General features: G+C 35.9%; 1 protein-coding gene across 1 annotated transcript; it reads right to left on the bottom strand.

Annotated features, from left to right (window-relative positions):
• Positions 1-52,752: 52,752 nt before the first annotated feature.
• Positions 52,753-137,798, bottom strand: TMPRSS11F (transmembrane serine protease 11F). Its single transcript, XM_007193588.2, is given in 11 exon segments — positions 52,753-52,911; positions 56,981-57,123; positions 58,660-58,745; positions 58,747-58,917; positions 62,655-62,854; positions 65,461-65,486; positions 67,420-67,583; positions 69,752-69,804; positions 76,512-76,630; positions 86,568-86,719; positions 137,776-137,798. Coding segments are annotated over 11 exon segments (1,296 nt in total).
• Positions 137,799-139,292: the final 1,494 nt, after the last annotated feature.

Genomic DNA, 139,292 nt, shown 5'->3' with positions numbered 1-139,292 from the left:
CTGTAGTGTAGGAATATCCAGCCTTAGAGAAGGCTTTGGCATCCAAACAAAAGAAAATTTTAAGTGACCTCACCTTTAAGGTATTCCCGCCAAAATGAAGATGAGCAGTGACAAAAGCTATCCGTTCAGCAGGTCAGTCTAGAAAACCTTTCACAAAGAATCAAAACATTTTTGAAAAGTGTCATCCTTTTAATCCCTCCCTTACTTTCGTTTAAATTCTGAGGGGCTCATTATCCAGACTGTCTCATGGGGAGGTATTGAACCAAAACTCAGAATAGAAAGAACTCTTCTTGCTCTTTTCAATGTCAACCGTTTTCTTTCAATGTTACAATTTTTACCAAGGTAGATCTTCAGGTTCTTTCACCTTAGCTCTCTGAGCATCTGTTATTTTTATTGGAGCTTTTTCAAATGCTTTATTTAATCAAAATGTTGTCACTCAATGATTCAAAAATGAGGAATAAAGTGATTTCTTTCTGGCACAGCAATGGCCGCATGATTTGAAGGGCTCATGGTCTCTGAAAGAGGTTGCCCAGCATAGTGGTTAAGAGTGTGGGTTCTGCAGCCAGCCTACCTGAGTTCTTATCCTGGCTCCCCACTGCAGGACCTTTGGCAGTCATTCAACTTATTTGTGCCTCAGCTTTCTTATCAGTAAAATGAGAGTAATAATACACACCTTGTGGGATTTATTGAAAAGATTAAATGAGTTAATATATGAAAGGGCACTTAGAACAGTAACTAAAACATGGTGAGGACTTAGGAGTTTTGCTTATTTCATTATTTTTATTATCAAAAGCAACTGAGAAAGACTAGCAAGGAGTTTGTGCATAGACGGAGTGGAGTGAGCTGGTGGAAAGTGCATGCTGGATGGTGGATGTGCTTCTCAAAAGAGGTGAGGACTTGTATCCAGGACCTCGGAATCTGAGTGGCAACACTGGACACAAAATACACAGAGATAGGGAAGCAGCTTGGGAGCCTAGCAAAGCCCTGCTTATCCCCATGAAGAGTTCCAGCAGATAAAATAATTCCAAGCTTGGGGGGAGGGAAGACAGCAGAGCCTTCAAGAGTAATCACAGGATTCAAAAGTAGACATTATGCGGTGAGCACATGGTGGAGCATCCATGGGGAAAGAATTACTGGACAAAAATAGTGGGTATGGGAAAATTTAAGGCAAAACAATATGGGTCAATCATCTAGCTGGGGTTTTAATTCATTGCCTAAGGACGACAGAATAACTCTGGAAGAAAGCTGTGGTTATGCAAATATCAGGAGGTGGTGGTGTTATTATTCATAACAAATATTTAATAATATTTCATTAAATCTGTGATGTGGATAGAAATATTCAAAGTTGTGCAAAAGATTAAATGAAGATTTGTGCTTCCTTTTATGTTTCATGTTCTGACAAGCTGTGTGTCTTGTTTCCATAACCCCATATTATGCAAATAAGAAAGACATAATGTTTCATAAATGAAAAGTTGATAGATGTCATAATTAAAATATAATTTAAATAACTGCTGTTTTAGTTCATAAGAGTTCAGAAGGAATAAACAGATTCAGAGAGTGCTACTCTTCAGAGCTCTGCTCATTAATGCAAATTTGTATGGTGAAATTCCATGAGAAGTTGTTCCTTGAAAGGAATTTTAGAATACTGAGGTAATTAAAACCTGATGAGGACCAAAAAGAATGCATATGCCATTGACCTGGGCTGTTGAAGATGATTAGCCAGAGCAGTACTTCCCACCCACTTTGGCTTCAGTTCTTTTGGGTACAGTTTCCTACTTTCTTACTCATGTTTTCAATCAAGCATCATTTATCTTTCATTATGTCTCTTCCCACTGCTACTTAACAACAAATTTTGACCTCCACAAGGACACAGGGCTTCTTTGAACACTGAAACATGCACTAAAGTATTAGCTACAAATCTTTTCTAATGAACAAGTTCTACTGTCACTGTATCTGACCATTGGGGGGTAGTTTTATTTGAAAAAATAAAATTTAAAATGCAAAAAGAAAATTAACTAAGGCTTTTCTTGAGTCAGAAAGAACTATTGAGAGAACTATTTGATACTGCTGTAGAAGTCACATGAGTGCCAAATGGGGAGGATAATGATAGGTAGGTGACTGACAGCTTCAGTGAACAATAGCTGTCAAGAGCTTTTTACATTTAATGAAAACACACTTTTGAACTTCTAGAACCTTTTGATGTCTTCCCTCTGGCCTTTCTTCCTTCCTTTTATCTCTTTCCGTTCTTTTTTCTTTAAGAGCTTTATTGAGATATAATTAACATACCATACAGTTCACTCACTTAAAGTATACAATTCAATTCTTTTCAGCATATTCACAAAGTTGTGCAACCATTGTCATAATTAATTTTCAAACATTTCATCATCCCAAACAGAAACCCCATACCCATTAATAGTCATTCTCTGTTTTCCCCTAACCCCTTAACTCTACACAACTACTAATCTACTTTCTGTCTCTGTGGATTTGTTTATTCTGACATTTCATGTAAATAGAATCATATAATATGTGGTCTTTTGTATCTGTCTTCTTTCACTTAACATAATATTTTCAAATTTCATCAGTGTGATAACATATATTACCTCCATACTGTTTTCCATAGTGGAAGGTAAGACTTCATTACTTTTTATTGCCAAATAATATTCCGTTTTATGGATATACTATAATTTATTTATGCATTCATCAGCTGATGGACATTTGGATTTTTGGATTTTTGGGTTTTTCTACTTTGGGCTATTATAAATAATGCTGCTATGAACATTAATGTTCAGTTTTGTATGGACATGTATTTTCATTTCTTTGCATATATATCAAAGAGTGGAATTTCTGGGTCATATGATAACTCTATGGTTAACATTGAGAGGAACTGCTAAAGTTTTGCATAGTATCTACATAATTTTACATTCCCATCAACCATTTAAAAAGTTATAATTTCTCTACATCTTCACTTTTTTTTTTCTTTGCCATCCCATAGTGGTTTTCATCTTCCTTTTCTTGCTCTGCCTCATTCTTATTATATCACTCTCTTTCCACCTGAGTCTCTTCATTTCTTATTCCCCTCACCCTTACTTCCCTTTAACTGTTAATCAAATTAAACAGACAAACATATGTATTAATAGGATTATTCGCAATTTTCTAAATTTTCAATTTACCCATTCTCTGAAATCACAGATCTCTCCCTCCCCTCAACCCCTTCACCTAATCAGTCTACCTCTGAGTTGTCTTTCCTATTTGTTCTCTTTCTGTTTCCTTAATACCATCCTATCTTAGGCATTCAAAGTGTCTTACCTGAACAAGCACAGTAGCCATTAATAGATCTCTTTATCTCCAGATAAATTCCCCTCAAATACATTCTACAATGTTACAGCTAGAAATATCTTCTAAATATACAGTTCTGATGTGATCCTCTTGTGCAAAAACTTGCAGATATTTATCGTTACATAGACTGACTCTTTATCTTTTTTTTGATTTTTTAAAAACATTTTATTTTTTTAACATCTTTATTGGAGTATAATTGCTTTACAATGGTGTGTTAGTTTCTGTTTATAACAAAGTGATTCAGTTATACATATACATATGTCCCCAAATCTCTTCCCTCTTGTGTCTCCCTCCCTCCCACACTCCCTATCCCACACCTCTAGGTGGTCACAAAGCACCGAGCTGATCTCCCTGTGCTATGCGGCTGCTTCCCACTAGCTATCTATTTTACGTTTGGTAGTGTATATATGTCAATGCAACTCTCTCACTTTGTCCCAGCTTACCCTTCCCCCTCCCCATATCCACAACTCCATTCTCTAGTAGGTCTGTGTCTTTACTCCCATCTTGCCCCTAGGTTCTTCATGACCATTTTTTTTCTTTCTTTCTTTTTTTTTTTGATTCCATATATATGTATTAGCATACAGTATTTGTTTTGCTCTTTCTGACTTACTTCACTCTCTATGACAGACTCTAAATCCATCCGCCTCACTACAAATAACTCAATTTCGTTTCTTTTTATGGCTGAGTAATATTCCATTGTATATATGTGCCACATCTTCTTTACCATTCATCTTTTGATGGACACTTAGGTTGCTTCCATGTCCTGGCTATTAGAAATAGTGTTGCAATGAACATTGTGGTACATGACTTTTTTTGAATTATGGTTTTCTCAGGGTATATGCCCAGTAGTGGGATTGCTGGGTCATATGCTAGTTCTATTTTTAGTTTTTTAAAGAACCTCCATACTGTTCTCCATATTGGCTGTATCAATTTACATTCCCACCAACAGTGCAAGAGTGTTCCCTTTTCTCCACACTCTCTCCAGCATTTATTGTTTCTAGATTTTTTGATGATGGCCATTCTGACCAGTGTGAGATGATATCTCATTGTAGTTTTGATTTGTATTTCTCTAATGATTAATGATGTTGAGCATTCTTTCATGTGTTTGGTGGCAATCTGTATATCTTCTTTGGAGAAATGTCTATTTAGGTCTTCTGCCTATTTTTGGATTGGGTTTTTGTTTTTTTGATATTGAGCTGCATGAGCTGCTTGTAAATTTTGGAGATTAATCCTTTGTCAGTTGCTTCATTTGCAAATATTTTCTCCCATTCTGAGGGTTGTCTTTTCATCTTGTTTATGGTTTCCTTTGCTGTACAAGAGCTTTTAAGTTTCCTTAGGTCCCAATTGTTTATTTTGTTTCTATTTCCATTTCTCTAGGAGGTGGATCAAATAGGATATTGCTGTGATTTATGTCATAGAGTGTTCTACCTATGTTTTCCTCCAAGAGTTTGATAGTGTCTGACCTTACACTTAGGTCTTTAATCCATTTTGAGTTTATTTTTGTGTATGGTGTTAGGGAGTGTTCTAATTTTACTCTTTTACAGGTAGCTGTCCAGTTTTCCCAGCACCACTTATTGAAGAGGCTGTCTTTTCTCCATTGTATATTCTTGCCTCCTTTATCAAAAATAAGGTGACCATATGTGTGTGGGTTTATCTCTGGGCTTTCTATTCTGCTTCATTTATCTATATTTCTTGTTTTGTGCCAGTACCATACTGTCTTGATTACTGTAGCTTTGTAGTATAGTCTGAAGTCCAGGAGCCTGATTCCTCCAGCTCCGTTTTTCTTTCTCAAGATTGCCTTGGCTATTCAGGATCTTTTGTGTTACCATACAAATTGTGAAGTTTTTTGTTCTTGTTCTGTGAAAATGCCAGTGGTAGTTTGATGGGGATTGCATTGAATCTGTAGATTGCTTTGTGTAGTAGAGTCATTTTCACAATGTTGATTCTTCCAATCCAAGAACATGGTATATCTCTCCATCTATTTGTGTCATCTTTAATTTCTTTCATCAGTGTCTTATAATTTTCTGCATACAGGTCTGTTGTCTCCTTAGGTAGGTGTATTCCTAGATATTTTATTCTTTTTGTTGCAATGGTAAATGGAAGTGTTTTCTTAATTTCACTTTCAGATTTTTCATCATTAGTGTATAGGAATGCCAGAGATTTCTGTGCATTAATTTTGTATCCTGCTACTTTACCAAATTCATTGATTAGCTCTAGTGGTTTCCCGGTAGCATCTTTAGGATCCTCTATGTACAGTATCATGTCATCTGCAAATAGTGACAGCTTTACTTCTTCCTTTCCGATTTGGATTCCTTTTATTTCTTTTTCTTCTCTGATTGCTGTGGCTAAAACTTCCAAAACTATGTTGAATAATAGTGGTGAGAGTGGGCAACCTTGTCTTGTTCCTGATCTTAGTGAAAATGGTTTCAGTGTTTCACCATTGAGGACGATGTTGGCTGTGGGTTTGTCATATATGGCCTTTATTTTGTTGAGGTAAGTTCCTTCTATGCCTACATTCTGGAGGGTTTTTATCATAAATGGGTGTTGCATTTTTCGAAAGCTATTTCTGCATATATTGAGATTATCATATGGTTTTTATCCTTCAGTTTGTTAATATGGTGTATCACATTGATTGATTTGTGTATAATGAAGAATCCTCGCATACCTGGGATAAACTCCACTTGATCATGGTGTATGATCCTTTTTCTGTGCTATTGGATTCTGTTTGCTTGTATTTTGTTGAGGATTTTTGCATCTATGTTCATCAGTGATATTGGCCTGTAGTTTTCTTTCTTTGTGACATCTTTGTCTGGTTTTGGTATCAGGGTGATGGTGGCCTCGTAGAATGAGTTTGGGAGTGTTCCTACCTCTGCTATATTTTGGAAGAGTTTGAGAAGGATGGGTGTTAGCTCTTCTCTAAATGTTTGATAGAATTCGTCTATGAAGTGATCTGGTCCTGGGCTTTTGTTGGAATATTTTTAATCACAGTTTCAGTTTCAGTGCTTGTGATTGTTCTGTTCATATTTTCTATTTCTTCCTGGTTCAGTCTCGGTACGTTGTGCATTTCTAAGAATTTGTCCATTTCGTCCAGTTTGTCCATTTTTTTGACATATAGTTGCTTGTAGTAATCTCTCATGATCCTCTGTATTTCTGCAGTGTCACTGTTATTTCACCTTTTCTTTTCTAACTTAATGATTTGAGTCCTCCCCTCTTTTTCTTGATGAGTCTGGCTGATGGTTTATCAATTTTGTTTATCTTCTCAAAGAACCAGCTTTTAATTTTATTGATCTTTGCTATCATTTCCTTCATTTCCTTTTCATTTATTTCTGATCTGATCTTTATGATTTCTTTCCTTCTGCTAACTTTGGGGTTTTTTTGTTCTTCTTTCTCTAATTGCTTTAGGTGTAAGATTAGGTTGTTTATTTGAGATGTTTCTTGCTTCTTAAGGTAGGATTGTATTGCTATAAACTTCCCTCTTAGAACCACTTTTGCTGCATCCCATAGGTTTTGGGTCGTCGTGTTTTCATTGTCATTGGTTTCTAGGTATTTTTAAATTTCCTCTTTGATTTCTTCAGTGATCTCTTGGTTATCAAGTAGTGTATTGTTTAGCCTCCATGTGTTTGTATTTTTTACAGATTTTTTCCTGTAATTGATATCTAATCTCATAGCATTGTGGTCGGAAAAGATACTTGATACAATTTCAATTTTCTTAAATTTACCGAGGCTTGATTTGTGACCGAAGATATGATCTATCCTGCAGAATGTTCCATGAGCACTTGAGAAGAAAGGGTATACTGTTGTTTTTGGATGGAATGTCCTATAAATATCAATTAAGTCCATCTTGTTTAATGTATCATTTAAAGCTTGTGTTTTCTTATTTATTTTCATTTTGGATCATCTCTCCATTGGTGAAAGTGGGGTGTTAAAAGTCCTCTACTATGATTGTGTTGCTGTCAATTTCCCCTTTTATGGCTGTTAGTATTTGCCTTATGTATTGAGGTGCTCCTATGTTGGGTGCATAAATATTTACAATTGTTATATCTTCTTGGATTGATCTCTTGATCATTATGTAGTGTCCTTCTTTGTCTCTTGTAATAGTCATTGTTTTAAAGTCTATTTTGTCTGATAAGAGAATTGCTACTCCAACTTTCTTTTGATTTCCATTTGAATGGAATAACTTTTTCCATCCCCTCACTTTCAGTCTGTATGTGTCCCTAGGTCTGAAGTGGGTCTCTTGTAGACAGCATATATACAGATCTTGTTTTTGTGTCCATTCAGCCAGTCTGTGTCTTTTGGTGGGAGCATTTAATCCATTTACATTTAAGGTAATTATCGATATGTATGTTCCTATTCCCATTTTCTTAATTGTTTTGGGTTTGTTATTGTAGGTCTTTTCCTTCTCTTGTGTTTCCTGCCTAGAGAAGTTCCTTTAGCATTTGTTGTAAAGCTGGTTTGGTGGTGCTGAATTCTCTTAGCTTTTGCTTCTCTGTAGAGGTTTTAATTTCCGCATCAAATCTGAATGAGATCCTTGCTGGGTAGAGTAATCTTGGTTGTAGGTTTTTCTTCTTCATCACTTTAAGTATATCCTGCCACTCCCTTCTGGCTTGCAGAGTTTCTTCTGAAAGATCAGCTGTTAACCTTATGGGGATTCCCTTGTGTGTTATTTGTTGTTTTTCCCTTGCTGCTTTTAATATTTGTTCTTTGTATTTAATTTTTGATAGTTTGATTATATGTGTCTTGGCATGTTTCTCCTTGGGTTTATCCTGTATGGGACTCTCTGTGCTTCCAGGACTTGATTAACTATTTCCTTTCCCATGTTAGGGAAGTTTTCAACTATAATCTCTTCAAATATTTTCTCAGTCCCTTTCTTTTTGTCTTCTTCTTCTGGCACCCCTATAATTCGAATGTTGGTGCATTTAATGTTGTTCCAGAGGTCTCTGAGACTGTCCTCAATTCTTTTCATTCTTTTTTCTTTATTCTGCTCTGCAGTAGTTATTTCCACTATTTTATCTTTCAGGTCATTTATCTGTTCTTCTGCTTCCGTTATTCTGCTATTGATCCCTTCTAGAGATTTTTAAATTTCATTTACTGTCTTGTTCATCACTGTTTGTTTGCTCTTTAGTTCTTCCAGGTCCTTGTTAAACATTTCTTGTATTTTCTCCATTCTATTTCCAAGATTTTGGATCATCTTTACTATCATTATTCTGAACTCTTTTTCAGGTAGACTCCCTATTTCCTCTTCATTTGTTAGGTCTGGTGGGTTTTTATGTTGCTCCTTTATCTGCTGTGTGTTTCTCTGTCTTCTCATTTTGCTTAACTTACTGTATTTGGGGTCTCCTTGTCACAGGCTGCAGGTTCGTAATTCCCATTGTTTTTGGTGTCTGTCCCTAGTGGCTAAGGTTGGTTCAGTGGGTTGTGTAGGCTTCCTGGTGGAGGGAACTAGTGCCTGAGTTCTGGTGGATGAGGCTGGATCTTGTCTTTCTGGTGGGCGGGTCCACGTCTGGTGGTGTGTTTTGGGGTGTCTGTGGCCTTATTATGATTTTAGGCAGCCTCTCTGCTAATGGATAGGGTTGTGTTCCTGTCTTGCTAGTTGTTTGGTATAGGGTGTCCATCACTATAGTTTGCTGGTCATTGAGTGGAGCTGGGTCTTGGCATTGAGATGGAGATCTCTGGGATATTTTCGCCATTTTATATTATGTGGAGCTAGGAGGTCTCTTCTGGACCAGTGTCCTGAACTTGGCTCTCCCACCTCAGAGGCACAGCCCTGACACCTGGCTGGGGCACCAAGAGGCTGTCATCCACATGGCTCAGAATAAAAGGGAGAAAAGAAAGAAAGAAGGAAAGAAAAAGATTAATTGAAATAAAGTAAAATAAAGTTATTAATATAAAAAATAATTATAAAAATAAATTTTTTAAAGTAATAAAAAAAAAGGAAGAAAGAAGAGAGCAACCATACCAAAAAACAAATTCACTGATGATAACAAGTGCTAAGAACTATACTAAAAAAAAAAAAAATGCGGACAGAACCCTAGGACAAATGGTAAAAGCAAAGCTATACAGACAAAATCACACACAGAAGCATACATGTACACACTCACAAAAAGAGAAGGAGAGAAAAAATATATATATATCTTTGCTCCCAAAGTCCACCTCCTCAATTTGGGATGATTCGTTGTCTATTCAGGTATTCCACAGATGCAGGTACATCAAGTTGATTGTGGAGATTTAATCCGCTGCTTCTGAGGCTGCTGGGAGAGATTTCCCTTTCTCTTCTTTGTTCGCACAGCTCCCGGGGTTCAGCTTTGGGTTTGGACCCGCCTCTGCATGTAGGTCGCCTGAGGGCGTCTGTTCTTCGCTCAGACAGGACAGGGTTAAAGGAGCAGCTGATTCGGGTGCTCTGGCTCACTCAGGCCGGGGGGGGTGGGAGGGGCACAGATGCAGGGCGAGCCTGTGGCATCAGAGGCCGGCGTGATGTTGCACCAGCGTGAGGCGCGCCGTGCGTTCTCCCAGGGAAGTTGTCCCTGGATCACGGGAGCCTGGCAGTGGCGGGCTGCACAGGCTGTCGGGAGGGGAGGTGTGGACAGTGACCTGTGCTCGCACACAGGCTTCTTGGCGGCAGCAGCAGCCTTAGCGTCTCATGCCTGTCTCTGGGGTCCACGCTGATAGCTGCGGCTCATGCCCGTCTCTGGAGCTCCTTTAAGCAGCGCTCTTAATCCCCTCTCCTCGTGCACCAGGAAACAAAGGGGCAAGAAGAAGTCTCTTGCCTCTTCGGCAGCTCCAAACCTTTTCCCAGACTCCCTCCCGGCTAACTGTGGTGCACTAGCCCCCTTCAGGCTGTGTTCACGCCGCCAACCCCAGTCCTCTCCCTGGGATCCGACCTCCGAAGCCCGAGCCTCAGCTCCCAGCCCCCGCCCACCCCGGCGGGTGAGCAGACAAGCCTCTCGGGCTGGTGAGTACTGCTCGGCACCGAGCCTCCGTGCGGGAATCTCTCCGCTTTGCCCTCCGCACCTCTGTGGCTGCGCTCTCCTCCGTGGCTCCGAAGCTCCCCCCTCTGCCACCCGCAGTCTCCGCCCATGAAGGGGCTTCCTAGTGTGTGGAAACCTTTCCTCCTTCACAGCTCCCTTCCCACAGTGCAGGTCCAGTCCCTGTTCTTTTGTCTCTGTTTTTTCTTTTTTCTTTTGCCCTACCCAGGTATGTGGGGAGTTTCTTGCCTTTTGGGAAGTCTGCGGTCTTCTGCCAGCATTCAGTAGGTGTTCTGTAGGAGTTGTTCCACATGTAGATGTATTTCTGATGTATTTTTGTGGAGGAAGGTGATCTCCACGTCTTACTCTTCTGCCATCTTGAAGCTCCTCCTAGACTGACTCTTTAGATTAGTGTTCATTCATTTATTCATGTATTCATTCAAGAAATATTTATAGAAATCCCATTTTGTATTAAAAACTGATTCTGTTGCTGCAAAAACTGTGGTGAACAGACATACAAGTTTCCTGTTCTCATGGGGCTCGAAGGCCAGTGGAAGGAGACTGAAAATAAACAAACCAAAGAATAAGGTTCAACTCATGAAAGTAAAACACACTGATGAATAGAGAGTGACTGGAGGCCAGGGAGAAAAGGTGCTTAATTGGGTAGGAGGGAGTCATCCCCAAAGAGATGCCATTAGAAGAACTAGGGAAAGAGCAACCTAGTGGCAACAACTTCCTAGAGCTGGAACAAGAGTGAGTTTTTTGAGTTCCTGAAAGAAATGACGATAGTGTGCTGGATCACGGTGGGTCCAGGGAAAAGTAGAGAAGGTTCAGCCAGAGAGACAAGCAAGGACCAAATCATGGGGTCCCTGAAGCCCATGGCAAGGTGTTATTAATTCTAAGGGTAATAGGAACCCACTGGACAAATTTAAATATGGGAGGGATGTTGATATAATTTACATTGTTAAAAGAAGGGTCTTTCATTTGCTGTGTCTAACTCACTTTTGGGTTCTTAATGTCTAGTACTTCACTTCACATGTGCTATTCTATTCCTTACAGCTACCCACCCCTGTTTTGCTCACAACATCCCCCCTGCCTAAAATGTCCTCTCTTCCTCTGTATTTCTAACCTCCTTTTCCCCAGTGGCTGGAATTTCCATTTCTGAAAACCTTTCAGTGTGCTGCTCTAAAGTCTTCTTTAAGGGCCAGTTCTCTTCACAGCTATCCCACCCCAGTTAGCAACTATCTTGAAGTTTCCTATACTGCTTTGTTGCTGTCTATTTTGTTGTATTGATCATGTTCTGTTTTATGTTCTGTTTGTGCCAATGATCTTGTCCTTCTCTCTACCTCAGCTGCGCACTTTCATAGTCAGGCTCTATATCTTGTCATTACCAAGAGCTTCAATTTCTCCATAATCTAAATTTTAATCATCTAACTCTTCAACTGCCATGACACATCCTTCCAGCTCACTGCCTTAATACCCTGAGTTCAGTCCCACTGGGATTTATAATCTGTGGATCCTACCATCTTTTCACTGTCTCCAATTACCCTAATGTTGGCATTGGTCTCTTACCCACCGTAAATCCTATGAACCCTCATTATACTCATTCACTGGTGTACACCCTCAGTCCTGCAGTCCTCTCTTACTTTGTCATAATCATCTAGCAAAACTCCAACCCTAGTGAAATACAACTTTCTACCTACTTTGCATTTGCACAAATGTGGCTGGGGAAAAATGCTCAACTGTGCTTATGAGTCTCATTTTAAATGCAGGACCGCTAACATCAAGTTGGCCCTCAGGGCTTCCTGGCCATATTAATTTCGTTACTCTTTCTTTCTCCTAGTATAAGGAATAAACAATTATTTCATACTTTCTGTTCTCAAATCTCCAATACCTCCTTTTCATCCTCAGCCTCAGCTGATGACCTTGTTTTCATTTCACTGAGAAAATAGAAATAATCAGAAGAGAACACCTACAAACTCCCACTAACCCATCTGCCATCCCTGTTGTGCCTTTTTTATGTCTTATTTCTGTGTCCGTGTTCTCTGCCTTTCTTGTTTTAACAATAATGCTTGACACAGTGTTTGGTGCAAGTTGGGCAATAAATTCTGGTTTTGTTGAAATGGTAATGCTGTGTTTTCTGTAGAGACTCTGAAATTTAAGTGAAGAGAGTATAGGATATGGAGTGAAAAGATTGGATTCTAGGCTTATGCTCCTACAATTTGTCAGAATCATTTTGAGAAGAGGAAATCAAGAATTAAGACAATTATCCAGATAATTAAGAGGAAAATCTCCTACTTTCTCTTAACTGCCCAGGTAGTTTTCTCAATTTCCCGTTCACCTGCATAACCTGGTTTGTATGTGATCTATCACATAATAAGAAAGTTTCCTTTAGGTGGCTGTTACCTCATGGGCAAGAAAGAAGCTGATAGTTACCTGTTTATTGGGTTTCATCTTAATGCATGCATTGTACACTATTATGGGTCAGGATCTTAAGAAGGTGTTCGAAGACAAAGTCGTGATACACTATTTTATGCATTTTTACATGATTTTCTACTTCTTCTAGCCATCCTGCTTAACTCATATAGTCTTGAACAGAAAATAAACAATATTTCTCTCACATTACTTTTTTCTTAAGAGGTTGCTTTGGTTACAGCAGCCCCACTGGCTCTCTGAAGAGAAGTGGCATGTATGGTGGAAAGAGCCTGGTTGTTTTCAGACAGAATGCTTTTGCAGTCACTAGTCATGTGACCTTACCTCATTTGTTAAAGCCTGAGTTTATTAATCTGTAAAATACAGATTATCCCTACAGAGATATTAGGAGAATTAAAAGAGATAGTAAGTGGTCACTTGGTTTAGCTGTTGTTTTCAGACATGATCAAAGAAATGGCTGTGACTGGCTGACCTTGCTGAACAAAATTAGATGGTTTGAAAAGTAGAAACACTCTGCTGTGACCAAGGCAGTCCAGTCACTGCATAGAAATTGCACACGTTTGGAGATTCCTGTCCATATGGTAACCAAGGGATCCCTGTCCAGTTCTTTTGTCCCCAGTTTCTTACTGCTCACCCTCACATTTCAGTGGAAAAATACATGCCACAGGGTGACTATATTACTTCAGTTAAATATAAATGGCATTTGTATATACCTGACGAGCTATCTTAATTGTTGGGAGTCCTTTCTGTCTGTGTTTGATAAATTTGCACAGTGTAATCAGAGCCTCATGAGGGTGGTTCTAGAGAGTCTTAGGGCCCCTGAAAAGGTAGGGAGTGGTCTTTTACTCAGGGTTGTCCCACCTTATTCCAAATAGTTTTGGGAGAGCAAAGGGTGAAGTCCAAGGGTGTAAGGGTGAAGCACAGGTCACCCCAACAATAATGATGATTATGATAATAGTTTTCATTTATATAACATTTTATAGCTTTTAAAGAGCTTTAGCATACGCTGTAACACTTGATCCACCCAACATCTATGTGGGGTTCACATGGTGAATATTATTAGGCTCATTTTAAAGTGTGGCTAAAGGGATTTGCCCAAGAACATAAAAGACTAGTCAGTTGAGCCCACAATAATAATAACAATGAAACTTAAAAATAAAATTATCTGTAGAAATTTTCCTGCCTTGTTTGTGATATATTTTATGACTGCTGAAGCATGTAAATACCTGCTATGATAAACACATAAAACGAATATTTGTTTTAAAACGAAGGGCTTGTAATTTGCATTTTTCTTGAGGATGTCAACCTGGTCAAAAGCAAAACAAAAAAGAACAAAACACCTATTACATGAACTAAGGAAGCATTCTGCATTGTTAGTCTAATAATCCCAGTCTACAATTGCCCTCTCCTATTTCCCTACTTACAAGAAATATACTTATCTCTAAGACCTCATCCAAGTGTTCTATTTGAAGTGTTGATTTTCTGTCTTGCTTGAAACTAACTATTCTTTCTTTGAGTTGCTAAAGTTCTTTCCAGATTTCAGTTGCAATCATCACAATTTTTGTCATAAGCACTAACACCTCTAAATTGATTTTCTTAAATTTTTAAATGGATCCACTTTTATCGAAAGCTTTCTCTGCATCTATTGAGATGATCATATGGTTTTTCTCCTTCAATTTGTTAATATGATGTATCACGTTGATTGACTTGCGTATATTGAAGAATCCTTGCATTCCTGGAATAAACCCCACTTGATCATGGTGTATAATCCTTTTAATGTGCTGTTGGATTCTGTTTGCTAGTATTTTGTTGAGGATTTTTGCATCTATGTTCATCAGTGATATTGGCCTGTAGTTTTCTTTCTTTGTGACATCTTTGTCTGGTTTTGGTGTCAGGGTGATGGTGGCCTCGTAGAATGAGTTGGGGAGTGTTCCTCCCTCTGCAATATTTTGGAAGAGTTTGAGAAGGATAGGTGTTAGCTCTTCTCTAAATGTTTGATAGAATTCGCCTGTGAAGCCATCTGGTCCTGGGCTTTTGTTTGTTGGAAGATTTTTAATCACAATTTCAATTTCAGTGCTTGTGATTGGTGGGTTCATATTTTCTATTTCTTCCTGGTTCAGTCTCGGCAGGTTGTGCATTTCTAAGAATCTGTCCATTTCTTCCAGGTTGTCCATTTTATTGGCATAGAGTTGCTTGTAGTAATCTCTCATGATCGTTTGTATTTCTGCAGTGTCAGTGGTTACTTCTCCTTTTTCATTTCTAATTCTATTGATCTGAGTCTTCTCCCTTTTTCTCTTGATGAGTCTGGCTAATGGTTTATCAATTTTGTTTATCTTCTCGAAGAACCAGCTTTTAGTTTCATTGATTTTTGCTATTGTTTCCTTCGCTTCTTTTTGATTTATTTCTGACCTGATCTTTATGATTTCTTTCCTTCTGCTAGCTTTGGGGTTTTTTTGCTCTTCTTTCTCTAATTGCTTTAGGTGCAAGGTTAGGTTGTTTATTCGAGATGTTTCCTGTTTCTTGAGGTAGGCTTGTATTGCTATAAACTTCTCTCTTAGCACTGCTTTTGCTGCATCCCATAGGTTTTGGGTCGTCGTGTCTCCATTGTCATTTGTTTCTAGGTATTTTTTGATTTCCCCTTTGATTTCTTCAGTGATCACTTCGTTATTAAGTAGTGTATTGTGTAGCCTCCATGTGTTTGTATTTTTTTCAGATCTTTTCCTGTAATTGATATCTAGTCTCATAGCGTTGTGGTCAGAAAAGATACTTGATACGATTTCAATTTCCTTAAATTTACCAAGGCTTGATTTGTGACCCAAGATATGATCTATCCTGGAGAATGTTCCATGAGCACTTGAGAAAAATGTGTATTCTGTTGTTTTTGGGTGGAATGTCCTATAAACATCAACTAAGTCCATCTTGTTAATGTATCATTTAAAGCTTGTGTTTCCTTATTTATTTTCATTTTGGATGATCTGTGCATTGGTGAAAGTGGGGTGTTAAAGTCCCCTACTATGATTGTGTTACTGTTGATTTCCCCTTTTATGGCTGTTAGTATTTGCCTTATGTATTGAGGTGCTCCCATGTTGGGTGCATAAATATTTACAATTGTTATACCTTCCTCTTGGATCGATCCCTTGATCATTATATAGTGTCCTTCTTTGTCTCTTGTAATAGTCTTTATTTTAAAGTCTATTTTGTCTGGTATGAGAATTGCTACTCCAGCTTTCTTTTGATTTCCATTTGCATGGAATATCTTTTTCCATCCCCTCACTTTCAGTCTGTATGTGTCTCTAGGTCTGAAGTGGGTCTCTTGTAGACAGCATATATATGGGTCTTGTTTTTGTATCCATTCAGCCAGTCTGTGTCTTTTGGTGGGAGCATTTAATCCATTTACATTTAAGGTAATTATCGATATGTATGTTCCTATTCCCATTTTCTTAATTGTTTTGGGTTTGTTATTGTAGGTCTTTTCCTTCTCTTGTGTTTCCTGCCTAGAGAAGTTCCTTTAGCATTTGTTGTAAAGCTGGTTTGGTGGTGCTGAATTCTCTTAGCTTTTGCTTCTCTGTAGAGGTTTTAATTTCCGCATCAAATCTGAATGAGATCCTTGCTGGGTAGAGTAATCTTGGTTGTAGGTTTTTCTTCTTCATCACTTTAAGTATATCCTGCCACTCCCTTCTGGCTTGCAGAGTTTCTTCTGAAAGATCAGCTGTTAACCTTATGGGGATTCCCTTGTGTGTTATTTGTTGTTTTTCCCTTGCTGCTTTTAGTATGTTTTCTTTATATTTAATTTTTGATAGTTTGATTAATATGTCTTGGCGTGTTTCTCCTTGGGTTTATCCTGTATGGGACTCTCTGTGCTTCCAGGACTTGATTAACTATTTCCTTTCCCATATTTGGGAAGTTTTCAACTATAATCTCTTCAAATATTTTCTCAGTCCCTTTCTTTTTGTCTTCTTCTGGGACCCCTATAATTCGAGTGTTGGTACGTTTAATGTTGTCCCAGAGGTCTCTGAGACTGTCCTCAATTCTTTTCATTCTTTTTTCTTTATTCTGCTCTGCAGTAGTTATTTCCACTATTTTATCTTCCAGGTCACTTATCCGTTCTTCTGACTCTGTTATTCTGCTATTGATCCCGTCTAGAGTATTTTTAATTTCATTTATTGTGTTTTTCATCATTGCTTGGTTCCTCTTTAGTTCTTCTACATCCCTGTTAAATGTTTCTTGCATTTTGTCTATTCTATTTCCAAGATTTTGGATCATCTTTACTATCATTATTCTGAATTCTTTTTCAGATAGACTGCCTATTTCCTCTTCTTTTGTTAGGTCTGGTGTGTTTTGACCCTGCTCGTTCACCTGTTGTGTGTTTTTTTGTCTTCTCATTTTGCTTATCATACTGTGTTTACGGTCTCCTTTTCACAGGCTGCAGGTTCTTAGTTCCCGTTGTTTTTGATATCTGTCCCCAGTGGCTAAGGTTGGTTCAGTGGGTTGTGTAGGCTTCCTGGTGGAAGGGACTAGTGCCTGTGTTCTGGTGGATGAGGCTGGATCTTGTCTTTCTGGTGAGCACGTCCACGTCTGGTGGTGTGTTTTGGGGTGTCTGTGGCCTTATGATTTTAGGCAGCCTCTCTGCTAATGGATGGGACTCTGTTCCTGTCTTGCTATTTGTTTGGCATAGGGTGTCCAGCACTGTAGCTTGCTGGTCATTGAGTGAAGCTGAGTCTTGATGTTGAGATGGAGATCTCTGAGAGATTTTTGCCGTTTGGTATTACGTGGAGCTGGGAGGTGTCTTGTGGACCAGTGTCCTGAAGTTGGCTCTCCCACCTCAGAGGCACAGCCCTGATGCCTGGCTGGAGCACCGAAAGCCTGTCATCCACACAGCTCAGAATTAAAGGGAGAAAAAATAGCAAGAAAGAGGATAAAATAAAATAAAATAAAGCTATTATAATAAAAAATAAGAAAAAATTATTAAGAATAAATTTATTAAGAATTTTTTTAATTTTTAAAAATAGATTTATTAATTTTTTATAATAAAAAATAAGAAAAAATTATTAAGAAAAAAAATTTTTTTAAGAAAAAAATTTAAGAAAAAACATTTTTAATTTTTTAAAATAAAAAATATGAAAAAACTTATTTAAAATTTTTTTTTAATTTTTAAAAATAGAAAGTAAGGAAACAATTATTAAGAAAACATTTATTAGAAAAAAAAATTTTTAAGGAAAAAAACAAAAAACGGATGGACCTAACCCTAGGACTAATGGTGAAAGCAAAGCTATACAGACAAAATCTCACCCAGAAGCATACACATATCCACTCACAAAAAAAGGAAAAGGGGAAAAATTAATATATCCTGCTCTGAAAGTCCACCTCCTGAATTTGGGATGATTCGTTGTCTATTCAGGTATTCCACAGATGCAGGCACATCAAGTTGTTTGTGGAGCTTTAATCCGCTGCTTCTGAGGCTGCTGGGAGAGATTTCCCTTTCTCTTCTTTGTTTGTACAGCTCCCGGGGTTCAGCTTTGGATTTGGACCCGCCTCTGCATGTAGGTCGCCTGAGGGCGTCTGTTCCCCGCCCAGACAGAACGGGGTTAAAGGAGCAGCTGACTAGGGGGCTCTGGGTCACTCAGGCCAGGGGGAGGGAGGGGTACAGATGCGGGGCGAGCCTGCGGTGGCAGAGGCTGGTGTGACGTTGCAGCAGCCTGAGGCGCGCTGTGCGTTCTCCCGGGGAAGTTGTCCCAGGATCACGGGAGCCTGGCTGTGGCGGGCTGCACTGGCTCCCGGGAGGGGAGGTGTGGAGAGTGACCTGTGCTCGCACACAGGCTTCCTGGTGGTGGCAGCAGGAGCCTTAGCGTCTCATGCCCGTCTCTGGGGTCTGCGCTGATAACCGCGGCTCGCGCCCGTATCTGGAGCTCCTTTAAGCGGCGCTCTGAATCCCCTCTCCTTGTGCGCTGCGAAACAAAAAGGCAAGAAAAAGTCTCTTGCCTCTTCGGCAGCTCCAGACTTTTTCCCGGGCTTCCTCCCGGCTAGCTGTGGTGCACTAGCCCCTTCAGGCTGTGTTCACGCCGCCAACCCCAGTCCTCTCCCTGCGATCCGACCGAAACCCGAGCCTTAGCTCCCAGCCCCCGCCCGCCCCGGCGGGTGAGCAGACAAGCCTCTCGGGCTGCTGAGTGCTGCTTGGCGCTGAGCCTCTGTGCGGGAATCTCTCCGCTTTGCCCTCCGCACCCCTGTGGCTGCGCTCTCCTCCGTGGCTCCGAAGCTTACCTCCTCTGCCACCCGCAGTCTCTGCCCGCGAAGGGGCTTCCTAGTGTGTGGAAACCTTTCCTCCTTCACAGCTCCCTCCCACTGGTGCAGGTCCCATCCCTATTCTTTTGTCTCTGTTATTTCTTTTTTCTTTTGCCCTACCCAAGTACATGGGGATTTTCTTGCCTTTTGGGAGGTCTGAGGTCTTCTGCCAGCGTTCAGTGGGTGTGCTGTAGGAGCAGTTCCACGTGTAGATGTATTTCTACTGTATCTGTGGGAAGGAAGGTGATCTCCGCGTCTTACTCTTCCGCCATCTTGCCCAGACCTGGATCCACTTTTAATATAGCCAGTCCCTAAGCAATGACATCCACCAAATACTGAGTTTGACATAGTAGCTTTATTTTTTAGGTAATGCTGCTAAAGTACATTGATTATACCTGTGCTTAACATTTATTAAGTTCTAAATAGTATCATATTTTTTACTACTTATTGTTCTCTCTCTCTTCCCCTTAACAGACACCAGGTTTCTTTTATCCTTCTACCATGTGTTCAGTTACAATTCTTGTCCTTGGCAGTAATTGAGTACCTTTTTGTGTTATTGTTGAAATGAAATAGCACTGAGCTCATCTTAGTGTTATTTAGATTCTTGGCTGGCATAAGAAATATTCTCAGTATTCACTCACTATGATCCTTATGTATGACCTGAAATTGTCTGGTTCATTTACCAAACCTCAGAACTGAGATTGCATTTTAACTCAGTAATATGTCAATACCTAGGAAATTTGGCAGTCATTTCCCCTTAGATGATTAATGATCTGGTAAAAAGAATATAGCCTGTACTGTGAATTTGTGAAACAAGATTAATTGTGGATGGATTAGGCAATAGTAATTTCAGGCTACAAACTACTCTTTTATACATCTATAAAATAAAATAATTATTGCACATTACTTATTCCCACAGGGACATTTAAGTAGTGTACTATATCAACGCTATTCACAAAAACTAAAAAATACTGTGTCCTACTTAAATACCACATGAGGAGGAAAATTCCCCTTTTAAAAACTGCCTTATTTGTTTAAATTGTCTATTTTTACTGTTTTAGGTTATTTATTGCCTTTTCTTATAAACTCCTTGGAGCTAAGAGATTAGAAAAATTAATTCCACTTGATCTTGGCTTAGTTTCACTCTTTGCCATCTTATTTATGAATGAGATCTCCACTTCCTAAAAATGACATATGGAGGCAGAAGTTACCAAGGGAAAAATTAATAATTCAACTACTTAAAAAAAAAGGGGGCGGGAAATCTAATGATAGCATCAAATCTTCTATATATCAACTTTTCATAAATAAAAATCAAATGACAAATTGGAAGTTATATATTACAAATATGAAAATGAGTAGGTTAATTATCAACATGAATAAAATTCCATTAAATATGCATTCCTTTCAATCTAGCAATTTACTTTACCATTTAAAAATGTCAGGTACTGTGTCAAATTCATCATTGTACTTTTAGCACCTGGAATATGGTAGATGCTAAAGAATATTTTTTAATTGAAATAATAGGAAAGGAGGAAGACTCAAGAGAAGAATCCTAAAGAGGGCTAATATTTAAGATATAGGCAAAGAATGAAGATTGGCAAAGAATGAAGAAGGCTGAAAACCACAGAGTAAAATACAGAAGAAATAAGGAGGAAAATATGTGTGATATGATAACAAAGGATAAAAGATATTCAAGGAGACATTGATCCACAGTGTCAAATGTGGTTGGGAAATCAAATATGATAAAAATTTATTATACCCATTGGATTAAACATAGTGAATCATGGTGATTCAGTGAATAGGAAAAGAAACAGAGCAGTGGAGTTACAAACCAAATGTCAGGGGTTTGAGGAATAATTGGAAGAAAGGAGATGAGACAATGGATCTCAACAAATTTTTTATGAGTTAGATTATAGATGGGAAGAGAGAGAAATTATCAAGGTGTATGGGGTTGATGAAAGTTTTTTTTTCTTGTGAATGGAAAAGTTTGGGTATACTTACAGTGGTATAAACTAGCCAGTAGAGACCCTGAAGTTGGGAGGAGGATTAGATAGAGAGCATATGTGAAGGATCATGAATTTTTTTTTTTTTGCTGATGGTCATTTTTTTTTTTCATTTCTACCTGATAAAACATCACTTTTATTGATCTCACTCACCCAATGCCATCACTTATCTTTTTTTTTTTAAACATCTTTATTGAAGTATAATTGCCTTACAATAATGTGTTAGCTTCTGCTTTATAACAAAGTGAATCAGTCATACATATACAATATGTTCCCATTTCTCTTCCCTCTTGCATCTCCCTCCCTCCCACCCTCCCCATCCCACCCCTCTAGGTGGTCACAAAGCACCGAGCTGATCTCCCTGTGCTATGCAGCTGTTTCCCACTAGTTATCTATTTTACATTTGGTAGTGTATATATGTCCATGACACTCTCTTACCCTGTCACATCTCACCCCACCCCCTCCCCATATCCTCAAGTCCATTCTCTAGTAGGTCTGTGTCTTTATTCCCGTCTTGCCACTAGGTTCTTCATGGCCTTTTTTTTTTTTTCCCTTAGATTCCGTATATATGTGTTAGCATACTGTATTTGTTTTTCTCTTTCTGACTTACTTCACTCTGTATGACAGATTCTAACTCCATCCACCTCATTACAAATACCTCCATTTCATTTCTTTTTATGGCTGAGTAATATTCCATTGTATATATGTGCCACATCTTCTTTATCCATTCATCTGTCGATGGACATTTAGGTTGCTTCCATGTCCTGGCTATTGTAAATAGAGCTGCAATGAACATTTTGGTACATGACTCTTTTTGACCTATGGTTTTCTCAGGGTATATGCCCAGTAGTGGGATTGCTGGGTCGTATGGTAGTTCTATTTGTAGTTTTTTAAGGAACCTCCATACTGTTCTCCATAGTGGCTGTATCAATTTACATTCCCACCAACAGTGCAAGAGTGTTCCCTTTCCTCCACACCCTCTCCAGCATTTATTGTTTCTAGATTTTTTGATGATGGCCATTCTGACCGGTGTGAGATGATATCTCATTGTAGTTTTGATTTGCATTTCTCTAATGATTAATGATGTTGAGCATTCTTTCATGTGTCTGTAGGCCATCTTTATATCTTCTTTGGAGAAATGTCTATTTAGATCTTCTGCCCATTTTTGGATTGGGTTGTTCGTTTTTTTGTTATTGAGCTGCATGAGCTGCTTCTAAATCTTGGAGATTAATCCTTTGTCAGTTGCTTCATTTGCAAATATTTTCTCCCATTCTGAGGGTTGTCTTTTGGTCTTGTTTATGGTTTCCTTTGCTGTGCAAAAGCTTTTAAGTTTCATTAGGTCCCATTTGTTTATTTGTGTTCTTATTTCCATTTCTCTGGGAGCTGGGTCACAAAGAATCTTGCTGTGATGTATGTCATAGAGTGTTCTGCCTATGTTTTCCTCTAAGAGTTTGATAGTGTCTGCCCTTACACTTAGGTCTTTAATCCATTTTGAGTTTATTTTTGAGCATGGTGTCAGGGAGTGTTCTAATTTCATACTTTTACATGTTCCTGTCCAATTTTCCCAGCACCACTTATTGAAGAGGCTGTCTTTTCTCCACTGTATATGCTTGCCTCCTTTATCGAACATAAGGTGACCATATGTGTGTGGGTTTATCTCTCGGCTTTCTATCCTGTTCCATTGATCTATATTTCTGTTTTTGTGCCAATACCAAACTGTCTTGATTACTGAAGCTTTGTAATATAGTCTGAAGTCAGGGAGCCTGTTTCCCCCAGCTCCATTTTTCGTTCTGAAGATGGCTTTGGCTATTCGGGGTCTTTTGTGTTTCCATACAAATTGTGAAATTTTTTGTTCTAGTTCTGTGAAAAATGCCAGTGGTAGTTTGATAGGGATTGCATTGAATCTGTAGATTGCTTTGGGTAGTAGAGTCATTTTCACAATGTTGATTCTTCCAATCCAGGAACATGGTATATCTGTCCATCTATTTGTATCATCTTTAATTTCTTTCATCAGTGTCTTATAATTTTCTGCATACAGGTCTTTTGTCTCCTTAGGTAGGTTTATTCCTAGATATTTTATTCTTTTTGTTGCAATGGTAAATGGGAGTGTTTTCTTAATTTCACTTTCAGATTTTTCGTCATTAGTGTATAGAAATGCAAGAGATTTCTGTGCATTAATTTTGTATCCTGCTACTTTACCAAATTCATTGATTAGCTCTAGGAGTTTTCTGGTAGCATCTTTAGGATTCTCTATGTATAGTATCATGTCATCTGCAAATAGTGAGAGCTTTACTTCTTCTTTTCCGATTTGGATTCCTTTTATTTCTTTGTCTTCTCTGATTGCTGTGGCTAACACTTCCAAAACTATGTTGAATAATAGTGGTGAGAGTGGGCAACCTTGTCTTGTTCCTGATCTTAGTGGAAATGGTTTCAGTTTTTCACCATTGAGGACAATGTTGGCTGTGGGTTTGTCATATATGGCCTTTATTATGTTGAGGAAAGTTCCCTCTATGCCTACTTTCTGCAGGGCTTTTATCATAAATGGGTGTTGAATTTTGTCGAAAGCTTTCTCTGCATCTATTGAGATGATCATATGGTTTTTCTCCTTCAATTTGTTAATATGGTGTATCACATTGATTGATTTGCATATATTGAAGAATCCTTGCATTCCTGGGATAAACCCCACTTGATCATGGTGTATGATCCTTTTAATGTGCTGTTGGATTCTGTTTCCTAGTATTTTGTTGAGGATTTTTGCATCTATGTTCATCAGTGATATTGGCCTGTAGTTTTCTTTCTTTGTGACATCTTTGTCTGGTTTTGGTATCAGGGTGATGGTGGCCTCGTAGAATGAGTTTGGGAGTGTTCCTCCCTCTGCAATATTTTGGAAGAGTTTGAGAAGGATAGGTGTTAGCTCTTCTCTAAATGTTTGATAGAATTCACCTGTGAAGCCATCTGGTCCTGGGCTTTTGTTTGTTGGAAGGTTTTTAATCACAGTTTCAATTTCAGTGCTTGTGATTGGTCTGTTCATATTTTCTATTTCTTCCTGGTTCAGTCTCGGCAGTTTGTGCATTTCTAAGAATCTGTCCATTTCTTCCAGGTTGTCCATTTTATTGGCATAGAGTTGCTTGTAGTAATCTCTCATGATCTTTTGTATTTCTGCAGTGTCAGTGGTTACTTCTCCTTTTTCATTTCTAATTCTATTGATCTGGGTCTTCTCCCTTTTTTTCTTGATGAGTCTGGCTAATGGTTTATCAATTTTGTTTATCTTCTCAAAGAACCAGCTTTTAGTTTCATTGATTTTTGCTATTGTTTCCTTCATTTCTTTTTCATTTATTTCTGACCTGATCTTTATAATTTCTTTCCTTCTGCTGGCTTTGGGGTTTTTTTGTTCTTCTTTCTCTAATTGCTTTAGGTGCAAGGTTAGGTTGTTTATTCGAGATGTTTCCTGTTTCTTGAGGTAGGCTTGTATTGCTATAAACTTCCCTCTTAGCACTGCTTTTGCTGCGTCCCATAGGTTTTGGGTCGTCGTGTCTCCGTTGTCATTTGTTTCTAGGTATTTTTTGATTTCCCCTTTGATTTCTTCAGTAATCACTTCGTTATTAAGTAATGTATTGTGTAGCCTCCATGTGTTTGTATTTTTTACAGATCTTTTCCTGTAATTGATATCTAGTCTCATAGCGTTGTGGTCGGAAAAGATACTTGATACGATTTCAATTTTCTTAAATTTACCAAGGCTTGATTTGTGACCCAAGATATGATCTATCCTGGAGAATATTCCATGAGCACTTGAGAAAAATGTGTATTCTGTTGTTTTTGGGTGGAATGTCCTATAAATATCAATTAAGTCCATATTGTTTAATGTATCATTTAAAGCTTGTGTTTCCTTATTTATTTTCATTTTGGATGATCTGTCCATTGGTGAAAGTGGGGTGTTAAAGTCCCCTACTATGATTGTGTTGCTGTCAATTTCCCCTTTTATGGCTGTTAGTATTTGCCTTATGTATTGAGGTGCTCCTATGTTGGGTGCATAAATATTTACAATTGTTATACCTTCCTCTTGGATCGATCCCTTGATCATTATATAGTGTCCTTCTTTGTCTCTTGTAATAGTCTTTATTTTAAAGTCTATTTTGTCTGATATGAGAATTGCTACTCCAGCTTTCTTTTGATTTCCATTTGCATGGAATATCTTTTTCCATCCCCTCACTTTCAATCTGTATGTGTCTCTAGGTCTGAAGTGGGTCTCTTGTAGACAGCATATATATGGGTCTTGTTTTTGTATCCATTCAGCCAGCCTGTGTCTTTTGGTGGGAGCATTTAATCCATTTACATTCAAGGTAATTATCGATATGTATGTTCCTATTCCCATTTTCTTAAATGTATTGGGTTTGTTATTGTAGGTGTTTTCCTTCTCTTGTGTTTCTTGCCTAGACAAGTTCCTTTAGCATTTGTTGTAAAGCTGGTTTGGTGGTGCTGAACTCTCTCAGCTTTTGCTTGTCTGTAAAGGTTTTAATTTCTCCATCAAATCTGAATGAGATCCTTGCTGGGTAGAGTAATCTTGGTTGTAGGTTTTTCTCCTTCATCACTTTAAGTATATCCTGCCACTCCCTTCTGGCTTGCAGAGTTTCTGCTGAGAGATCAGATGTTAACCTTATGGGGATTCCCTTGTGTGTTATTTGTTTTTTTTCCCTTGCTGCCTTTAATATGTTTTCCTTATATTTAATTTTTGACAGTTTGATTAATATGTGTCTTGGCGTGTTCCTCCTTGGGTTTATCCTGTATGGGACTCTCTGTGCTTCCAGAACTTGATTAACTATTTCCTTTCCCATATTAGGGAAGTTTTCAACTATAATCTCTTCAAAAATTTTCTCAGTCCCTTTCTTTTTCTCTTCTTCTTCTGGTACCCCTATAATTCGAATGTTGGCACGTTTAATGTTGTCCCAGAGGTCCCTGAGACTGTCCTCAGTTCTTTTCATTCTTTTTTCTTTATTCTGCTCTGTAGTAGTTATTTCCACCATTTTATCTTCCAGGTCACTTATCCTTTCTTCTGCCTCAGTTATTCTACTATTGATCCCATCTAGAGTATTTTTAATTTCATTTATTGTGTTCTTCATCATTGCTTGGTTCCTCTTTAGTTCTTCTACATCCTTGTTAAATGTTTCTTGCATTTTGTCTATTCTATTTCCAAGATTTTGGATCATCCTTACTATCATTATTCTGAATTCTTTTTCAGGTAGACTACCTATTTCCTCTTCATTTGTTAAGTCCAGTGTGTTTTGAGCCTGCTCCTTCATCTGCTGTGTGTTTTTCTGTCGTCTCATTTTGCCTATCTTACTGTGTTTGGGGTCTCCTTTTCACAGGCTGCAGGTTCGTAGTTCCCGTTGTTTTTGGTGTCTGTCCCCAGTGGCTAAGGTTGGTTCAGTGGGTTGTGTAGGCTTCCTGGTGGAGGGAACTAGTGCCTGAGTTCTGGTGGATGAGGCTAGATCTTGTCTTTCTGGTGGGCACGTCCACATATGGTGGTGTATTTTGGGGTGTCTGTGGCCTTATTATGATTTTAGGCAGCCTCTCTGCTAATGGATGGGGTTGTGTTCCTGTCTAGCTAGTTGTTTGGCATAGGGTGTCCAGCACTGTAGCTTGCTGGTCGTTGGGTGAAGCTGGGTCTTGATGTTGAGATGGAGATCTCTGGGAGATTTTTGCCGTTTGGTATTACGTGGAGCTGGGAGGTCTCTTGTGGACCAGTGTTCTGAAGTTGGCTCTCCCACCTCAGAGGCACGGCCCTGATGCCTGGCTGGAGCACCAAGAGCCTTTCGTCCACACAGCTGCACAAAGTGGGGGCTGCTGACTCATGGACTCGGAGAATCCAAGGGCTAAGTCGCCTGCCTTCAGGCACAGCTGAACCTGGGCACTCAGACTGTTTGTCCCAACTCCTTGCGGTTCCAGGCCGCCGGCTCAGGAGTCCCACTCTAACCACTCTTGCTTGCTGGGCTCAGAAGGGGCCAAGGGAAGAGCTTGTCAGGCCTCGCCTGGCCTCGGTCTCCATGCTCTCTGCTGATGGTCATTTGACTGGTGTGAGCTGAAACCTTTTTGGAGGTTGGATTTGCATGTGGCTAATAATTCCTTATACTGAGCTTTAGGCATGTCCTTTTTATTCTTTTCCTTTTTTTTTCATTTTCCTTCTTTTTTTTAATTTTTTAATCAGTCATCAATTTTATACGCATCACTTTACACATGTCAATCCCAATTGCCCAACTCAGCACACCACCATCCCCACCCGACTGCAGTTTTCCCCCCTTGGTGTCCATACGTTTGTTCTCTAAATCTGTGTCTCAAATTCTGCCTTGCAACCTGGTTCATCTGTACCATTTTTCTAGGTTCCACATACATGCGTTAATATACGATATTTGTTTTTCTCTTTCTGACTTACTTCACTCTGTATGACAGTCTCTAGATCCATCTACATCTCAACAAATGACTCAATTTCGTTCCTTTTTATGGCTGAGTAATATTCCATTGTATATATGTACCACATCTTCTTTATCCATTCGTCTGTCGATGGGCATTTAGGTTGCTTCCATGACCTGGCTATTGTAAATAGTGCTGCAATGAACATTGCGGTGCATGTGTCTTTTTGAATTATGGTTTTCTTTGGGTATATGCCCAGTAGTGGGATTGCTGGATCATAAGGTAATTCTATTTTTAGTTTTTTAAGGAACCTCCATACTGTTCTCCATAGTGGCTGTATCAATGTACATTCCCACCAATGGTGCAAGAGGGTCCCCTTTTCTCCACACCCTCTCCAGCATTTGTTGTTTGTAGATTTTCTGATGATGCCCATTCTAACTGGTGTGAGGTGATACCTCATTGTAGTTTTGATTTACATTTCTCTAATAATTAGTGATGTTGAACATCTTTTCATGTGCTTCGTGGCCGTCTGTATGTCTTCTTTGGAGAAATATCTATTTAGGTCTTCTGCCCATTTTTGGATTGGGTTGTTTGTTTCTTTAATATTGAGCTGCATGAGCTGTTTATATATTTTGGAGATTAATCCTTTGTCCGTTGATTCATTTGCAAATATTTTCTCCCATTCTGAGGGTTGTCTTCTCGTCTTGTTTATGGATTCCTTTGCTGTGCAAAAGCTTTTAAGTTTCATTAGGTCCCATTTGTTTATTTTTGTTTTTATTTCCATTACTCTAGAAGGTGGATCAGAAAAGATCTTGCTGTGATTTATGTCAAAGAGTGTTCTTCCTATGTTTTCCTCTAAGAGTTTTATAGTGTCCAGTCTTACATTTAGGTCTCTAATCCATTTTGAGTTTATTTTTGTGTATGGTGTTAGGGAGTATTCTAATTTCATTCTTTTACATGTAGCTGTCCAGTTTTCCCAGCACCACTTATTGAAGAGACTGTCTTTTCTCCATTGTATATCTTTGCCTCCTTTGTCATAGATTAGTTGACCATAGGTGCGTGGGTTTATCTCTGGGCTTTCTATCTTGTTCCATTGATCTATGTTTCTGTTTTTGTGCCAGTACCATATTGTCTTGATTACTGTAGCTTTGTAGTATAATCTGAAGTCAGGGAGTCTGATTCCTCCAGCTCCTTTTTTTTTCCCTCAAGACTGCTTTGGCTATTCGGGGTCTTTTTTGTCTCCATACAAATTTTAAGATGATTTGTTCTAGTTTTGTAAAAAATGCCATTGGTAATTTGATAGGGATTGCATTGAATGTGTAGATTGCTTTGGGTAGTATAGTCATTTTCACAACATTGATTCTTCCAATCCAAGAACATGGTATATCTCTCCTTCTGTTGGTATCATCTTTAATTTCTTTCATCAGTGTCTTATAGTTTTCTGCATACAGGTCTTTTGTCTCCATAGGTAGGTTTATTCCTAGGTATTTTATTCTTTTTGTGGCAACGGTAAATGGGAGTGTTTCCATAATTTCTCTTTCAGATTTTGCATCATTAGTGTAAAGGAATGCAAGAGATTTCTGTGCATTAATTTTGTATCCTGCAAATTTACCAAATTCTTTGATTAGCTCTAGGAGTTTTCTGGTGGCATCTTTAGGATTCTCTATGTATAGTATCATGTCATCTGCAAACAGTGACAGTTTTACTTCTTCTTTTCCAATTTGGATTCATTTTATTTCTTTTTCTTCTCTGATTGCCGTGGCTAGGACTTCCAGAACTATGTTGAAAAATAGTGGTGAGAGTGGACATCCTTGTCTCGTTCCTGATCTTAGAGGAAATGCTTTCAGTTTTTCACCGTTGAGAATGATGTTTGCTGTGGGTTTGTCATATATGGCCTTTATTATGTTGAGGTAGATTCCCTCTATGCCCACTTTCTGGAGAGTTTTTATCATAAATGGGTGTTGAATTTTGTCAAAAGCTTTTTCTGCATCTATTGAGATGATCATATGGTTTTTATTGTTCAATTTGTTAATATGGTGTATCACATTGATTGATTTGCGTTTATTGAAGAATCCTTGCATCCCTGGGATAAATCCCACTTGATCGTGGTGTATGATCCTTTTAATGTGTTGTTGGATTCTGTTTGCTAGTATTTTGTTGAGGATTTTTGCATCTATATGCATCAGTGATATTGGTCTCTAATTTTCTTTTTTTGTAGTATCTTTGTCTGGTTTTGGTATCAGGGTGATGGTGGCCTCATAGAATGAGTTTGGGAGTGTTCCTTCCTCTGCAATTTTTTGGAAGAGTTTGAGAAGGATAGGTGTTAGCTCTTCTCTAAATGTTTGATATAATTCACCGGTGAAGCCATCTGGTCCTGGACTTTTGTTTGTTGGAAGATTTTTAATCACAGTTTCAATTTCATTACTTGTGATTGCTCTGTTCATATTTTCTGTTTCTTCCTGGTTCAGTCTTGGAAGGTTATACCTTTCTAAGAATTTGTTCATTTCTTCCTGGTTGTCCATTTTATTGGCATAGAGTTGCTTGTAGTAGTCTCTTAGGATGCTTTGTATTTCTGCGGTGTCTGTTGTAACTTCTCCTTTTTCATTTCTGATTTTATTGATTTCAGTCCTCTCCCTCTTTTTCTTGATGAGTCTGGCTAATGGCTTATCAATTTTGTTTATCTTCTCGAAGAACCAGCTTTTAGTTTTATTGATCTTAGCTATTGTTTTCTTTGTTTCTATTTCATTTATTTCTGCTCTGATCTTTATGATTTCTTTCCTTCTGCTAACATTGGGTTTTGCTTGTTCTTCTTTCTCTAGTTTCTTTAGGTGTAAGGTTACATTGTTTACTTGAGATTTTTCTTGTTTCTTGAGGTAGGCTTGTATAGCTATAAACTTCCCTCTTAGAACTGCTTTTGCTGCATCCCATAGGTTTTGGGTTGTCGTGTTTTCATTGTCATTTGTCTCTAGGTATTTTTTGATTTCCTCTTTGATTTCTTCAGTGATCTCTTGGTTATTTAGTAACATTGTTTAGCCTCGATATGTTTGTGTTTTTTACATTTTTTTCCCTGTAATTCATTTCTAATCTCATAGCATTGTGGTCCGAAAAGATGCTTGATATGATTTCAAGTTTCTTAAATTTACTGAGGCTTGATTTGTGACCCAAGATGTGGTCTATCCTGGAGAATGTTCCATGCGCACTTGAGAAGAACGTGTAATCTGCTGTTTTAGGATGGAATGTCCTATAAATATCAATTAAATCTATCTGGTCTATTGTGTCATTTAAAGCTTCTGTTTCCTTATTTATTTTCATTTTGGATAATCTGTCCATTGGTGTAGGTGAGGTGTTAAAGTCCCCCACTATTATTGTGTTACTGTCAATTTCCTCTTTTATAGCTGTTATCAGTTGCCTTATGTATTGAGGTGCTCCTATGTTGGATGCATATATATTTATAATTGTTATATCTTCTTCTTGGATTTATCCCTTGATCATTATGTAGTGTCCTTCATTGTCTCCTGTAACATTTTTTGTTTTAAAGTCTATTTTATCTGATATGAGTATAGCTACTCCAGCTTTCTTTTGATTTCCATTTGCATGGAATATCTTTTTCCATCCCCTCACTTTCAGTCTGAATGTGTCCCTAGGTCTAAAGTGCGTCTCTTGTAGACAGCATATATATGGGTGTTGTTTTTGTATCCATTCAGCAAGCCTGTGTCTTTTGGTTGGAGCATTTAATCCATTCACGTTTAAGGTAATTATTGATATGTATGTTCCTATGACCATTTTCTTAATTGTTTTGGGTTTGTTTTTGTAGGTCCTTTTCTTATCTTGTGTTTCCCACTTAGAGAAGTTCCTTTAGCATTTGTTGTAGAGCTGGTTTGGTGGTGCTGAATTCTCTTAGCTTTTGTTTGTCTGTAAAGCTTTTGATTTCTCCATCAAATCTAAATGAGATCCTTGCCGGGTAGAGTAATCTTGGTTGTAGGTTCTTCCCTTTCATCACTTTAAGTATATCATGCCACTCCCTTCTGGCTTGTAGAGTTTCTGCTGAGAAATCAGCTGTTAACTTTATGGGAGTTCCCTTGTATGTTATTTGTCATTTTTCCCTTGCTACTTTTAATAATTTTTTTGTGTGTTTAATTTTTGCCACTTTTATTACTATGTGTCTCAGTGTGTTTCTCCTTGGGTTTATCCTGTATGGGACTCTGTGCGCTTCCTGGACTTGGGTGGCTATTTCCTTTCCCATGTTAGGGAAGTTTTCGACTATAATCTCTTCAAATATTTTCTCTGGTCCTTTCTCTCTCTCTTTTCCTTCTGGGACCCCTATAATGTGAATGTTTTTTCATTTAATGTTGTCCCAGAGGTCTCTTAGGCTGTCTTCATGTCTTTTCATTCTTTTTTCTTTATTCTGTTCCGCAGCAGTGAATTCCACCATTCTGTCTTCTAGGTCACTTATCCGTCCTTCTGCCTCAGTTATTCTGCTATTGATTCCTTCTAGTGTAGTTTTCATTTCAGTTATTGTATTGGTCATCTCTGTTTGTTTGTTCTTTAATTCTTCTAGGTCTTTGTTAATCATTTCTTGCATCTTCTCAATCTTTGCCTCCATTCTCATTCCGAGGTCCTGGATCATCTTCACTATCATTATTCTAAATTCTTTTTCTGGAAGGTTGCCTATCTCCACTTCATTTAGTTGTTTTTCTGGGGTTTTTTCTTGTTCCTTCATCTGGTATATAGCCCTCTGCCTTTTCATCTTGTCTGTCTTTCTGTAAATGTGGTTTTTGTTCCACAGGCTGCAGGATTGTAGTTTTTCTTGCTTCTGCTGTCTGCCCTCTGTTGGTTGAGGCTATCTAAGAGGCTCAATGGGAGGCTCTGGGTGTGGGTAGAGCTTACTGTTGCTGTGGCGGTCAGAGCTCCGTAAAACTTTAATCCACTTGACTGTTGATGGGTGGGCCTGGGTTCCCTCCCTGTTGGTTGTTTTGCCTGAGGCAACCCAACACTGGAGCCTACCTGGGCTCTTTGGTGGGGCTAATGGCAGACTCTGGGAGGGCTCACACCAAGGAGTACTTCCCAGAACCTCCGCTGCCAGTGTCCTTGTCCCCACGGTGAAACAGAGCCAGCCACCGCCTCTGCAGGAGACCCTCCAACACCAGCAGATAGGTCTGGTTCAGTCTCCCCCAGGGTCACTGCTCCTTCCCCCAGGTCCTGATGTGCACACTATTCCGTGTGCACCTTCCAAGAGTGGGGTCTCTGTTTCCCCCAGTCCTGTCAAAGTCCTGCACTCCATTCCCACTAGGCTTCAAAGTCTGATTCTCTAGGATTCCTCCTCCCGTTGCCAGACCCCCAGGTTGGGAAGCCTGACGTGGGGCTCAGAACCTTCACTCCAGTGGGTGGACTTCTGTGGTATAAGTGTTCACCAGTCTGTGAGTCACCCACCCACCAGTTATGGGATTTGATTTTACTCTGATTGCGCCCCTTCTACCATCTCACTGTAGCTTCTCCTCTATCCTTGGGCATGGGGTATCCTCCTTGGTGAAGTCCAGTGTCTTCCTGTCGATGATTGTCCAGCAGCCAGTTGTCATTCTGGTGTTCTTGCAAGAGGGAGTGAGAGCACGTTGAAGGATCATGAATTTTAAACTATTAAGTTCACACATATGAAATTGCCATTTGTGTAGGACAAAAGTGGTCATATACTGACAATTTCATACAGTTCAACCTAATGGATTGGAGAGCTTGGATAAACGGTAGTCATCCTCTTGAGAGTATGAATGGACATAGGTAGGTTTGTTAGTTTGACGTCAGGAAGTTGAAGGAATTCTCATGTAATTGATCATTGATTTGAAGTAGTAGAAACATGAGAGCACAGGTGGTGAGAACTGGAAGTTTGAGAAGTTGAAAACAAGAAATTGAAAACAGTCATAGAAAGGCGGAGTATAGAGTAAGGGGATGTAGTAGAAATAGTAGTTAGTGAGCTGGGGACTCAGATGAACTGGTACTTCATGCACATTTGTTGCATTACTCAGTGGTCTGTCTGGGCAGAGGTAAGCCATTTTTCAGATAGTTATGTTCTCTCTAGAATTTATCCAGGTATGAATGATGAAGGAAATATGGGACAAGAGAATTTAGTAGAGTTTAAGACATCATTGAAAATTTTTTTGGAATGGTGAACTTAAGGATCATGACAGAAAAAAAGATGATTGTGTGTGTATGTGTGTTTGGTGGAGGTAGCAACTGAAGGATATGAAGAATTCATTGACTGGAAAAGCCAATGAATAATAATTTTTTTAAAAAAGGATGCATTATGCACTAGAAGTAACTAAGACTGTAAGAAGGAAGGTTAAGATAGTTATCATTGTCCAAAGTTATGATTCAGAGAGAGTAATTCCAAGTCATGACAAAGTCTAGGGTATGGGCATGAGAGTAATATTTGAAGAGAAGATTATAGTGATGAGACAGTTAAGGAAACAAATGATTGCAATGTTGGAGATCAACCACACGGACACTGAAGCTACGTAGGGTAAATGTAGGACTTGGAGTAGAGAACGAGATGGGGAAACAAGTTTCAGTCTTTAATAAATGGAAGGCATGATCATAGGTCCACGAGGACAGTGATAAGGAAGGAAAGGGGTAGAGAGCAGAATTGTGCGAGCCTCAAAGGAACAAGGCAGTTTACAGGGCCGTGGAAAGTAATGATCCAAGGTGACAGTAAGGAGTGAGGAGGACAAGACAATCTTTGATAATAAACTCATACTTGAGAGGGCTATAAAAAATGCTGTGTCCATAGGAAAGAACTGTATTTGAATTTTGCAGGCGTATATTGCAATATTCAGTGAAAAAATATATTTGGGACATAGAGTAGTTTGTTAATCATGGGGTGGCACTCCAGAAATTGTGAAAGTGCAGAAGATAATTTATCCTAAGGAAATAATTTTACATGTATGCAAACATTAGCCAGAGGGATGGTCATTATTGTAGTGTTTCTTATAATATGGGTGTCAATTTTACCAAGATTAAAAACATTTTAAAACAGAAGAGATTTAAATTAAAGACAATCTATCATGATATTTTCCTGTAAAAATACTTAATAGATAAAACAGATATGTTTTTATCTTAAGTCTTATATTTAAAAATATGTATGATTTTTAAAGTTCTGGTAAAGCTTTAAGTGCATTTTAAAACTTGAAATTATGTTACTTCAGAAATATTAATTTACTCTTACTCAGTTTGGGGGCCACCTGTCGTCTCATTTTTTTTGGTATCTATTCCTAGTCCTACACTGACAATGCTGAAGTCCTAGAGCCTGAGACACTATTACAGAAGCTGAGGGAAACCTCTCATTTAAACGACAAGTTTGGTTTTCAAATTAAAATCATTAGGCCCTGATTTCTACTTTGATATGTTTTCACTTGGCAGAGTTCTTTTATGCCTATTGGAATAAAACCCAAAATTGATTTAAACAATCAATTTTAATTTATTTTAAATAACTTAAAATCCACTGACAGGTGTTACTACATGAAAAGAGACTCTAGGTGGTTGCCAGAGGTGGGGGTGGGGGATGGGTGAAGGGGGTCTAAAGCTAAAAACTTCTAGTTATAAATAAATAAGTCATGGGGATGTAATGTAGAGCATGGTGATTATAGTTAATAATACCGTATTTTATATTTGAAAATTGCTAAGAGTAAATCTGAAAAGTTTTCATCACAAGAAAAAAAATTGTAACTATGTATGATGACAGATGTTAACTAGACATTGTGGTGATCATTTCACAATATCGCATCTTACATTGTACGCCTGAAACTATAAGGTTATATGACAACTATATCTTAATTTTTTAAAAAAAGAAAACAAACTCATATTTCTGTGTGAGGTAAAGAGAAATGTAATATTATTCAGAACCTCACTGTAGGAATGCAATAATCCAAGAAATATATTTCAGAGTAGCTCATTTTTAGGAAAGAAAAAGGGACTAAATATTAGAAATATATTTACACCTATATATATCATTATATCTAAATACAGAGTGGCTTACTAGAAAAGTAGTCAAAATATTTCTGTGTACAAAGGAGTCTTTAGAAGTAGTATGAAATCCAGTTAAATGGATTTTAAGATAATAGAGAAATCCAAACAACCAGTAGCTGATGAGTTGTTAGTTGGAAATTAGCCCCAAATAAATCTGAAGAACAATTAAATGGTTCAACTAACATATTATGTGCCCGGTGCTCTACTTGGTCCTGGCATGCACAACAACAAATAAGATATATTTTCTTCACTTTAGTCATGGGTGACAAAAACTAATAAATAAATGTTTATTTGTGTAGTATTCCAAATGGAGAAAACCCTGAGACTTAACTACACTGGGGTGTGGATCATCAATGGAAAGAGTAGAGATAGCTTTTTAACAGCACCTCTTCCACTCATCCCAGCACCCTCATCCCTTACTATTCCTGTGAGCCACAAAGCCAAGGAAGCCAAAGTCAATTTGTCAAAAACCTATTGAGTAGGCATACTGATGTGTCTGAATAGGGAATGGGACCATTGGATTTTTAAAGATTTTGGACCTGGAGGGGAAAATTTTGAAAATCTTGAAAAGGAAAAGTAATAAGAATGGAGAGGTCTAAATGGTTTCTTAGTCTGTTGACCAGATGTAAGTCTTTTGCTTTTCTCAGATTTTTACTTCAGCCTATTTTTCCTGTCTCTTTTTCTTTATGTCACTTTCATTTCTCTCCTTATCTTTCCGGTAGATTTCTTTTGCCATTAACCAGCTATAACATTTAACCAGAATTGATATTTACATAAGCCTTAAAATAAACTGAATTAAAACTTTATGTTTATTTATCCCCATCCCTTCAATGCCAAAAATGGTGACTGGTACATGGTAGTTCTTGAATAAATACATGACTATTAAAGATATTGAAGTTTAAAAAATAATTGGATTAATTGAATTACCTTTATTGGTGTGGAATCACCATTTTTTTTCCTACAGGTTAGAAACACTTTGAAGTAAAAATAAAAATAATGTTAAGAGTAATCATCCTGTTTATATTACTGTCCATCTGAAAAGAAAATCCTAGTGTGTGCCAGTTCTAGAAATACAGGCAATTAAGTGTGAAAGTTGTTTTTCTTTGATTTGTTATGTTTCTTTACAACCTAAACCTTAATTTGTGGCTCTAAGGTGAACAGGGGAAAAGAGGAACATTTTGAGTGATTGTAAAGAATTTGTTGGGGGGGTTGTGGTCCAGAAATCAATGTGTTTGAGTTTTATATACAATTATTAGCAGTGAAGAAAAGAGTGCAACTCTAGTTAAAAGTCATTAGAAAAGACATTTGTAATTCCCTTATTACCTTGAGCAGTTTGTACTCATTGACATCATATTTGTTTATGAAGAATTAATGTTCCAAATGTAGAAAAAGGAAGAATAGATCACACAGAGGAATGGGGGTTAACAAGATTTAAGATTTATCTATAGACTTCCTTTCAAATGTATTAAAAAACAAAAATTTTAGAATTATTTATTTGCTTCTCACTTTTTTTTGCTTCTCACTTTTTATAGTCTTATGTACAAATTATTCTTATATTCTTTCTTTTTTCATGTTTCAACATTGTATTGGAAGTTCTTTTTTTTAATTTTATTTTATTTTTTATATGGCAGGTTCTTATTAGTTATCTATTTTATACATATTAGTGTATACATATCAATCCCAATCTCCCAATTCATCACACCACCACCAACACCCCCCAGTCTTCCCCCCTTGGTGTCAATATGTTTCTTCTCTACATCTGTGTGTCTATTTCTGCCTTGCAAACCGGTTCACCTGTACTATTTTTCTAGATTCCACATATATGCGTTAATATATGATATTTGTTTTTCTCTTTCTGACTTACTTCACTCTATATGACAGTCTCTAAATCCATCCACCTCACTACAAATAACTCAATTTCATTTCTTTTTATGGCTGAGTAATATTCCATTGTATATATGTGCCACATCTTCTTTATCCATTCATCTGTCGATGGACACTTACGTTGCTTCCATGTCCTGGCTATTGTAAATACTGCTGCAATGAACATTGTGGTACATGACTCTTTTTGAATTATGGTTTTCTCAGGATATATGTCCAGGAGTGGGATTGCTGGGTCATATGGTAGTTCTATTTTTAGTTTTTTAAGGAACCTCCATACTGTTCTCCATAGTGGCTGTATGAATTTACATTCCCACCAACAGAGCAAGAGGGTTCCCTTTTCTCCATACCCTCTCCAGCATTTATTGTTTCTAGATTTTCTGATGATGCACACTCTAACTGGTGTGAGGTGATACCTCATTGTAGTTTTGATTTGCATTTCTCTAGTAATTAGTGATGTTGAGCAGCTTGTATTGTGCCTTTTGGCCATCTGTATGTCTTCTTTGGAGAAATGTCTATTTAGCTCTTCTGCTCATTTTTTAATGGGGTTCTTTGTTTTTTTAATATTGAGCTGCATGAACTATTTATATATTTTGGAGATTAATCCTTTGTCTTTTGATTCATTTGCAAATATTTTCTCCCATTCTGAGGGTTGTCTTTTCATCTTGTTTATAGTTTCCTTTGCTGTGCAAAAGCTTTTAAGTTTCATTAGGTCCCATTTGTTTATTTTTGTTGTTATTTCCATTACTCTAGGAGGTGGTCAAAAAATATCTTGCTGTGATTTATGTCAAAGGGTGTGCCCTATGTTTTCTTCTAAGAGTTTTATAGTGTGTGCCCTTACATTTAGGTCTTTAATCCATTTTGAGTTTATTTTTGTGTATGGTGTTAGGGAGTGTTCTAATTTCATTCTTTTACATGTAGCTGTCCAATTTTCCCAGCACCACTTATTAAAGAGACTGTCTTTTCTCCATTGTATATCCTTGCCTCCTTTGTCATAGATTAGTTGACCATAGGTGCATGGTTTTATCTCTGGGCTTTCTATCCTGTTCCATTGATCTATATTTCTGGTTTTTTGCCAGTACCATATTGTCTTGATTACTGTAGCTTTGTAGTATAGTCTGAAGTCAGGGAATCTGCTTCCTCCACTCCATTATTTTCCCTAAGATTGCTTTGGCTATTCAGGGTCTTTTGTGTCTCCATACAAATTTTAAGAGTTTTTTGTTCTAGTTCTGTAAAAAATGCCATTGGTAATTTGATAGGAATTGCATTGAATCTGTAGATTGCTTTGGGTAGTAGAGTCATTTTCACAATATTGATTCTTCCAATCCAAGAATATGGAATATCTCTCCATCTGTTTGTGTCATCTCTGATTTCTTTCATCAGTGTCTTATAGTCTTCTGAGTACAGGTCTTTTACCTCCTTAGGTACGTTTATTCCTAGGTATTTTATTCTTTTTGTTGCAATGGTGAATGGGATTGTTTCCTTAATTTCTCTCTGTGATCTTTCATTGTTAGTGTGTAGGAATGCAAGATATTTCTGTGCATTAATTTTGTATCCTGCAAATTTACCAAATTCTTTGATTAGCTCTAGGAGTTTTCTGGTGGCATCTTTAGGATTATCTATGTATAGTATCATGTCATCTGCAAACAGTGACAGTTTTACTTCTTCTTTTCCAATTTGGATTCCTTTTATTTCTTTTTCTTCTCTGATTGCCATTGCTAGGACTTCCAAAACTATGTTGAATAATAGTGGTGAGAGTGGACATCCTTGTCTTGTTCCTGATCTTAGTGGAAATGGTTTCAGTTTTTCACCATTGAGAACAATGTTGGCTGTGGGTTTGTCATATATGGCCTTTATTATGTTGAGGTAGGTTCCCTCTATGCCCACTTTCTGGAGTTTTTATCATAAATGCGTGTTGAATTCTGTCACAAGATTTTTCTGCAACTAGTGAGATGATCATATGGTTTTTATTCTTCAATTTGTTAATATGGTGTATCACATTGATTGATTTGCGTATATTGAAGAATCCTTGCATTCCTGGTATAAACCCAACTTGATCATGGTGTATGATCCTTTTACTGTGCTGTTGGATTCTGTTTGCTAGTATTTTGTTGAGGATTTTTGCATCTATGTTCATCAGTGATATTGGCCTGTAGTTTTCTTTCTTTGTGACATCTTTGTCTGGTTTTGGTATCAGGGTGATGGTGGCCTTGTAGAATGAGTTTGGGAGTGTTCCTTACTCTGCAGTTTTTTGGAAGAGTTTGAGAAGGATAGGTGTTAGCTCTTCTCTAAATGTTTGATAGAATTCACCTGTGAAGCCATCTGGTCCTGGACTTTTGTCGTGTTGGAAAATTTTTAATCACAGTTTCAATTTCATTACTTGTGATTTGCCTGTTCATATTTTGTATTTCTTCCTGGTTAAGTCTTGGCAGGTTATACCTTTCTAAGAATTTGTCCATTTCTTCAAGGTTGTCCATTTTATTGGCATAAAGTTGCCTGTAGTAGTCTCTCATGATGCTTTGTATTTCTGTGGTGTCCATTGTAATTTCTCCTTTTTCATTTTGAATCTGGCGAAAGGTTTATCAATTTTGTTTATCTTCTCAAAGAACCAGCTTTTAGTTTTATTGATCTTTGCTATTGTTTTCTTTGTTTCTATTTCATTTATTTCTCCTCTGATCTTTATGATTTCTTTCCTTCTACTAACTTTGGGTTTTGTTTGTTCTTCTTTCTCTAGTTCCTTTAGGTGTAAGGTTAGATTGTTTATTTGAGATTTTTCTTGTTTCTTTCGGTAGGCTTGTATAGCTATAGACTTCCCTCTTAGAACTGCTTTTGCTGCATCCCATAGGTTTTGGATCATCGTGTTTTCATTGTCATTTGTCTCTAGGTATTTTTTGATTTCCTCTTTGATTTCTTCAGTGATTTCTTGGTTATTTAGTAATGTACTGTTTAGCCTGCGTGTGTGTGTTTTACGTTTTTTCCCTGTAACTGATTTCTAATCTCATAGCGTTGTGGTTGGAAAAGATGCTTGATATGATTTCAAGTTTCTTAAATTTACCGAGGCTTGATTTGTGACCCAAGATGTGATCTATCCTGGAGAATGTTCTGTGTGCACTTGAGAAGAAAGTGTAATCTGCTCTTTTCAGATGGAATGTCCTATAAATTTCAATGAAATCTATCTTGTCTATTGTGTCATTTAAAGCTTGTGTTTCCTTATTAATTTTCTGTCTGGATGATCTGTCCATTGGTGTAAGTGAGGTGTTAAAGTCCCTCACTATTATTGTGTTACTGTCGATTTCCTCTTTTAGAGCTGTTAGCATTTGCCTTATGTATTGAGGTGCTCCTATGTTGGGTGCATATATATTTATAATTGTTATATATTCTTCTTGGATTGATCCCTTGATCATTATATAGGTTCGTTCCTTGTCTCTTGTAACATTATTTTAAATCTATTTTATCTGATATGAGTATTGCTACTCCAGCTTTCTTTTGATTTCCCCTTGCATGGAATATCTTTTTCCATTCCCTCACTTTTAGTGTGTATGTGTCCCTAGATCTGAAGTGGGTCTCTTGTAGACAGCATATAGATGGGTCTTGTTTTTATATCCATTCAGTAAGCTTGTGTCTTTTAGTTGGAGTATTTAATCCATTCACATTTAAGGTAATTATCGATATGTATGTTCCTATTACCATTTTCTTAATTGTTTTGGGTTTGTTTTTGTAGGTCCTTTTCTTCTCTTGTGTTTCCCACTTAGAGAAGTTCCTTTAGTATTTGTTGTAGAGCTGGTTTGGTGGTGCTGAATTCTCTTAGCTATTGCTTGTCTGTAAAGCTTTTACTTTCTCCATCAAATCTGCATGTGATCCTTGCCGTGTAGAGTAATCTTGGTTGTAGGTTCTTCCCTTTCATCTCTTTAAATATACCGTGCTACTCCCTTCTGACTTGTAGATTTTCTGCTGAGAAATCAGCTGTTAACCTTATGGGAGTTCCCTTGTATGTTATTTGTCGTTTTTCCCTTGCTGCTTTTAACAGTTTTTCTTTGTCTTTAATTTTTGTCAATTTGATTACTGTGTGTCTCGGCATGTTTCTCCTTGGCTTTATCCTGCCTGGGACTCTCTGCCCTTCCTGGACTTGAGTGGCTATTTTCTTTCCCATGTTAGGGAAGTTTTCAACTATAATCTCTTCAAATATTTTCTCTGGTCCTTTCTCTCTCTCGTCTCCTTCTGGGACCCCTATAGTGTGAATGTTGGTACGTTTAATTTTGTCCCAGAGGTCTCTTAGACTGTCTTCATTTCTTTTCATTCTTTTTTCTTTATTCTGTTCTGCAGCAATGACTTCTACCATTCCGTCTTCCAGGTCACTTATCCATTCTTCTGTCTCAGTTATTCTTCTATTGATTCCTTCTAGTGTATTGTGCATTTCAGTTATTGTATTGTTCATCTCTGTTTGTTTGTTCTTTAATTCTTCTAGGTCTTTGTTAAACATTTCTTGCATCTTCTCAATCTTTGCCTCTATTGTTTTTCCGAGGTCCTGGATCATCTTCACTACAGTTATTCTGAATTCTTTTTCTGGAAACTTGCCTGTCTCCACTTCATTTAGTTGTTTTTCTGGAATTTTATCTTGTTCCTTCATCTCGTACATAGTCCTCTGCCTTTTCATTTTGTCTTTCTTTCTGTAAATGTGGTTTTCATTCCACAGGCTGCAGTGTTGTAGTTCTTCTTGCTTCTGCTGTCTGCCCTCTGGTGGATTAGGCTATCTAAGAGGTTTGTGCAAGCTTTCTGATGGGAGGGACTGGTGGTGGATAGAACTGGGTGTTGCTCTGGTGGGCAGAGCTCAGTAAAACTTTAATCCACTTGTCTGCTGTTGGGTGGGGCTGAATCCCATCCCTGTTGGTTGTTTGGCCCGAGGTGACCCAGCACTGGAGCCTACAGGCCCTTTGGTGGGGCTAATATTGGACTCCGGGACGGCTCAGGTCAAGGAGTACTTCCCAGATCTTCTGCTGCCAGTGTCCTTGTCCCCTCAGTGAGCCACAGCTGCACCCCCCCACCTCTGCAGGAGACTCTCCACCACTAGCACGTACATCTGGATGAGTCTCCTATGGGGTCACTGCTCCTTCCCCCTGGGTCCTGACGTGCACACTACTTTGTGTGTGCCCTCCAAGAGTGGAGTCTCTGTTTCCCCCAGTCCTGTCAAAGTCCTGCAATCAAATCCCGCTAGCCTTCAAAGACTGATTCTCTGGGAATTCCTTCTCCCATTCCTGCATCCCCAGGTTGGGAAGCCTGACATGGCACTCAGAACCTTCACTCCAGTGGTTGGACTTCTGTGGTATAATTGTTCTCCAGTTTTTGAGTCAGTTACCCAGCAGTTATGGGATTTGGTTTTATTGTGATTGTGCCCCTCCTACTGTCTCATTGCGGCTTCTCCTTTGTCTTTGAATGTGTGGTATCTTTTTTGGTGAGTTCCAGTGTCTTCCTGTTGATGATTGTTTAGCAGCTAGTTGTGATTCCAGTGCTCTCGCAAGAGGGAGTGAGTGCACATCCTTCTACTGTGCCATCTTGAACCAATATCTTTAATATTGTTCTTTAATTTTTTATTTTAAAAGGCAAAGAATTTCTCAAAGGACATTAAAATCTTATTATTTTTTGACATTTTGATTATATTTATGAATTTCAGTAGATGGGTTAAAATATAATACTTCTTATACAACTTATATATTTCTTCTATTTTCAGTGTATCAACTAAATGCATAATTTAGAAAGATCACACACAGCATTATATATTCTAAACTGGGATGAGGGTGAGAAAACACTTTCTTACTTGCTTCATCTTTCTATGCCTGCAAACTTACACAATTTTACCTCAAGCTCTATGTTTTTCCTCCCTTTCTCTGTAATTATGTCATTTTCACATTAAATTTTCCAATTAAAATCCAACATGTTAAACTTTTCAAATCTTAAATAAAAAATTGTTAGCATGGTTTCCTGAAATAAAGAATATTAACATTACCAAGTTAATATTTTCTCCAGTGGTAGAGAAAAAAAAAAACTCTTAAATTCACTACTCAGAATAATTTCCGGAATTGGAAACCACAAATCTGAAACAAATGTTTTAAACATGAAATAAAATTAAACTTACTGATACATCATCCACTGTTGAGAATGCACACTCTTCCACCTCTGTGCTTCTTTGTGATTTCTCATCAAATGAGTAGCATGTGGACATTCTTTCAGACTTGTAAGGTGACTAAAGAAAGAATATACTTAAGGATTTAAAATAAACCAGTTTAACAAGTTTGGATGGTAAACTTTAACCAATAGTATGGTTTGAGGTGAAGAATCACTTGATAATCTTTGTTGTAGGAAGTAAATATTTCCTGGTTCTGGCTAATTAAATGAGAAACAATATAATGTCCAAAACCTAAGCAAAACCCTTGAATACTTGGAGCAGTTTTGTGTTTGTCTTTCAAGAGATGGCACTCTTTGTTCTGAGTCAGTACGTTCTGGTCTTCAGGCCCTGCCTTTTTTCCTTTTAGAGGCAAGTGTGAAACAAGATCAGAGATTTTCATAAAAGGTTTGATAGCCCTTGACTTGCTTTTTTTAGTGCAATGGTACATGTCTGGGTCTGGCCCAGTAATTCTTTTGTATCTGCTTAAAGGGGAATCCAACTTTAAGGTGGGAAAGTGAAAATGTATTTGTGCCAACTGCCATTTTCAAGGACTTCCCCAGCTCTCCTTGTGATTTCCTTTGTAACTACAGCAGTGCCTACTTTTATTGACTTTGAGTTTTCTTTTCTGTCCATCAGATCTTCTTTTTTCCCCCACTGGGTCTTTTCCCACATGCCTAGAATATTGTTTTCCTTCTCTGTAATACAGTTCTCAATTAAAAATCCACCTCACTGTAAGATTCAAGACATTTAGTTAGAATCTTATTACACAGGGTCCCTAGACTCTGAAAGCCTATGCTCTAAGATAACTCCTTCTGGATGTTTTCCTATAATTTCCCTACTGTCCAAATAGCCCTTGACCCATGCTTTCCCTTCAAGCAGGAACCTAGTTTTAGTTTTCTTTATTTTCAAAATATTCCTCCTTTTAGACAGTGGAAGATTTGAGGCCAGAAACTGTGACATCTTTGAATGAATGAACTTATTAGCACCTCTGTAAATACTTTGATATTCAATGTTTACTGAATCTTTCTTTTAGTCAATTTGACAGTCAACATTTAAATTCATATTTCAATTCCTCTTTTGTTTTGAGAAGAAGTTTTTGGCAAAACAGGCACATAAAATTACAATGAATAAATGAACATATGGGAAAATGTTCAAATTGGCTAATAAATAAAAATTCTATACCTTTGTCAACTTTTTATTAATGTATGACAAGTTACTACAATCTTAACCACTTAAAATGACAGCTATTTATTATTTGTTTTTATTCTGTTTGTCAGAAGTCCAGGTGGGCCCAACTTTGTTCTCTGCTTAGTGTTTAAAGGCTAAAAGCAAGATGTGGGCTCAGTTGGGTTTCTATCTGGAGGCTGTGGTAAAGAATCACTTGCTAGCATATTTAGTCTGTTGGTAGAATTAAGTTCATTTCAGAAGGACTAAGGTCCCTGTTTTTTTGCTCCGTATCATCTTGGGCTTCCCTCCGTTTCTGGAGGCTAACTGAATTCCTTGGTAAATGGTCCCATCCATTTTCAAGCCAACAGCGGTGCATCTTCTCACACTTGGAATCTCTGATTTTTCTGCTACCAAGAAAAGAAAACTCTCTGCTTCTAAGGGACTCTACTTCTAAAGGATTAGACTTAAACCCACCTGGAAAAATCTCCTTTTTTATTAACTCAAAGTCAAGTGATTAGTAACCTTAATCATATCTACAAAACTCCTTTTGCCATGTAATGTAACATAAGCATGGGTATAATTTCTCATTATAATTATAGTAAGATTAGGGCAGAAGATCTTGGAGGACGATTTAAAAAAAAAGAATTCTGTCTACCACAATACTGAAAAAAAAAATGATTGTTTTCCCCCTTTTAAACTATATGTTTAATAATGTTAGATATTTAGTAAAAATTGAACATTCACATACTCTGGGGGTATAGTCAGTTGGTACAACTCTTTCAAGAATGCAAACTTATTAAAGTGATAAGGAGGGAAGAACTTTTATGTGAAGGGATTCATGTGTACATGAAACATTATAGTGTGTTTAGAGCACTAGAATACCTCTTTAAAAAATGAAAATTAAGAAGAATAGCAAAAGGAAAGAAGCCAAGATGAGAGATTAAAATGAAAAATAGGAAGGGGATAATCATGGAAGTTTTGTACATCTAGAAACTATGTTTTGTCTTTACCCTATAGGTTAAGGTCTCTTAATTTCTTTTTATGCCATGTCCATGGTCATCTTTGGCTGTCTGGTGAAGACTATGGACCCCTTCTCATAATGATGTTTTTAGATGCATAAAATAAAATACATAGAATTATACTAAAACCAATATATGGTGATGTAGTTATCAAAATAGTTTTGAAATTTTTGAATAGAAATAAATATGCTTCTCTTTTAACATTAAATAACAGGATTTAGCAATGAGTCTAATAACATAATTTCAAAGTTGCAATGAGAATAAATATATTTTGATACATATGCAACAACTATTAAATGAAATTAAAATATCTATGATTTCTCTTGGTGACAAAGTCACTGATACAACTTATGTTACTGGGTTGTTGGGGTTTTTTTTGCCTATTTTATAATGGAAAGAAATAGTAAGTTTCTGTTAAAAGTTAGTGAAGATAAAGAAGATTTTTTTCCTTTCCAAGTTGTGCTCTAGATTAAGTACATCTTCTGTAGGAGTTTTCTAGATTTAAGTACATCTTCTGTAGGAGTTGGTGAAATTAGAGGTATTTGAAACTAGAAATGCAGGGACATGGACTATAGGACTTCAAGTTTAGAGAAAGAAGATCATTTTGAGGTTCTTCCAACAGTTCAGAAGCAGATGATGGAAGTGGAAAAGAAGGTAAGATCATTTGGATTTATGAGTTCAAAGAATTGAGGCTAGGTGTGGATTATCTACTTGGATGTTGAAACTGACAACAATGAAGACAGGAGTCAGATACATAGGTCCATTCTGAGCAGGTGCCTAGTACCTCAGTTAATGTGGGGGGTGTCCAGAGCTTGGAAGTGATTAGGAGGGGCAATATGTGGTACGGTTAGAGGCATGAGCCTATATACTAAAAATAGTTTATATTTTTATACTATTGTGCAGCAGTAATTGTTGGAAGACTACACAAATATTTGGAAGCTTTTAAATGGGTGTTGGAAGAATTTTGACTTAGTATTAGAGCCAGGGAGAAAGAGCAATCACTTGAGAGGGTTACAATGAAAGGGTGTGTTAGATAGGGACATCCAGACTTGAGTAAGAGGTTGAGGGAGCGTTCTGTGAAAGGTTGAAGGTATAGGAACATTTTGATTAAAAAAAAAAAAAAAAAAAAAAACCAAGAAAGATTAAGTGGAATCAGCTGAGAAAAAGGGTAGTAGTGAGGTGTTAAACCAGTGGGAAAGACAAAGAGCAGTGTAGTGAGAGGGAGAAGAAACCACAGGCATTATGAGAAAGAAGCAAAGCAGAGGTAAGGATAGGTGATCACAGTGGTCTTCATTTGGTGCAGTGCAAGAGGATTCATGGAGTGAGGAATGGTAGGACACCATACCTTATGATTCATGACCCTGGTATAAAATTTAGTTGCTAGCAGGCTATCCTAATGTTCTGGGCAAGGTCTATGTGGTGTAACTATTTAATGTATCAACTCAAAGATAGCCATTAAAAATGATAATAATACCAAACATGTGGTCATTGGAAAATATATAGTGTCAGATGGAGAAATACATAATTTTATATATGCTATTATGTCAATTTTGTCAAATATATGTAGGTATATATACAAGAATAGGAAGGTAAAAAAAAAAACAGTTATAAGTTGATACAATTGTGTGCCCTCTCCCTCTAAAAAGTATTAGTTATAATGTTCCCACAGGGTTTTGTGTGTGTGTGTGTGTGTGGTGGGATAAGTAAATCCCATTCATTTCCTTTAATTAAAAAAAACTTTTATTCTGTAATGCAACTATTTTTTTTCCTACGAAACTTTTATAAAGTAGCTGCGGCTTAATATTTGTCTTTCCAATGGCTTTAACTTTCAGATTCTATTTATTTCTCCTCTCCACTTTTAAATTCTTCTTTTCTTCAAAGTGCCTTTCAGCCTATTCATTCAACTTCCTAATCCTCTTTCCCTAAGGATTATAACTTGTAGGACAAACACTAGAGGATTTAAAAAATTATCCCAAGAATTCAGTAATCTCCACCTAGATCTAAACAGGAAAATATGGGTTTGAGGTTCAGCAGAAAGTACTTGTTTTTAACACAGATGAAGGGTAGCTGAAACCATTAGGAAGGTAATCCTATGTATTTCTGAAATTTCTCCTCCTGAAAACATTTCTTAGGGGGGCATCTGAACATCTTTCATGGAGAGCACTGACATTTGGGAATGGAAAGAGAAGAAAGATCTAACAGGATGATCTCCTCATCTCCAAAACTAAATTTTAAATAAAAGTTGGGACATAGATTCTGACAATGGAACAAAATGTATAAAAATAGAACTTCACAGGAAACCTATGACATCTGGTTAGCATACTCACAATTACATAGCTCTGTGACTTAAGTTAAAGAATCTTTAATAATTCAGAATGTAGACTAAGATATTACTAAGCAGAGTCTTTAAAATATACTTTGTTAAATTCTGACTTTGGAATGATTTTGGTATTTTCCATTGTCAGCTATGTAATAGCTTTAACAATGTTCCCAGTTGATTTTTTCTTTTTTTAAATTTTTATTGGAGTATAGTTGATTTACAATGTTGTGTTAGTTTCAGGTGTACAGCAAAGCAAATCAGTTATACATATATATAATATATTACATATATTATATATAAATATCTCCACTCTTTTTTAGATTCTTTTCCCATATAGGTCATTACAGAGTATTGAGTAGAGTTCCCTATGCTATACAGTGATTGATTATAGAGTTCTCCAACAAGTTGTCGTAAAATATGCTGTAAATAAAATGAATTGGGACTATATTCAGTCTTAAAGCTATCAAGTGAACAACAATTAATTTGATTTGCTTGGTACTTTTCTTTTTGTGATAAATTAATATTAACCATATGAGCTATATTATATATTATTTCTCTTCAAGAAAATGCTAAATATAATTTCAACAAAACAGTGGTATTTGCAAAATACATAAAGCAATACTAATGATAATGAAAATGCTGACATTGTATAAAAACAATGACAATCTTAGTGCATGTGCAGCATCAGCTGTGCTGATACCAATTTATAATAATATACTTTGCACTTTTCAAACAGTTTGAAACATTCTCTGAATTTGGACTTTAATTTATTATTCAAGAGGAAAGCCTCAAACATCGTGAGGAGATAGATTAAGTTCCCTTTGACAGGATAAGGGCAGTTGGGAGTAAAGATGTATTTCTCTTCTTAATTGTGTGACAAGATTACATTTTTCTCATTTCTTATTAGCCATAGTTAAAACTTTCAGGCAAGAAAAATACTGAAACCTGTAAAAGAATGTTTACTGTAAGTATTTACAAGATCATCTTAATCAAAACTTTTTAGTTTGCTGCATTTTACTGTGCTTCCTGTAGTTTTGTTTATAAAACAGATGTTCTAATAAGGCATTAAAAAGAGCAAAGTTCAAAACAAACTTTTGTTGTTTCAGCAGGGTTTGAACTATTTTGCTGCTCCTCATTTTAAAATATGGTATATAATTTATACCACATCAAGTCTTTAAGTTACATCATAATTATAAAGCTTAGTGTGGAGGGTGAGAAAGGGATGGGGTAAGATATAGATTTGGAGGGTAAACTTTCCATGGAGTGTTCTGACCTGCCGATTTAATTGGCTCTGCAGCTTTGCCTATGTTAAAATCATCCTTCATTTCCTTAGGTATAGTTGGATATAGTTTTAAGTGGTATTGTTTGTCTTAACCATAAAACTGGTTTGGTTAAATGGTGTACTTTGCTAAACACCATGTGAGTTTAACTTACATTTTTTCCAAGGAGAAACATCAGTTTGGCAACAATCAGTTAATGCCAGTGACTTCTAGAGCTGCAATATCCCTGGCTAGTGAATGTGCATAACACAGAGTAGTGGAGAGAAGACTGAACTGGATGAAAGAGCTCCTGGATTCTGTTCCTCTACTGGCTATCACCTACTGTATTCTTTGGGGAAATTCTCTTGGCTTTGATTTCACATGAGTCAAAAAAGGAGGTTGATATAGACAATCTTTTAGGTCTCTCCCAGCTCTAACAGCTATAATTCTAGCATTAACTTCAATAATTTGTAACAAGTTTATTTTTCATTTCCATGATGGCACGAAGGAATGCCTTGCACACATCCCCTCTCTGTCAAATAAATATATGAACAAAGCAATAAGTTCACTGGGTGATTGCTATTAATATATTTTTGTTCTTATTGTTATTGAATCATGAAGATTTAACTGAGAAGTGGTTAAGCATTGCAAAAAATTTGGTTCAATTCTTACTCTAGTATTAAAAACTAACCCTTTCTTTCTCATGGCACCCCAAATTCTATCAAGATTCCACAGAGATTATGTGCTGTATCATTTACTGTCAACCTAATGGATTTGACCTGTCTTTTAAAACGAGTCAGACAAATTGTAGGGTTTTTTCCCTATGAAAAGATATATCATTATAGCATTCACAGAATAAGAGACAAAACCCAGGTTTTTTTTTTTTTTAACCACAATATATATGTAAAATTCACCAAGCAATACTACTGATAAATAAACATGCTAACACTAAAACAAAAAAGGCACCTTCTTTATAATCTGTACTGATATCAGTTTGCAATAATATACTTTGCATTTTTTGAGCAGGTTTTAAATATTTGACTTTTCAACTTTATTATTCAACAGGAAAGCCTCACAACAATGCCATGGGGTAAATAGCTTAATGTCCCTTATGGTAGATGGAAAACATGAGTCAAAAGTTATCGCATGATTCCCATAACACCGCTCAATAAGTCAGGATCAAACTAGAAATAGGACACATAAATCCTATTTTAAAATCTACTTTTCCATTTCGTAGATTTTCCTGTAGCCTTTTGCATTTCTCATTTGTGTTAAAATGTCACTGAGTTGAATTAAAATAATCATATAATTATTTAAATAAGTATATATAGTTTCACAGACATTTGCAAAAAGTTATCACAGTCTTCTGAAATATAAATAGAGGTACACAAAAGCATATATCCATTCTTATAGAAATTAATTAGTAGAAAATAATTTTTTTGTAGACAGATTTGTTTTCTTGTTTTTACCGAATGATGCATTAGGCTTTAACATAAAAAAAGATATATCATCAGTCAAACACATCTTGAATATGTTAAATATTCTCCAGAAAGCTTTGGCTGTTTCTCTACGTACAAAAGGAAGCATAAGAATTTAAATTTTTACTCTGTTTTTCCTATTGATATTTAATTGTTAGTAGTCATCAACTCAGAAATTTGGTGACCTTTTCTTTTTGAAAGTGTGTATAATGACCCTTTCATGTTTATTATATCTTAATATTGATATTAAATAATAACTAGGAGTTTTTTAGTTATACTTATCTTGTTTGCATATACTACATATAACACATATATATGTAAATTAAAAGTTTTAGTTATTAAAGAAACTAAGAGGCTAAATTTTTGTCCGATAAATCAGAACAACAAGTCTAGTGTTTGAGGTCTTACATTTGAGACCTGGATGTGAATACAGCTGCATCTGTAGTCACAACCCTGGTGACAGATGACCTTGTATCCTATGACTACTTGTGTATAAGAAGCCTTGGTTCAACATACATTAATGAGACATAAAAAGTGATTTTGAAAACCTAGTAATTCACCTAATTTTTTTTCCAATGTAATTTAAAGTATTCTGAAATCAAGTACATGATTTTAAAGAAGAAAGATACAGTTTTAAAAAAGTATATTGTTTTATTGAGTCCTAAACAAATGAATAATAGTTGATAGCAGCTAGTCTATATTGAGAGCCTGCTGTGTACAGACACTGTTCCAAGTAATTTATTTGTAAGCATGCATTTAATCCTCATGATGATCTGGGGTAGGTACTATTTTTATTCTCACTGCAGAAATGAAAGAACTAATGCACAGAGATGTTAAGGACACACAACTTATACGTGGCAAAGCCAATGTTCAAGCTCAGGCAGCCTGGTGCCAAAGCCTGTGCTCTCCACCCCTAGACCTGGGGCTGGTTTAAGCCCCAACGTCATTCACTCATTTGACAAATTAAGTTTATTTACCTTAAAACTCATAGAGGCATTCCTTTCCATTATAACAAACCTTTATATAATGTACAATATATGCCAGGCACTATTCTAAGTGCTTTGTACAAATCAACTCTCCTAACCTGACATTCTGGTAGGCATCTGACTTGTCAGAGGACTGAAGACTTATAAAAGCACCATATGCTAATGTAGGTATATCTAAATAAATAATTGGATGTCTCCTTCCAACAAAAATCTAGAGTGCTTGTTTTGTTATTAATCATTTGAAACTCAACTCTTCTAGCCTAGGTCCCATTGGTTCCTTTATCTTCTACCCATGGAAGAGTGTTCCCAAGAGTTGTCTTTATTCTCCTTTTTGGTCTAACTCCAAATGATGCATGGATGGCAAGATGCTGTTAAAGAATAAATCAGAAATGCTTAGTAACAATACAACATGCATCCTGAAGCTAGTGCTTGTGTGTATAACCCAATGTTAACAGCAAGTTCAGATACATTTAAACATCTTTTAAACGGCGACTCTCGTGGTTAATGATAATGATCTGTATTACTATTTATAAACCCAGGTTAGAGTTCAAATTATATTACAAACCCCACACGTCTCCATTCTAGCCATTGAATGTCCAGTCATCAGTCCTAGAATGTTGAAGCCCTGAATCCTCAGGGATGATTGCTGTTTGATATTTTGCTATATGAATCCCAAGTGCTCCAAGTACTGTATGAGGTAAGATTTTGACAGCCCTGGCAGCTCTTCATATCCTGTGGAAAGTGATGTTCCCCATCTTCACTTGGGGGAAACCATTTATAAATATTCATCTGATTAATAAGATCACAGTTTCTCTTGTGAGTGAGGAGTTGGTGCTACTTGTCATTTGCTGTGTCTTCTTCGCTTAGGGTAGAGAAATACTTCTGTCACGTGTACACAAAGTCCACCTCATGGTATTAGATTGGTCTGACTCTGAAGGACTTCTTGAAATCCAGCACAAGCACTGATTCAAACCACAAGAATATAAATAATACACAATATGCAAGAGTTTTAGCTCTGTGTGCCATGGATAAAATTCATGGTCAGTTCACACTAGATACCAGTCTTTGAGGCAATCCAACCTCGATACTGACTCACTCTTGTGTAGACCCCAGGTTTTTGGGGAAGAGCACCTGATTGTCCCCAACTTACTATACTGACAAGGTACCAGATGTCATGATTATCATAAACCAGAGGTCCACCAGAATCTCCCTAGAGAAAAAAATATATTTAAAATTGTTAACATTTAATTCAGTAGAAAGGTCACTGCAATCATCTCTCTTCCACAGGAAAAATGGAAAGTGGTACACAGAACATGCAGCAAACTGGAGATAGATTATATGATGTTTCTCTCAACTGAGTTAAAATTTTGTGCTAAACTTTAAAGTGAATTGTCTTCTAGAAAGACTAACATTCATATGGAATGGTTACATTATTTCTGGTTCAGCATCCCTAGATTTTTTTGCTAGTTTTATTAGACCCTTTAAGCATGGGGTTTAGTAAGCATTTATCTAAAATATTTAACATGAGGTTGGTATTTGTGCATAGGCGGAAATTTTCTGTGATCTGCTCTGAATGTCTTAGCTTGACTGTATTTTATGGACCTAATCTTGGTCTCCTTTTCTGTTACTCACCTAGTTCTAATTTATGTTTGCTTTCTGAATTTTATATAGACCTTCTTAAATCTCTTTTGGATCAAGGAAGATTAAGTAAATAAACAGTTGTAAGTGTAGAGGTTAAAATTGTGGTCTCAGTAGTTGAACTGCCCAAGTTTCAGGTCTAGTTCTATTAATTACTGGTTGTGTGACCTGAGGTAAGATATACAGGGTAACCTCTCTGTGCCTCTTCCACCTCCTTCATTTATTTTTTCTTTTATCAGCTATTTATTGAATTCCTATTATGTGTCCCAGGCATTCTGATGGACATTGAGGATAAAACGATGACCAAAAATGAACAGTCCCTATGCTCATAGAGCTTGACATTTAGGTTAAAAAAAAAACAATATTAAATAAGCCTACACATATGCAAAATGACAACTGTGATAAGTGCTATGGAAACATACAATAGGGGGATTCGACTAGTCAGGGAGGAAAGGGATGTTTCCCTTGATGAGATGTAATTGAGCTGGTATCTAAAGGAAGAGAAGTAAGTCATGAAAAGAAAGGTGTGGATGAAATGTGTTCTAGACAGAGGGAACAGCATGACAAATGCTCTGGGCATGAAAGAGCCTGGCATATGCAAAGGCCTGTAGAAAGGGGGACTGGAGAGAAGACAGCAAGGGGGCAAGTGGTACATAATGAGGCCATAGAGGTAAGGAGAGACTAGTCTATGTGGAGCCCTGTGGGTCTTTTACAGACGGTTTTGATTTTTATCATAAGATAAAAACAAAGGTAAACCACTGAAATTTTAAGCGTTTTAAGGAGGGGGTTGACATGATCAGATTACATCTTGTTAGTAACTGTCCTGGCATTCATTTGACTAATGCACTAAAGGAGCATAAGAATGAATATAAGGGTGCTAAACTAGATGGTTAATGTGGTTGGGGGGTGGAGGGAAGGGAAGGGGAGGAGAGAGAGATTGAGAGAAGAGAGAAAGGCAAGAGATGGTGGAGAGAGATTTAAGGAGGTAAAACCCATGGGATTAGGTAATCAATTGGATATGGGATAAAGAGAGAAATTAGAATGATTTCTAGACTCTGGCTTATTTAACATAATGAAAGGGGATGCCATTCATAGAGATACAAAACATAGGAAGAAGATCAGGTGGGGAGGGGAATAAGAACAGAATCAGGTACAATATTTGTATCTGCGATGCCTTAGAAACATCCAACTGGAGCTGCCAAGTAGGAATAGAATATATAAGTCTGGAGATCAAAAGGGAGGTTAGGACTAAAAGTATAAATTTATGAAACATCAACAAAAAGATGATAATTGAAGCTATGAAAGAGAATTAGATTCTCTGGGGAGAAAGTATAGAGTGAAAAAAGAAACTGGCATAGGATAGGTTAACATGTATTAGATGGGATTAAGAGAATGAGCCTGAAAAGGAGACAGAGAAGGAGCAGACGGATGTAGGATAAAAATCATTCCAAGCCAAGGGAAGACGATATTTCAAGAAAGAGGGAGTGGTAAGCATTTTTAAATGCTGTTAAGAGGTTAAAAAAAAAAAAGATCAAAAAACTTGTATAGCGTCATTAGTGGTTCATTGAAAACATCAGGAAGAGAGATTTTGATGAAGTAATAGGGCAGAAACCATACTGAAATGGTTTGAGGAGTTAGTGGGAGGTGAGGAAATTGAGACCATGGGTAGAGACATTTTTGCAAATATTTGGTGGTAAAGAGATAAGATGAGAAGCTAACTGGAGGCATTATGGGTCAAAAAAGAATTGGCTATTTCTTTTTTTCCCTAACTTAAGAGATCTGAATAGAGAAGGATCTAGTTACAAGAGAAATGTTGAGTCTGAAAAGAGAGAGAGAGGACATAATTGCCAGTGTAAACTTCCCTAAAGGCCAGCAAGAAGAAGAAATGGAGCAAAGGAGAAGGGACCAGCCTTAGCGAAGAGGCAGCTTCTCTGTTGTAATCTAAGCTGAAGGTGGATGACAAGGGTCCAGATGAAGGCATGTCTGTATGCTTGGTGCTGGGAACATGGGGAAACTCCCTTCTTTTGACTTACATTTTTCTTTGAAAATTGGGAAACAAAATCATCAGTTGAGAATAAACAGGCAGGAGAAACTGGAAGTTAAGGAAAGTAGAAAATGGCAGAAGAATTCAGAGAAAGGTAAATTTAGAAAAAAACAAACTAACAAAAAGAGTAAGGTTGTCAGTTTTGTTATCTGGAACCTATAGTGTAACCATGGGTTCTCTTGTATTTTTTCCAGGAGCATTTGACTTCCCAGATACAGGCAGAGAGAGAGAGAGACTAAATAATTGAGTTCTTCCAGGTTTGGGACTTTGTCAGACAGAAATACTGGGAAGAGAGAGCATCAGGTGGACTTGGGGTATTAGCAAAAGTGTTTAAAAAATGATCACAGGGACTTCCCTGGCAGTCCAGTGGTTAAGACTCCGTGCTTCCACTGCAGGGGGCAGGGGTTTGATCCCTGGTGGGGGAACTAAGATCCCACATGCTGCAAGGCGTGGCCAAAAAAAAAAAAATGATCACAGTGAAATCTAAATTGGACAAGTGGATGGTGGAAGAAAGAAAGGATTAATGGGATGTGAAATAGCAGAGAAGCTGTGCTCTACAGGTCTCTATGAAATTGAAGAAGGATGATATTCAGCCAACAAATATTTGTGCCAGGCAATGTTTTAGGTGTTGGTAATACAGCAGTAAAATAAAATAGTTGCTCTAAAATATATGTGCCTTCATGGAACTCACATTCTAGGTTAGTGAAAGAGACAGATAATAAGCCAGTTAAATAAAATATATTGTGTGCTGAATGGTGCAAGAGCTAAAGATAAAAATAAAACAGAGAAGGGACACAAAGAATATATGTGTAAGTTGTGTATGTTGGGGGGTGAGGGTTGGAAGGTTGGGGTGTAACAGAGTGTGGCCAAAGAAACAGAAGTAGTTGAAAAGCAGGCAGAAGGATTGAGGATTGTTGTTAAATAGGATGACTTGGGGATTTAGTGTTGCTGGAAATGGAATAGTTTTTGGTAACAAAGCTCAAGGTGTGACCCTAAGAATAGGTGACTGAGGAGGAGTGAAGATCACTGGAGGTTAGGAGATCTAGGAACTAAGAATCCAGCGTTTAAATGAGTTGACGTTAATATTGCAGGCCTTGGGATGGAGACGAAATCTGTTTCAGGTGTCAGTCATGAAAGAATGAAAGGGACAAAGTAGAGAGATTTGCAGGTGGGGGAATAAAAACAAGATGCATGAGAGATGATGATAGAGCTGAATAAAGTGGTCTTCAGAGGAGAGGTTTCTCTGTCTTTCGATTACAAATTCGTTTAAGAAAATAACAATAGAGCATAAGAGTTATTGTGTGAACCAGAAATTTGGAGCAATAGAGTTAAATTTCCTAATTTGTAAAATAGGGATAATTATAGTAATGCTTCAATCTCATTATATTAAATGAAATAATGTATAGAAAGTGCTTAGCATTGTTTTGGCATAGTAAACACTCAGTACAATCATTTTTGTTATCATGTTTATTTAAGCAAACTGAGTCTTTGGTAAAATTCATGTCATTTTTTTCTCCCAGGTAAAGTATATGCCCAAATTAGAACTAGTTAACAGAAACTTTCCTTTTAAAGTTTTGACCTTGACTTTGGACTTAACCTTACATGCATCTACTTTTCCATCCATGAATCCAGCACATAACATTCCTGAATTTATTAGACCATCATACACATCCTTTCTGTTACACACATCAGTGCTTATGGTTTCCACCCTGGCTTGCTGAAGTCTATTTTGTGTAGGTCCTATTACACAAACAAATGTAAAAACGAAAAACATGTTCTTTGAATAGAGCTATATCTAAGACTCAGAAGACACATAAATTGTATATTCCTAGGAGCAAAACATTAAGATTGTTTTATTATTTAATTATTGCCTAATTTTATTTCCTGTGTCATAAATGTCTACATGCAAGGAACAATACACATACATGACCCAATATTATATCATATTTGTGGCTCTTCAAGAGTTATTGGAACCCTCAAAACTACATGCAATATTGTGTGTGTATGCCCTTTTTTTTCATGAGAAGAGGGTTCATCACACTGATCTTGTCCAACTTCACATTTTTCCATGTAAGGAAATTGAGGCTCAGAGAAGTTCATTGATTTTCCAAAAGCTACTCAAGAAGAAACCAGGATACAAGCTGCACAGGTCTATTTGCCCTACTCTATGCTGTATAGCAGCGGTCCCCAACCTTTTTGGCACCAGGGACCGTTTTTGTGGAAGACAGTTTTTCCATGGACCAGTGAATGGGAGGATTGGTTCAGGCGGTAATGTGAGCGATGGGGAGCAGCAAATGGAGCTTCTCTCGCTCCCCCGCTGTTCACCTCCTGCCGTGTGGCCCGGTTCCTAACAGGCTGCAGACCGCTACCGGTCCACGGCCTGGGGGTGGGGGACCCCTGCATGTTACTTCAGGTGTTTCAAAACATGAGAAACAAAACAAATGCCCAAGATACACCAACAATATGACACCAGCAGAGAGCAAGGCCAGTGGTTAGGAGGAGAGAATACTGCACAACTGAGTCTCAAAACATTCACAAAACACTTTCATGTTTATGATCATTATATATCCTCATTAAAATTAGGAAGAATTTAAACCAAAAAAAGTATATGAAGTATATGCTAACCGGGAGTGTTTACATCTGGCAAATATACAATTTGTAATCCTTTACTCCCTTGTACTCCCATAGCATTTTGTTCCTTCTTATACTATCTAAAACAGTCTGTTCTTTTCATCATGTTATTGACCTCTCCCTTTCCTCACCACTGCTCCAATTAATTGCGAACTCCTCAAGGACAGGTATCTGATTCCTGTTACTTTTTAACCCACAGTACCTTTTTCTTCTCACAGCCATACACATTAGAAACATCCACTTTTTTTTTAAATTAATTAATTAATTAATTTTTATTTTTGACTGTGTTGGGTCTTCGTTTCTGTGTGAGGGCTTCCTCTAGTTGTGGCAAGCGGGGGCCACTCTTCATCGCGGTGCGCAGGCCTCTCACTGTCGCGGCCTCTCTTGTTGCGGAGCACAGGCTCCAGAGGCGCAGGCTCAGTAGTGTGGCTCACGGGCCCAGCCGCTCCGCGGCATGTGGGATCTTCCCAGACCAAAGCTCGAACCCGTGTCCCCTGCATTGGCAGGCAGATTCTCAACCACTGCGCCACCAGGGAAGCCCAGAAACATCCACATTTTAATGAAGAGTCTAAAGAGGTATCCCCTAGATGCCTCATTAGATCCCAGGATAAAATTGTACTAAGTAAATTATGTTGAACATCTCACCATCATCCACAATGGATCCAAACCCTGTGACGAATACACTTGTTTTAGACAGCAACTTTATGGATGAATCTGGGAGGCAAACTCTGAACTACAATTGAAAACTCAACTCGGGTAGCAAGCTGAGCCAAAGCAATGTCATTTTCATTTGTTTCTCTATGGTAATTCTCATGAAAGGTAATTTTCCTCACACTTCGTTGCACTGCGGGTGGCGTTATAGTTGTGCCAAAAGTAGCAATCCATTGACTTGGGTCTTTATGTCTGCAAAATATAAAGGGTAAGATGTGTGATGCTTAACTGTATCCTTGAAAAAAGATTGAGACCATATTCTCCCCAACTATTGGAATTATGCTCCTGAAAAATCCCTACGGTGAGAGAATTTGCAGTTGATGACCTTATGGAAAAAAGAGGTTAAAATATTGATACAAATGAGAGTATGAAATCCCTTAAAATATTTTACATACTCTAAAATTAAAGAGAGTACAGTGACTAAATGGAATTCCATGCTATGTTTGGAATAATAATAGTAATGGGTACTATACAATTAGTTTCTAATATTTTAATTCCTTGTTTATTAGAAACTCTTCAAATTTGATTTCTTCTATAATTTCAGTGAAGTATGTAGAAATTAATTTTGATTTGTTTTGGATATTATGCACCATAAGAGGTATTTTCCTTCTGTATGAGACACTCCATCCATTCTTATTTTATGACTCACCTGTCAGTTCTTGTTTACTGGGTCTTACCTTGATCTTTGAGATTAAGTGTAATTTGTCTGCTTCACAAACCCTCATATGTACACAGGATTGTTTCTCCACCCAAGGCCCATACCCTGCCCCAATACTCAAGAGCTAAGCAGCCCTATTCAGTGTCATGTTGTTAGTGCTCCCACAACCTTTGACCTGGCCTAGTCAGTCCCTCTTACTATTTTTGAGGCTCTTCCTTAACACAGATGCTTTTCTCTACCACAAGGTTACATAACAAGCAAATTCTGTCTACTCCTATCATCTCTTTACCTCCCTATTCTAATCTAAAACCAAGTTCCCTCTTTGTCTAATTATCCCTTTCAAGAATGACTAGAAATATATAGAAACTTGAAATTCTCTATGTAGAAGAAAATTATTTAAAAGGAAATCACACAGAAGAGAATTCAGAAAGGGGATTTCCTTGTTCATGCAGGATTACTGTGTTGGTGAATCATAAACTTTTAAGTATAATGAAAAACCTGAAAGATCAGTGGTTTTCAGAGTACTCTGCACTGCCCCAGGGATGAGCAGGCAGAGCCTAGGGGCGGAGGGATTGGGATATAGGGAGGGCTCCTCTCTCATCTGTTGTTGTTTCTTTTTTAATTTCCACTGGGTTATGTATATAATCTTTTTTTTTTTTTTTGGTCTGCGTTGGGTCTTCATTGCTGCACGCGGGTTTTCTCTAGTTGTGGTGAGCGGGGGCTACCCTTCTTTGCAGTGTGCAGGCTTCTCATTGTGGCAGCTTCTCTTGCTGCGGAGCACAGGCTCTAAGCGTGCGGGCTTCAGTAGTTGCAGCACGCGGGCTCAGTAGTTGAGGCATGCGAGCCCTAGAGCGTGGGGGCTTCAGTAGTTGTGGTGCACGGGCTCTAGGGCATGCAGGCTTCAGCAGTTGTGGCGCGTGGGCTCAGTGGTTGTGGCTCACGGGCTCTAGAGCACAGGCTTCAGTAGTTGTGGTGCATGGGCTTAGTTGCTCCACGGCATATGGGATCTTCCTGGACCAGGGATCGAACCCGTGTCCTCTGTATTGGTAGGCGGATTCTTAACCACTGCGCCACCAGGGAAGTGCCTCTCATCTGTTTTACTTATTTACACTTTAAAGGAAGATTTTATTCAAAGTAGAAATCTTAGGGCTGAAGCATTCATTTGAAAACTAGAATTCTGGAAGCTTAAGTCCTTAAGGAGCTTGTAAGCTAATGGAGTGGACAAAACAGGAATACCCATCTCTTCATGCACCATCAAACAGAAAGGGAGTCTCCAGTCATAGGCACAGTTCAATATGTTTTGTGGGTAAGAACACTGAGACTCACTAAGAAGTTAAATGGCTTGCCCAGGTAAGTCACATATCCACCTGGTTACTGTCAGAGAGAGATGGCCTAGGTCTCATGATATCCTGTCAAGAACTTTTTCCCTACACACTCTTGTTTCACAAAGACTGGGATCTTTTTTCATGGACATAAAGGTACTAACATTTGTCTTAAACAAAATTTTAAAAAATACACTAATTCTGTAGGAAAAAAAACATAAAAATTTTAAAAGTATTTGGATAATTGTGATATTGCCTTCAAAGAATCCTTATTTTTCCTTCACAACAGTACACTGCATTATGCAGTTACATGAAATTATATCACCTGCGAAATGGAACCCTTTCTCTCCAGGATCATTACCTTTCCCAACTCTTTTATATTATTATTATTACTGGGATAAAATATGCTATTACATTTCTCATATTTTAAAAAATCCTTCCTTTGAGTCCACAACCACCCCCAACTGTCAAATTTCTCTGCTCCCATTCATTTAAAAACTCCTTGAAAGTGGCATCTAAACTCACTACATCCAATCCTTCTCCTTCTTTTCTCTCTTGAATTCATTCCCATCCCCATAATATAATCACAATTTCTTTTATCAAGGTCACCAGTTAACTCTATTTTATCAAACTCAATGGCCGATCCCCATGTAGGTCTGCCAACACACAGAGATGGCACTGGACCTGCTGAAAATGTATCTCAGTCATTACAGCTTATATTCTTCACTAAATGCATTGACATTCTGGGCTTATTTATTTTTAATTTATATAAGCAAAGATCAGTTATAAAGCAAAATAGATGACACTCCCAAACACAAGTGTGAAGATTGGAGGATTCTGTAAACATGAAAAAAAATCAGAAAGCCTTGAAAAATTAGTGAGACTCAGGTTTACCTAAGGCATGATGCTAGTTATTTTCGGGGTTGTGAATTTGTGTGAGTCCCTTTTCTCTTCTTTCATGAGAGAGTGACAGACAATCACCTTAAATTCATTAGGTCATTCTCATTGCACATCTGCTCCATAAATAAAGGTGTAGGCATCTTGAAACAATTTGGGTGTTACCGCAGAAGGATGATCAAGCACATCCTAGACACACCAAGGATAGTTTCCTCTGAAAGGGTGTGTGAACAGTGCCACTGGCCAGGGCTTTACTCAGAGCTTTTGTCTTTTGAGAGTTTAAAAGGAAAAACTTTCTGTACCCTGATGATGAAACCTCAGGGAGAAAAGATAGTGTGTCCCTGATCTTGGGGCAATAGCGTGCCTGTGCATGTCTGTGTATGTGAAGTGATATAGCTGAGTGTTAAGAGCTACAACTGTGAAAGCCCAAGCAGAGAGCTCCTTTTGGGTTGTGTATGACTGGTCTTACATACTATGAGGGCAGTGATAAAGGCTGGCTGGTCTCTCTCACCATCCACACACCTCTCTGGCCCATAAAAGCCCACACAGTTCTTGGATAATGCAATTGGAAGGGAGAGCATCAAGAGTGATACCTTTGATTTTTTTCTTTTTTCTTATTTGATTTTTTTTTCATCACCTACTGAAATGATGGTGGATGTTGATAGTTGGAGGATAGATGGAATACTATTTTTTTAAAGTGGCTGAATTTTCTCTTTAAATAGGTAGAAGAGTTTAAATTTGTTATGTATAATAGTCTTTAAACTAAAATAATTTATGGTATAGTAGAAAAGATCACACTGGTGTCATGATGCTACAAGAGAATATGTGGTAAGAGCCATAAGGATGATGCAAACCAAACACGATAGATACGGAGAGAAGGGTGAGGGGATGAGTATGATTGGGGCGTAGAGCAACCATAATGTATTTAGGGGATAGGGTCCATCCAGAATGGAGTAGAGGATAAGCTGGTGAGATTGGACTCTTCCCAGCACTAAATTGACGGTAATTAATAACTGAGTAAGGAAGACTAGCAACAGCTCTAATAAACTTACTTGCGGAAGCAGTGAGCCGCCGTGAGCAGCCACGTGTTACTGATGAGGCTAGCTCCGCACTGATGGCCTGCCCCTATGAGCTGGAGGCTGGCCTGCCATGGCCACTGCCCTTCCATAGCTGTTTCACTTTCTTGGACAACCCTTTCAGTAGAAGAGGATGCTGGTAATGGCATGTATGAAGATGTCATCCTTATTCCAGTCTGTCACAGAAACATGTGTTAGTTTGTTTTCATGAAAAGGAGTGGAAAAAAAGCACATCCTGATTTGCAGTGCATGCAGATGGTTAGACAGTCCATTGAACCTGCTATTCTTTAACCCATTCCTAGCACTCAGTCTGGGGTTATTCTGTAGGGGTCCTACTAATCCTATTGAGGTTCAGAAGAAATATTTACCAACATTTCAAGGCATCCAAACCAGGAATTAACTTCGGTCTCCATATAAAGCATATATGGATGAATAAATAGGTAGGTAGATAAATTACTGGGCATAAAAATGTATAGATCCTCTGCTAAGGGTTTCAGATGCATTTATAGCAAAATACTTTTCAAACGAGAAAACTCAGCTCTGGAGGAGAACGTAAACTACTGGAGGTCACCCAGCTGGTAAGTGACAGAGTTGTATATAAAATTAGAAGGATCCACATCAAAGCTTGTATTCTTACTACTGAGAGAGAGCCCAACACTGAATGTCGGTCATGATTCTGCCTTGACATGAATCTGTAGACTGTCTTTGAAAAGCCCTGAAATTTAAGTCTTAAATACAATGACTTTTTTGCTTTTCTAAAATTTAAAAGACTAGTTTTTAAAAAAATTCTGATTCCCTGATAGCAAACCCTCAATTGACTAGACTTCAAATTAACCTTAAGTAATACTTGAAAGTATATTAGCATACTTTATTAATGTGCTTTTTAATTATTTATATTTTGTTAAGAATACGTTTTTGTTTTTGTTTTTTTTACAAAAAGGGGTTTTATTCAAAAACAGGTAAAAAATAGTTGTCTGAAATCGTATTTACAAATTTATCATAACTCCCTTAGTGTTAAATAGCTTTAGCTTAAGGTGACCATAAAATTGAACAAATAGAGTGTCTAGGTTAATATGGTGCCATATCAGTAGTGCCTAATACTTCCTCTCCCAACTTCCCCTTAAAGTAAGCATGAAGATAATAATAATAAACATAATATCTACTAATTATGAGCCAGGCCCTGTACATAGTGTTACATATATTTTCCCTAATTTTTATAACAACCCTCTATGTTAGATGTTATTATCCTCATATTGCAGATGAAAAAAATTGAGTCTATGGTATTGTTCAAAGGCAAAAGGAGCAAAATCACCAGAAATTAAGGAAGGATAAGAAAAATTATAAATTCTGGTAGTAATTTTCGGTAACTGCAGCATTCAGTTGGTTGGGTTAAAAAGCAGCTTCTTAGATTACCCAAGCTATATCCCTGAACCAGAATTGTGTGGAGAACCCCAACAATTCCAACAAAGCCACTGCTATTGTGATTCCCCAGCCCAGGGAATAAAGCTAGCCAAATATAAACTATAGTTTGAACCATCCAATTGTGACCCATCAAGTCTTTTCTCTCTGTGTGTGTTCAAAAGAAGCCACACTGTCCAGCACACCATCCTATCTAGGGACACAGGAAAGATGAAAAGTTCTATGAAAATGTAGTTATTTTATTAAATGGTCTGAACGTGTACCCCAAAATTTATAGTTGAAATCCTAACCATTAAAGGTGGTGGTATTAGTAGGTGAAGGTGCTTAAGTCATGAGGGTGGAGCTCTCATGAATGGGATTAGGGCCTTATGGAAGAGTGTGCACAGGGATCCCTAGCCTCTTCCACCATTTGACTATACAGCAAGACGTCTGAGTCAGAAGAGGGCCCTCACCGGACCCTCTGGCACCCTGATCTCAGACTTCTAGCCTTCAGAACTGTGAGAAATATATTTCTGCCCTTTATAAACTACCCAATCTATGGTATTTTGTTATCACACAAGGAATGGACTAATGAAAAGCAATTTAAACAGAGAAAGAAAGAGCACTGGCACCAGTGAATGCTGGAGCTGGTGGTACTCTAAAATGGGTGGTTGATGTAGTTTTCATATACTCTATTTGTAAGATCAGAAATTAATCCTGCATCTAACTGTACGGCATGGTTAAGGTCCTCTAAATCAGATGATATATAAACTCAGAAGACAGACATATCTCAGAAAGTTTTCTTCAAAAAATTTTAGGACATGTGCTTGGTATCAGCAAAGATATTCAAGAAAACATGATCTTATTAAACAAAAGTAGCCAAATATAAGGGGAAAATATGCTGTGATAAGAGTACACATAATGAAAGAGTTGTCTGTCACTAAAGAAAATTCAAAAAAATTACAGAAATGTCATAACAGATATAAAATCCACGTAAAAGTAGTAAAAAGAAAAAGTGACACCAGATAACAGAGATAAGTGGTTTTCGGGAGTATAGATCTGATGAGATCTTTCAGAATGCAGAGGAAAGTAACCTGAGCTGGAACTAGAAATAATGATTGACATGGAGAGCAGAAAATGGACATTCAGGTAATAAATCATTTGTGTTCCTGAGGAAGAAAAAAAAGAACAATTGGAACAGAGTCAATCATCAGATTTATAGAGGAAGAACATTTTTCCAGAATGAGAAAAAAAATAGTGTACACATTGAAAATGCTCATAATTTCCCAAAGTTTAGTGCCAAGTACAACCACATCTAGATCTCTTGGCAAAAAAAAAAAAAAGAAAAGAAAAGAAAAAAAGTTATAGGATAAAGATTTCCTACCTTCATCCAGAAACCAAAAAGGTAACCTATATAAGAATAAAAATCACACCAGCCTTAGACTTCTACCCTATAACAAAAACACTAGAATAAAAGGCAGTAATGTATATACAATTATTTGGGAAAGTTTATGGTCCAATAATCCTATAAAATGAGAAAAAGGAAGTAGAAAGAGATTCTGACATGCAAGTTCTCAGAAAATATACCATCTGTATAATTTTCTTGTTTAAAAATAACTTGAATATAGCTGATTCACTTTGTTATAAAGCGGAAACTAACACACCATTGTAAAGCAATTATACTCCAATAAAGATGTTAAAAAAAAAGAAACAAAAGAGAAAAAAAAATAACTTGAGGATAGAGTTTAGCAAGCAAAAAGGTGAATGTAAATCAAGACTCAAGAATGAGAAATAGTAAAAATATAACAAGAGTCTTTAGTGATGGGTAAATAATTGTAATATTGGGATAAAATGGAACATGATATTTTGAAAAAGAATATTAATAGATTAATAGATTTCCTGGACATTTCACTTCTCTTCATTTAATGAGAGCTATGTATGTGGCAGAAGAAAATATATGTGGTAGAATTTTGGTTATTGAGGATGGTCATAGACTATCGTTATTTTGATATTAAAACAACCTTTATAGTAACAAGTCAGTATACATGACCAAGAAGGCTGAAAAATGATTTTTAAAAATTGTAAAATAAGAAACTCTACAATTTTAACATTTTTTATGGTGGATATTTTACTTTAGCTTATATAATCATGTATTAGGGAAATTATATTATTAGGAATTGAGATTTAGTTTGAGATTACCATTTATAGAGTTCTGGAAAATGTCATATTTTTCTTTGGAATATAATTGATTAAAAATAAAGGTGGGTACCATACTCTACATCATTTCTAATTACTTCAGGAAGAAGTTGTCACTATTATGTGTGGAGATTCTATCTCAAAATGTATTTAAAGGATTTTCCTGATGTCTAACAATAGAGAAATTCACTTTAGATGATCTGTTTCTTCAATTCATGGCTGCTGGGAGGGGAAAAGACTCTAGGTCCAAAGGACAAGCCTTATTTTTTGGTATTGAGTCAGAAGTAACTACACTTGGAAATACTTAATTGGAAGCAATGAACAGAGCTGGAACACCTAATGCCTGTGAGATGTATACTAGAGTTCAGGGGGAGGAGTAAGAAAATATAAAGACACAGTCCCTTACCTTGGCACTTACAATCTTATTTGAAACACATTATTTTACTTTCTCTAATTATATGTTGGCATAGAAAAATAGAAATGTCTCTCAGTTTGGTTTCCAACTAGTTGTGAGGTAGTTTTAGTTTCATAACCTTTTGAACTTCATTTTCTTCCACTTTTGGGGGAAAATAAAATGACAACTTTTCTGAGTTTGTGTTATGAGGAATCAATGAGGAGATGAATAAGAAATTGTTTTCAATTGGAAATAAACTAGAGAACCTCTTTACAGTTCATGTCAATGGTTCTTCCAACAGGGGTCAACCTTCATAAAGATGTCTGTTTCTTTGATACTATAGAAGCTAACCCCCATAACTGACCAGTAAAGACCTCTGGGAGTCAGGATACCTGTACTTTAATTCTTCCTCCAAGGCTTGCTAGTCCCATGTCTGACATCTTACTTGAGTCTAGTTTCCTTAAAATGGTGGAAATAACACCTACCCTTTCATGTTTCTGAAAAGATCCAACATGATAATACATATATGGGGGGAAATTAAAAACCCATAGCAATGCCCAAGTCAAATATGAAAAAAATCATAAAACTAAACTTTACCTCATAGTGAATTTTTATTTTAGCTTTATTCCACACTGGCGTATGTTCATCAGGGGTGAATTCTTGAAATGAGAGAATACTTTGACCTAAATTCTTATGAAAAATAAAAAGAGGATTGCAAAGGGAGGGAACCACAAAGATGGTAAAAGGACTTACATGTGAGTGTAATTGATGGTTTGTTTACAGTCAAAGGCAACTGTTTTGTCTTCAGACTTTGATATAGAATCCTTTCAATTTTTGTCCTGATTTGCTCAGCCCTATCAGTAGATGGGTGTTGAAACATGAGCACCATAAGAATGTTCACACCGTTTTCATCTGGCCTGAAGAGCAAAAAAGCAGATAAACAGAGATAATCATAATAAAGCGACTTCTCTAACCATTAACTGTTCTTACATATTAGGATTCATACTAAATTTAAAGAAACATAGAGAGTAGCATATGTGTGTATCAGATTTCTAAATTATCTCTAGGAATACCGGCTAAGATACATAGCTGGAACAAAATTATTCTCACCCCTAACTTAGCTCATCGTCTAGAGGAGGTTGTGGGAGGAGGAGATTTCATGAAATCATGCTTCACATGCACTTAAATGATTTTCTTTTTAAGGCATTCTGAGACACAGTTGTAACCAAGGTCATTATTCTTCAGTAGTGGTGTGGCAGAGACAAGGCTTTGTATTCACCAAACCCAGTTGCCTTTGCCTTCAGAGCAAGAACTAGATTTCATTTCCTAGCCTTCCTTGCAGTTTATTGAAACTCTCTAGTGAACTCTGGACAATGAAATGCAGGAAGAAATGATGTACCCCACTTCCGGGCCTTGCCCTTAAAGACCTCCTGTACCACGCTCTATGCTTGCACTCTTCCCTTATTTGCCAACCAGACGTAGACGATTCATTGGGCAAGTCCATTCCACAATCCCAACCAGCACCTACATCCCCTGCCACTTCTAACTGTTTGGACTATACCATGGAAATGAAATAGACCTTTATTGTGTTAAGCCATTGGTATTTTGGGGTTTGGTAGTCAGTTAATATGTGTTTGATACATGGATGATTAAAGAAAGCAGTTATAAAAGGAAATCATTTGATAAGTTCAAATGTATAAATGTACACTAATGTGTAGGTCTAGAAAGCCTCTAGTTGCCTTTTGAGAATGAATTTAATTTGAAATATACAAACAAAAAAGGAAGGAAGGAAGGAAGGGAGGGAGGAAGGAAGGAAAGTAGGAAGGGGGAAAGGGAAAGAAAAGGCATGGGTTCCTTAACCATATACATATTTACCATCAAAAAGTGAAGCAAATAAATATTACAAATATATATATGTATATATATATATACATGTATATACATGTATAGCATATGTGTATATATATAATATGTATATATATAGTATGTATATATATATGTATGTGTGTATATTGATTGATATCCACAGCAAAAGTTTAAAACTTTCATCAAAATTGATAGAAAACAAGATATGTTATTCCAGTAAATGCCAAGCCTTTTGGACATTCTATTAAAACATATTCAGGATGAATTCTAGTAATTTATTTTAGTCTTTGACAACGTGTATATTCAATTTATGTATATTGCTTTTTATCAGAGCATAAAATGAAAAGACATTAGAAATAATAAAAATGCAGTGGCATTAAAGGTAAACCTTATTGCAGAGAAAATCATAGTCTGATTGTTGGGTGGGCTTAAAGTGAGGACAGTCAAAAAGAGCTGGTCTACAAAAAGACACATGTACCCCAATGTTCATTGCAGCACTAGTTAAAATAGCCAGGACATGGAAACAACCTACACGTCCACAAACAGAGGAATGGATAAAGAAGATGTAGAACATATATACAATGGAATATTACTCAGCCATAAAAAGGAACGAAATTGGGTCATTTGTAGAGATGTGGATGGACCTAGAGACTGTCATACAGAGTGAAATAAGTCAGAAGGAGAAAAATATCGTATATTAACGCAAAATGTGGAATCTAAAAAAATGGTATAGATGATCTTATTTGCAAAGCAGAAATAGAGACACAGACATAGAGAACAAACATATGGATACCAAGGGGGAAGGGGAGGGTGGGATGAATTGGGAGATGGGGATTGACATATATACACTACTGATACTATGTATAAAATAGGTAACTAATGAGAACCTCCAATAAAAATTAAAAAAAAAAAAGAGCTTGCCTAAATTCTACTTATTCCCTGATTTAAGGAGCAGGATGTATCAGCAGCACCATCTTCCTGTATTTTTTTCTCTTGGAGAATACCTTTTTTTTTAATCTAATAACTGACCTTGCCTCTTGTCATAGAGCACTTTATATCTTTCTATCATGACTGGGAAATGGCTAGGCAGTATAAGCTGCCTCAAAATTTATGAAATCTTTGTGTTCCTGCAAAGATCTGATCAGGGATGCTGAGCAATTGTGCTGATCAAATGCTTCCTAACTGTACCAGTTTGAAGTAGCAAACCAAGTTTACATACCTTAACTTGATAAACCAACCCTCTCCGGAAGAATGTTGAAATATCCTAGACATCTGAACAGAAAAAAAATTTAAAGTAAGTTTAGTCTTAAGAAAAGTGTTATTTCTCATCTTATCTAGAGACTTGAAGCAAAGATAAGGATTTTGGTTTATTCCCAGACTTGTGAACTGATTATTTGCAGTAGTAAGACAAAACCGGGTTCTAGTTCTTGTAAAACTGAACAACCTCACCACAATTGTTCGATTTTTGCTATAAAATGAGATAACGGCATTATCTACATCATAGAGTTGTTTTGAGGATTAAATGAAATAATGTATATCACACCTTGCCTGGCATATTAAAAACTATTCATACTGTTCATTTTGATTATTGTCAAATGAGTTAAAGTATCTGTGCTATTTTTCAATTTGCCTTATTCTTGAATATGGCATCTAGTCTCCTATTGATATCAATTTGTTGATTTTTTAAATGAATATCTCATTATAAGAGCATTTGACATAACATGTAACAACATCTGTCATGAGACTCGACACCCTCACTTGTTAATCATCTGTCTGGCAGGCAGGATGTTTCACCACACTTCATACTGCCAGCAATTTATTACTTGCTTTTTCCAGTCTGAACCATTGAAGGATTTTGAATGTTCAGTGAACTGATCTCCTGAAGGGACGTGATTCCAAAAAGATTACTGAGGCACTGCCTTAAGAGGCAAAGAAAGCACTGGACTGAGAGTCAGAAGTCAGAAATTGCAGGTTCATGTAAGTTTATGTAAGGCCCACTTCCGTGGTAAATCTTGCCCTCTAATTACTACATCCTTTGGGAAGAGGGAATATTTTCTCCCTCCCCAAGAGATTCCTCCCTCTCCCTGACTCCTCTAAATTAATAACAATGCTCAGTAGATTTTATCTCCTGAATATTGAATCTACCTCTCTTTTTTCAATTGCACTGCTATGGTCTAAAATCAGCTCCTTCGAAACCTGTGCCTGGGCCTTTGAAGCGGTCCCCTCACTGGCACGTTTATGTGGTTCAGCTCTGTCTTTCCTCCCCTCACTTGTTCCCCCACAATGCCAGCATCCAGAATGATGTCTCTAAAGCACAAATCTGAGTATATTACACTCCTGCTTAAAAGCCATTGTCTCTCAGTGTGAGCTCCACAATCTTATCCCTTCATTGGCCTTACCCCACCCCTACCTTCAAGGCCTATTATCTTATCTACTGAATTACCTGTTCTTTCCTAATCCCATTGGACTGGTTCACACCTCTACAACTTTGCACATTCACTTCCCTCTTCCTAAAGTACACTTTTTTTCCCAGGCAAATTTCTTCAATGACACTTATGTTATTCTCCAGTGACACCTAAGTTGTCTTTGACTTGCCTTCCTCAAACAAAGTTGAATACTCCTTTATTTGGGCCACCCCAGCGTCTTGCACATGATTCTATTGTAGCAATTATCACACTGGTTTACAATTGTCCTTCCCACTCTGGACTGTGAGCTGTGTGACAGCAGAGAGTGTGTTTGATTCATCTTTCTATCTTCAGTGTTTGGCACATTGCATGGTCCACAGTAAACACTCAATGCATATTTGATGAATAAACACATGAATGAATAAATGAGTAAATGAATTAAGGATTGACAATATCATAAAGGAGAGAAGATAATGGCACATTGTTTTAGCTTTATCTGCAAGTCATGTTGCTAAGGGTAAGTAGAAATCCATGGGAATCTTTTTTTTTTAATTAAAACATTTTTTTTATAGTTTCTTTTTTTTTAAGTTGATTTTTATTGGAGTATAGTTGCTTTACAATGTTGTGTTCTCCATGGGAATCTAAAGCAAGGTGGAAGCCAGAAGACTCCAGTGGTGACCACCCCCTCCCCGCCTTCATGAGTAGTCATTCCAGGAGTATGGAACAGTTCTGAGTTATGTCACTTACAATTTCACTAAGCTTCTCTGAACTCATTTCATTTCCATTTCTCAAGGAACAAGGAGAATAATCTAATTTTAAGATCTCCAGCACGTTATATAAATGTCCTCTGAAATTCTGAACTGTGTACATAACGGCACTTTGGGAAAGGATCAGGATTCTCATATCAGAGTAAAAGAAAGTACTAAGAGTCTATTCAAACTAAAATGTGATATTAATAAGACCATGGTCCTATTAATAAGACTCCCTGAGGAGTCGACCTCTATTTTTAAAAATAGGTAGATTCTGGTACAGTACAGTGTTGGTATAACTACTCATAACAGCTTACATGTGTTAAGTCCATACTACATGGTAGGCATTGGACCAATTTCTTTGTCAACTTCATACCACCTTATGAGAAGAGTATTTTCTCTATTCTCATCTGTCCCATTTTATAGATGAAGAAACTGAAGCTCAAGACACTTAAATGTCTAAGGGTGCATAGGAGGTGGTTGGTTCTGGCATGTGAACCCAGGATACCTGGTTCAAGATCTTGTGTTCTTAAGTACATTAAGTGACATTGACAACCCTGAGTTACTTATATGCCTGATGACAGATGTTCAGGTTGGTCTGGGCAGAGAGGTCTTAGGGCAGGAAGCCCTTAAAGAAGGCCTCAAAGCACCTTTTATTTCCTGAATCTAAACCTTATAAAAGATAACCTCCAGGGAGGTTACTTCTTCCTGCTTCTAGTTTAACAGGGCTAAGGGAACCATTTCTTTTCAGACATCTAATCATTGCTGTAACCAATTTCTGGAAAAGTTTAATTCATGTCTATATTTTTCTACTGGGAGCTCAGTATATATAAGTAAATGTTATATTTAGTCCAAATTACAAAAGTTAATTGTATCCTTCCTTTTTTTAATGGTCCAAACCTGAGAATAGATTACTAGAGGCTCTTCCATTTAAAACAAGATAGTTTCTAAGCCCATAGTAAAATGAAAAATGAAATATGAAATGTTCACCTTAAAATCAGATACCAATTGTAGTCCTTGGTTTGAACTCCATCATCAAAACCCAAAATAACATGTTTGAAACAATACGTGTGGCTCTGACTAATAGTATACCCTGTTACTGTCTTTAGCAAGCTTGAACTTGTGCCTTCCCTCTGGCTGGGAACTGCATGCAGATTAAGTCCTCATGGAAGATCAGATGGGAGCTAGGAAATCCCTTTCCGGGTCCACCCATGAAAGACAAGTTCTGCAGATTTCCTGTTCCTTTCAGAGGAATACATACCAGCAGAGGACAAATATACCAAAAAACAAAAAAACAAACAGATTGCTTTTCTCTTTCATCTCCAAGAAAACGTCCTGCTAGCTCAAAGGGAGTTTTACTTCCTCTGAACCACTAAAATACTGATTGTTTGAGTCCTATATTTGACAATTATATTCTGCAATGTGGCAACTCTCATATTATCATATCATCTTGTAAGCTCTCATATGTCATATCATCTTGTTACCTAAATTTGCTTTTTGTATTATCTTACATGCATAAACTTCCATATATAAACCATACTGTATACTCCAAATAAGGAAAGGACTGTACTTTGTAGACCTTGGCATTTTTCACAGCTTTGCACAAAGGAGGTGCACAGTAACATTTTCCTAAATTGATTGATTCTCCAACTATGGTTAATCTTCATCAATGGTATGAAGAAAAAAAAATGCTGGCTTTTGCATCCCTTCAAGACTCTTTCACTATACCCTGTCACTTCCTCTTTTTCTCATTTATTTAGTGATTCAACACAACTGATTAGGAGTATCCTATGTTTCAGGTACTGTGACAATACTGGTTAAAGAGTATGAACAAAAAGTTATGGTCCCGGGCTTCCCTGGTGGCGCAGTGGTTAAGAATACGCCTGCCAATGCAGGGGACACGGGTTCGAGCCCTGGTCCGGGAAGATCCCACATGCCATGGAGCAACAAAGCCCATGTGCCACAACTACTGAGCCTGTGCTCCAGAGCCCGAGAGCCACAACTACTGAAGCCAGCGTGCCTAGAGCCCGTACTCTGCAACAAGAGAAGCCACCGCAATGAGAAGCCTGTGCACCACAGCGAAGAGTAGCCCCTGCTTGCCGCAACTAGAGAAAGCCTGTGCGCAGCAACAAAGACCCAACTCAGCCAGAAAAAAAAAAGTTATGGTCCCTGGGCTCATAGAATACAGAGATAGAAGGTAATAAATAAAAAACTAAATACAGTACAGAAGGCAGGAATTCCCTGGCAGTCCAGAGGTTAGGACTCCACACTCTCACTGCCAAGGGCCCACTTCAATTTCTGGTCAGAGAACTAGAATCCCACAAGCCATGGCGTGGCCAAAAAAAAAACCCAAAATACAAAAGGCAACTAGTATAGTAAGGTAACATAGGATAATGGCTGGGGGTCTATAATTACCTCCAGGGAGGTAACATGATACATGAAGGATCAGAAGAAGTAAGCGACAAAAAGAATAGGATCATGGGGCAATTCCAGGTAGAAGGAAGACAATGTGTAATTAATCTTAAAGAAGGCCATTATGGGCAGAGAATAGTGAGCAAGGAGGAGAACGTAGAAGTTGGAGGAGGGGCTTCCCTGGTGGCGCAGTGGTTGAGAATCTGCCTGTCAATGCAGGGGACATGGGTTCGAGCCCTGGTCTGGGAAGATGCCACATGCCGCGGAGCAACTAGGTCCGTGAGCCACAACTACTGAGCCTGCGCGTCTGGAGCCTGTGCTCCGCAACAAGAGAGGCCGCGACAGTGAGAGGCCCGCGCACCACGATGAAGAGTGGCCCCCACTTGCCGCAACTAGAGAAAGCCCTTGCATAGAAACGAAGACACAACACAGCCAAAAATAAATAAATAAATAAATAAATAAATAAATAAATAAATAATAAAAATAAAGGAATTCCTTTAAAAAAAAAAGAAGTGTGGCAACAAATAACAAGTGTTGGAGAGGATGTGGAGAAAAGGGAACTCTCATACATTTTTGTTGGGAATGTGAATTGGTGCAGCTACTATGGAAAATAGTATGGAAGTTCCTTAAAAAATTAAAAATAGAACTACCATATGATCTAGCAATTCCACTCCTGGGTATTTGTTTGAAGAAAATGAAAACAGTATCTCAAAAAGATATCTGTACCCCCCATGTCCCCATGTTCATTGCAGCATTATTTACAGTAAACAAGACTTGGAAGCAACCTAAGTGTTCATTTATGAATATATGGATAAAGAAAACGTGGCTTATATATACAATGGAATACTATTCAGACATAAACAAGAATGGAATCTTGCCATTTGTGACAACACTGATGAACCTTGAGGGCATTATAAGTGAAGTAGGCCAGAGAAAGATAAATACCATATGATCTCACTTATATGGAATCTAAACAAGACAAACAAACAAAACAAATAAACAAAAACCTAAACTCATAGAAAGAGAACAGATTGGTGGTTGCTAGAGTTGAGGGGTGAGAGATAGGCAAAATGGGCTAAGGTGGTCAAAAGGTACAAACTTCCAGTTATAAAATAAATAAGTCCTTTGGGATGTAATGTATAACATTGGGCTGTTGTATAATTATTAACACATAATAATACTGTATTGTATATTCAAAAGTTGCTAACTTAAAATTTCTCATCACAAGAAAAAAATGGTAACTGTGTGGTGTTGCATGTTAACTAGACTTATAGTGGTGATCATTTCTCAATATATACAAATATCATTATGTTGTACACCAGAAACTAATATAATGTTATACATCAATTATATTTCAATTAAAAAATAAAATAATCTAAACCTAATTCTGAATAAAGCCACCCTCCAATAAAATGAAAAAAAAGAAAAAGAACTGTGGCAAGAGAATTGTAAAAAACACTGCTCTGTTAAATGAAAAACCCTATTTAAATAGCTGTGGAAATGAAAACAGTGTTGGTTTTCAACATTTAGAATCAAGCTATATAAGGATAAATAACCAAATCAAATGTAAATACTTTCCTATGTTGTTAATAATTCAGAGACAGGATAGTGCAATGAGTAAAGAGTGGGAGTGCTGAAGTCCTCATCCTTGAATTAAGAGATAGTGACTATAGCTAATCATAAAAAATCATACTAATTAAGTCACTTTCTATAGACCCATTACTTCTTTGTTCTAGAATAACTCTCATAAGCTTAAAGGAGTACACTCTAGGCTAACATCCTGGGTTTTACTGTAGAAATCTATAGTCTCCATAGACATGTTTTCATTGAACAAAAATGGAAGACTCTTCTATTTGACTTTCTGCTGTGATAGACAAGGATTTAGCTTGCCTAATATACCTTAAAAAATTAGAAATGCCTTGATAATTGCCTAAGTTTTCAAGGAAAATCAAAATACTTGAGGGACATAACTAAATTTGATATTGATAAGAATCATAGCCACATATCCTTGTATGTGACCCTTTATGTGTTTTAAAAGCAAAGTAAACAAAGTGGTGAGGCAAAACATGGCAGTCCTATATTCTTATCTGTACAAAGTTTAAGGAAAATGAGCTAAGAAAGAAGATCAAGATTTTAAAATTAGGGAGAATATCTGTTTCACCAACAATTTCCTCAGGTGCTAATTAGTTGCCTACTCTAATCTACATACATTTAATGGTGCATGACGTTACTCTAAATATTTTACATACATTAAGTTATTTAATCCTCACACCACATGACCTACATGCTATATTATCCTCATTTTATAGAAGAAGAAATTGAGCCATGGACCAGCTAAATTCCTATAACAATTACATTCAAAGTCAGGCAGAAAAACACAGTTATAAACTTTCAAAATTTCTATTGGGCTTACCATTCTCTCAATCTGATGACTCCTTTCTTTAAATTCCCTTGAGGGTCTTATTCCATAGTTTTCTTTGTATTTTATATTTGTAACTTTAAAAGAGGCAAGATAATAGAATGGCTTATCATCTGAAAGGTAAAAATAAACAAAAGACCCATGCTTAGGCATGATCAATTCCTTGTCCCCCACCCCCAGGAAATAGGTGTACTATAATGCAGCTTATTTCTTCTTAGTACAAAATTTATTGTAGTCATTTTTTTCAAATATTTTGTAATTTTATCATTGCACTGAGCTGAAATAGAAAATTCAGGCCTCAAAGTGTACTTTCAGAACACCCATTTACAGTGTTTATGCACATAAAAATTTTCACACAGTTAGGCAACATACAATGAAAAGTCAAATGTTGAAAGCAATTGCTGACAGTCATGTAAAAACTATCAATTTCCTTAAAGAATTATAATATAGGTATATCATAGCTAAGCTGTATTATGAAGATATATAAACAGGCTATCACCTTTTTCCTATGCTACTGATAAACTTACTTAAATAGAAACCTATATTTATTATTTTCACTTTCTTTTTGTTCATTCACTTCTCAATTCTCTGTAATTTACTCCTAACACACCACTGAAGCTGCCATTGTCAAGGACAACAGTTATTATATCTAATGGTCACCTTTCTTTTGGTCTTTTTATTTAATCATCTTGATTTCTTAGCAGCCTTAATCATATTCCTTGAAATCTCATCTTTGGCTTTATGAAGCCATCTTCAAATTTTCTTCCTTCCTCCTAGCCATTCATCAGTTACCTTGGAGAACTCTTTATTTCTACTTCTATCCTTAGCCAGCCAATGATCTAGCCTTGGCCTGGTCATGTTAAATAACTTCTGTTTATCCTAACTATAATGGCCTCAGCCATCAGCTATTTGTTGATGTTAAAAGATAAACTGAGGCACGTTTAAATTTTCAAGACTTTATCTGAGCATACACAGATTCAGATCCAGCAGTATCAAACCAAAAGTGGTTAGGAGCACGCTACCAACAGGAGTTAGGGGAGACATTTTTATAGAGAAGATACAGAAGTAAAGCAAAGAAATTATTTGATTGGCTACAACTTAAGCAGTTGCCTTATTTGGGAAAGTCCAGTTGGCTGTTTGTGATTGGTTGTTCTTAAGTTTAATTTTCTTGGATTTGAGTGCATTGATCCTGGCTTAGGTTTTGGTTTGCTTACATAGGCTACCAAGGCATTAAAGCCAGCGCAGTCCAATGAATCCCCTGTTTAATTACTTAAACAATGGATGACTCCTAAATTTTTATCTCCAAACCAGAACTTTGTCATGAGTTTAAATTCTTTATCAACTATCTTCAGGGAACTATTTGTTGGACCCAATAGGCACCTTAAATGTAATACTTCCAAAGGGAAATAATCATTTACCTCTTCCTGGATTCAAACCTGTTTCACTTCCTCTGTTTTCTATCTTCTGAACAGCTCCATCATCCATATATTCACCCAAAGCTTGGCTTAATTCTCATTTGCAACATCCAGTCTTTCAGTCTCTAAGATCTATGGGTGCAACCCATTAATATCTCTCAAATCCCTTATCCCACCTAGAAAAGCTACATCCTTAATTCAGATCCTCATTAACCCAGCTAATGTCTATCCAAAACAAAATGACTTTTCTGTTAAAAAATGAAGTCCTCCATATAGATTCTCTATCATAAATTCTGTCATTACAATCTACTTCATGACTCAGACTGGAAATTTTGGAGTAATCTTTGATCTCTTCCTATTAATCAACAGATTCTGAAAATTTCATCTCCTAAATTTTAAAAATCCATTGTCTATCCACAAATTCTATTGCCACTAATGCTCTAGTTTATTCCCTTGTCATTTATTGTCTGGAAAATGTAACAGCTTTCTAACTAGTATGCTGCCTCATATTCTGTTTTCCTCAAATCTATTCCCCACATAGTAGCAGAATGATCTTTTTTTTAAATTGCAAATTTGACAATATCAGTTCTCCAATTAAAACACTTCCATTTTTCTCCATGGCCAATTGGGAAGGAATCTCAACTCTTCACTATGAACTACAAAGTTTTTCCTTGACGTAGATCCTGTCTACCTCTTGAGTATATTCTTTGTCACATTCCTGTTATGATTTATGTTGAAACTACAGCAGACTGCTTGCATTTGTCTGCATTCATCATGCAGTTTTCTTAAGATTTTGCTTATGTCATCCCTTTCACCTGTAATACCCTTTCCCAGGAATGCCCTTTTCATAGACCTCTCCGCTGCTTAAATCCCATCCATGGCATCACTCTTTATCGAGGAAGGTCTCTGGAATATTCAGCCTTAGGTAGGGACTTCACAAGTGCGCTGCTGTACTATCCTGTGAAGAACTCTGCCACAGTAACATAATGTGGATAGACTTTAGCCCACTAGTATGTCAACTCTTTGAGGGAATTGTTATACAATTTTTGCATTTGAAGAGGAGGCACTATTTCGGGTAGTATGAGTAAAAAGAACAGTACCTTAAGCTTTTTATAATGCAATGAGTTAGTTAATAATTATTTTAATATTCAACATTTAATAAGTGCATAATAGCTATCATATATCATATAGTAGATATCATATATCACAGACTCTGTTCTAATCTTAATTTTTGTTTAATTTTCATTTTAAAACATTTTTCAGACTAGAAATGCTATATCAGAGACTCTGGAAGGAACAGAAAAGTATATATAAGGGAATAGAAATAATTTATAACCCAGCATCTAGAAGTAACTGATATTATTTTGGCTTATGTTTCTCCTTATAAAAATTATGTTTTAACTGACTGAAGCTTAGTGAAGTAGAAAAGTAACTTGCTAAAGATCACCCAACTAGTATGTGGTGGGCCTGAGATTAAAGCTAAGGTTCATTTGACTCTAAATCTCATGAAAGAGTATATTCCCTACTTTCCTGAAAGTGGAACCAGTCCTGCAGAATGGGAAGACAAATGATGCTATCCCAATTCAGACTTCATTTGCAGATTTCAAGAAGTCAAACTTTAAAAAAATTTAGAAAATTAAGTTTCTGGATTTTGTGAAAATAAAACTCTAAAGACTAAATTCTTCAAAACATTTAATGCAACTTGTTACAAAACAGATTTGTTTTTACCCCATAACAAAAGATATAATAAGTAATCCTAAATAATGCTGAAAAAAATTAATCTGGATCATGACAATTTTTTTGTTGAAAAATATAACTTACTATATAATACTAGGTCACTAAAAAAAAAAAACCCAGATAATTTGCAAACTCTATGTTTGAATTTTTCTAGTTAATGTCATATTTCATGTGAATGGTGATGGTGGTGATTTTATTCATCAATATTAAAAGATCTTATACAATTATGAAGGTATCATTATTAAATATGTGTGTATACAAATATACATATATACACATATATTTAATAATATATGTATTAAATGTGTATGTAATAATATATATGTATATATATCCCATGATATTTTTCATTGGCAGAAGATATTTGCAACATACACAACTGACAATGGACTTATATACAGAATATAGAAAAAACTATCCAAATCAATAAAAAAAGACAGATAACTCAAAAAATGGGGATAAGATTTAAACAGGCACTTCATAAAAACATGGAATCTAAATGATTAATTAACATATGGGTAGGTGCCCAACATCACTGGTAATCAGGCAAACACAAAATTACAATGGTAACGCTACAGTCTACACCAAATTAGCAAATATGTAAAGGTATGACAGTAACAAATGTGGATGAGTATGTGGAGCAATGGAAACTCTCACATAGTGCTGGTAGGAAACAGTTTGGTATTATCCATAAAGTTTAAAAAGCACATGCCCAGTGACCCAGTAATTCTACATCTACGTATGTTCCCTAGACTAGAGATACCAAGATCCCTTTTGTACATACCAAGATATATGTATAAGAAGGTTCATAGCAGTATTGTTTTAATGCCTAAAACCTGGAACCACCTAAAGTCCATGAACGACAAATTAATAAGTAAATTATGGCACGTTTAGGACAACGAATATCAGTCGATATTGAAAATAAGCGGACTTAAGCTACCTTCAGTAAGATGGATGACTCCTGAACAATATTGAGTAGAAACAAGGCTCAAAACATATGTATAATGTTATTATATTTATTCAATGTTCAAATATAATTTCATTTTCAAATGTTTTTTTCCCAAGAGGATCCAAATGAAAATCACAAGGATAAATAAGAATCCAACATTTCGTCAGTCTTTTTATCATGATGAGTAAAGAAAAGTTAGAGATATTGTCAGGCACTTAATATTTAATTAATAACAGAAATTATCTTGTAAAGTGATACCTAAGAATTTATGGAGTTGTAAATATAAAACCTGTCAAAGAGAAAAAGTGGCCCCTGGGCCTTGTGCTATCACCCAGGCCTTGGTATTCTTGTGTTGAACAGAAACAATTTTGTAGAACATCAGTATTAGACAGGTCCACTCCGTGACCATATAGATGATGACAAAAACCAGACTATTCCATGGATATGTCTGAACTCAAAAGCACCATCTAAGCAAGCAAACAAACAAACCAAAAAAACAGAACATCTCCTTATTCTATTATGACCACTGCTTCTCTAACACTTACAGCTTTAGCATCACTTCAGCTTTTGCTTTTCAGATGAGATTTATTAGAATACCAAATCACAGAATTATTCTAGCTTCCTGACAGCATCCAATCCAGCAAAAAAACCTACTTCCTTGAACTCTCCCCCAAATCACCCAAATCTTTAATATATCCTTTCTAACAATCTCTGACTAAGCTCCCTGTGGTTCCCCATGGCACGTGCTCTCCTTCCCTGCATCAGGTAATAACCCAACTTGTTCAACTACAGATGTGTTCCTGGAGGTCTTTGGTTGAAGGGCATCAACAAATCATTCATATTCTAAAAGTCACCCTATTTTTTAATTGCCCATATATTAAAGAGTAGATAATTGGTCACAATTATAATACAGTAAAAACTTGTCATTTATAATTATCAAGATCCTCAGGATAAAAATAACTTCATCAACCACACTTCAATCCTTGAGATGTAAGTTTTACCATCAAGTCTGCTAAAATCTTTACTTCTGTTTTGGTTATTTCATATATTTCATTATTTTTAATTTCCTGTTTTTCAGATCCATTTATCTCTACTCTTTAAAATTAACATTTTAAAAATAATTATTCTTGGTGTTATCTTGGTTACTAGAATGTGTTTTCCTTCACTGACTTGGTTTTGATTTCCTTATGCTATAAAACAATGTACATAACTTTTTTGAAATGCGTGTCATCTTATATCCCTCTATCTTACCCCTGCTACTTGTTTATCCTCTGTCAGACTGTCTTCTCCTTTGTTTTACTAAATTTCCATCCTTATTCATGCTATTCTCAATGAGCTGCATGGAAAGTCCATGTGACAGATTTATCAAGTTCTTGATTGTTAACCTCTGTATCAGTTTCCTATTACAGCTGTAACCAATTACCACCAGTTCAGTGCTTAAACCAACACAAATTTATTCTCTCACAGCTCTGAAGGTCAGAAGTCTGAAATGAGTTTTACAAGGCTAAAATCAAGACCTGTTATTTTTTCTTTCTGGTGAATCTAAGGGGTGAATCTTTTTCCTTGCCTTTTTTGGCTTCTAGAGGCTATCCTCATTTCTTGGCCTGTGGTCACGCATCACATTTTTCCCTTCTCCCCCTGCTTCTGTTGTCACATAGACTTCTTCCTTCTTTGAGTTTTTTGCCTCTCCTTTATAAAGATACTGGGATTACATTTAGGGCCCATCTGGAAAATCCAGAATAATCTCTCTTCGAATTCCTTAATGTAATCACATCTGGAAAGTCACTTTTATGATATAAGATAACACTCGTAGGTTACAAAGATTAAGTCACAGTTGTATTGGGGGTGTGGGGACATTATTCAGCCTAACACAACCTCTATGACATTTTTAAAATACTTTTTGCCATTATTAGTATTATCCCTTTACTTTTTCCTTTTTTGGACACGTGAGGTATTGAAGATGAAGGGCATTTTTTTTTTGTATAAATATATATTTAATTTTTTAATGATTTTTTAAACATCTTTATTGGAGTATAATTGCTTTACAATGCTGTGTTAGTGTCTGCTGTATAACAAAATGAATCAGCTATATGTATACATATATCCCCATATCCCCACCCTCTTGCATCTCCCTCCCACCCTCCCTATCCCACCCCTCTAGGTGGTCAAAAAGCACCGAGCTGATCTCCCTGTGCTATGCAGCTGCTTCCCACTAGCTATTGATTTTACATTTGGTAGTGTATATATGTCAGTGCTGCTCTCTCACTTCGTCCCAGCTTACCCTTCCCTCTCCCCATGCCATCAAGTCCATTCTCTATGTCTGGGTCTTTATTCCTATCCTGCCCCTAGGTTCATCAGAACCATTTTTTTTTTTAATTCCATATATATGTGTTAGCATATGGTATTTGTTTTACTCTTTCTGACTTACTTCACTCTGTGTGACAGACTTTAGGTCCATCCACCTCACTACAAATAACTCAATTTCATTTCTTTTTATGGCTGAGTAATATTCCATTGGATATATGTACCACATCTTCTTTATCTATTCATCTGTGAATGGACACTTAGGTTGTTTCCATATCCTGGCTATTGTAAATAGTGCTGCAATGAACATTGTGGTACATGTCTCTTTTTGAATTATGGTTTTCTCAGGGTATATGCCCAGTAGTGGGATTTCTGCGTCATATGGTAGTTCTATTTTTAGTTTTTTAAGGAACCTCCATACTGTGCTCCAGAGTGGCTGTATCAATTTACATTCCAACCAACAATGCAAGAGGGTTCTCTTTTCTCCACACCCTCTCCAGCATTTATTGTTTGTAGATTTTTTGATGATGGCCATTCTGACCCGTGTGAGGTGATACCTCATTGTAGTTTTGATTTGCATTCTCTAATGATTAGTGATGTTGAGCATCCTTTCATGTGTTTGTTGGCAATCTGTATGTCTTCTTTGAAGAAATGTCTATTTAGGTCTTCTGCCCATTTTTGGATTGGGTTGTTCATTTTTTTGATATTGAGCTGCATGAGCTGCTGGTATATTTTGGAGATTAATCCTTTGTCAGTTGCTTCGTTTGCAAATATTTTCTCTCATTTGGAGGGTTGTCTTTTCATCTTGTTTATGGTCTCCTTTGCTGTGCAAAAGCTTTTAAGTTTCATTAGGTCCCATTTGTTTATTTTTGCTTTTATTTCCATTTCTCTAGGAGGTGGGTCAAAAAGGACCTTGCTGTGGTTTATGCCACAGAGTGTTCTGCCTATGTTTTCCTCTAAGAGTTTTATAGTGTGTGGCCTTATATTTAGGTCTTTAATCCATTGTGAGTTTACTTTTGTGTATGGTGTTAGGGAGTGTTCTAATTTCATTCTTTTACATGTAGCTGTCCAGTTTTCCCAGCACCACTTATTGAAGAGGCTGTCTTTCCTCCATTGTGTATTCTTGCCTCCTTTATCAAAGATAAGGTAACCATAGGTATGTGGGTTAATCTCTGGGCTTTCTATCCTGTTCCATTGATCTATATTTCTGTTTTTATGCCAGTACCATACTCTTTTGGTAATTGTAGCTTTGTATTATAGTTTGAAGTCAGGGAGCCTGATTCCTCCAGCTCCGTTTTTCTTTCTCAAGATTGCTTAGGCTATTTGAGATCTTTTGTGTTTCCATACAAATTGTGAAATTTTTTGTTCTAGTCCTGTGAAAATGCCATTGGTAGTTTGATAGTGATTGCATTGAATCTGTAGATTGCTTTGGGTAGTATAGTCATTTTCACAATATTGATTCTTCCAATCCAAGAACATGGTATATCTCTCCATCTGTTTGTATCATCTTTAATTTCTTTCATCAGTATCTTATAGTTTTCTTCATACAGGTCTTTTGTCTCCTTAGGTAGGTTTATTCCTAGGTATTTTATTCTTTTTGTTGCAGTGGTAAAGGGGAGTGTTTTCTTAATTTCTCTTTCAGATTTTTTGTTGTCAGTGTATAGAAATGTAAGAGATTTCTGTGCATTAATTTTGTATCCTACTACCTTACCAAATTCATTGATTAGCTCTAGTAGTTTTCTGGTGGCATCTTTAGGATTCTCAATGTATAGTATCATGTCAGCTACAAACAGTGACAGCTTTACTTCTTCTTTTCCGATTTGGATTCCTTTTATTTCTTTTTCTTCTCTGATTCCTGTGGCTAAAACTTCCAAAACTATGTTGACTAATAGTGGTGAGAATGGGCAACCTTGTCTTGTTTTGATCTTAGAGGAAATGCTTTCAGTTTTTCACCATTGAGAATGATGTTGGCTGTGGGTTTGTCATATATGGCCTTTATTCTGTTGAGGTAGGTTCCCTCTATGCTTACTTTCTGGAGAGTTTTTATCATAAATGGGTGTTGAATTTTGTTGAAAGTTTTTTCTGCATCTATTGAGATTATCAGATGGTTTTTATCCTTCAGTTTGTTAATATGGTGTATCACATTGATTAATTTGCGTATATTGAGGAATCCTTGTTCCTGGAATAAACCCCACTTGATCATGGTGTATGATCCTTTTAATGTGCTGTTGGATTCTGTTTGCTAGTATTTTGTTGAGGATTTTTGCATCTATGTTCATCAATGATATTGGCCTGTAGTTTTCTTTCTTTGTGACATCTTTGTCTGGTTTGAGTTTCGGGGTGATGGTGGCCTCGTAGAATGTGTTTGGGAGTGTTCCTCCCTCTGCTATATTTTGGAAAAGTTTGTGAATGATAGGTGTTAGCTCTTCTCTAAATATTTGATAGAATTCGCCTGTGAAGCCATCTGGTCCTGGGCTTTTTTTAGTTGGAAGATTTTTAATCACAGTTTCAATTTCAGTGCTTGTGCTTTGTCTGTTTATATTTTCTATTTCTTCCCGGTTCAGGCTTGGAAGTTTATACCTTTCTAAGAATTTGCCCATTTCTTCCAGGTTGTCCATTTTATTGGCATAGAGTTGCTTTTAGTAATCTCTCATGATCCTTTGTATTTCTTCAATGTCAGTTGTTACTTCTTTCCATTTCTAATTCTGTTGATTTGAGTCTTCTCCCTTTTTTCCTTGATGAGAGTGGCTAATGGTTTATCAATTTTGTTTATCCTCTCAAAGAACCAGCTTTTAGTTTTATTTGAAGGGCACTTTAAACACAAAATTTCTTCACTACCTTTTAACCCAAGAAGATAGTAACAAGAAAGACACAACTGCAGAAGGTAATGTGGCTTATGCTTTTATTTCATGAGAGTTTAAGAAATGGATATTATCAATCCTCCAATAAAGTGTGTGGGAAGGTAAGCTGAGCATGTTGGACAATATTTCCTCTCTTCCTAGGAAGTCTTTCAAGTATGGTTTTATTGTTATGAATCATACAGTTCTGTAAAATTTTAGGCAAAGTCTCAGTCACATATGATTATAAACATACATACCAAAGACAAAGGTAAATGACCTTGATTGATTGTCATTTGGTGTAACTGTGGTATTGACTATCCATTTTTGCACCTAGTGCTGAATTCTGAGTTTTCTCTTGTTCCTTCAGTCATAAAACAATGTCTTTTTCCTTCAAAAATAATATTTAATCTTCAGCCCTTTAAAGATTTTTTCAGGTAACTCTTCTCATATCATTAGCTTTTCTTGGGGCAACTCATTAATACATTGATTTTGAAAAAGGTATATTAAACTCAACGCATGATGTGATTTGTCTTTATTCTAAAGATAATCTTTTCATTCTTCCTTCTCTTTTTAAATATGTATTTGTTTTAGATGTGTCTATTCGTGTAATAATGTATATTGCAAACTTCACTGGCTGGAAATATGAAACACTGGGCTCAATATAGGAGCAAACTATAATTTAGCATCAGTAAAAGATTAGTAATTAAAATACTAATAGCATGCAAATGGAATTTTTTATACAACAGAGAATTTCAAGATGTTAAGTCATGGAGCTAGGCAATAGAAATGTGACCTTGATGCTTACCCTCAACAACAAAATGAGTAACAATACCAATTGCAATTCCTATGATTGCTGCAATTGCCAATGTGAAAAGAGATAGCCTTATAGGGTCCCAAAATTGCTGTCTTCTTTGATATTCAACTCATGGGTAATCAGCTTCTGAAAATTCACCTGGTCTGTGATAATGGAAAGAAAAACAGTAAGACAAAAAAAATTTTATTATGGTACTACTCTATGTCCTCTTGCTATATTCCTCTATGAAAATAGTTTCTACTGCTAATTAACAATAAGATACTTAGATTTTGAAAAGAACACAAGTTTTTAGTTTGTTTACCCTCCCCTAACACCCCAGTCCCAGTATGTTTTAGTTAAAGCTCTACTGATATTGACATTCAAATGAGAACATCTTCCCACTATATTTTGTCTAACATATTGGCAATTTGAAATTTGGGTGGTGAAGTACAAAGGCTCACTTAATAAAAGGATAATTTATAGATAACATTTTCATATTTTAATAAGGAAATTTTAACAACAAAATTATATAATAATCTCATCAGTGTCACTTGATTAAAAGATTTTAATACGTATACTTTTTTAATGACCTCAAAATTTTTCTTAATGGCTTGTTTTAAAAGTAGCAACATTACTCTTGAAGTCCTGATCAGAGTTCTTCACATTTTTATTAGTACCTTCCATTGAAACCACATATTGCAAATTGTACTGGATAAGACTCCAGTCCCCATGAAGACTCTTCATTTCCATTTGTCTCTTAACTTGTCCCAACTCATGCACTACTTGCCCACCCAATATATCTTAAGCCACTTAAATTATCTTTCTCCACTTGAGACCTGGTATTTATTTACTTTATTTTCTTTTTTTTTTTTTACTTTATTTTCTTTTACTTAAAAATTTTTATTTATTTATTTATTTATTTATTTTTCCTTTCTGAATCCCCAAATAGGATTCAATATTTATTATTTTGCAAGTGAAATTTTTGGAAAAGTTTTTATGTTTTTAATTTTATCTTACAAATATTTATTTAAACTTGATTCATTAAATGAGATAATCTTAAGAATAATATCTACCACATTTTAATAGTGTTTCAGGAACTATTCTAGAGCCCAAGAGGTATAAAGATTTTAAAGCATAGTCCTTGCCTGCGGGACACTCACACTTTAAAAGAGGTTACAGACATGGAAACAAGCAATTAATATATAGTGTGAACTGTGCCAAAATAAAACTTTGTACAAGAAGACAAAACAACCTCTTGGAGTGCTGTGTCAGGGAGTTTTATCAAGAAAGCAACATGATTGAAACTTTGAGTGATAAAAGTTCTCCAGGTATAAAAAAGGAGAAAAAAACAGAGAAAATATAGCATGTGTGAAAAACAAAAATAAAATAAAAAATGCTAGGGATATGAAACAGCATTTATCACTAATAATTAGTACTGGGAAAAATATATGCATAAAATATGGATTTTGCCCTCAAAGAATTTATGGTGTCCCAAAGTATATCCATGATTGCAGGTCTTTCACAGCATTGTTGTACTAGAAAGAGGATATGGTAAGGCTGGTGGGCTGGACCAGCTCATGAGGAGTCTTATGACCCAAAGTAAAGAGCTTGAAATTGACTCTGCAGGATGTGGGAAATCAATAAAAACTTTAGTTAGGCTGAGAATTTAGAATAATCACAGAGGTATGAATGAGAATTACAGCAAGAGTGCAGACAGGAAAACCAGTTTAGAGGTCATTTTGCAGGTCCAGGAGAGAGAGGATGAGGGCCTGAACTAAAGCTATGGCCTGTGGGGTGGAGAGGAGGAGATGGATTTAGCTCTAGTCCTTGAGCTTTGTTGACTGCTTAGCTGTGGGACAATGAAAAGATTAATGGCTCCCTTGTTTCCATGATTGTGTCTCCAGGCACAGGAAAATTTAATGAAAAGAAAGTGTTTCCAATGTAGACATAAATGTTGTTAATAAAGAGCAATGTGCTCTCCTCATACTTGGTCTGAGCCAAATGGAAAGTATCCATTTTATATCTTCTCTTTGACTCATTTTATTTAAATTGTGTCACTAACAAACACCTGTTTGCATAACTCTAATAAAAGTAACTATTAAAATTGGTATCACACAGCCCAGAAACAATTAAAAAGTTACTTATGTCCGTGCACGCAATGCATTCCTACTCACTGATAATTGAAGTCTCCATTTCCAAAATCTTTGGCATTAAGTATTCTTGATTATTTAGTTTATAGATATTTTGGTTGCTGCAATTTTTAAAAATTCTTACTTCCTCTTTCCCTAAGCTTTGTCAATTTGGTTGTAGTACCCTGAGTACTTCAAGAAGCAAGAAATGACAGAAATCAAATCTATGGGGGTGATGTTATATTATATCATGATAACACTATCATGGTAAAGGAAATTTTTTTTATCATGGCCACATTTAATTTTAAAATGAGTTTTGTCTGGTAATCAGCTATTCTCAGTCTGTTATAACTGGAATATTGACTTTTTTCTCGTGTGGAAGCTGAAATAAGTTTTACCAAATACTCATTTCCATGTTTTGAAGTAGAGCTGGAGGGAGCAATATGCAGACACTAGCTAATTGCAAAGGTAGTGGTGTTTACCCTAATAGGGAAAAATAAGGTCGTAAAAACCCAACAAAGTATTCAGAAAATTTAAAGAAATTTGTTAGCTAGTCTGTTATGAAATGTTTGTATGAGCATAATAAACAAAATGCATTCAAGGCAGTGTTAAGTGTACAATGAGCTTTGAGAACTTGGCTATGATAAATTAGATTTTTTAAAAATGTACAACTGGTTCAAATTTTGAAAAAAGATTGTTTTATTTTAATCACATTTAAAATCCCTTTATATTATTCCTGTATGTTTCTTCTGATTTGTACATTACAATTTTTTATTCATTGAATATGATTCTGGTGATAAATGGAACTTTTTATAGCCTTTTATGGTACCTAGTATTGCATCTGTTTAAAACAGAGAATTAGGCCTAAGCTTGTTCTTTTTTAAAAAATGCATTAAAAGGAACAAAATATAGGAACTAAAGTCTTTTGGTAACATGAATAGAAGTAAAATTTGAGTGGTTACACAAATGAAGTACATATGGAAATGGTATTAGAAAAAGCATGAAATTCAGCAGCAGAAATCTAAGGTTCAAGTCTTCGGTCATATATTGACCTTTTATCTTGATGTCTCTGATTCTAAGAATCCCTTGTCTATTAAATTAGCGTGATACTATCCCCCCACATTCCAAAGTGGTTGTAAGGATTTTAAGAAAGTGTATATGAGATATTTCATAATTTCTGAAGAACTATATGAATAGAAATTGTCAGAAACCATAAGCTTATTTGAGAAAAATAATAGATTATTCTACTACTCTGCATCTAACCCTAATACCTAACATAATTCCTCACATAAATGTTGCTGCTCTTTGAATGAATGAATGAATAAGTGAATGATGAGTGAAAGAATTGCAGTCTAGGTCCTACATCCAGAAAAATCATTTGCATACAAAAGCTAAAGAATTCTAAAATGTGTTATTTCAATACTTACTAAACAATTATTTTATAAACACTATGTTTTAGGTGGTAATATTTATTGAATACACAGTGAGTAAAGTGAAAATACATGGTCCTTGCTGTCATAGTGTTTGTAGTCTAGAAGTGGAAAGATAAAACTAGTAAGCATAGAGATCCTTAAAAGTTGTGGTAAGAGCTATGAAGAAGATGAATAAGATATCTGTGGTCGAAAATAAGACTGTATAGATTAGGTAGGGAGAGGGGGACTACTTGAAAAGAGTAAAGGAGTCCTCTCTTCGAAGGTAATATTTATGCTGAGATGAAGTATGAGGAGAATGTATAGAAAGTTGCAAGTTTGTTTCTGGCAGATAGAAAGTATTCAAAATGCTTGCATTAGAAAATAAGTTGGCCAGTTGGAATTGGCCATTAAAAAAATTATCATGGATAAGCAGTTATAAACCAATGAACTGTTTCCTCGCTTAAAATATTGTTAATAATAGAAACATTTCAGTTTCTTTGGCAGAAGAAATTCCTTCTATATTACTGCAGAGGTAGCTCCTATTTATATTTTTCCTCTATCTAAGCATATGCTGCTATTTCATTCTTGTGACTTAGATACAGCAGATAAATTATGTTATCACAGACCAAAAAGATGTATGTAAAAAAAGCTCAGTCTTACACCTTTCTCTCTAGAGAGTCTCACAAATGTTTTGATCAAGAGAGCAAATATAACCTCTACTACTGCCCCCCTCCAAAATGACACCTGGGTAGATTAGCAATTAAGCCAGAGAGTTACATCCTTTTTTAGAGGCAGGCTCTTTGATGATAAGCACTGTAATCATACCTAAATAAACAGGTGAGAAATAAACAGGTGAGAAAGCTTGCCCCTTCCCAATCACTGGTTGTAATGAGCTCTATAATTAGTATATCAAAAGTAGCTCGTAATTGGACATAAGACAATTGCTTACTTGAGAGAGCCTACAGCCAGTTCAGTCTTGAATTTTAAGTTTATTTAAGCAATTGAAACACAGCTGCTTTTCCACAGTTTCCTTTACGGAACTTTTCTTAAAATGGAGGCTTTTAATATGACAAAATCGATTGGGGTTCTAACTAGTGTAGTTTAAGAAGCACTGTGCAGAAGTAGACTACCTTCACTATATCTTGCGTTAAATGGCATGAGTATCGTGCTGTGCATTGGATGCTTGTTGCTTCTCTATTTTATGTCGAGTAGTTTATATCTTTTAATAATACACTCCTAATCTGTCACTCCCTCCCTCTCCCCTTTGGTAGCCATAAGTTTGTTTTCTATGTACAAATAAATAAATAAATGGGTGTCTTTTATGTCAGGCACATTGGGGCAATTGTTATATCATTAAGACATGTCCCAGCCCCTCAAGCCTCAGCGTAGGTAGATCTTTTAGATTCTTGATCTTAATGTGAGAATCCATGGAATAAAAGCTGTTCAAAATCCAGTGAAATATGGAACTACATAGAAAAGTCATAGTATTTTTGACCAGATTAAAGAACAATGAGTTACAAATAAGTCATGACAATGAAAATGTGTAAGATAGCCTATTAGTACCTAAATTATTATTTCAGAATTTTCAAAGTTAATCCATTTGTTCCCTTTTAAAGAGTTAAATTGAAATATATGTAAGCATATCTGGTTAAGATGGATTGTACAAGTCACAAGAGGACACTCATGATGAGAGAGATATCCCCAGGCTATAGTAAAACATCCTTAATCACCAAACGTCACTACCAGGTATACTCTGGGTGACATAATTAAAGAGTCAGATAACAAAAGGGTTACATTTAAACTTTATATTTAGGATTTATTTTCTGCCTGTCTATTTTTCTTGGTACGACTGCAGCCACTAATTTTTTTTTAATTTATTTTTTATTTTAATATATTTTATTTTTGGCTACATTGGGTCTTTGTTGCCACGCATGGGCTTTTCTCTAGTTGTGGCTAGTGGGGGCTACTCTTCATTGGGGTGAGCAGGCTTCTCACTGCAGTGGCTTCTCATGTTGCAGAGCGTGGGCTCTAGGCGTGCAGGCTTCAGTAGTTGTGGCACGCGGGCTCCAGTAGTTGTGGCATGCAGGCTCAATAGTTGTGGCTCACGGGCTCTAGAGCGCAGGCTCAGTAGTTGTGTCCCACAGGCTTAGTTGCTCCGTGACATGTGGGATCTTCCCGGGCCAGGGATCGAACCCATGTCCCCTGCATTGGCAGGCGGATTCTTAACCACTGCGCCACCAGGGAAGCCCCTCAGCCACTAATTTGAGACACTTTATAACACATGGTTTGGCACAGTACTCTGTGCCCCTTTTTAAACTTAATCCCTTAGTGCTTTAGTTTATTCAGTTATAAAATTGGAATTTGAACCAGCTCATTATTTGAACCAGCTCATTACTGAAATACAAGTATTGGCCTTACTTTTCCCATTTCCAGACTTCATAACATAGTTGGTGTGTGTGTGCACGCTCATGTGCATGTGCATGTGTTTGATTTTCTAAGGTTATTTCACCAGAGGCATTTATGAGATTATTGAATAATTGTGTGTTGGTTTAGCATTAATTGGCTACTTCTCAGCTTCTCTGAGCTAATTATAATATACTGCTTTCCAGGGATATATATATATAAATAAATATATATATATATATATATATATATATATATATATATATATATATATATATATATATATATATATATATATATATATAAAAATTGGGTTGGCCAAAAATGTTCATTTGGGTTTTTTCGTAAGATGTAATGGACCCAAACAAACTTTTTTGGCCAACCCAATATATATGTGTGTGTGTGTGTGTGCGTGTGTATGTATATATATCACATTTAATTTTTAATAAGAGAGACTTTTAGGATATAGGCACTACAGTACTTTATTTGTGGATTCAGAGACAAAGCTTGTCCTAAGCTTTGTAAACTCAGGTATTATCTACTTTCTCTAAACTCTAAATAGATTAGAAGTTTTTCCAGTACTTTTCTCTCCCACAGTCTTACTATGTGACTACTGAGATCATGGTAAAGGTCCTAAAACTACATATTAATAATAATACAATTTGTTTATTCATGTAAAATATGTCAGGTGTTTCCAGACAAAGCTCTGGTAGTACTGAGCTTGGAGTATACCCAGAACCACATGACCCATGATCTGGTCAGCAGGGTTGTTGCACGTCCTTTTGTTATACTTATTTCAATTCTATTTAAGAACATTTTATTATATGCCTAATATATTCCAAACACTGGGGATACAAAAATTTAAAAACAAAACAACAGTGACATAGACTTTGTATTCAAGGGGCTTATGGTAGAGTAGAAAGACATAAAATAATAAAATCAACACAGTGTCATAGGAAAATAATAGATTTACTGACTATCGTAATAAGGAAACAGAGGATCAAATAATAAAAGTTGTTTGGGAAAGGAACAGAAATGGGTACAGATAAGACTTCTCAGATAATATGACAGCTGAGCCAGGACTTGAAAGATAAAGGGAGTTCTCCAGTATGTGATACAGGTTAACATGCTGCCCCTTTTACTCCTTGCTTGCAAGCAGAACAAATTCTCATTATCATGAAAGCACCTTTTGAAACAGAAATATGACCGTAGGATTTATTTGAAAGTCAAAGAAAACTCCCTGATTAATAGCATTTTCCACTACTACTCAAAAGAAAAATTGATAAAAATGACAAAAGAGAACAATTCACATATTTCAGATAGAAGATGAGAAGTGAAAAGAGTTTAAGAGAATCTGGGAAACCAGTTTAAACAGTCTAATTTACTTCAGTTTATGGCAGTGCAGTTCTCTTCAGGAGATTTCTTTCTATGGAAAGACTTGGCTACACTGGAAAACATGAGTCAAAAACATTGGCAAAATGATGGGTAGTAAAAAAGAGGAACTGATTGTATTGTTGCAGCACTTAAATGATCCAGCTATCCAAGTAGTGACGACACTAGTATTTTCATGACAAGGCAAAATCTGCCTTGAACTTGATAAGAATTTCAAAGACAAAAACCATAAATCAAAGGACTCTGGCAAGATATGTCCTTGGTTTTGTACCAAAGGCACATGTGATTATATTCTGTAAATGGCATAAGTGACTGCAGAAGCACAAGGAGCTGGCAAAGTGGGGGGAAACTGGGGGAATTTCAAGTATGAGTTAGTTGTCAAAATTATCTTCCCTATCGGCCAGATGTGACTGGTTTGGCAGGCAATGGAGGAGGGCAAAGCTGCAGAGTGTGGGCAGAAATTGCATAGCATCTTGATCCTTTACTGGAATGTGTGCTGTATATGTAGAGGGAAGAGGGGGAGGCAGGAGGTTAGTCTTATTAAATCTTATTTACATAGCGCAACATAATATAAAAGCATGTAAGATATTTCAGGATATCAGTGACAAAAATTTCATGTTTTCCAAAAAATTTTTTAAGACCTATGAGTTCTAGAGCCAGCATAAGATCTACTCCCCTTTGTAGCTGCCCTTCAAAATCGTAATTGCCATTTTGTAAGCATCCAGAAGCAACCTCCTTCCATGCTATAATATCAGCAAGGTCAGCTCTACCTCTTAAAGCAGCTACACAAGCAACAATATTTAGTAACTTAATTATTTATGTTACAAATATGAGTAACATTTCTACTGTTTCCCCATGTCCTTCAAAGATATGCCAGGCATTTTAAAATCTTTTATTTTCCGGATGACTATGAAAATTGTATTAAAATGATCCCATTTTTCACCTCAAGAAGACTTTATGGTTACTATGACTATCAAGCACACTGTTAAAAAGACACCTTTGATTTTATTCATTGATTCAACATATGTTCATTGAGGATCTACTTATTTCAGACACTATTTTAGATAGTAGAGAAATAGCAGGAGTGAGGATGTATTCTCTGCCTTCACATCTCCTGGTGGAGAAGGCAGTGAGCAACAAATAAGTCTACTCATAAATGTAAAGTGCCAGGTAAGAGGATAGCAAATGAACAGGGATGAGGTGGGATTAAAGAGATCAGGAGAACCCTCTCTGCAAAGGTGACATCTAAGCAGAGATATGAACAAAGCGAAGGATGGAATCATTCAGATATCTGAGGGGAAAGTATTGTAAGCAAAGGGAACAGTAAGTACAAGTGTCCTGAAGTGGGAGGAGACTGGGTGTTTGCAGAAGAGCCACAATGTCAATATGGCCAGTGTGCAGTGAACCAGCAGAAAAGGGGAAAAGATAAGGTCAAAGAGAGTCATATACCAGTTCATAGCCTAGCAGACCATGTTAAGGACTTTTTAATGTTATTCTGAATGAGAAGGAAAGCCATTATAGAGTACTGATCAGTGGAATGTAATGGTCCTTTTAAAAGAATCACTCTGCGGAGAATACTCCGTGGTGGTGTTGGGGGTAGCATGAAGGGTGAGAGCAGGGAAACTGGTTAGTGGTTCAGATGAGAGATGATGGTGGCTGGGACTGTGAGACTTTGGCAGTGAAGAGATCAGAATATATAATTAGATTCAGGATGTATTTTGAAGGCATATCTGACAGACTTTGCCGATGAATTAGTTGCAGAATGTGAAAGAAAGAGAAGAAGGAAGGAGGATTCCGACGTGTTTTAGCCTGAGCAGGGGAACAAAACATTTTGAAGGCCTTGAGACCTCCTTCTCAAAGTAGTGCTTCTTTGGAACTCTGATGTACAACACCGATTTGAGACAGAGCTGTTCTGCGATGGAGAGGGTACACAGAACTCTACCAGTATGTAATTTCCCCATTGAGACACATTTGCAAGAATTAACTGCTGACTTTCACAATGACATACAGATTCTTTAGCGCAACCTGAAGGTCCCTCATGATGGAGTTCTTGGCAGCCTGATCTGTCACACAGCCCCTTCTCATCTCTCATATTTGATTCTCCAGCCTTTACCTGCCATACACCCGGGGAGCACCTAATCACTTTTCAAGTGTCCCTCTATAAAATCTTTTCAACATAGGAAAATCTTGGGGAGGCTTTGACCTGTAAGAAAAGAACCAACAAGACAAGCAGTAGATATAAACATGAGCCATTTATTCCCTCTCTGTCCCAGGGCCTCAGAAGAGGTAGGAAAGGCTGGTATCTAGAGAAACAGTCTTTGACAGAGAGACCTGCATCCTCTGAGACTAGTTGCAGTTACAAATGTATTTGTAAGTCTGGGAGTAGGGATTTAAAGACTCCTTACTTGATTTTACCTTGGAATCCATATAGAAGCTTAGAATTCATAGTTAAACATAACTTATAATTAATCCACTCAATCACCAATGCTACAGTCCCCATTATCATATCACTGCTATAATGTTGGCCAACCTGTTCTTAAAACCCTTCCTTCCTAACTTCCTGAGGAAATTTCTTTTACCTTTAAATAACCTGATAGTGGTTTTTAGGAATGCATTCCTAAACTTTATATCCATTACATTAGTTATATTTCCTTAGGATCATATAAAATGGATCTAATCCTCTGTCACATGTAATTCATTCAACAAGTTCTTATTGAACACCTACTGTACGGCCAGTTATAGGACAGGGTATTTGCTGATGAACACATCTAGGTCCCTTCTGTCACATAAATTAAAATCAGGTGAACATTTCCAGTTCTTTCCACCAATGGGCCAAATCCCCTTACTGCCTTGAGAAAACAATAAGGGACATGTTGAGTAAGCATTTCTCATAATCTATCAGTAACTGAGAAATATTAATAGGAATTTTACAACAGGTGAAAATAAATGATGAAAGCACAGCTCTCTGAGAATTTTGTAAGTATGCTTTTTTCATTCAGAATCTAAGGTTTTGGCTTTGTTTTAAAAATCAACCAACTAAGTCATGCTTCTCAAAATTAGAAATAGAGAACCAAGAGTTTTTGTTGAATAAAGTCATATATTAACTTGACTCAGTAACACAAAGGAAAGAAAGATGAGTTGGCCAAGGGTTTAAGTACAAAAGAGAAGTTATTTTGTGAAAACTATATAAAAATCTTTTAATAAAGTGTGACCAATATTTTTCAAATCCTTACGATCCCTCTTACGTGAGTTTCTCTTTGGGCATATTTCTATGTTTGTTCTTAATGTTATTAAAATGTTACCAGGAAAACCCGTTTAATTAATTTGAAGTAGGTGAAGTGAATCCGTCAGATAACTGATGCCATTAAGATGAGAATTTAAATATCTGACTATTCTAGACTAAAGAAATGTAAATAACCAAGCTTAAGGTAAATAAGGTAACAGTCCTCCATGTGCAGCATAAATATTTATGTGCTAATCAGATTTTCTCATGGAAGCAGCCCTAAGGGGAATTCTTTTTATGTCTTACACATGTCTTAACATACTTGAATTCAACCTGAAGCATAGATACACATTATATATTCTGTTTGGGCACATTCCTCTCTCTCCACTTCTTGCCAAAGAGCATTCATTTCTGGAAATGCCCCTGGTTAGTAATACCTCTTTAATGACATGGGTTAACTGAGGTTAACAAACTTCCTTAAAACACACATACACACACACACAGTGACATGTACACACAGTGACACACACATGTTAATGGAGAGAAGCAGCAACAGAAAACTAATACAGTATTTATTTTAAATGCAGTTTTGAGTGCACAAAGGAACCTTTGAACCTCAGCAATATCCACAGACTCAGAGCCTTCTTCCCTAGTGTTTAGCCCTATATATGACACAGTGGAAGTAAATCGCCAACAGTGGACTTTAATTGTGGTCTACTGTATGGTCTGTTAAAGAGCGTAATGTTTGTTTTGAGTTGAGATATAGTATACTATAGTAATTAAAAGTACCCTCAGGAGTCCAGCTGTTCCCTTTTAAATCCCATCTTAATGCTTACTAGCTGTGTGACTTTAGGCAAGACATTTAATCTCTCTGTGCTTCAGGGTTTTTTTAATAAGCAAAATGTGTAGAATAGTATCTACTTCATAAATGTCTTATAAAAATAAAATGAGACAATATATGTAAAGTACCATAAATGCATAAAAGTTTTTGCTGTTATTAAAATGCTACTAATTTTGCTGATCTTTTTAAAAACCCATTGTTTTTCCCAGGAATAACTGAATCCAACTATCTTTCCTCCTTTTCAATACTGCCATTTTATTTTGCTTCTCACTCTAATGGAATATTTTTCTGCACTCTTATCTGACTTTCTTGCCTTGAAACATAAAACAGCTCTAGTAGAAGTCCAAGGATAGGAATGGAGAGTAACAACTCTTCAGTCATTTGTCAGACATGGTATTAAGTGCCCTCAAAATAATCAAGGCCATCGTGCATTTTGATCCCATTTTTTAATGCCTTATTTAGGTGAAGCTTACCAATTAGATATGGTTTCTATATAAATTCCATATTGTATTAAGCATGATGCTGTAACATAATTGAATCTCAGCACTATAACCCCAGAATGCATCTATTTTCCCTGATTTTACCTTGTTGGCCTAGTTTACATTTGAAGCTTATACATCTACTAACACAATTTTCACTCATGTCAGTTTAGTATTTCTGAAATTATTCCTTCTCTTACATTGAATCTCTTAATAAACACATTCTCTTTACAAAAATATTATGACTACTGTTATGACAACTCAGACATTCTTTCCTGTTGTATTAAGAGACCATGAAATAGATCGCCCAATACTTGCAGGTGGCAGTAGGTTCTACTACTTATTATTACCTTTACAACTTCTTGATAAACTTTTCTGTTCTTTATCTAAAAAGGAGGGATAATGGCTCTCATTTTCTGGACTGTATTGAGTTAATATAAATTAAATTCTGAGCACAGTGCCTGACAAATACTAGGCAGTCAGTTAAATGAAAGTGTTATAATTATTATTCATCAACTTGAAACTATAATTCTTTCAATGGTACTCCCCAAATGCCACCTTGGGGAGGGCAGATTTCTGTGACTTCCACTTCGGAACATATCCTCTCTGCCATCATGGTGCTGAGCCGTTGATACGTTGTATCTCAAATTCATCCAACAATTCTGTCATGCGGTTATTAGTAGCCTGATTTAACAATAAATCAACTAAGGCTTAGATTAATTTGGGTTAGGTAAGATTGGCAAGAATTGGGACAAGAATTTAAATTCAGGACTATGATTCTAAGTCTCAAATCATTTCTGTATTCTACATATCTTCCTTTGCTAATTAAACCCAGAGATTTGGGTAATGCCTGCCTCATTATGTCCTTACTGAACTGTCATAATGGAATCTTAGCTACTCCCTTTGTTTTCACTTTTTCTTCCCAGCAGTCTGTCCCAGCACCTTGTGAACAGAGATATTTTGGAAATCTCATTTTTGATGGTGTTTCTTCCACTTAACTGTCTCTTCAGCTACCTGCTGTCTCCTAAATCAAGCCTAGACATTCACTCATAGCTCTAAACCTATCTTTTCAGCCAGTTGGTTGCTGTTTTCATTAAAGTTCCCAGTAGCTTGTCTACCGAACTATCTTTAATTCCCTGAACATGCTCACACACTTGAATGATTCTGTTCAAGCCGTGGCCTCCCTCAGTTTTGCTCTTTCCTACCTCTTCCCCAGATGTAAGTCCTACCCACCCTTCAAGATCCAGCTCAAATATGTTTCCATGGAGGCTTTCTGAATCCCTAGCTAAAAATGATCTTTCTCTTCATAATTCCAAACATCTTTGGGGTTAATATTCTTCTGTTATATGTTGTGCTCTCCCTACTGCATATATGTTCCCTTAGTGACCTCTGTCTCTCCAACTTTAGATTAATAATAAATAATCAAATATTATTTTTATTTAAGTTAATGTCTTTTCCTCCCCTGCTAGGCTGTAAATTCCAAAGGGCATGGATAGTACCAATCTTGCTCATTGTTTTATCTCCTGTGTCTAGCAGAGTGCCTGGTATATAGTAGTTGTTCAATAAACATTTTTTGAGTGAGTACATAGATACTATATTCTACTTTATTTAATTATCTGTTATACTAATAATCTTCTCTACCCCTTTTAGGTAATAATTTCCTAAAGGGCAGAATCTGTGACATTCTTCTTTAAATCACTCACTGAGTTCATAAATATATGTTAAATATATTAATAAATCTTCCCTACACAAAATTTGCTCTTTAGGAAATAAAATTTCAGAATATTTGTATTTCTAATATTGTTCACTAAATTAAATATTATACAGCTGTATTCTTATACTTCAAAGAAAAATATCCTAGATGATTGCTTCTAGATAATAAACTGGGGTTTCACTAGTCACTATTTTATTGAATACTATTTGGAACTAACTCATAAACACCAATAGGAATAATATATAATCCTAAGAATTTGGCCATAATGGAATAAAGGTTTGAAGTTGACTGAAGCATGTTGATTTGTATAAAAACCAACTCAATAAAGCCTCAGTCAGAGTCTCCTAATCCTGCTGAAGTTTTACTTTGAATAAACAAATACTTTGAATAAACAAATTTAAGAAGTTTGTTTTCTTAAACAGTTCAGAAATAACATTTAATCTCATCCTTACCACTAAATTAAATTTACATGCATGGGAAATATTTTGGTAGCCCAGTTCTAGATATTACATATGTGTATTATTACATTTGCAAATATTTCATAATTGAAGTTGTCTTATCTCCCAGTTATTCTGGCTTAGTAATATTTTACTCTGAATCATTAAAAAAATTTTAAGTCTGCATCTTTGCATTGAAGGGTTCTTCTCTTGCTTGCAATATTCCCTCCCCAGATATCTACAGGTCTCACCTTAAGGACTCTCTGATTAACTTAAAATAGTCCATCTCACTCTCTATCCCTTTATTCTTTTTCATTTTTCTTTGTTGTACTTATCGTTACCAAAATTACTATATATATATATATTTTTTTTTTTTTTTGCTTATTTTCTGTATCCTCCATTAAAATACGTTAACTTAATACCAGATACATGATAGATATCAAGGAGCTATCTGATGATGAATAAATGAGCTTAACCTTTAACTTATCAGTTGCCTTCCTATAAAGAATCATTTATTGCTCTTTCAGTATTTTATAGCATAAACCTTTTTATCAGGTTGAACTCTAAGTTTGTGTCAAAAATATATTCAGTTGTTTGTAATTATTTTTCAAATGTTCATACAGCTAAACAAGAAACACATAGCTGCATAATATAAGTTTCTCAAGAGTAGAAGTTTTGATTTAACACTCATTTTTTTTCTGTTCAATACAGTAAGTCAGCATCCATGGGAAATAGCTCCCCTTCTAAATTTACTCAGACTATTTTTAGACTATATTTTAACTCTAAAAATTTAACTGGAAGCAGTTTATGGAGTACCTACATTACAACCTTTAGTTGGTACTAGAACAATCTCAAGAGTGATGGTCATGTCACATGAAAGGCTCCTCTTCATGAGGAGAACTTTCCAACTTCGATCACCATTAATTTGCATTTAAATTTTTAAAAAACTAATGTAACAAAAGTATTGCGTCAATGAGCATTTTAGTAAAATTTTTGATATAATAAATTATTAGTTTGAGTTTCACTTTATGGAACTACAGATGGAAATTAGGTAGTCATATTAACATTGAAAACTCATTCTTTCAAAACCTATTCTATAGGCTTATAATAATAATTAAAGGGGTAAGTAATGTCACTTTAGTCTCTTTTAGAAATGCTTCCATTTCATATTAAAAACAGAGTCATGGCAATGTGATGACCAGATGTTGTAGTGACTTTTGATATTTAAAAGGAGTCTGTGTTCCTGGAAATTAAATATTTAACAAAGCACACACACATTTGAATATTGACCTGAATGCTTTCCCCTAAGATTGGGATCAAAGCAAGGTTGTCTGCTATCATCACTCATTCATAGTGGAGGCCCTAACTAGTTCAATGAAGCAAGAAAAAGAAATTAAGAACATACAGAATGATAAAGAACAAACCGTCTTTATTAACATATTATATAGAAAATATCTGAGTACCGACCAGAAAAGGATAAGTATGTAAGCTTATAAAGACCACAGGATAGCAGAAAACATATAAAAATCAAACTATATTTCCATATATCAGCATTGAATGAATGAATATTGAAATTATAAATGCAATACAATTATACCTCAGAGATATTACAGGTTCAGTTCCAGATGACTGCAATAAAGCAAATATCATGATAAAATAAGTCACACAAATTTTCCGGTTCCCCAGTGCATATAAAAGTTATGTTGACACTATACTGTAGCCCATTAAGTTTGCAATAGCATTATGATTAAAAAAAAACAATGTATATACCTTAATTTAAAAATGCTTTATTGCTAAAAGTTGCTAACCATCATATTAGCCTTTAGTGAGTTGTAATCTTTTTGCTGGTGGAGGGTCTTGCCTTGCTGTTAATGCCTGCTGACTCACAGTAGTGGTTGCTAAAGGTTGGAGTGGCTGTGGCCATTTCTTAAAATAGGGCATCAATGAAGTTTGCCACATTGACTGACTCTTTCTTTGACAAATGATTCCTCTGTAGCATGCAGTGTGGTTTGATAGCATTTTACCCACATTAGAACTTGTTTCAAAACTGGAGTCAGTCCTCTCAAGCCCTGCCATTGCTTTATCAACTAAGTTTATGTAATATTCTAAATCCTTTGTTGTCATTTCAACAATCTTCACAGCATCTTCACAATGAGTAGATTCCATCTCCAGAAACCAATTTCTTTGCTCATCCATAAGGAGCAACTCTTCATCTGTTAAAGTTTTGTCATGAGATTGCAGCAAGTCAGTCACATCTTCAAGCCCCACTTCTAATTCTAGTTCTCTTGCTACTTCTACCACATCTACAGTGCCTTCCTCCACTGATGTCTTGAACCCCTCAAAGTTATCCATGTGGGTTGGAATCTACTTCTTCAAAGTTCCTGTTAATATTGATATTTTGACCTCTTCTCATGAATCACAAATATTCTTAATGGTATCTAGAGTGGTGAATCCTTTCCAGAAGGTTTTTAATTTACTTTGCCTAGATCCAATCACTATCTATGGCAACTATACCTTTACAAAATGTATTTCTTAAATAATAGGCTTGAAAGTTGAAATTACTCCTTGACCCATGGGCTGAAGAATGGATATGTTAATAAATAATAATAAAATAAAAATGATTATAAAATAACATCTGTTAATAATGATAAATCTTATTTATCAGTGCTCTTGGGTGACCAGGTACCTTGTCGATGAGCAGTAATATTTTGAAAGGAATCTTTTTTTCTGAGCAGTAGATCTCAATAGGGGGCTTAAAATATTAAGTAAACAATATTATAAACAGATGTGCTGTCATCCAGCCTTTTTGTTCCATTTATAGATTACAGGCAGAGAAGATATAGCATAATTCTTAAGGGCCCTAGCATTTTTGGAATGCTAAATGAGCATTGGCTTCAACTTAGAGTCACCAGCTGCATTAGCCCCTAACAAGAGAATCAGCCTGTCTTTTGAAGCTTTGAAGCCAGGCATTGACTTCTCTCTAGCTATGAAAGTCCTAGATGGCATCTTCTTCTAATATAAGGCTGTTTCATTTACATTGAAAATCTGTTGTTCAGTGTAGCCACCTTCATGAATTATCTTAGCTAGATCTTCAAGATTATTTGCTGCAACTTCTACATTAGCATTTGCTGCTTCACTTCGCACTTTCACTTTCTGAAGATGGCTTCTTTCCTTAAACCTCATGAACCAACCTCTGCTAGCTTCAAACTTTTCTTCTGTAGCTTCCTCATCTCTGTTAGCCTTCATAGAATTAAAGAGAGTTAAGGCCTTGCTCTGAATTAGGCTTTGCCTAAGGGAATGTTGCAGCTGGTTTGCTCTATCCAGACCACTAAAACTTTCTCCATATCAGCAATAAGGCTGCTTCTTATCATTCATATGTTCGCTGGAGTAGTACTTTTAATTTCCTTCAAGAATTTTTCCTTTGCGTTCACAACTTGGCTAACTGGTGCAAGAGGCCTAGATATTGGTCTGTCTTGGCTTTCAACATGCCTTCCTCACTTAGCTTAATCATTTCTAGCTTTTGATTTAAAGTGAGAGATGTGTGACTCTTCCTTTTACTTGAACACTTAGAGGCTATTGTAGGCTAATTAATTGGAGGCTATTAATTGGTCTAATTTCAATATTGTTTTGTTTCAGGGAGTAGGGACGCCTGAGGAGAGGGAGAGAAAAGGGGGAACAGCCAGTTGATGGAGCAGTCAGAACACACAACATTTGTCAATTAAGTTTGCTATCTTATATGGGCACAGTTTGTAGTGCCCCAAAACATTTACAATAGTAACATCAAAGATCACTGATCACAGATCACCATAGCAAATACAATAATTAAGAAGTTTGAAATATTGTGAGATTAACAAAATGTGACACAGAGACACAAAGTGAGCAAATGCTGTTGGAAAAATAGCACCAATAGACTTGCTAGACACAAGGTTGCCACAAACCTTCAATTTGTAAAAAACACAGAATCTGTGAAGCACAAGAAAATGAAGCGAAATAAAATGAGGTATGCCTTTACCACCTACAATAGCATTAAAAGCCATGGAAATTATAGCCATTATCTTAGAATAACTTTTAATGGAATATCATTTGTAAAAATACTGAATCACTATGCTGTACATCAGAAACTAATAGAATATTGTAAATCAGCTATACTTCCACAAAAATTTTAAATAAAAAAAAATGGAGTAAAGGATCAGGGAAGGTTTCCTGAGGACATCTGAACCAAAACCTGAAGGATTATCTAATTAGGTGATGCTTACAGGGAAGAGCAGCCCAAGAAGAGGAAGCAGCATGTGTTAGATGAGTAGAAGCTTGGTTAGTTCATGTTACTGAAATAAGACCACTGTGTACGAAACACAGTGAGCATGAAAGAAAACAGCATATAGTTACTACAAAAAGAAATGCAAAATTATTCCACAAAAATTTTTGTGTATGAGTGTGGAAAATTAGCTTCATAAATCTGGCCAATTTTATAGCATATAAAGTTTATTAAGAAATAATAATGTAAATATACAGAGTTGTATCACATTATGGGGATATATGTATATGTATACCTGATTCACTTTGTTATACAGCAGAAACTAACACACCATCATAAAGCAATTATACTCCAATAAAGATGTTAAAAAATAAATACATAAATAAACGTAGTAATTATGAAAATGTTAGAAAAACTCCTTATTAACAGGAATAACTATATAGACAAAAGGTATACAAATTCTAGAAATGCTACCTGTGATGATTATATATAAATATCCTGGCATATTATTAATATTCTTTTATCTTTTCCACCTGTATTTAATAGTCTATTACAGTGTTCACTCCTTGATTGCATGCTAATTTATTTTTTCCTTATGTGTATAAAGTTTACGTCTCCAAGATTGTAAAATCCTAAAGGGTAGAGGTGTGTTTTCTGCTTCTTTTATATTTCCAAAAGGCCCTTGCATAGCATTACTTAGAAAATTTTGTTGACTTGGAAAATTTCAACTGGGAATATGAATCACAATGAACCTCAGATTCACAACTTGCCAGCATTTCAGGAAGCCAAGGAGGGTCAACATTTGACATATAATTAAGATCAATTAATAACAACCATAGTAACTCCCCAGAATCAAATTAAGAATCCTTGGTCTAAGGTTCCACTTTGTCCCCTGAAACTGTGGACGAATAACCTGTCACCTAACAAGAGAGCAACAAGAGTCTTTTCCATTAGGTTTTTGAACTCAGATCAGGTAACAGAAAAGACATGTTTTGTCCTCAAAAATGATCCAGGTGTTCTCTTTTCAAATATTGGCAAAAGAGAAATTGAAAAGAAAAATGCTAAATTATAAGAAATTGCCTATCAAATCTTCCCTTCCCTTCTATATAACACACACAGCTGACTGGATCCATACCTCCCATGTCAATTTTTTAAAAATTTTATAAGATAGCTCAATGGCCTCTCAATAAATTCTTTTTTTGAACTCAAGTCCATTTCTTGAACTAAAATAATGTTAGCCATTCTTACTCAACAGAGCATAAAATGCTTCCTGAGAAATCAAATTCTGCTACTTGAAACTGAGTTTGGGAGAATATCTTAGGGCACAAAAGCAGAGTTAAACTAGTTTTAATGACTAAAAAAGAATTTATAAATGGTTAAGCACACAAACTTTTGACAAATAATTTCTACATTTATTGATGCTCAATATTTTTGGCATGCCATCCCTAAAAAAGTCTTCAAAATTTTGTCTCCTATTCAGAGACCAAATAGTTATACAAAATGCTATCACTTACAATAAATTCAACTTGAAATGAACACAACTCTATTTTATATAAATACTTATATACACACACACACACATATACACATATATACCTCACAGATGCCAAAGAGAATGTGCTATTGCTATTTAGTCTCTGCTAAAATGAATAATTAAATGCATCAGTATGTATTTTATTTATTTATTTTTCTTTTTTTTAACATCTTTATTGGAGTATAATTGCTTTACAGTGATGTGTTAGTTTCTGCTGTATAACAAAGTGAATCAGCTATACATATACATTTATCCCCATTTCTCCTCCCTCTTGCGTCTCCCTCCCACCCTCCCTATCCCACCCCTCTAGGTGGATACAAAGCACAGAGCTGATCTCCTTGCCCTATGTGGCTGCTTCCCACTAACTATCTATTTTACATTTGGTACAGTATATATGTCCATGCCACTCTCTCACTTTGTCCCAGCTTACCCTTCCCCCTCCCCGTGTCCTCAAATCCATTCTCTACATCTGTGTCATAAGTATGTATTTTTAAAACACAGTTGTTTTCAATAAGCAACCAGTGTTCTTTCCTTAGCTTCCTGTATGATTGACTGGTATAAAGGTTTGCATTTCAGTGGTATTTTGCAATCCAATTCAGAGAGAGGCGCTATGATTAAGATTGATTGATTGATTGATTGATTGATTGATTGATTTAACATCTTTATTAGAGTATAATTGCTTTACAATGGTGTGTCAGTTTCTGCTTTACAACAAAGTGAATCAGTTATACATATACATATGTCCCCATATCTCTTCCCTCTTGCGTCTCCCTCCCACGCTCCCTATCCCACCCCTCTAGATGGTCACAAAGCACCGAGCTGATCTCCCTGTGCTATGTGGCTGCTGCCCACTAGCTATCTATTTTACGTTTGGTAGTGTATATATGTCCATGCCACTCTCTCACTTTGTCCCAGCTTACCCTTCGCCCTCCCCATACCTCAAGTCCATTCTCTAGTAGGTCTGCATCTTTATTCCCGTCTTGCCCCTAGGTTCTTCTGACCATGTTTTTTTTTTTTTTTTAGATCCCATATATATGTGTTAGCATACGGTATTTGTTTTTCTCTTTCTGACTTACTTCACTCTGTATGACAGTCTCTATTTCCATCCACCTCACTACAAATAACTCAGTTTCGTTCCTTTTTATGGCTGAGTAATATTCCATGGTATATATGTGCCACATCTTCTTTATCCATTCATCTGTTGATGGACACTTAGGTTGCTTCCATGTCCTGGCTATTGTAAATAGAGCTGCAATGAACATTTTGGTAAATGACTCTTTTTGAATTATGGTTTTCTCAGGGTATACGCCCAGTAGTGGGATTGCTGGGTCGTATGGTAGTTCTATTTTTAGTTTTTTAAGGAACCTACATACTGTTCTCCATAGTGGCTATATCAATTTACATTCCCACCAACAGTGCAAGAGGGTCCCCTTTTCTCCACACCCTCTCCAGCATTTATTGTTTGTAGATTTTTTGAGGATGGCCATTCTGACTGGTGTGAGATGATATCTCATTGTAGTTTTGATTTGCATTTCTCTAATGATTAATGATGTTGAGCATTCTTTCATGTGTTCGTTGGCAATATGATTAAGATTTAAATGTCCTAGATAAGAGATATCAACAATGTTCTCATTTACAACTAATATAATCTGCATATTAAATTAACAAAATTAACATGCCTCAATAATCTTTCTGTCACATTTCTGAAGCGCCATGTATGAAAGAGGTAATGAGTAAGTTAGAGTGCTGAATACAAAGAAATGTAAGAGCTTCTCATTCATGGAATTTTCCCCTCAAATGCTGAGCTGCCTTATCATTGACTAATGAACTAAAATATCATACAACCCAAATGCTATTTCATTAGATTTATAATTTTTTCAAAAAGCCATTTTTTATTTTTTGATGGTCTAAGTATGCATTAAGTAGTTAACTGATAGTTATTTGTTGTAGTAAAATCATCTAATTCCTAGAAGTTTAAAAATACATACCTCATAGATATGGAATTACACAGAATAATTAAATTTTTTCTCCTCAGCTTTTAAAGAAAGCTGACAAACTGTGTGCATAACTTAAACAATATAAGTTCTAAATTTTGTCTTTGTAAGAATGACTAGGGTTCTATTATTGAATTCCATGTTCTGATAGATCCTACTTTTATCTCCATAAATAGATCAACAGAAATTCCCTTCTTTATTTGCATGAAAATCCATTAATCAACTTATTATGGTGTTACATCTGGCTGTAGATAAAATTTTGAAAAGGAATTACATCCAGAAAAAAAGAGCTTATTTAATAGCTGTATGCATAATAATAGTCATATTTCATTAAACATACTGCAGCATTTGGAATCTAGTTTCCATGAAGTTTCCCCTATGCAGTTAAGCATTATAGATTTAACATTAGCATTGGCAAATGCAACATGAATCAAAGAAAATGCAATTCTAATAGGTAGATTTGATTCTAAATAATGTTTATTTCATTTATTCTAATTGAACGGAAAACACATAATTAAAGTAGATAATCCCGTTCCAGGCATTTAGAACACATCCTAATACATAGCCTGTTGAATGAAAGTGCATCTTATTTAAAATTTATTAAATCACTTCCAGAAAGACAATCATTAATAAGGCACCTCTTATCCTTATTAGTTTAGAGATATGCACATCAGTGCTCTTGAATTCCTGATCCACTTAAAAAAAATTAGGGAAATTAAAAAAAATTTTTTTTAATTTGAAGGAATGTAGATTGAAGCTTAAATCTGAACTCCAGCTTACAGATATCAGCAAAAGTGCCTAGCTCAACTATTTGACTTGGGTAGTAAGGCAAGAATACAGCAACAATTGGCTTTACTATGTTCCTTGATAATAAACTGCAACTCTACCTCAGCCATGCAAATTTCCAACTAATGGAGGGTCCTGAGAGAGTGAGGACAAATAGATCCCCACAATATTAATAGGTATACATAACACTATCAAAAAATCTATTCAAAGTCTGTAAGTTTGTGAATGAATAAATTCTCAGCTAATAAGCCATATCTTCCATATTTTACAGATCAGTTACAAGTAATGTTTAATGTGCTTTTAAAATGTTTTTTCATTTTGTTTCTGGTTTCTTTTGCTGTGCAAAAGCTTTTGAGTTTAATTAGGTCCCATTTGTTTATTTTTGTTTTTATTTTTATTACTCTTAAATGTGGATCAAAAAATATATTGCTGTGACTTATGTCAAAGAGTATTCTGCCTATGTTTTCTTCTAATAGTTTTATAGTATCTGATCTTACATTTAGGTCTTTAATCCATTTTGAGTTTATATTTGTGTGTGGTGTTCTAATTTCATTTTTTTACATGTAGTTGTCCAGTTTTCCCAGCACTGTTTATTGAAGGGACTGTCTTTAGTCCATCTTATAGTCTTGCCTCATTTGTTGTAGATTAACTGGCCTTAGGTGTGTGGGTTTATTTCTGGGCGTTCAATCCTGTTCCATTGATATATATTTCTGGTTTTGTGCCAGTACCATACTATTTTGATGACTGGAGTTTTGTAGTATAGTCTGAAATCAGGGAGTCTGATTCCTCCGGCTCTGTTTTTCTTTCTCAAGATTGCTTTGGCTATTTGGGGTCTTTTGTGTTTCCATGAAAATTTTAAGATTTTTTGTTCTAGTGCTGTGAAATGCCACTGGTAATTTGATAGGGATTGCATTGAATCTGTAGATTGCTTTGGGTAGAATAGTCATTTTGACAATATTGATTCTTCCAGTCTGAGAACATGGTATATCTTTCCATCTCTTTATGTCGTCTTTGATTTCTTTCATCAACATCTTATAGTTTTCAGAGTACAGGTCTTTTGTCTCCTTAGGTAGGTTTATTCCTAGGTATTTTATTATTTTTGATGCAATGGTAAATGGGATTGTTTCTTTAATTTCTCTTTCTGATCTTTCATTGTTAGTGTATAGAAATGTTACAAAGGCAACTATACTCCAATAAAGATGTTTAAAAAAAAAAAAAGAAAATGCAGGTGATCATAAAAAGAAATTTCAAGTAAACTCAATGTCTTTGCTGAGGTGAAAAAAATGTATCTATAATTTTAAAAAACTGAATTCTATAGGAGCTTGTATGTTGAGAGATATAAAACCTACTTATGGAGCTAGAAGAAGATACAGGCAGACCTTGTTTTATTATAATTCACTTTATTTTGCTTCACAGATACTGTGGTTTGTTTGTTTTTTAACAAATTGAAGGTTTATGGCAACTCTGAAAAAAAAATTTTTTTAATTAAAAAAAGAAATGCAACAGATTTCTGTGTATTAATTTTGTATCCAGCAACTTTACTGAATTCATTGATGAGCCCTAATAGTTTTCTGGTAGCATCTTTAGGATTTTCTATGTATAGCAACATGTCATCTGCAAACAGTGACAGTTTTACTTCTTCTTTTCCAATTTGAATTCCTTTTATTTCTTTTTCTTCTCTGATAGCCGTGGCTAGGACTTCCAAAACTATGTTGAATAAAAGTGGCAAAAGTGGACATCCTTGTCTTGTTCCTGATCTTAGAGGAAATGCTTTCAGCTTTTGCACAGCAAAGGAAACCACAAACAAAATGAAAAGACAACCCAAAGAATGGGAGAAAATATTCACAAATGATGTGACCAACAAGGGATTAGTCTCCAAAATTTACAAACAGTTCATGCAGCTCAATATCCAAAAAAAAAAAAAAAACCCAATCAAAAAGTGGGCAGAAAACCTAAACAGACATTTCTCCAAAGAAGACATACAGATGGCCAAGAGGCACATGAAAAATGCTCAACATCACTAATTGTTAGAGAAATGCAAATGAAAACTAAAATATCATCTCACAGCAATCAGAATGGCCATCATCAAAAAATCTACGAACAATAAATGCTGGAGAGGGTGTGGAGAAAGGGGAAACTTCCTACACTGCTGGTGGGAATGTAAATTAGTACCACCACTATGGAGAACAGTATGGAGATTCCTTAAAAAACTAAAATTAGAGCTACCATATGATCTAGCAATCCCACTTCTGGGCATATATCTGGAGAAAACCATGGTTCAAGAGGATACATGCACCCCAATGTTCATTGCAGTGCTGTTTACAGTAACCAAGACATGGAAGCAACCTAAATGTCCATCTATGGAAGAATGGCTAAAGATGTTGTACATATATACAATAGAATAGTACTCAGCCACTGAAAAAGAATGAAATAATGCCACTTGCAGCAACATGGATGGACCTGGAGATTATCATACTAAGAGAAGTAAGACAGAGAAAGACAAATATCATATGATATCACTAATATACAGAATCTAAGGAAAAAATGATACAAATGAACTTATTTACAAAACAGAAGCAGACTCACAGATTTAGAGAATGAATTTATGGTTACCAGGGGGAAGGGGGTGGAGGGATAGACTGGGAGTTTGGGATTGACAAGTACACACTACTATATTTAAAATAGATAAACAACAAAGACCTACTGTAAAAACATAAAAGTAAGGGGAAAAAAATATCAGTAAGAGGGAGATGGCAGTTCACCAGCTAAATAAATTAAAACAAGGAGAAATGAATGGTTTTGACAATTTTAAGGAAGAATTAAATACTCACGTATTTCTTGCTGTTCTTGTTAGACCAAGGGGTAAAGAACACAGGATCAGTCCTAAGCAAGGAGTAGTTGCCCCCAAAAAGATGAATCATGAAAGGCAAGGGACCTAAGTCTTTGTTTTCCTCTGAAGAGGACATCTTTCTTGCATTAACTTTATTGAAAATGTGAAAAGGTAGAGGCACTTGTCTCAACCATTTTATCTGATAATAACCCAAGTACTGTTTCACAATACACCATGAGTTAATATGTTCTTAAAAGTGATATGATATATAAGTAAGTAATGAAAAAAATGGATTGATCTTTCCTCTACCTTACCAGTAGCAGAAATGGTGGCCAGTACCACCTAAAGCAACTGAAGTTTGAGATTGGAAATAAAGGTATAATCAGGGAGTAGTAACCACCAAGAAGAGAGATGATCATGGAAGGATGAATTATAGGGAGAAGAAGGTAGGTAGTAGGGTCATTATAGGGGAGGAAATGCCTCACTGACTTAATAGAGAGGGGAGCTAAGATGATCATTGACGTAATTTCAAAGTGAAGTCTATGCTAATATGTCAAACTCAATTCTTAATTGGTCTCTATAACTTATTCAGGTCTATACTTATGGCTGAAATCATGATTTCAGTGTGAAAATATGTATGAAAATATCAGTGAGTTCAGCATGGGAGTAACATAACTGACCTGATATTTAGTCTATTTTTGAAAAGTTTCATCAAGATGAAACTGTCCGTTCTTCACATATGATTTGACACTGCCATATTGTGCAAAGGCCTCATTCATTTTAAGTCTTTCTGCCTATTCAAGTTTATTTGGCTGATTATGAAAAGCAGGGCAGAGCATAAACAAGAATCTGTCAATAAGTATGAGAAGGAAAGATTCAAGACTTGAGGCAGTTGTTTGATATTTTGCAGATCACATGATTATCTGGACTATTTTCCCTTTTTTTGCTTACAATAGTGTCTAGACACACCTTACACTCTGTTTTGCAATAGATTTTATTTTTTCTATTTTCAGGACTTAATTCTTGCCAACTTGCTCTATTTTATCTCACCTGCTGGGAGATGTGTGCAAGATTTTTTGACATTCTAGTGTCTAAGCTAGTATTTTTTAGGTAGTATGAAGGATTTTTCAAAAGTTGCCTTGACAGGTTTTAAAATCATGTTATTTTTAAGTTGCATTGTTCATTCAATATATTATATTCTAGGATAAATAAAACAAAACCTGGAAGAGACTTGATAAGTTTGAACCATGTGAAATTTCTGGTATTCAGACATTTTTAACCTACACAAAGGGCAATTTCACATGGTTCTCACTAGTAGATCATACTGCTGTATATTTTCTATAGTTATATTTTAGACTAATTAATTTTTATTTTATATAAAATACCTGAAATATGGGCTGCTTTCTTCACCCAATGATAACATTATATAAATTGTCAAATGCCTCAAAGTAGCCTAATTTCAAATTCTGAGCAGTAAGAAGCAATTAATTATAAAATCTTAAGAACTTTGCAAAATAATTTAATGACAAGTCAATACATTTTAAATACTGGCAACTGCAGGGAATCAGTTGAGTCAAAGTTTAGTTATATACACTATTAGAAGAAAATATATTGTACAGAATCCAAAACAACAAATGAAAACATGTCTGATTTGTCTTTTAATTGGATTTTGAACCTGAATTTTAAATATTAAGCTTCCAGAAATGCTAAAGTTTCAAGTGCTTCATAATCATTATATGAGGCTATATAATGAATATATGATTCAAGAGTATGAAAACTTCCTCATCCCTAAATATTTACCCACTACCCTAACACATCCAGCCCCATAGTATTCCAAGGACACAACATCTTTTTCAAAGACTACTGCAAATAACTGCTCAAAGCAATACAGACTTATCTTTTTGGTCAAGATACTGGTTTTTATGCTGTCTTCCTACACATTTATATGAACAACACATATTATGTGTATATATAATATATGTAGATATGCACATATAGCATGTGTATAGTGTGCTATTATTACACTTAAGCTAAAATAATAAACAGTTGTTGATTAAACAAATAAACAAAACTATAAAATCTAGTCCATAAGCATTTATTTGATGCTCTCACGTCTTCTACCATAAATCCTCATCAGCACCACAACATAAGTTTACTTTGAATGAATTCTTTCCACTGTTCAGCTTTTTATTTACCTTCTGAATTACTGTTTCTCAAGACCTATTCCATAGGTCTTTTTGAACAAATATGTAATGAAAAGCAAATTTGAAATTTTCATTTATTCCTGGCCTTTTGTCTTTTCTTAGTATCTGTTCTTTGGCTTCAGGCATATGTTAAGTCAGCACACAAATCTTGAAAGTCTACAATGGGCCAAGCAATGTGTTTAGCCCTTGGAATACAGACAACTCTCTGTTTAACTAGAGAGACATAATTGTAAACAAATAATTCATCATACAGAGAAGTGCCAACAGAAGTATATACCATATGTTATGCAAGTTTGAATAGGATGGCTTCAGGAATAATTAAGATGTAAGATATGAGGGTAGGAAGACCATAGGGTATCACCTAATTTGAGAAGGAACATTCATTATAGGCAGAAGAAACAATATGTGCATAGATATTCTCCTTGCCACTCCCTTCATTTAGTTCTGCAACTGTACCCAAAAGATAGTAGAACCACGACACTGCTCTGGTGGTCTGCACTAACGATTCTTTCTTTTTTTTTTTTTTTAAATACATCTTTATTGGAGTATAATTGCTTCACAATGCTATGTTAGTTTCTGTTGTACAACAAAGTGAATCAGCCATATGCATACATATATCCCCATATCCCCTCCCTCTTGAGTCTCCCTCCCACCCCTCTAGGTAGTCACAAAGCACTGAGCTGATCTCCCTTGCTATGCTGCTGCTTCCCACTAGCTATCTATTTTACATTTGGTAGTGTATATATGTTAATGTTACTCTCACTTTGCCCCAGCTTCCCCTTCCCCCCGCACCGTGTCCTCAAGTCCATTTTCTATGTCTGCGTCTTTATTCCTGCCCTGCCACTAGGTTCATCAGTACCTAACATTTTTCAATTGCAAATTCCATCATTTCTTCCTCTTGTTTAAATTTTTGCTCTACTCTCAAATAAAGTTCAAAGATGATAATCTGATACAAAACGTCCTTCATAGTCTATCACTTCAGTTTCCTTTTTATAATTTCCAACATCTGTGAATGTATCTCAAGTTTCTTGACTTTTGTAAGGGCTATGTTCTCTCAGCCCAAGAATACCTTCTTTCCTCCAACTAATTCCTACTTGCTTTTTAAAACTAAACTCAATCATGACATATTAAGAGAAACTTTTATGAGATATTTTTTGAGCACCCTCATAGCACCTTGTTTATACATTTTTTTTACATTTATCAGATCATGCCATCAGGGTGTGGCTTATTGATTTGCCTCTTGCCTCTAAGATCTCTACTTTCTGGTAACCATCTCTCTTATCTGTGCCTCACTTGTAGAGAGCACCAGATATAGGGACTAATGAAAAAACAATCTACACTCTAGGATAATTTAAGTGGTTCTCTAAAGCCCTAAGAAAGTTAATGTTCTCCATATTAACTAGCTATTAGCACTTTAGAAATCATAGAATTTAAGTATTCAAAAGAACTTTAAGGCTTTCTAATGCAGTGTTTTAAAAAATATTTTTGACCATGACCCATGGTAAGAAATGTTCTACATCACAGTGTGGTGCATATACATAATCATCTATTTAAAACTACAGTTCCACAATATAATACACTTACCACTTACAATATAGTAAAACCATAACAATATTAAAGTCAGATATTATTTCATTATTATTTAATACAACAAAGAAAAAACCAAAATGAATAATATAAAAATACCCAAATTATAAACCAATAAACCAAAAATATCTTCATGCTCATCCACAAAAAAATATTTCAAGTCCCATTAATGTCAACAACACCCCCCAGCCCCCATTTATTTTCTTGTAAAGTCTCCCTATATTTTACAGATAAAAGTGAAGTCTTGAGAGGTAAGTGTCTTGTCCAGAACTGGATCTAGAACACATCTAAAGCTCATGCTAGTATTCCTTCCACTACACCAATGAGAAACAACTTCTGCTAAGAAGCCATCACATATCTAACTCATTCACTCTTTGAGAGACTAGATCCCTTGGGCAAAAATACCTTTAGAAGTGAATTAAATGGACCACTGCCTAATCATCTGATCTTATTTCTATGGCACAATCCATATTTTTAGACAGAATATCTGTGTTAAAAATAATACTGATCTGGAATCCAATTAGAAAGATACTTAAAATCCTCAGAACTATAAACTGTGAATCAAAGCTGATGAGGCTTCAATACAGAAATCTCATATGTCTGTAACAATACTTTCAAAGTGGAAAAGTGAGTGAGTAGAGATGATGCCATAAATTGGGAAGAAGAGAATCAAGCTGATAGACAGTAAATTAGGCAGGGAAAGAATACTTACTTATTATTTAAGTGTCATAGTCTAAAGGCTTAAAGTATTATATTTAATTGAAGACAAAATCAAATGATTGTACAATTATAATTATCACAAAATCATGATTAAGTTTGAAACAGTCAATGCAGAACATGTGGCAAATTGGTGTCTATAGAGAGATTAAGAACCTCTGGGAAGCAAGGTTAGACTAAGGAGGAGTTTGAACAAAATTACTCTCATCAAATATCAGTTATTCATTTATGAGTCTGTAAAACAATAGCCCAAAGTTACCTAAATATAAATTTATTTACCTTAAATTCATTAATTAATCAATTATTTTGGAGTTCAATTATGAGTAATGTCACAGAGTCTAGATTTTGTTAATTAGATAATTTTTTACATATGAATATTTTAGTTTCATCATTTCATTCATATGATAGATACAGTACTCCTGTTGCTACCATACTTTCTATTATTTAGAGTTAAAGAAATAAAAACTCTAATAGGTTCTCATCTTACATTTATATTTCAAGTTTTCCCAGAATATACTTCAATAAGCAACATAAGACAAAAATTTATACCAAGCTATTAATCATACTGAAGTAATTAAATGAACTATATTAAATACTTTATTCTTTGGAGCATAGATTTTTCTAAATGTTTAAATATAATACAATTTATTACTGTATATCATTTCTACTTCTACCATTTAGAAAGAAAGGACCACACTGGCTCCTTTTGTTTAAAAAAATTCTTATATTTAAAAACAACAAAATAAAACTTCAACACAAGGTACAATAACACACATGAAAAACTCATTTTAAAAGCACTCTCCACCAACCAACATCTGTCCTGCCTGTCTCAGGAGTCAGTCATAAACCTCTGTCCCCACTGATAACCCTGACTGAGGAAAGCTGAGTACTTACCCTAACATCATGACCCAGGACTGGGGCAGCTTCTATTCAGTCACCATCTGATCTTTATCATCCAGGTCAGGGATGGGAGGGTAGAAAATATTGAGAGTTGTTGGCAACAAGAAAGGAAACAAGTCTGGCTGGTTTAGTGGCTGAGGTCTGCAGCCTGGAAATAGCCTGATAAGAACATGATGAATTTTGTGCCAGCTGGCTCCACACAGTGAAGTAATTGTCAATACCTTCGTAGAGAAGCTCCAAGCAGTAGAGGGCACACAATGTCAACCAGTGATGATTCAGAGAGCTACACTTTTCTGGTTGGGGAAGTATGATCAGCATGAGATGTGGGCTCAATTTGTTTTAAAAAAAATAAACCAACAAAACATTAGAGAACATTGACGGTTCTTCATTAGAATTGTTACATCTTCTCCCATTTGAGGGAACCAACCACGAGACGTGGTGGTGTGGAAAAGATGTGGGCTATGGGCCAGGATGCTTGTCTTTGCTACCTTGGTGGTATGATAATGACCTAGCTGCTTAGCTCATTGGGATTTATTTTCCTCATAAGTAAAATGTTAGGATTGTATTAGCTTTTTCTAATACTGTTCATTGTAGCTCTAAAGATAACAGATTTTATTGAAATTATTTACCCCAAAAAAAAGCAAAAAAAGAAAATTTTAAAAAATCAAACTCTTTTTCTCCTTTCTCATCATTAGGGATAGTTTAGTCCATTTAGTGTGTGTGAATTCCTCAGTATTTATACTCACTTTAGATAACTGCATTCATCCACAGAGATTTTAGCCTGAATACATGAACTTCTAATGAAGATCAGTGAAGTTGCAGGATGAATATTACAGTTTTAAGAGCTGCTTTTAAAGGCTCAGAGCCAGGAACTATTAAAGAAAAAAAAAAGACTTTAAACATGAATCTTTGTTTTTCATACAGAGTACCTTTATCTAAAATATTACAAATACAATATGAATCTAATCTTAACACTTTCATTGTAATATTCCACTAAGACATTAATATGAAATATATTTCCCAAGACATTTTACAAATGGAAAAACTGAGGTAGATCGTCAGCTTGTACAATCATAAACAATATGACAAAGAGACGTGACAATATAATTTTGAGAAGGAATAAAAATTTCTGAATAAGTAGTTGACAAAAACCAAATCACCTTAACTGTATTGAAAATTATAGTTTAACTTAGCAAAAGCAACTTTTGTTCTCTGGAGACTTGATTTTTTTCAAAAGTAAATAATTATAAAAACCTAACAAAAAAGGTATAGAAAAATTATGTTAATTTTAGTATATGACTATAACCCATTATTATTTTAATGTTCTATATAGTAATACTGTGCTAACTTGAAATTAACATTGTACAAATATGCTTTTTAAATGGTTTTAATGTTTACATTAACATTTCTCATTAATAAATTGTCTCATAATTGATATTTGTTAAAATTCATAAAATATTCTCAGCTATTTATATTTGTAAATAATAATACAGTAAAAATAAACTCTCTGACTTAATGGAAGAAAGTATGCCATACAAGAAGCATGTCCAAGTAAGTACAAGAATCAGCTTTGAGGGTTCTGAGGTGAAATATGCAGTATGTACATATTTCTTCTCTTAAGAAAACCAGCATTTTCATATTGAATTATAAGACTTGTGGGGAGAATTACGAGCTACAATATTATTTAAACAGTCAAAGATCACAGTAGAAGCTATCTTATTTTTAAAAGCTCAATAATAGAGGTTCAACTGTCTCAGGAACATTTCCTGCTACACCATTCTCTCAAATTATCTTCTATTTGATTTTAAAAGTTCTATTTCTTTGATTGTTTTTATTTTTTCCCTCCTTCTGCTTTTAGTGAATATGTAAAATAACTCATTTTTATTCTTCGTATTAGTGTCTTTACCATGGTGGGGGGTAGTACACCAGTATGCCTGGGTTTACTTCCTGGCACTGTCATCAACTAACTGTGTGAACTTGGGAATGTTCTTAACCTTTCTGCATCTCAGTTTCTCTCTCTGTAAAATGAGGATAGTACTTGTTCATAGTTTAAATGAGATACTAAGTGTAAAGGACTTAACATAGTGTCTGGCCCATAATAATAAAGCCCTCAAAAATTAGGTACTTTATTTTCTCTCAACTCCCATTTTTTTTGTTCAAGAGTAGTACTATATTGCTAATTGTTTTCAATAGACTTCAAAAGGGGTATTTTCTAAACTCTTCTGTCTGTATGGTTCTCATTTTAGCAACATAGTGTCTCTAGTTCTTTGCTTTAATTGTAATAAATAAAGACACTGATGTATTTGGTTCTAATTAATGTATCATGTGAAGATTTTTAAATGAATGTTCCTTATAAGGTTGGATAACTTTATCAGCTAATTCTGAAGGTTGGCAGGCATTAGTAATGACTATAGAAGTAAAATTACTACAGGTGAATTTGATTTCCTTGGTTCACAACGCCCTCAGTACACATTGCCACATGTGGGCAGGCACCATACTGGTTTCTATTACTGTGTTGTTGATTGATTTATTATCAGTCAAAAGGCTATGACGGGGAGGGAGAAGGGTAAGCTGGGACGAAGTGAGGGAGTGGCATGGACATATATACACCACCAAATGTAAAATAGATAGCTAGTGGGAAGCAGCCACATAGCACAGGGAGATGAGCTAAATGCTTTGTGACCACTTGGAGGGGTGGAGTAGGGAGGGTGGGAGGGAGACACAAGAGGGAGGAGATATGGGGATATATGTATATGTATAGCTGATTCACTGTTATAAAGCAGAAACTAACACACCATTGTAAAGAAATTATACTCCAATAAAGATGTTAAAAAAAAAAAAAAGGCTATGAGTGTATGATGCAAAGCATCAATGTGAAAAAGTTAACAATAGGATGACATTACACCAGGACATCAAGGGGAAAGTTAAGACACTCCCAAACTGATCATGTTATGTTTCTTCAGTGCCCCAAATAAAAGAAAGGAATAGAAAAACACACCTTTTAGAATAGATTCTATAAAAAGTTTGTGTACATTTCCCTGCAAATTCAGATTTTATAATAAATTAAATTTATGAACATAATAAGTAGTGTCATCACAGAGAAATAATTTAACCTCATACTTACTAATAGCCTAAGGTTTGAATGCTGACCTTAAGTTTTACCTTACACTTATTAAGGCACTCAATGTATTACTTTGCCATTGAAGAAAGAACATAATGAGGATTTAGTGGAGGATCACACCTTGCCAAGAGTGATAACATGGAAGAAAGAGGCCACCCTCAAGGAAAAAAACATGTACTATGGGTTAGAATAAATGCATCCCAGGCCTAAGGATAAAGAGGCTAAGAGGTCTTTCTCTAACATATCATAAGAATCAGAAGATACTATTTGTCCAGACAACTGAGGCAAGAAAAATGAGGAACATTTACTCTAAGATTAATTCATCTCCATGGATCATTTCATTTGCTTATTAAATTTTGGAACCAAGAAGATCAAAACATAATATATGTGCATTTTTTAAATCTCAAAGAATAGATCTTGGAGTTGTTCAAACCAATGTTCAAGCCAGTAATTTTTTTCTCATATCCTAATTGTTTCTTTAGAAAAAGTTTTATTTTCAGGTAAAATATATACTTTAGAAATAAGAGAAATTATTGTACTTCAATACAAATAGTTTAATTACTTCATTATAACCACCTTAAAGTTGTAGACATATTCTATTATCATTCAAATATAAAGTACTAAAATAATGTCCTTGCTAATAAATATCTGTGTTGGTAGCTAAAACAAATTATCAGTTTTAAATAGTACAGTGAGACTTCAAAAACTAACTTACACAGTGTTCTTTAAATGGTCTCCTCATGGTTTTGGAGGTTTTTATTTTCTAACTATGTAATAGTAGAATCAAGTAAACATCCAAGATGAAGATATCAATTTTTATATCCTAGAAATTTTTGAAGTTACAAAATCTTATAAAATTTCAGTTTTTATTCTTTATAATTAAGCATTCTCTATATTCAAAAATACTGCTACTTGAGTTATTTAACAAGTAATTGTAAAATGTATTTCTGCATTCTTATATGTAGAGTTCACTTTTTATACTTGGAGATCTATCATCTACCTAAATGTTGGGAACATAGCAGATATGCAAGTGGTTATACTGAAGTGAATTGACTAATATCAGTAGCACTGAGAGTCTGTTTCTAATAATCAAATAGCCATTTAATTTCACTCTTTGGGTGATGTTATTGGAAAATGTTTTCAGTGCAAATTGTTTAACTCCTGGCAAAATATTAGTAGGTTCAGTTGTACTAGAATACTACATCAACTTCAAATCAAATTTTTGGAAATTCTTTTGTTATACTTTTAGTATATCTACAGTTTATGGTACTTTCAATGTAGTTCTTTAAAAAGAATTGGTCTTATAGGTAAATGACTTTGTAAGAGCTGTGTCAACTTTTTTCACAAGGAAGTTTAAGAATGTATGTTCCTGGGATTATATGGTAACAGTCTGTATCTACTGACTGACAAACACTTATCATCTTTAAAAAGAGAAAAACTTGAGCCTAATCTGCAACTTGATAAGCAGTTCAAATGCTAGATAGTAGGGTAGCCTATAAGGAAAAAATTAAAATAACACAAACTTCTTAAAGCCGAGAATTCTTCCACCAAAAGAACTTTTCTTTAAAAAATTTGTCTGAGGGGACTTCCCTGATGGTGCAGGGGTTAAGAATCCGCCTGCCAATGCAGGGGACACGGATTCGAGCCCTCATCCTGGAAGATCCCACATACCTCGGTGCGACAAAGCCCATGCACCACAACAACTGAGCCTGCGCTCTAGAGCACCCGAGCCACAACTACTGAGCCCACGTGCACAACTACTGAAGCCCTCGTGCCTAGAGCCCATGCTCCACAACAAGAGAAGCCACCGCAATGAGAAGCCTGTGCACCGCAACAAAGAGTAGCCCCTGCTCGCCATAGCTAGAGAAAGCCCATGCGCAGCAACAAAGACCCAACACAGCCAAAAATAAATAAATTTATGAGAGAAAAAAAATTTGTCTGAGTATAGTGATAGCATCAAAATCAAATGGCAAAATCACAGGGTGGCCAATAATACTATGCCAAAGAGTGATACAAGGAAGGGTTTCCCCAAGCCTTCCTAGAGAGTATGTACTTCTCCATCATCATGAAGATTAGATAACTAATGCCCTGTATCACTGGAATGCCCAGTGAACAAGGAATGGCCAAATTCATGAACAGCAACAGAAAAAAAGCTTACATATTATAACAGCTTTCCAGATGAACTCCATGATTCGTATTCTTTTCTCCTTCCAATTCACCTTCATGCTCATTAAAAACTAACTGTCCATAAACATGGCTTTCATCGTGTGACTATTAAAAAAATCTTTTACTAGCTCACTATTTTCCACCTCATCAAGAATTTGTTCAATGAAGTTCAAAATACTCTAAGAATCAGATTCATCCAAACTTTATTTCCCATAATATATCACATCATGACTTTGTAATTTCTCCTTCCTATTGGGGTGTTATCCTTATTCTTTTCACCCACTTAAAGATGACACTTCGTAAAAGCCCAATGCAATTATTACCTCCTTAATCAAATCTCTAACTGTTTAAGATAGTTTAAAGTGCAGTTCCTGAGTGTCGATGCTTTGATTCAAATTCTTGTTCTGCCACTAACTTTGTGACCTTGGTTAAGTCATTTAGTCTTTCTGTGCCTCAATTTCTTCATCATGTAAAAGAAAAAGAAAAATAGCACATAACTTTTATATTATTTTATTTTTTATTGTAGTATAGTTGATTTAAAATATTAGTTTCAGATATACAACAGAGTGATTCAATATTTTTATAGGTTATATTCTATTTAAAGTTATTATAAAATAGTGACTATATTCCCTGTGCTGTACAATATATCCTTGTAGCTTATTTATTTCATACATAGTAGTTTGTACCTCTTAATCACCTCCCCCTAACTTGCTCCTCCCCCTTTCCCTCACCAACATTTGTTATTTGTGTTCTTTTTGATGATAGCCATTCTGACAGGTGTGAGATGATATCTCATTGTGCTTTTGATTTGCGTTTCTCTATGATTAGTGATGTTGAGCATATTTTCATGTGCCTGTTGGCCATCTGTATGTCTTCTTTGGAAAAAGGCCTATTGAGATCTTCTGCCCATTTTTTGATTGGGTTGTTTGTTTTTTATATTGAGTTTTATGAGCTGTTTATATGTTTTGAATATTAACCCCTAAAGACAGAAAACTGGATCTTTTGCTTCTGTGATGTCTTCTAGTGTCTGGTGTAGACCCATAGTAGGTGGCCAGTTAACACTCACTGGCTGATTCGTCTCATTCCATTCCAAGCTACAAGTCTTTTTTACCTTCTGCATTACTTCTGGAAGTGGGAATTGTGATCTTTTCCCTCTTTTTACTTTAAAGGTGGAAGTAAAAAATATGTTGTATATGAAAAATGTTAGCTTTCCAGGACTCTTTAATAACTTTGTCTTCCTTAGCTGCTAAGAAAAAAAAATCTTCTAATAAGTTATACTTAATAGAAAGTCAGGATAACCATTTCCTGTAAACACTTTTCTTCCTTTGTTGGTGGCTGATTTAGTTTTTACAGTGGCTTGTGTCTTATTCATAAGTGGCTTATAATCTTTAATGATAACTTGATAAGAATCTGACTCTGGTATGTAATAACTTGGAATTTCCATTGCTGCTCTAAAACAGTGGTTCACCAAGGTTAGAGTCAGGGCTTGTAGAAGCTGCCTATTCTGCATATAGGAAATAAGGGGAGTGCATTGTCTGTAAAGAACTTTAAAACAAAAGAAAACTGATTAAAGTTGGTGCAATTATTATTGTCACCATGCGCCAGCAATTCTAAACAACATCATTAATAAAATATTCCTTCCTGGGCTTCCCTGGTGGCGCAGTGGTTGGGAGTCTGCCTGCCAATGCAGGGGACACGGGTTCGAGCCCTGGTCTGGGAAGATCCCACATGCCCCGGAGCAACTAGGCCCGTGAGCCACAATTACTGAGCCTGCGCGTCTGGAGCCTGTGCTGCGCAACAAGAGAGGCCGCGACAGTGAGAGGCCCGCGCACCGCGATGAAGAGTGAACCCGCTTGCCTCAACTAGAGAAAGCCCTCGCACAGAAACAAAGACCCAACACAGCCAAAAATAAATAAATAAATAAATTTAAAAAAAAAAAATATTCCTTCCTGCTGGGGGTTGACTACTCCCACTAATGTCCCCAGCCTACCTTACCTCCTACATCACGTTCTAAAGTTATCCTTGTGGGCATTAAATTTTTCCTGGTCAATAAGGAGGATTCTGATGCATCTTAGTGCAGCTTTTCCCCCCAGATTTTTATTATGTTCCACAGTAAAAATACATTTTATATCGCAGGAAAGTTCCCACACAGATACACATATATGTTTCACTAGTCATCTTTACTACTAACAGGTAATGGCACTGATTTTGAAAACTATCTCTCTAATTTGATCCTTAGCCATCCAAATTAGAACTACCAAGAAACTGTTCTAGAATGAATTAAGTAGTTCCCCTGGGGTCCTGTGAATTAGATATAATAAAAAATTGGAAATAAACTAGACTTTCTGATATTGAGGGGTAAAAACAGAATTTAAGAAACTGATTTACTTTCTTTGACCTCCACACTCATAGGCATAGACTACAGAAATAATAGTATATCAAAGCCAATGTCCAGGATGAGAGGTGGATATCACCCAAAGACTCCCCACCTTTGCTCTTTGAAGATTCTATTCCCAAGTCTGGCCCGACCTGAGCACCATCTCTCAATTTCTCCCCCAACTCTACTCCTCATCTAATAACGTGTTAATTATTCTCATTCAACTCTGGCCAATTTCTTATTCCACTCCAAATTCACGAAACACTGAAGTTCATTAATCTCCCTCTCTTTCTAAACCATGTGTTTTGTTTCATTCCTCTTAGTGAATGTACTGATCCCTTAGTTATTGTTCTCACTACCTATGCATAATTCAAGTACTTCTTACTGGAGGAGTTTCTTTATGCCCGTAATTCATGAAAGAAACCAGTCATAATGCAAATGTTGACTGGTCAGGATTTCCTCATGAAAGCTATAGTTAGATCACGCATTAACTGCAAGATTAGAAATTTATGCTTAATCAGTCATATCCAACATCAACAAAATAGGGCTGTCTTCTTACATATTTTCATTTTGCTGATGTTTCCTGCATCCGAGCTAAAAAATTTCAAGCGACAGCTTTTTAACCTAACTTCCTTACCACTATTTTTAAAAACAGTATTTATTCTGTAAATTAGTGATTTTGTAAGTTTGGAATATTAGTGTTTGATTGATTGATTGATTGTGTGTGTGTTTGTGTGCGTCTGTGTTTAAAGCTGATACTTTTAACTGAAATAGCACCAAGTGACTTTAACTGTGTTAGCCATAAATTACATAGCACAAATCTACAAAACTTGTTGAAGTAAATTTATGTAAATGATAATAGGCTTGTATAGTTAATATTAGCCATTTTTCATTCGTATAAAATTGTTTTTAAAGATTCAGTTGTCAATAAAATATGACCTAGTTGTGGTTTTAAAAAAAAAAAAAAAAAAAAAAGAAATTTATGCTTAATGACACGTCTCAAAGATTACAAATTATTCTCTCTTATCCACTCTTTGGTTTAGGAAGAGACCAGTTGTAAACAGGGATTTAATCATAATTTTACAATTTCCAGAAGTTTGTTATAAACAACTGAAATTTTATCAAACATATTGATAAAGTTTAAAAGAAGGTGATTTATTCTTAGTTCTACATGAGTAACCATTCAGTTATTTTTTTTTTAATTAATTAATTAATTAATTTGTTTAGTTTTGGCTGTGTTGGGTCTTCGTTTCTGTGCGAGGGCTTTCTCCAGTTGCGGCAAGTGGGGGCCACTCTCCATCGCGGTGCGCGGGCCTCTCACTATCGCGGCCTCTCCCATTGCAGAGCACAGGCTCCAGACACGCAGGCTCAGCAATTGTGGCTCACGGGCCTAGTTGCTCCGCGGCATGTGGGATTTTCCCAGACCAGGGCTCGAACCCCTGTCCCCTGCATTGGCAGGCAGATTCTCAACCACTGCACCACCAGGGAAGCCCACCACTCAGTTATTTTGTTGCAAGTAAGAAGATGACCTTAAGCCTATTTCAATAGGGATTATAGGGACTGATTACAGATTAACATGCATATTTATTTTTACCAGCCAGTATTAACACAGGTTATCACTTCCTGAGTCATGACTTTTCTCATTCTTAAAATGAAGAATTTAAATATTATTTAACAGTTTTCTGTATGTTCATGATATAATACAATATGGCAGGAAATTGTAAAGGGACATTTAACTATTGAAAGTTTGGTAGGTAAAAATACTATTTCTGCATAGAAAATCTAAGTTAAGTAAATGGAAAGCTACTAAGCTAATAAAATATTTCAGAGTGACTTGATTCAAAACATAAATATACCAAACTTAATAACTTTATCAATATTAGCCAACTATAAATAATAATAAAATCAGTTCCTTCACAAAAACAAAAATTATACAATATAACTAGTAATAGCCCTAAGAAGTGTGCAAGACCCATGTAGAGAAAGCTATACACATTTTAAAAAGAAGAAAAAAATACTGCAAAGATATGCACAAAAATATTACAAAAGATAGACATATTTATACAAGGCTAAGATGATTCTTATGTATGAAAACTGGCAACATACAATTATTGAATAAATGTAACATTTTAAAAATTGTTAATTCATTTTAGGTTTGAGGATGGGAAAGGGGAGGAGTAGAGAAGAGAAAAAACGGGCAGAAAACAATTTAAAAATGAAAGAAAATGAGAGAAGGAACAGGAAATTCTGAAGATTACAATGCTCAAATGTTCCTTTAGGTATAAACTTCCGAATGTCCTCAGATCATGACTCTTCAAATGCTTCTTATCTATAATCTCTCAGAGGCTGTAATTTAACAATGTTACTCAAATAACCACAGTAAAAAAAATTTTTTTGTTGTAAAACAGATATGGTAGCAACAGCTAGGACAAAACTACCTGGAAAATTAAGCTAAAGTTCCAAATTTTATTTTCAACTTGAATCTTCCCACCTCTAATTTAATGCCTCAAAACAATAACTTAACAAAATTGGGCCCTCCTAGTGGACTGAAGGAGTGGGTAAAAGTTTCGAAGATCACTGGTTTAGGTCTATGGAATTGCTATAACATTGTAATTCAATATTTTGCACTCAGGATCAAAGATTTCACATATCAGAAGGTGGAGATCTGGAGAGAAAAAATAGCAATATAGTGAAAAGAGTATTCGACTAGGAAACCAGGTTCCAATTTCAGAATTGGTCACGCAATAACCTTATATGTTACCTGCCCCTCTCTGGACCTCTATTTCTGTCTCTGCCAAAAGAAAGTTTGGACTACATCATCTCTGATGTCTTTTTCTATTCCAAAATAATTATACTTACATGATTTTAATAATGTGATCTATGACAAACCTAAGATGACTTGTACTAGGGTCACACAAAGTTTTGGTCATCAAAATGTATGTATATTTTAGAGATCCTCAGTGTGGTTGTGGAAATGATTTTGTTAAATGCCTGGGACCAGGAGATAAGAATTAAAACAAACAAACAAACAAAAAATACCACCTGAAGCACTAGCATTATACTTTTTAAAGCTTCTGATCTGCACAGTCATTAGATGTATAATCACTATGTTAAATATGTGATGGACGGAGTCACTAAATGAAAAAATAACAGATAGCATTTTTATGGACTTATACATTTTAAAAATCTAGCTTCAAGGCTAATAAATTAACACCCTATCTTTACATATGTCTGTTATGGCTGCCTTCTCCCTTGCAAAGAATTAAATCAAAGGTACTCAGATGTTTTGTTCTCATGACCCCTACATACCCTTAAAAATTATTGAGAATGCTAAACAGCTTTGGTTTATGTGGGCTGTCTAACAATATTTACTGTATTAAAGTTAAAACTATAAAATCTTAAATATTTATTAATTTAAAATAAAAATAATCAGCCATTTAAAAATAACATTTCTATTTTTTTTAAAACTGTATTTTAAAAAGAATTGTGAATCTCATTTTATGTCTATCTGCTTTTAAACTCACTTCATCGCAATGTGTTGTTTTGACTGAAGTATTTTAGGAAAATTCTGTCTCACAAAGAGATATAGTTGGAAAGAAAAAGTATCTTGATAGCCTTTTCAAATGATTGTGGATATTCTTTGATTCTACACAAAATCTTGAAAAGCGGTAGTTTCTTAGAGGTTAGTTGTTGCAATGTAGAATACGAAGCCACGTCAATGAAATTGTTGTACATTGTATGTTAAAAATCCCTCAATCTCCGTCAGTTTATGAGTGGATCTTTTAATGTGTATGATTTTGTAAAATATATCATGCATTGGCTATTTATAAAGTATTGGTTTACTTAGTTCACACAGTCATGCAGATCTCCCAAATGCTGACACATTTCATTATACAATATCAGCACCAACCTCATTATAAAAGCTCTCAATTTACAGGGGATTATGTTAGTTTTCCAAAATTCTAATTTTCACTTGAGAGTTTGAATTTTATCACAAACAACACATTACTAGTTATTTCCCTTGAAGTGACAGGCTCACTTTATTAATTTATAATTAACTGTCTACAAAAGTCTAAATAACCATGGTTTTGTCTGTCAGTTGCTCTTTCAAGTAAAAACGGTGCTATGTGTTAAACAGCAGGCACTTCAGCTTTCGACTCAGATGTCCAAGAACTTTCCTCAAGACAGCCAATGTCCTTCAGAATACAGCAGAAGTATTTATGCATGTTTTTCATACTGTTACCTAGCATATTAAAGAAAATCTGTACTCAGTGGTCAAGATTTAATAAAATTAATTTTTATTGCTTCATCAAGAACATTCTCAAGTGAAACTAGAAATTTTTTTTCTGGAATACTTAAAAGCAAATCATATAATGACTCCTGGCACAGTTTGGTGCCACTGCCTTGATTAGCGCTAAGATGCTAACAGTTTTAACGATCATTGCTTTGACTTTATCAGTACAAGTTTCAGCACAGAGAAACCACAAATACTTTAGTTTTGATGTCAACAGCCTATGAGAGTCTCAGGGATACCCGAGTCCATGGTACCCATTTTAAGAAACACTGAATTAGACTTTTCAAACCGAACAAATACCATTTTAAACCTCCCAAGATATTTTCTTAATTGACTAAAAGTTGACTTCTAAGCAATACATTGAAAATGCCTAATAATTCATTTAAGTTTCAAGTAGAGAAAACAAAATTTGAACAAGGCAGATGTTAAAATGTAAACATAGAAGTAAATTTAGGAAACATCATGCCATAGGAAACCATAACAGGGCATAAGGAGGAAAAGAAATAGATTTTGAAATATGCATTAATCCCAGTAAATATTGTTTTCCATACCTTGTAGTTTATGATCTTGAAGTGGTTCTGACATTAGATAGCATCTACTTCTTTGGCTGGCAGCTGTTGGAAATGACCCTGGGATGAAACTCTGGAATCTTTCCTCTGAAATCTGAAATATATGAAAGACAATACAGAGTTAACCTCCTTCTTGACCAGGACCTGACTCTTTAAATCTGAGTCAAGTATGGGCCATGGTTTCAAAATGGTTCTTGACAATCTGAAGCTAGTCACATGCCATCTTTCTTTAGCCAATCATAAGGTGATGCTAAAAACAATAGCCGGCTAACTGAGGCATTTTCTAATACACCTATAATCACCACAGTTATTATCCCTGGCTTTCTTCCAGAGAGCTCTGAGGACAGCACATATCCCATCAGGTCCCACAGCTCCCAACATATAGAAAGAAAACATTATGCCTGCTCTATACAAGGATTATGCAGCTTGACCAAAGCCTTGACCCAAAGCCTTACAGTAAATTAGAAGTGAAAATGTTGATGAAAGAACTTGGGTATAAAATTCTTATTTCAAGGAATACCTTTTTTTCTCACTCATATTCCTTTACACTCCTGAAGAAAATGAGTGGAAAATATACCCTACAGTAATAATTTTTAGAGTATTCTTTGCTAGTACATAAAATGGCTTTGTAATTATTAAATATCTGCTGATGAAACATTACAGCGTGGAACTAATATTTATTCAGTCCCTACTATTGCAAGACACACTTTTAAGCACTAAAGAATTCAGTGGACGTTATCATTACATAAATTATTCACAGTACTTTTAGTGCCTGATTAAAATACCTAATTCAAAAGGTTATTGAGTAAATACCCCAAGGAAATAATCTGTAGCTACATTTTGGCTTTAAATTATTGCTAATTAACAAAGGAGATATGTTCAGACTACCATATACTATGCTATTAGTGCACCTTTGGCAGTAATAGGTTGTATCTAATACTTGAAACATGAATCAGCGAAGAGTTATATGACTCCTTAACAAATGCTCATTATAGGGCAACATCTCGGAACCTTTTTGCTGAATCCTTTACCCCTTCCCAGCTACTAAATTTTACAAGTTCTCAGGGCTCAGCCTTCAGATATCTTATCTATCACACTTACTTTCTGACTCAGATACTTCCTTTGTTTCAAATATACTCTCCATGTTCATGATTCCTAAACTTACATTTCCAGTCTTTATCTCTTCTCTGAACTCCGGACTTTCATATCTAAATCTCTACTCAACATACTCACTTGTATTTTACCTAAGCATCTTATGCTTGATATGTCCCAGATTTAACAATTAATTCTCCCTAACCTTCGTAACTGCTTCTTCCAACTCTTCCTAATCTCTATAAACTGCACCATTCTCCACCTAGTTGGTCATGACAAAAACGTTGAAGTCATCCTAGACTCCTCTCCACATCTAATCCATTAGAAAATCCTAGAGTTTCTACCTTCAAAATGTGTATTCAAATCTGACCATTTGTCACCATCTTCACCAATACCACCATAATCAATGATCTGATGATTAGTCATCTGAATTACTGCATTACTTTCTAACTGGCATCACTGCTTCCATAATGGGCCCTATTCAGTCTATTCTGTATACAATGATCTGAGTGATATTATTGAAATATTGGTCAGGTTATGTTGCTGCCTTGCATAATAAGGTTAGTTGCATAATAAAACACTCAGATGCTTTTTCAGCACAATCAGAACAAAATTTGAAGTCTTTTCTTAACATACAAGTTGATACGCAGTCTTTCCCTTCTTGTTCTCTGATATTTCCAACCTCATCTTCACTCAGTTCCAGACATGTTGTCCTCAGTCTTTGTAGTTTCTATCCTCTCTCCTTTGAAACTCTTGCTGCAAATACTTTCAAGTCTTGCTCTTTCACTTCTTTCACATCTGCTCAGATGTTACCTCATCAAAGGAACTTCTCTGACCATGTTGTCTAAAATAGTGATCCCATCACTTTCTATCCTCAACCTCTGCTTACTTCTTTTACTTAGCATTTATAGTTTGTTACTCTACTCCCTCTGTGTATATATCATACATATGTATAATATATGTGTATATACATGTATATTAATTTATCAATTTATTAATAGAATGAAAACATGGATTGTTGCCTCTCCAGTGCTTACAACATTGCTTAGCACATAGCTGTGAATATTGTTGAAATAATGGATTAATCAATTACTCATTCATATGGACTTGTACATAAACACTATATATAATATCTAATTTTTGAGACAGATCCACTAGCTTTACTTAGTGGCCAATGTTTAAATAATTCTTTAATAATGAAACACTGGAACTTACTGCTGGAACTACTCTACATAATATTTTTTAAATTAAAAAAATACATATATATGTAGCTGTAGTATAGAAATAAACAAAGACCCACTAAATGAAAACAAGTAAATGCTATTTATTCAAAGCATGCTATAGCAAGGGAATCAGCCACCATCATTTGTGTTTGGCAGAGACTCAAAAGTAAGCACAGTGTGGGAAGCTTTATAGTATTAAAAAAAATAAAGAAGTTTTCAAATATGCCCTGATTGGAGGCTGTTAGCATGAGAAAACTATAGGAGGGCTAACTAGAAATGAAGAATTGTATTTAATCAGATAAGGAGTGAATATTTAGCTTTCTCTGGTTGGTCCTAAGTTGGAAGTGAGGGAAAATATTAGGAAAGTTATCAGTTATTAATCAAATTATTAATCAAGTCCAAGTTATTTGGGGCTGATTGCTTGTTGTTTGGCCTCGTGGACTGGTTGTTGCAGATAATGGTTTGGCTTTTGGGGCTGGTTGCTGAATGCAAAGGGTCAGAGTTACATGTTTATATATGATCTGGCCATTGCCTATTTGTATTTTGAACCTCTAACTAGGTAACTTTTAATAAGTTAAATGTAATTCATTATACATTGTAAAAAATATTTTATAATAATTATTTTTGAAATAGTCTCACTTAGTATTTTTTTGCCCTTAAAAAGTCTCTTAACAATACCTCCAGTGTGCAAGGCAGAAATAGAGACACAGATGTAGAGAACAAATGTATGGACATCAAGGGGGGAAAGCTGTGGGGGGGGGGGTTGGTGGGATGAATTGGGAGATAAGGATTGACATATATACACTAATATGTATAAAATAGATAACTAATAAGAACCTGCTGTATAAAATAAACAAATAAATAATAAAGTTGTTATCAATAAAAATAAATAAATACCTCCAGGTATTGCTATTGATAAATAGCTACAACTAACAGACTCTCACACATATCAAGTCCTCATTTCCTTTGTTGCCCAGCTGAGATTGCATGGTCCTTCTTTATAAAAACTTCCCTATATACACTCTCAACTCTCTTCTGTCTTTAAGTTCATGATGCTAACTTCAAGGGGCCCCAGAGTGCTGCTTAATAATCATACTATATGTCTCTATTCAATTCCTACTCACACTCCTAGATAATTATTTCAGACCTTCTATTCTTTTCTAATAGCTCCTCCTCATTCTCTGTCAGCTGATAACCTTATTAATTTACTGAAGAAATATAAGTGAATTTTCCACTCTCATCTTGTGATCTGCTTTCATCTGAATCCACACATTCTGCCCTCTTCCCCCTTCCGTGGATGCATGGATCAATTGTTCTTATCTGAGGCTCTTCCTCTTGGACCCTAGAGCTGATCTCCACTAGTCTATCAGAGGATATCACTCTAGCAATTGATGGCCTTGCTCTCCTGCATAAGAAATTTTTCTACTTTGTACTGGATTGTTCCTTTTAGCATACACACATGTTGGATAAACCCATTTTTAAGAAAGAAAGAAAATCCTTGGACCCCCCGCCCCAAGCCATTGCCTTATTTCTCTACTTTGCTTTAGAGCAAAATTTCTATAAAGAATTGTTATTTTCTAGTAAGTTAAAAATACAAGAAAAAAAGGAAACAAAAATGACCAATAAACATGGGAAAATATGTAATCTCCGTAGAAATCAGGGAATTCTAAATTTAGAGATATATCATTTGTATCCATTAAATGAGCATTTAAAAATCTCTTTAATATCAGATCTTAGCACAGATATGGGAAGAAGACAGTCTCATATACTGCTGGGGGAAGTACAAACTTTTTCCTCAAGTGTTTCTAAATGTTAACATGATCTTGATTTAAAAATCTATTAAGCATGTGCTTTTCCCTTCCTTCCTTACTTCCTTGCTTTCCTCTTTCCTTCCTTGGTTGTTTCCTTCCTTCTTCCTTTAATAATTCACTTCCAAATCCATTAAATGGGTCTGGGTGAAGTAGGTGTCCATATGTGGAGGCTTAAAAAGAGCTCAACTGGGATGAGGGCCTCCATACAGGGAGGTGCCAGTGGCAGCAGCCTGGCTCAAGTTTGGAGCCCAGCAGAGTGTATTCACATGGGGGCTCAGGAGTGGAAAGTAGTAAGCAGAAGCAGCAGCCTGTCCAGGAGTCAGGTAATTGGTTACTCAGTAGTAGCTTGATTAATACCAAGGATAATAGGAGCTAGCTTTCTCACAGTAGGAAAAAGGAGTTACAACTATTAAAAGGGAGAAAGCTTGAGTGAACCTTGCAATTTTGGATTGAAGTTGGAGGTATTGCAATGAATTCATACTTTTTAATATATTGATAAAGAAATATAGATGTAAATATTTATATACATATACATAGATAGTTATAGATATACATATGTTCTTTAGCTCTGTCCACTAAGAGGGCTTGGTAGAAACAATAACCAAATAGTAATGATCACATCTAGCATTCAGATCTTGGTTTCTAAATACCATTCTCCACTCTGGTAACCAGGGATCTTTAGAGAAACAACTGACTCCAAGGCTGACTCACATAAAGTACAAGATGAGCTTGGAACATTTTGTCCTGCCAGAAATTATGGAAGTACTAAATTACAGGAACATGTCAAAAAGGCACAAAAGCCAGAGTGAAGGGGTCCCTTCTGGTCAAATCTAGGATAATTGTAGTATCAAAATAAATGATTATAGTAACAGGTTATAATCCATTAAGTAAAATAGGAAGCTACAAAGCAATACTGTTATAAATAACTAAATGTTACATTCATGTTTCTTTATTAGAAACAGAGAAAAGAAATAGTTTTACATTATAGTGGAATATCCATCAATGAATGTGAGAAGAATGATTTAATTATAAAAATCATCTCTTGGCAACGATCATAGCAATGATTGATTCAGGCAAAAAAACATAAGTGGATACAAAATCTAGTAAGTAGAGGTTGATGAAGGACAGAATATTTGCATAGACTAAACATATTTCCCACAATTTATCTATTAGTTAAAAAAATTATTACAGTGGAGAAGCCTGAAAGGCACGTTCTTAGTCAAGTGATCAAAATTAATGTGACCAGCAATGGGACAAAATGAAATTGTATTCTACTTAATACAGTGTAACAAGAACACGACAACATCATTTCTGTGACATTTCTGCCAAAAATGCAAAAACTCACCTGGAGAAATAGCCTTTAGAAAAGATGACCTAAAGTCTTCAAAAATGTCAAAATCATGAAAGTCAAAGAAAGACTGGAGAACTCTTCTAGATTGAATGAGTCTAAACAACTAAATGCAACATGTGATTCTGGGTCCCTTGGCTATAATGAATGTGGTTGGGATAATTGATGACACTTGAATGGGGTATTTGGATTGGAAGGTAGTAATGTATTTATGTTAGTTTCCTGATTTTGGTGATTTTACTGTTCTAGAACAATGCACTACTTTGTAGGAAATACACCCTACAGAACCCACACTGGAGTGATTGAACATGATGACTGCATGTTACAAATGGTGCAGAGAAAATAAATTTCTTGTAATATTCTTGCAACTTTCTCTAATTTTGAAACTATTTTTTAAAAAAGAAAAAAAAGAAAGAGAAAACCCTAATGAAGATGACACCAAAAAGAAAACCACAGTCTTCACGTTATTTTCCATAACAGAAAAGAAGGAAAGATAATTGTCTAAAGTTCAGGGAAAGGAATCAACTTGGCTGAGTTTGTTGAAATTGTATCTTTTCAAATTAACTTTAAAAAGCAGTTGGTACAATTTTGTGTCTATTAGAACACAATAAACATTCCTGGATAATTATGGTTATGTTAATACTAACAGATAAGTATAATTGAGTTATGTAACTGTATTAAATTTCTAGAACTTGTAGCTGCAAGTTTGAAAATTTTCAGTTTTGCTTACATCCTGTCAAATCAGTGGTCTTCCATATTTCTTTAATAATTTAGATTCTATAACCTATAAAACAGATTCTAAAATGTTTGATAATTTGTCTAACTCAAATATTAATTGTGCATTTTCTAAGTATATAAAAAATCCTGTTTAAGAAATAGAATTTTTTTTTGTAAAATGGCTATCTCAAGACTTTTATGTTTATGAAGAAAACAATTGATGATCAAGTGATATCGTTATCATTATTTTAATGTTCATGTAAAATCAAATTAAAAATTAGGAATGGGTCAAGTGTTCACTATTTCCTCTTTATTAATTCATGTTTTAGATGCTTGCTTTGTTAGATCTGACCTTCTTTCCTGCTGTTTGTTTTTTCTGCATTCATGATCAAATGATTTGGACTTGATTGAGTCCCCATTTCTCCCCATTGAGAAATGATGCTTGTAAAAGATGAAGTTTGTGGGGATCTATTCATTATTCCCTTGATTTCTTTTTATATGGTGCAAAGTTAACTTGGAGATATGTCATAAATATCATACAATAGAGATGGTAGGTACAAGGAGGGACTGTAGCTTGAGATTCAGCTCTAGGTATTTTCCTCCATTCTTCATTTATTTATTTTAGAAGATGTACTGAGATCCACACTACTCACTACACTCAGATATGCAAAGAAATATGGTTAATTTTCTTTTTCTGTCAAAGATGCCATCTTTCCCCGGATGCTCCTTTGCCCTGGGCAGTGTGCTGTGAGACTGAAATACCTATGTCTTTTCACTTAAATTCTTTCTACTTTATATGCCCTAACTGGGATGGCTTAGTTTCTTGAATTCAAAGTTCAACTTCCTATTAGGCTGGTTTCAAGATTGATCTTCAGGTAAATGTTCATTTTTACTCTATTTTTATTTCTTGGTTTCTTACTCCTCCCCTGCTTCTCTCCAAATATATTGATATATGAGTAAATAGTGTTTGTGACTTAAGGCAGCTGAGCAGTGGGGACCTCAGGGTCATGGGCATTCTCTTGACCCTTTCTCTTCTCTGGTCTGGTCCATGGACTGGTCAACTGTGAGGTTTTCTTGCCCAGCTAGCCTTGGGGATAGCATGATGGCACCCACCACTGTAGTCTGGTCCTGACCATTTGCTCCAGGTCTCTGACTCCCTTCTTTCTGTAGCCACTTTGAGTCCAGGTCTCAGTATCTCCACATTTCATCACTGGCATACATGGGAACAACTTTTCCCCTTGTACCCTGAATAAGCCATGGGGAATAAGTCTCAGGTTTTTTTTTTTTTAATATAATTTTATTTATTTATTTATTTTTGGCTGCGTTGGGTCTTCGTTGCTGCGTGGGGGCTTTTTCTACTTGTGGTGAGCGGGGCCTACTCTTCGTTGTGGTGAGCGGGCGTCTCTTGTGGTGGCTTCTCTTGTTGCGGAGCACGGGCTCTAGGCGCACGGGCTTCAGTAGTTGTGGCACGTGGGCTCAGTAGTTGTGGCTCATGGGCTCTAGAGCACAGGCTCAGTAGTTGTGGCGCACGGGCTTAGTTGCTCTGTGGCATGTGGGATCTTCCCGGGCCAGGGCTCGAACCCGTGTCCCCTGCATTGGCAGGCGGATTCTTAACCACTGTGCCACCAGGGAAGTCCCAAGCCTCAGGTTTATCTATAGACTTACCTTGCTCTGTCAGTGTGCAACATCGTTCCTTTATCAAGCTCAGCAAGGACACATACATGGCTTCTCCTAGACCTTCATAGCTTCCCCTTGCTATTACAGTCCCAGCATTTCTGGGCTCACCCATTCCTATTTTTACTTGCTTCTCCACTCATCATGGAATTCTACCTCAAGAAGGAACAGTATCTAACCTCTCTTCCCCAACTCTGTTTCTTACCTCCTCCACACACAATTTACCCAATCACAAAGAATGGAGTGTTCACTTCCTCCTTTTCTCCAATGTAGAATCACCTTGCTTCATAACTTCCTTCCCTGAGGCAGTAAGCCTCAAAGTTTGGTTTAAAGAAGGAAGAAATATCCTGTCTACCCTGTGGAAGTAATTTAATGATCTTGTCCAGGCCTGGCTCTAAAAATCATAATTGGAGCTAAAAGAATTTGGAAAATACTTTTCTTCCTTTACAAAGCTTGGCTTTCAAAATTATTGTTTTCTCTCAACTAAAAGAAATCCTACTATGGATTTTAAAAGGTGCATCTTTCTTTAACAAAATTTTCACTGTAAAAATTCCAGCTCCAAGGATAGTGGGTTGTTCATGCACAAAAGAATACAAAAGATAAAAGCACTGTAATGTAATTTTTAAAATATTATTTTATGTACTTTACCATCCTTGACATCCCACAATACTGTGCTTTTTATAGTATACTGAGTCGACTCTTCTGGAGAGTAATACTATCTCCTATTTTTCATAAAGTGTGGAAACCACTAGATTTTCTAGTCACTTGTTTTATTTTCCTTTTTTTGCTACCCCCACTCCCATCTAGACCCTCAACTGGACATTCTTTTGACCTCCTTGAATCCAGGCTTCCATGTTCAAGTGTAATTTACCCTTTGATATATCATTGTAGTCACAGGGAATTCTAATCAAGAAATTTACGGAAATAGAGTGTTCTAGTATAAAGATCTTGCTTCTGAAACTCTCAGGATTTTTTTCTTGGATAATAAACTCTCATTTGCTTTCCTCTCTTAAAGGCAATAATGTAATTATTAGATTTATAAAATTATAAGTCTGCAGTCAAAAATCATACAGGTAGAACGACATTAAATAATTACAGTATGAGACAGCCACCACAATATGAATGTATTTAATTTATATCTTAGTTAGGCTACAGGGAAGATCAGTATGAGAGAACAAAACAAGACTGACATTTATAGTACCTTTGGGTTTTTTCCTGACTAAGATTGTAAGTAACACTGAAAGATTCTTCTTTTGTGATGAAATTACATATGGCTTATAGCCCTTTTGGAATAGTTAAATGACACATCACTGTTACTCTCATTTTCTCATAGAACAATTATATTGAACACATTCAAATCATGAGAATATTGAAATTCACAGATGCAATGGTATCTCCACTTATATAAGAAAATATTATATTAACAACTTTCAACCTTAAATTTCTGATTAGGAGACCATAATAATCAAGATAAAAGCTATTTATTGCATTTCTATCATGTGTCATGG

This window comes from Balaenoptera acutorostrata, chromosome 5 (genome assembly GCF_949987535.1).
Source record: "Balaenoptera acutorostrata chromosome 5, mBalAcu1.1, whole genome shotgun sequence".
NCBI classification, from domain to species: domain Eukaryota; kingdom Metazoa; phylum Chordata; class Mammalia; order Artiodactyla; family Balaenopteridae; genus Balaenoptera; species Balaenoptera acutorostrata.
The sequence above is the reverse complement of the archived record's forward strand: the minus strand, read 5'-3'. Positions and strand labels throughout refer to the sequence as shown.